General features: G+C 42.1%; 2 protein-coding genes across 2 annotated transcripts; one reads left to right on the forward strand and one right to left on the reverse strand.

Moving 5' to 3' along the window:
* Window positions 1-15,977: 15,977 nt before the first annotated feature.
* LOC115107287 (heparan sulfate glucosamine 3-O-sulfotransferase 5-like) lies at window positions 15,978-105,255 on the forward strand. The gene is made up of 3 exons (XM_029630675.2): window positions 15,978-16,475; window positions 101,662-101,803; window positions 102,043-105,255. The coding sequence occupies exons 2-3, from the start codon at window positions 101,697-101,699 to the stop codon at window positions 102,974-102,976; spliced, it is 1,041 nt and encodes a 346-aa protein (XP_029486535.1). The 5' UTR covers window positions 15,978-16,475; window positions 101,662-101,696; the 3' UTR covers window positions 102,977-105,255.
* Window positions 105,256-116,951: 11,696 nt separating this feature from the next.
* On the reverse strand, window positions 116,952-120,344 carry LOC115107669 (myristoylated alanine-rich C-kinase substrate-like). The gene is made up of 2 exons (XM_029631171.2): window positions 119,955-120,344; window positions 116,952-118,811 (listed from the first exon to the last, which is right to left on the reverse strand). The coding sequence occupies exons 1-2, from the start codon at window positions 120,048-120,050 to the stop codon at window positions 118,125-118,127; spliced, it is 783 nt and encodes a 260-aa protein (XP_029487031.1). The 5' UTR covers window positions 120,051-120,344; the 3' UTR covers window positions 116,952-118,124.
* Window positions 120,345-144,179: the final 23,835 nt, after the last annotated feature.

The raw sequence follows: 144,179 nt of genomic DNA on the forward strand, positions 1-144,179 counted from the left end.
AGCCTTTTGATTTGAACATATGGATTGTTTGAGTTTTTTAGGCTACCTATTCAATTATTTCATTTATGGATCAAGTCTTAGCAGTCATTCTGAACTCGTTCCTAATAATCAGAGGTTCAGTTTATTATGTTGCTGTCTAGCAATTCTGAATTTGCGATGCACCCAACTGTCCATATTTTTCAGTGCAATAGCCTTTTGATTTGAACACTCAAAAAATGTTGGAGTGTGTGCCAGGCTATTTCCTTTCATTTATACATGTTACAGCACTTTGGTTTCACTAATAAATATGTTGAAATGGAACCAAATGATCAGTTTCTGTCTTCAGTCCTTTTAAAATAGGATATATGGGCTATATGGTCCACTACAGTATAGGTCGAATGTGATAGTCTGCCTATAACCAACCTGAGTAGGCCTATAACTCCATTCCTGTTCTATTCAGAGTCTATGGAAATGAATCTAACAGGAAATTAGCTATTATCATGCTGGTTAATGCGATGCATGTCAGTTGAATTTGGAAAAATCCCACCACACAAGGCCCTGTCCCACCTACTCAGCCAGTCAGGAGCCGCTAATGCATACCCCATACTTTTTACTAAACAGTACGTGCTAAATAGTATGCGTCGATTAGTACATTGTATGCAGTTTAAGTATGGGTATTCGGACACGGCCAGTGACTTTGAAAGAGGGGTCACAAAGGGACATATGAGGTTTGTGTGTGTGTGTATGTCACCAGATCTCAATCCAATTGAAGACTTATGGGAGATTCTGGAGAGGAGCCTGAGTCAGCGGTTTCCACCACCATCGACAAAACACCAAATGATGGAATATCTCGTGGAAGAATGGCACATTGAAGCTGTTCTGGCAGCTCATGGTGGCCCAACTCCCTATTAAGACACTTTATGTTGGTGTTTCCTTTATTTTGGCAATTACCTGTATGTAGGATTTGTTTGGTCATAATGCTATTGAAATGTATCAACTGCACTCAACAGCCATTTTTACAATCTGAACAGGAGGTATACTTAGACTACTATCCTCTGGACACGGCTTAACATTCTAAGGAGGTGGAACTCTCATTGAAAATAGTTCTAATATTTGTATAGGTTTTATAAGGTGTTTTATCATTCCATACTTTCAGAGAGTCTTTTATTATTTTGACCATGCATGAGCTCCTAAAACCTGTAAGTTTGTGAACCGTGAGATCCTGGACCACACAAGCATGCGCTTGTAACGCAATAGCTTCCTCGACTAGTGAAATCCTCTAAAGGTCCAATCATCTATTAAGCTAATTCCCCTCCACCACCATGCATACGCTACTGAAATGAGATCAGATAACAGTCAGCCCACTTGAAAGATGGCTACATATAAATCGTCATATTAACTAGTGCTTGCATACCATTTCACCCGTTGAACATCAATGTCATGACTCAACTGAAACCCGATACATCCAGCCAATATGTTTCAATAGCATCAATCCATGTTACGACACCTAAATGTAATAATTAACCATGTCCAATTTGCTATCAAATGAACATGTGACACATATATTTAATTGAATATAACTGATTTATTGACGACTTCGGAGACATTAAATTTAAATTATGCAAGTCGGCAAGTTGAAACGGCCTGCTGATTTGCAAAAGGTATCCTGTTTTCTCTGGGGGCGTATCATGGTTCAAGTCTCTATTCCGGGGTTAATAGTTTAGTATCCAGCCTATTGCTCCACCAATGAACAAACTGTACGACGGCATTGGCCCAATGATTTACAGTGCATATCCTCTCTCTACACCATTATTGCTCCTACGTCCTACCATATAAAGTCATGTTAACAGTCCTCCTGTATCACTTCACTGTAAGTTTCAAACATAATATCAGCTACAGCACCATTGTACTTCCCAGAATGTGTTTGTCGACCCAAGTTATTTTGCACTTGAACACTCAATGGCTGCACTACAGACTAGGAGTGCAGTATCAATAAATGCTCCTTGAAAGGGTATAGTTGTTATCCGTATTCTTCAAATGGCATATGTTAATGCATTCATAAGCAACATTAAGCGGTCAGCAAAGGCTCTTCCTGTGTCAATTACAGTTTGAGATACTCTAAGCAGAAAGCAGCGTCGTTATATTTCGTTGCGAGGCATCATTCCTCAATTAAAGTAAACACGTGTCAGCACCTTCTCACAAACTGTTTTTTATCAACAAATGAGAAGTTGGTTGAAAGGAAATGAATGAGAAGTCATAACAAATATAGGAGATGGCCAGAAAATGAAGGTAGTAGAAGGGGATGAGTTTGGAGAGGAAAGGGAAAGGGAATCTGTCACATGGTACAAGGAGTCGGGAGACAGACGCAGAAATGCGTAATCGTTTTTCTATTACACCCAAATTACAGCATGCCGTGTAAAGGCACGGGGACAAAAACCAAACAAACACTATACAGGGTAGAAACCCAAACAAAAGAGTGAGGAGTTCCTCTAATAAATAACAGAAGCGCACAATGATTAACACACGGCACGAGACCCGTAATCATCTGCGCAATCTGCGCAATCCACAATGGCACGAATGCCAAAACACACAGCACACGTACTCACACGAACCAGCAGACATTCAAACAATAATCGACAGGACACTGGTAAACCAAGGACACACTTATACAATTACTAATCACTGGGAATAGGGGCCAGGTGTGCGTAATGTAAGTTCAGGAGGGATCTGTGACAGACTCATTTGAAGTATGAGCACATTCTTCTAGTCTGGAAGCAGCCAAGCCCTCTAAGCTAAGGAGTGATGGGTTTCAGGGTTGCTGCGTGATGTGTGTTCCTCATGTAATCATAGAGGCAGTCATTCTCCCCACTGTCTGGTCCAGGGCAGGTGAGGACTGAACATCATTCCTATGTGTGAGCAGCTTGTCATTCCTGAGATCCCTCCTCTCCGGGTTTATCTGCTCCCAGACTATTGATTCACCACCAAACCCTAGCTCAGTAATAGAAACATAGGGTCATTCATCAAGATGTTGACTCAGGACAGGAGATGAAAACCACTGGCAAATTATCATGTCCCTCCTCTCATCCACAATCAGTCAGAACTAGGGTCCATCCCTAAATATGCAGAGTTTCTACTCCAGCCCTAGGAGCAGCCCAAGGACAACAGCCAATCTCCAGCCTGATTCTCTCTACCTCTACCTGGCCATGTGAGGGATGACCCCAGGCGGCCCCAAATCATTCCACATTAGTGCTCATCTGTCTTCATCACTCACTGGCGGAGGCCTTTGGGCTGAGGACTACATCTCGCCCACAAGACAAAAGAACCACACCATTAGTCTTGATTCCATTTCAGGTGCAATGGTGACGCAAAGTGTCCTGCCATGGCCAAGGACGGTGCCGCCTCTACAGCCTTCTTTCTCCCAGAGGACCTCCTCTGAGGGATGGAGCCACTGGTCTGCCTTCAATCTCTCATCCTCATAGTCCACTCTACGGACGTTGGCTTGTCCATGATGAATGTGGCCTACCATTTGTCTTTATCCTATTAGAGGTGTGTGACACCAGGTGGACGGATCAAGCCTAAAGGAATACATTGAAATGCTACCTGTAGGAAAAAAGGTTTGAGCCATATAACCATTTCATTCGGGTTTAGTTAAGAGGTTCAACATAAGAGGTTTGAATGATGTGGTGATTTTGAAGGCCTAAAGTTATGTGTTGGAAACAACATATTTCAAGCAGATTGATTCATTAGTTAAGCAAATATCTGATGCTCATTCCAGTGCAGACTGGGATGTAATAAGTCATTAAGACCTGCAGCAGAGCAGAGCATTATCCAGAGGTCTCTATCTGCAGCGCCTGAAGACCACTGTACTTTAGAGCCATCTTTTAATTTGTAACTGCTTTAACGCTTGGCTAAAATTCATGTCCAAATAACGGTTTTAATTACACGATTAGGACAGATCTGCATTCCCTCAGGAAAAGAGCTGATCAGTCCCTTTTCTGGGAAGCTGTATACAGAGAGGCTTAAATCCATGTGATAACATAATGTAAATATGCTATGCAAATCTACATGAGATTTCCACATTTTCCCGTGGTCTCATTATGAAGACATGTTAATATGTATTCTAGTCCACTCTGTTAGCCTGATATTCTATGTTAGCAGCAGGAGGGGTAGGAGTGCAGACTCCATAGGGCTGTAATTAATGTACCAGTGCCTATACAGTACCTTAAAGGCAGATCTCAAATCAAATCAAAATGTATTTATCATATGCATCGAATACAACAGGGGCAGACCATACTGTGAAATGCTTAGTTACAAGCTCTTAACCAACAATGCAGTTCAAGAAATAGAGTTAAGAAAATATTGAATAAATAAACTAAAGTAAAAAAAAATGTTTTTTATATATATAATAAAAAGTAACACAATAAAATAACAATATTGAGGCTATATTCAGGGGGTACCGAGTCAATGTGGGGGGTACAGGTTAGTCAAGGTAATTTGTACATGTAATAATCTCACGAATAAACCCATTTAAATTACTTCATTACAAGCACAATGACAATAATAACAGAATTGCCGAGAAAAAAATGGAAAAGGACGGCATTTTGAAACAATTGACCTTTAAATTGATTTTCCAATTGGAAACAACACAACTGGTTTGAGTAAGATTTAAGGTACAGTTAAAGTCGGAAGTTTACATCCACTTAGGTCAGAGTCATTAAAACTCGTTCTTCAACCACTCTACAAATTTCTTATTGACAAATTATAATTTTGGCAAGTCGGTTAGGACACCTACTTTGTGCATGACACAAGTAATTTTTCCAACAATTGTTTACAGACAGATTATTTCACTTATAATTCACTGCATCACAATTCCAGTGGGCCGAGGTTTACATACACTAAGTTAACTGTGCCTTTAAACAGCTTGTTCAAATGTTCATAAATGACCAGCATGGTCAAATAATAATAATCACAGTAGTTGTCGAGGGTGCCACTCAGGAGTAAATGTCAATTGGCTTTTCATAGCCGATCATTATCTCTACCGCTCCTGCTGTCTCTAGAGAGTTGAGAACAGCAGGTCTGGGACAGGTAGCACGTCCGGTGAACAGGTCAGGGTTCAATAGCCGCAGGCAGAACAGTTGAAACTGGAGCAGCAGCACGGCCAGGTGGACTGGGGACAGCAAGGAGTCATCATGCCAGGTAGTCCTGAGGCATGGTCCTAGGGCTCAGGTCCTCCGAGAGAGAGAAAGAAAGAAAGGGAAGAATGAGAGAATTAGAGAGAGCATACTTAAATTCACAAAGGACACCGGATAAGACAGGAGAGGTACTCGAGATATAACAAACTGACCCTAGCCCCCTGACACATAAACTACTGCAGCATAAATACTGGATACTGAGACAGGAGGGGTCAGGAGACACTTTGGACCCATCCGATGATACCCCCGGACAGGGCCAAACAGGAAGGATATAACCCCACCCACTTTGCCAAAGCACAGCCCCCACACCACTAGAGGGATATCTTCAACCACCAACCTACCATCCTGAGACAAGGCCGAGTATAGCCCACAAAGATCTCCGCCACGACACAACCCAAGGGGGGGCGCCAACCCAGACAGGAAGATCACATCAGTGACTCAACCCACTCAAGTGACGCACCCCTCTTAGGGATGGCATGAAAGAGCACCAGCAAGCCAGTGACTCAGCCCCTGTAATAGGGTTAGAGGCAGAGAATCCCATTGGAAAGAGGGGAACCGGCCAGGCAGAGACAGCAAAGGCGGTTTGTTGCTCCAGAGCCTTTTCGTTCACCTTCACACTCCTGAGCCAGACTACACTCAATCATATGACCCACTGAAGAGATGAGTCTTCAGTAAAGATCTACGAGCACGAGGACAGATGAAAAGCCTCGGTCTGACACCATTGAAAGGTAATTTACCACCTTCACACGTGCAGTCTCAGTGCTATGATGGGGTCTAAAACCAGACTGAAGCATTTCGTATACATTGTTTGTCTTCAGGCAGGCAGTGAGTTGCTGCGCAACAGCTTTTTCACATTTTTTTGAGAGGAATGGAAGATTCGATATAGGCCGATAGTTTTTTATATTTTCTTGGTCAAGGTTTGGCTTTTTCAAGAGAGCCTTTATTACTGCCACTTTTAGTGAGTTTGGTACACATCCGGTGGATAGAGAGCCATTTATTATGTTCAACATAGGAGGGCCAAGCACAGGAAGCAGCTCTTTCAGTAGTTTAGTTGGAATAGGGTCCAGTATGCAGCTTGAAGGTTTAGAGGCCATGATTATTTTCATCATTGTGTCAAGAGATTTTGTACTAAAACACTTGATTGTCTCTCTTGATCCTAGGTCCTGGCAGAGTTGTGCAGACTCAGGACAACTGAGCTTTGAAGGAATACACAGATTTAAAAAGGGGTCCGTAATTTGCTTTCTAATGATCATGATCTTTTCCTCAAAGAAGTTAATTAATTTATTACTGCTGAAGTGAAAGCCATCCTCACTTGGGGAATGTTGCTATTTAGTTCGCTTTGCGACAGGAACGAAAATACATTTCAGATTGTTCTTATTTTCCTCAATTAAGTTGTAAAAATAGGATGATCGAGCAGCAGTGAGGGCTCTTCGATACTTCACAGTACTGTCTTTCCAAGCTAGTAGGAAAAGACTTCCAGTTTGGTGTAGCCCCATTTCCGTTCCAATTTTCTGGAAGCTGGCTTCAGGGCTTGGATATTTTCTGTATACCAGGGAGCTAGTTTCTTATGACAAATGTTTTTAGTTTTTAGGGGTGCAACTGCATCTAGGGTATTGCGCAAGGTTAAATTAAGTTCCTCAGTTAGGTGGTTAACAAATGTTTGTCCTCTGACGTCCTTGGGTAGGCAGAGGGAGTCTGGAAGGGCATCAAGGAATCTTTGTGTTGTCTGAGAATTTATAGCATGACATGTGATGCTCCTTGGTTGGGGTCTGAGCAGATTATTTGTTGCGATTGCAAACGTAATAAAATGGTGGTCCGATAGTCCAGGATTATGAGGAAAAACATTAGGATCCACAACATTTATTCCTTGTATGACTGTGACAGTGAGTAGGTCTAGAGACATGTTGGGTAAAACCCACTGAGTCGATGGTGGCTCCGAAAGCCTTTTGAAGTGGGTCTGTGGACTTCTCCATGTGAATATTAAATTCACCAAAAATGTGAATATTATCTTCTATGACTACAAGGTCCGATAGGAATTCAGGGAACTCAGTGAAGAACGCTGTATATGGCCCAGGAGGCCTGTAAACAGTAGCTATAAAAAGTGATTGAGTAGGCTGCAAAGATTTAATGACAAGACGCTCAAAATACGAAAACGTCATATTTTTTGTGTTTGTAAATTGAAATTTGCTATTGTAAATGTTAGCAACACCTCCGCCTTTGCGGGATGCACGGGGGATATGGTCACTAATGTAACCAGGAGGTGAGGCCTCATTTAACACAGTAAATTCATCAGGCTTAAGCCATGTTTCAGTCAGGCCAATCACGTCAAGATTATGATCAGTGATTAGTTCATTGACTATAAATGCCTTTGAAGTGAGGGATCTAACATTAAGTAGCCCTATTTTGAGATGTGAGGTATCACGATCTCTTTCAATAATGGCAGGAATGGAGGAGGTCTTTATCCTAGTGAGATTGCTAAGGCGAACACCTCCATGTTTAGTTTTGCCCAACCTAGGTCGAGGCACAGACACGGTCTCAATCAGGATAGATGAGCTGACTACACTGACTGTGCTAGTGGCAGACTCCACTAAGCTGGCAGGTTGGCTAACAATGGAATTTTGGAATTTGGAATTTTTACCAGGATTAAATGTCAGGAATTGTGAAAAACTGAGTTTAAATGTATTTGGCTGAGGTAAACTTCCGACTTCAACTGTAAATGGTTGAATCCATGAATCAATTTTTCAAGTTCTTCTTGTCCAAATAAAGACCAAAAGGGGACACATTTCCTGCACAAAGGTCCTTTCCAGTTGCTGCTCTTTTCCAATTAGATGAGAAGACAGAAAGGTTAATTTCATACTTGTTTATTCCACATCAGGACAAATTGATTTCACTCCCCAGATTGCTGAAATCCTCCAGTTTCCTCCACTCCAGGCTGAAATGAATCAGGGTAATGTTCCTTCTAAGTGAAAATAAAAGTAATTTTCAATGCTGTACTGGTCTAACTAATAATGAGGTATGAGTAAGGATAAGATGGGAAATCATTACTCAGCGAACATTGTCTTTATCACATGGAAAGACAAAATGGAGGGGCAACCAAGGAGGAAGTTTAGGGTGGATACCTTGAAATGTCTGACTTTCAACAGGATCCTGAAGAAAAGCATTAAAAAAAGCAATTGGACATTGATTTCTTGCTAATGCCATCGGAGAAAGAGGGAAGGAGGGGAAAAAATCTTTGCAAAAAACTTTATGAGCCACTCATGCATGTTATTAAAATCGTTGAACTGAAATCCTCATTGAAAGATATGGGATATACTGTAGATAAGACCTAGGAAAGGAAACCTCAACTTGCCAGAGACTATGAACTAATATACATCTTATCAATGCATTTATGGCAACCATAAATTTAAATGACAGGACACTAAAATCCCCACTAGTGATACGCAAATATCCCTGTAAGAGAATATTGAGCATCTCCAGTTCACTTAGCAATTCCGTTAGCGCCAGTACTGTGTGCATGAGGATGTCTCTGCCTTCACAAACCATAGCTTGGCTTGTCCCTGTTCAGCAAAAAGTATTTAGTAGTAGTTAGTACAAGTTTGTGCTATCTATTTAACAATTGATCTTCAGCTCAACTCACATAACTTTTTGCCATTTGGGAAATCATCCTATAAGAATTACTCTGTGAAGAAAAAAACATCAACTGTTTTATGTCTAGCGACCCATCACAGTTTGCCAGTGTTTCTGTTGGAATGGATTCTTGGGGCAATTAAGAGTTGGATCTTGTGGAACGTGGGAAGAATCAGCACGAGAGCATAATGACAAATAGTTCCATTTACATTTGAGTCATTCAGCAGACGCTCTTTTCCAGAGCGACTTACATCTACAGTAGTGAGTGCATACATGTTCATACTGTTTTACATACATTTCTCATCTTCTCAGCAAACAGGCTTCAGCCCACGTCTGCCAGCACATCACTGTCTGTGTTTTTTTTCTCACTTATGTCTTTTAACCATTCGGATCAGCTCAGAAAAAGATCTGATGTGATTGGTCAAAAGACAAGAAAAGGGATTAGAATTGGGCTGACTGTCTAAAAATGGCCACTGAGGCACATCTCTGTACATCACAGAGTTCACAATGCATGACCAGTTTGAGGGCTGGTGGAATAGGATAGAAAGGAAACAACATGAAGGAGAGGGGTTAGAGCTGTCCTTCATTTATACATGTTTTAGATACCATACAGACAACTGAGGTACAGTACGGTATGGTTGAGCCCTGTTCCACTGGATGTCATAAGGTGAATGCACCAATTTGTAAGTCGCTCTGGATAAGAGCGTCTGCTAAATGACTTAAATGTAAATGTAAATGTAATTAGTTAGGGCAGCATGTTGAATCTGTCCATTGTTTAAGATAGCAATTAATTGTGCAGCTCATTGTGCTTGCAAGCGGCAGTGTATAAAGACCAGGGACATACAGTACATACAGTATTTACAACAGTGTGTTGTTGTAGATTATTAAGGTACATCTATCACATGTATGGGGCAGAACATCAGTGCAATAAACCAATTCCACACCCCCTTAGGAGTTAAAGGTCCAATAGTGCGGTGTCGTGGTCTTGTTAAGAAGATAATCATTTATCTTGAGGGTTACTTTTGAATAGTAATGCTTTAAGGCAGTTTTGTGTTTTAATCAGATTTAAGTTTCCCCATGGCAATGATTACCCAGGGGGGCAACGCTATTGTTATATTTACAAGGTTAAAACAAATGACATAAATTGTGCACGGATGTTACGGCTCTCGTTGGTAGAATGACCGGACCAAGGTGCAGCGTGGTAGTCGTACATCGTCTTTTTTATTGATGACACCAAAAGCAAAATAACAACGACAAAAAAATGAAAGCGCACAGTTCTGTAAGGCAAAGAAACTATACAGAAAACAAGATCCCACAATCTAATGGTGGGAGAATGTGCTGCCTAAGTATGATCCCCAATCAGAGACAACGATAGTCAGCTACCTCTAATTGGGAACCACACGAGGCCAAAAACATAGAAAGAGAAAACATAGAATTTCCCACCCGAGTCACACCCTGACCTAACCAAACATAGAGAATAATAAGGATCTCTAAGGTCAGGGCGTGACAACGGAGGACTGAAATTAGACATCATGAGATGTGACTGTCGCTGCAGGTTATTGGAACCCCACATAAGAGTTCAGCTAATGTTAAACATTATGCACAGAATTGAGATCTACTTTGCAACTGGGTTAGTAGATTTGCTGACATTATATGGAGTGTTTAAAAAAAAAATAATACTAGGTCCAGCAGCTTGTCCACAGGGCAGGGCATAGATCAGATATAGAACATAATGGTTGTAGGTCACCAGGTTGAAGTTTCCCTAAACCACAGATCTAGAAAAAGCCTATTCTCAATCCTAAACATGACCATTAGAGGATATTAACATATCTGATCCTGTATTGTGGATAGGAGTAGCTTCTACCTTCTGTGGTTGTATTGGCCAGATAGTTGTGGTCTCTCAGAGCAGTGGTTCCAACTCCAGTCCTCCAGTACATCCAACAGTACACCGTTTTATTGTAGCCTTGGACAAGCACACCTGATTCAACATGTCAACTAATCATCAGGCCCTCAATTAGTTGAATCAGTTGAGTTTATCCACGGCCAAAACAAAAATGCATGCAGTTGTGGGTACTGGAAGACTGGAGTTGGGAACCACTGTCTTAGACAGGCATATGGGAGTGAGGGCCCCTCTCGTCTCCTCACATGACTGAGATTAGAGCGGTGCCGGAGCGGTCAGTCAAAGTGAATGTCATGTGTGGGAGATCAATAGCCTGACAGGAGCTGGTGTAGAGAGGTACAGAACTGACAGCTAGTCAGCTACACATGAATACTTACAACCTGGTTGCCATTCTTTGTCTGTAGGTGTCTAAAAGATCTTGTCCTGGGGAATTTGACATGTAGCCTATGTGGATTTATATGCATGTGAGGAAGTCAATAAAGCTACAACCATAGTATTCACAACAAGTTGACCTTTTACATCTGTTTTCAAGTGCAAGGAATAGACTTTTGAAATATTATCTGAAAAATCATGTTTTGTTATTTACTTTATTACAGTGCTTGTCAAATGTATCAATGAAAGGACAACTATGTCACACCGGAGTCCATATTGAATCATGATACATAGGCCATTCATTCTGAAGGGTATAACTACCTTGTTTCCTCCTTGAAATAAGAAGCACTCCTTTCTGGCACTTCAGATGATGGTCACACATGGAAATGGAGCACTTATTCGAAATAAACCTGATATTTCAGCACCATGTACAGTGTGATTAGCCTCTTGATTCAAAATGCAATATTACCCCATTCACATAAGATCTCTCCATTTGAACGTCAAGTGAATTCAAAATGACTGGAGGTTGAGAGCCACTGAGTGAGAAGAGAGCACCACCCACAATTGGATTACTGTACCATTCTTTCAGAGTGATTACAGCAAAGGCGCAGGTTTATGTCCCAAATAGCACCCTGTCATGTAGTGCACTAGGAATAGGGTGCCATTTGGGACACGGACCGCATCTCCACTGTGGCTTTCTTCATTCTGTTATAAAGGATTAACCACTGTGCAGCTGCAAGCAGACGAAGAAAATTACATCATCCAACACTGAATTTAGCTAGTTTCTGCACAAACGAAAAAATATACACAACTGTTCAAAAGTTTGGGGTCACTTAGAAATGTCCTTGTTTTTGAAAGAAAAGCACATTTTTCATCCATTAAAACAACATCAAATTGATCAGAAATACAGTGTAGACATTGTTAAAATTGTAAGTGACTATTGTAGCTGGAAATTGCAGATTTTTATGGAATATCTAAATAGGCGTACAGAGGCCCATTATCAGCAACCATCACTCCTGTGATCCAATGTTACGTTGCGTTAGCTAATCCGAGTTTAACATTTTAAAAGGCTAATTGATCATTAGAAAACCCTTCTGCAATTATGTTATCACAGCTGAAAACTGTTGTGGTTTCGATTACAGGCTCAAAATGGTCAGAAACAAAGCACTTTCTTCTGAAACCTGTCAGTCTATCTTGTTCTGAGAAATTAAGGCTATTCCATGCGAGAAATTGCCAAGGACCTGAAGACATCTTACGACGCTGTGTACTACTCCCTTAACAGAGCTGCGCAAACTGGCTCTAACCAGAATAGAAAAAGGAGTGGGAGGCCCCGGTGCACAAATGAGCAAGTGGATAAGTACATTAGAGTGTCTAGTTTGAGAAACAGACACCTCACAAGTCCTCAACTGACAGCTTCATTAAATAGTACCCACATAACACCAGTCTCAACGTCAACAGTGAAGAGGCAACTCTGGGATACTGGCCTTCTAGGAGTCTTATGGCTTTGGGGTAGAAGCTGTTTAGAAGCCTCTTGGACCTGTTTAGAAGCCTCTTGGACCTCTCTGAGGTAGCAGAGAGAACAGTCTATGACTAGGGTGGCTGGAGTCTTTGACAAATTTTAGGGCCTTCCTCTGACACAGCCTGGTATAGAGGTCCTGGATGGCAGGAAGCTTGGCCCCAGTGAGGAACTGGGTGGATCGCACCACCCTCTGTAAGTGCCTCGCGGTCGGAGGCCGAGCAGTTGCCATACCAGGCAGTGATGCAACCAGGATGCTCTCGATGGTGCAGCTGTAGAACCTTTTGAGGATCTGAGGACCCATGCCAAATCTTTTCAGTTTCCTGAAGGGAAATTGGTTTTGTCTTCATGACTGTCTTGGTGTGCTTGGACCATGTAAGTTTGTTGGGGATGTGGACACCAATTAACTTGAAGCTCTCAACCTGGTCCACTGCAGCCCCGTCGATAAGAATGGGGGTGTACTATGTCCTCTTTTTCCTGTAGTCCACAATCATCTCCTTTGTCTTGATCACGTTGAGGGAGAGGTTGTTGTCCTGGCACCACACGGCCAGGTCTCTGACCTCCTCCCAATAGACTGTCTCGTCGTTGTCAGTGTTCAGGCCTACCACGGTTGTGTCATTGGAAAACTTAATGATGGTGTTGGAGTCGTGCCTGGCCGTGCAGTCATTAGTGAACAGGGAGTACAGGAGGGGACTGAGTACGCACCCCTGAGCGGCCCCTGTGTCGAGGATCAGCATGGTGGATGTGTTGTTATCTATCCTAACGACCTGGGGAAGGCCCATCAGGAAGTCCAGGGTCCAGTTGCAGAGGGAGGTGTTTAGTCCCAGGGTCCTTAGTTTATTGATGAGCTTTGAGGGCACTATGGTGTTGAATGCTGAGCTGCAGTGAGTGAGTAGCATTCTCACATAGGTGTTCCTTTTGTCCAGGTGGGAAAGGGCAGTGTGGAGTGCAATAGAGATTGCATCATCTGTGGATCTGTTGGGGAGGTATGCAAATTGGATTGGGTCTAGGGTTTCTGGGATAATGTTGTTGATGTGAGCCATGACCAGCCTTTCACAGCACTTCATGGCTACAGACATGAGTGCTACAGGTCGGTAGTCATTTAGGCAGGTTACCTTAGTGTTCTTGGGCGCAGGCACTATGGCACTACTAAGACACTTGCTAGTTGGTCAGCGCATGCTCTCATTACACGTCCTGGTAATCTGTCTGGCCCTGCGGCCTTGTGAACATTGACCTGTTTAAAGGTCTTACTCACATCGGCTGCGGAGAGCGTGATCACACAGTCTTCCGGTACAGCTGGTGCTCTCATGCACGTTTCAGTGTTACTTGCCTCGAAGTGAGCATAGAAGTAGTTTAGCTTGTCTGATAGGCTTGTGTCACTGGGAAGCTCTCGGCTGTGATTCCCTTTGTAGTCTCCAATGGTTTGTAAGCCCTGTCACATCCGACAAGCATCGGAGCCGGTGTAGTATGATTCAATCTTAGTCCTGTATTGACGCTTTGCCTGTTTGATAGTGCGTAGAGCCCCACTCCTTGAAAGCGGCAGCTTAGTGCGGATGTTGCCTGTAATCCATGGCTTCTGGTTGGGGCTTGTACTTGGTCACTGTGGGGACAATGTTGTCGATGCACTTATTGATGAAGCCATTGACTGGTGTGGTGTACTCCTCAATGCCATCGGAGGAATCACGAAACATATTCCAGTCTGTGCCTGCAAAACAGTCCTGTAGCTTAGCAGGCAAAGGGTGGCTATTTGAAGAATCTCAAATATAAAATATATTTAGATTTGTTTAACACTTTCTTGGTTACTACATGATTCCATATATGTTATTTCATAGTTTTGATGTCTTCACTATTATTCTACAATGTAGAAAATAGTAAAAAATAAAGAAAAATCCTTGAATGAGTAGATGTTCTAAGATTTTTGACCGGTAGTGTACAGTAGGCACACGGTAAGGGTTTAAAAATGTACATTTCTACAATTATCGACTTTTAATGTAGTGGGAGATACTGTATAGTCCATGTGAAGTACGTTTTGGAGTTGAGTTTTTCTTAGCTAGGTTAACACCTGTTGTATTCTGTGCACGTGACAAATAAACATTGATTTGATTTGGTTCTGTTAATGTGACAGGAGCGATCTTGTTAATATATTGGTATAATAATCATACATGCAATCATTAAAGCTTCAATCTAATATCACTAATGGCCAATATGGTAATTGTGGACCATTAAATGTCTTAACCTTCACATAATGTCTCTTTAGTGAATTTATGACCAGGTTTTGTTTTATTGCTTTTCACACATTCTTCTCCAACTTTTGGTCATTTCTATAATTGCATTTGATTTTATGTGATGTATTAGTGAACGGAGCAAACATTCAACATCTATTAAAAGGAATAACATGTTTTTTATGTGCAGATAAGTGCTGTGTGGTTAGTAAAAGTTGGAACAGGTAAATAAGGTTTTTTCACCTCTGCAATGAAAACCACACATTCTGCTCTCCAAAACAATTACGAAGCTTAACTACTGTAACTAAATCTTGAGCAACAGCACCTGCATAAGCTTTATTAGTTACATTTGAATATGCAGGAATGTATATTCATTTATTGATGTAAAAAAATTGGTACCAACTCACTAGTACATATCCCATTGTTCCACTTGCAGCACAGGAAAAGACCAGCCAAGTTGTCTTACGCTTGACAGATTCAATCTGCTCTGGGATGACTGAATAATTTAAAAATCTAACGTATGACCATCTGGCAGCTGTGAATGCTACACATCCAGACTAGTTCTTCAAATAGCTTTTGTGACCAAACTAGCCTAGTGACTGAGAAGCCTCGTTATCGATATTATATACAACTGTGTTAGGAGGTTGATCATCTTCTAATGTACTAATTGATATTTGTGGCACTGCGTCCAAAGTTATGCTTTGGATGCATCTTTATCAAATACCGACTTCAGTGCCAAATCATCTAGGGCATTGTCAGTAGAGCTGATGATATGGGTTATCTGCTAATTGTCCTATTATATAATGTCATGACAGTGGCAAGCATGAAGCCCTGGAAAGTCTTTCAAATAGTAAGTGGTACTATTGGTTTTATGGATATTTAAAGACTTCTCCTGGTCAATAACACACACAATTTGCCCTGGTTATGAATTATTTACATTCTACATAGCTGAGGATTTTTATATAAAGGACCACATGTGTTTTTATGGTAGGCTAATTTGATTCACATTTGAACATGGAAGTTGCAATAGCCTACTTCACAAGAAACGTATTGCACTAGCTCCGACCATCACCTTTCTTGTCTGAGCTGAGCTGCATGTCTTTTCCGCATCCACCTTTCTTCTCCAAGAAACACGCCCAAACTCTCAACATCAGTCGTCCGTCAGAAGTCTGCTGCTACTGGTCGAGGTCTGTGGTGGGGGGCGATCCTATTGTATTTGGAACTCAAAAGCTTGAACGCGCATATTCCAACAGCACAGTATTTGTTCAAGGTCCCCTAAAACCAGAGAGAACAGGAGTGGACGTACTTTAATGCAGATCTAACATTTCCGCGGGACAGCTCTGAGATTCACCAACACCATTAATATCCCACTAATTTAGCAGATTTACACCTGTCTTCTTATCGCCAAGACCCGTGACAGTCTGGAACCATCGAGATGATTGTTTAGAATACTTTGAGAGCATATGAAAACAGCCGACCAGAACATTTGCTAGACGACTCGCTCCGGGACAACTCTTCCGTGTGTGTTGGTGCTTGAGACGGAGAAGCACCTGCTCTAGCCTGCGGGAAGTTGATTATGTGTAGGCGCTTTCTGACCTCTACTGCGTCAGTTTTTGTGCATTTCGCTGCTGAGAGGATAGCCGTGTCCCGAGGAGGATGCCGAACAGGTACAGTAACATTTTGCTGGTTCAAAACATTTTTCTAGACGTGTCATGCGTTTCACAATGTCGGTACAGCGCTGGGTCCTGACTAGGCTGTTTTCTACCGACTAATTCGTCACTAAGGCATTTAGACAGGTAACTAGAAGGAAGCATAGGCTGTATTGACATATTTTAAGTTTTCATCCCAAAGTAACTTAGTTCATAGAAATAATAGGCCTTTGCATTTTCCTCCATAATTCCACCTGTCAGGGCAGAGCTCAAATTGACCTTCTAGACATCATTATTTTTGCCCATGATTTAATAATATAATATGTATAAACAAACAAACAGGTTTTCTTTTTGTCGGCCTTTCATTTCACAGTTAAACTAACTTCTGTATTGGACACAAAGTATACTATATCTCCATCTAATAACCATGTAATAACCTCCAGAATTTCAAACATATTTCCACTAAATTCATTTGTAACACTTTATCACCTGTTTATAGTTGATGTATTATAAACATGCACAGCCTCTACAGTATGTGTTTATGCTGTTATTTGCTGTAAATTGCTTTATGAATTCTTATAGCATGTTTTAGTATATACCGTACTATGGGAGTGATAGAGATCACTAAATGCATTACACAGGCAGTTCATAACAATTGTTGATGATAAAACAAAACATCATATAGAGATAGCTTTTGAGATACATTCACTTACAGATTGCTTTTTAGGATGTACTATAATACACTATATGAAGAAAAGTATGTTGACACCCCTTAAAATGAGTGGATTTCAGCCACACCCATTGCTGACAGGTGTATAAAATCGAGCACACAGCCATGCAATCTCCATAGACAAACATTACCAGTAGAGTGGCCTAACTGAAGCGCTCATTGACTTTCAACGTGGCACCGTCATAGGATACCACATTCACAACAAGTCAGTTCGTCAAATGTCTGCCCTGCTAGAGCTGCCCCGGTGAACTGTAAATGCTGTCATTGTGAAGTGGAAACGTCTAGGAGCAACAACAGCTCAGCCGCAAAGTGGTAGGAACACAAGCTCACAGAACGGGACTGTGCAGCGCGTAAAAATCACCTGTCTTCCGTTGCAACATTCACTACTGAGTTCCAAACTGACACTGGAAGCAAAGTCAGCACAATAACTGTTTCGTCGGGAACTTCATGAAATGAGAGAGCCCGACCTCAATCCCATCGAGGCCCTTGGGATGAATTGGAATGCCAACTGCGAGCCAGGCCTAATCGTCCACCATCAGTGCCTGAACTCACTAATGCTCTTGTGGCTGAATGGAAGCATGTCCCCGCAGCAATGTTCCAACATCTAGTGAGTGGAAAGCCTTCCCAGAAGAGTGGAGGCTGTTATAGCAGCAAAGGGGGGACCAAATCCATATTAATGCCCATGATTTTCGAGTGAGATGTTCGAAGAACAGGTGTCCACATACTTTTGGTCATGTACTGTATTTTCTTAGACCTGTTCTCAAAGTTTTCACTTTCATCCAGCAAATTAAAATCAATAGAACCTGATTACTCTGATGTGCAAATAGAGCTCCCATGTCAGACATTTTCAGATCTTAAAACAGGTCTGGGCTTCTAGTGATTGGGTAGGTAGATTGAAGAGGGTCTTTGCTTTATAAACACAAGAGTTAGTGTATCATTCACAGGTTTACACTTGAGGTTTCTCTGTGTTCTCTTTTGAAGGATGGAGACCAAGGCATTATTTAGACAGGAAAGTGCTGGTTGTATTGCACCATAAGTTTGCTATGTGCTATCCAGTCATATTTTTCCTATGCCAATAAAATTCATGAGTTTTAAGTGATACCAGACCGACCAACACAATGCAAACACACATACACACACACACACACACACACACACACACACACACACATACACACACACACACACACACACACACACACACACAGACATTATTATCTATCCTGGTGCCTAGTCACTTTGCCCTGCCTTCATGTACTGTAAATATGTACCTCAACTCCGTCTTACTTCTGTACATCTGTTACCGGTACTCACTGTATATACTATAGCTCCATTCTTGTGTATTTTATTTTATTCCTCCTGCGTTAGTATTTTATTTTTTATCTTTAAACTCTGCATTGTTGGGAAGGGATCGTAAGCAAGCATTTCACAGTAAAGTGTACACAAGTTGTATACTGCGCATGTGACAAATACAATTTGATTTTGAATTGATTTCGATTTGATATGTAACAATACCACCAAATAATGGATAACATCAACAGATTCTCTCTCTCTCTCTCTCTCTCTCTCTCTCTCTCTCTCTCTCTCTCTCTCTCTCTCTGTGTCTCTCTCTCTGTGTCTCTCTCTCTGTGTCTCTCTCTCTCTGTCTCTCTCTCTCTCTCTCTCTCTCTCTCTCTCGCTCTCTGTCTGTGTCTCTCAGCCTCCACTCTCTTTCATTTCCTATGTGTAGGCTCTTTGTTCTGTGTGTTCGTTTTTATCTCTTTGTGTCTTTCCGCTAATTTCTCTGTGGTGATTTAGTTTCATTACTGTCTACAGATGCTTTTTGCAGTGTAGATTGGGCTGTCATCATTATTCTGCATTTATAATAGGTATTTTGCAATTAGTTAAGTGTCCAACCTCATCTATAACAGTCTGTGTAAACAAAGACATAAACCACACAGACCAATACTGAATAATGTGCAATGGCAGAATGAACCACGTTAGTATCTACACATTGCAGTACCATGTTATTGGATGTTCAACATGGGTAAAAAGACAACGGCATAACTACCTTAAGCCACCTGCCTCTGTGTTCTCCAGCTCAGTCTTGAACATGGGTGCACCTCAGCCACGCTCATGGTCCTAAACAATATCATAGCCGCCATTGATAAAAGACAGTGCAGTCGTCTTCATCGACCTGGCCAAGGCTTTCGACTCTGTCAATCACCGCATTCTTATTGGCAGATTCAATAGGCTTGGCTTCTCAAATGACTGCCTCGCCTGGTTCAACTACTTCTCAGATAGTTCAGTGTGTCAAATCGGAGGACCTATTGTCTGGACCGGTGGCAGTTTATATGGGGGTGCCACAGGGTTCAATTCTCGGGCCGCCTCTTTTCTCTGTATATATCAATGATGTCGCTCTTGTTGCTGGTGATTCTCTGATCCACCTCTACGCAGACGACACCATTCTGTATACTTCTGGCCCTTCTTTGGACACTGTGCTAACAAACCTCTAAACGAGCTTCAACGCCATACAACACTTTCCGTGGCCTCCAACTGCTTTTGAATGCTAGTAAAACTAAGTGCATGTTCTTCACCCGATCGCTGCCCGCACCCTCTCGCCCGACTAGCATCACTACTCCGGACGGTTCTGACTTAGAATATGTGGACAACAACAAATACCTAGGTGTCTGGTTAGACTGCAAACTCTCCTTCCAGACTCACATTAAGCATCTCTAATTCAAAATGAAATCTAGAATCTGCTTCCTATTTCACAACAAAGCCTCCTTCGCTAATACCGCCAAACATACCCTCATAAAATATCCTACCGATCCTTGACTTTGGCAATGTCATTTACAAAACAGCCCCCAACACTCTACTCAGCAAACTGGATGTAATCTATCACAATGCCATCCGTTGTATCACCACAGCCCCATTTACTACCCACCACTGCGATCTGTATGCTCTCGTTGGCTGGCCCTCACTGCAAATCCGTTGCCAAACCCACTGGCTCCAGGTCATCTATAAGTCTTTGCTAGGTAAAGCCTCACCTTATCTCAGCTCACTGGTCACCATAGGAACACCCACCCATAGCACGCGATCCAGCAGGTATATTGCACTGGTCATCCCCAAAGCCAACACTTACTTTGGCCGCCTTTCCTTCAAGTTCTCTGCTGCCAATGACTGGAACAAAATGCAAAAATCACTGAAGCTGGAGTCTTATATCTCCCTCTCTAACTTGAAGCATCAGCTGTCAGAGCAGCTTACCGATCACTGTATATATACACAGCCAATCTGTAAATAGCACACCCAACTACCTCATCCCCATATTATTACTTACCCTCTTGCTCTTTTGCAACCCAGTATCTTTACTTGCACATCATCATCTGCACATCAATCACTCCAGTATTAATGCTAAATTGTAATTATTTTTGCCTCTAGGGCCTATTTATTGCCTACCTCCCTACTCTTCTACATTTGCACACACTTTACATCGTTTTTTCTATAAAAAAAATTGTGTTATTGATTGTACGTTTGTTCATGTGTAACTCTGTGTTGTTGTGGTTTTTGTCGCACTGCTTTGCTTTATCTTGGCCAGGTCGCAGTTGTAAATGAGAACATGTTCTCAACTGGCCTACCTGGTTAAATAAAGGTGAAATAAATCAAATGAAAATAAAACATGGGCACCAGTAGACTTCACTAGAGAGCTTGATATCCTTCTCCTTCTCAGCAGAAACTGTAAGTAAAGGATGGATCTCATGAAAGGAGTGTCTTTCCCCTCTCCACTCACCTTCCACCCCACATAGGCAACAGTACACCACAGGGATGAACTAAGGGCTGCTGAATTGTCAAAAGCCTAATTTGAGATAATAAATGCCATAATGGCAAACAGTGGGAGGCAGCCAGGGCACCATATTGTTGTATTGATCTTAATGATTCCCGCTGGGTAGGGCTGCAGCAGGGTTCCCAGGCAGGAAGCTGAAAGCTGAATACAGGCCAGTCTCTGTTGACCTTCTGGAGGTAAAAAATTAGGTGTCCTGCTACTGGCTGATGAAACAACAGGCCTGGCTGGAGAGCTTGCCAAGCACTGTAAAACTCCCAGGAAAGAAATATATATATTATATCTAGAGAGAGAGAGAAATATAGAGAGAGAGAGGGAGAGAGAGAGAGAGAGAGAGAGAGAGAGAGAGAGAGAGAGAGAGAGAGATAGAGAGAGAGAGAGGGAGAGAGAGAGAGAAATAGAGAGAGAGAGAGAGAGAGAGAGAGAGGGAGAGAGAGAGAGAAAGAGAGAGAGGGAGAGAGAGAGCGAGAGAGTAACCTGTCACTCAGAGTTTACAGTGTCCTTTATGGTGAATACATTTTCTCCATCTCTCAAAACCCAAGCTAGTTATGTTACATTTTATTCACGTTTGGGAGCAGAAGCACTAATTTAATGTATTTAGTATACAAGATAAACCATTAAAAACATACACAGTGGAAGCATGCCCTTATGAAGCAGTGTCATCATTTCTGATCCATAATAATCCAATGTGTTTGCAGAACAACAACTGAGATGAATTGCTTGCTTGCCATGAATGCAATTAGAGAAAGAGAAGAGATGGGCAAAGGTGTTAAAAGCTGCTGCATATCATGTAAGAAATGTGTCAGTCCTCTGTGCTGACACCCCTATCTAAGTCATCTACCTGTGGCTGGTGAGTTATAGCTAAGGTGACTGTGATCATTATTCACAGACCGATCTGCTCTTCCCTTGCATTCTGTTCCTCTTGGGTCTGATCAAGTGTGCTCTGTTACACCTCCCAGTAATGATTTGTGGAGGTCTGGCTGTCTAACGTCTGAAGGACAGCGGTGCGTACTAGCACCTTCCAAAACAATATCACAATCCACATCCTTTGGGCATATGGGTTTCATTCTCAGGATTCATCTGAAGCAATTTAGACGCCCTGGGTTTACCATTGGAATCCTTACATTAGAGTTTGTGCTTCTGATTCTCCTTTTCTTTTTTCCAATTGAGCTTCTCTTTCAAACACACATTTTTATTTCACATATGATAAAAGCATGGTTTAATTAGAAATACAAAAATGCATGCCATAGTATTGGTGATATGTTGAGTAGCTTTTGCTACAGGTTTTCGAATCAGTCGCAGGGTAGATCAGGAATTGTATCTTTTTTCGTTTGTGTTTGGATGAACAATGAAAGTGATAGCTCTCCCTCTGCGGTGCTTGTGGTTTTAAAGCCGTTTGATGAAAACGCAGGGAATTACCCCTATCATGGATCCATATTTACTACCAGTGCTCTGTACTGTGTGTAAATGACTTTGGAATGCATAAATAATGACGACGACTCCTTCTGTGAGTGATGCCTACGACCTCGCTCCCTCTCGTGTTCCTCACCGTCCCTGTTGCAAGCTCTCGCTGTTCATTACTTATCGTACCCCACCCAGTCTTTGTTGTAGGCTAAGCCATGATAGTGCACCTGTAGCATGGCTTCTATTAGGAATAGTGAGTGACCTGAGTGGAGGAATGTGTGTACTGTTCTGCACTGTATGTTCAGTCCCATGGAAGACTCAATGCAGAAAGCTGCAGAGAGAAGGTCAACATTCCTAATAACAGGCATAATCTCCTCTATGCATGTCAGTCATCCCTTGTGTGTCTCTGTCCAGCTCTTTCCACAGCTTTCAATCATATGACACAAGGGATTGACTGTTGACTGACCATATTGGCCACTGGCTGAATACAAACACAAGATCAGATCATTCAAGATCGTTCAAATGTTATACATAAAGTGTATCTTATAAGATGTAGTTTTAAATGAATGTTTAATTCTGGCATAGATCTGGCAACACAAAAAAAGATTCTGGGGAAGATATTACAATCTCCCCTTCCCCCTTCAAAGCTTCATAAAGTCTCACGCTTGTGAATCAATTGATAAACATCAAGTTTTATCTGATCTGCCTTCCTCTCCGGCTGTGTCCAGAGTATCATTCTCCAGCCTGACCTCTCTGTTGACAAAAATGATGAGAGCAATATTTGTTTGTTGTCTGAATGCAGAGCACTCACTCATCACTTCACAGACAGACAGAGGTTGTGGTGTTTTTTTTCCTTCTCCTCTGTGGCGTGTCAAGTTGCGTCAGTGTTCAGCGTTTTCTTGTTTTCTTTTGCATTCGTGCGTCGCTGCTGAAGTCTTGACCGTAAACAATATACACTGTTGAAGCTCGGTTGACTAATGGTATACATAACTAAATGAAAGTCAGGTTCATCAATTTCACAGAAAGCACCTTCCTGGCCCCCATGTCTGCCAGGAATGAGGGGGAAAAGGACAGAGAGAGAGAGAGAGAGAAGGGACCTAATTTCTCTTCTTCAATTCACTCTGCTGAGAACAAGATATGAGAACTAATATATTCTGTAATGTTACCTTACAAGTGGCATCACAAAAAATACCACCAAGTCATGTCTGGTTTAGTGTTTACTACAGTATATAGACTTGAGATTACTTTTGGTGATTTATGCTAGTGAAATAACATCCCATTCTTGGCGAAGATGATTTGATATTTCTTAGGACGTCTAGACAAGTCTGTCAGTTTTTTTTAATGTAGTGATAGAGTACTCTCCTAACTTGGGCCACACAGGAGCACAGAGTTACGGGGATACAGATTTGATCTGTCTGACAGTAGAATGCAACACAAAGTGATAGAGAAGCGTGATTCATTTTGAGCTGCTATTCACCGCTATCAATTACACGTTTTATAGGGAGGTGCTCTCAGAGTTGCCATGGCAACCCCATGTCTTTGGGAGAGCTATGCATCCCCTGTAGGGCTTGTGGATGGAGTGCTACAAGTTTTACTGCCCTGTATCATTTTAAAGATTCAAAGTCTTCAGCGTCCAGGGACAGAAACAATAAGCATGAACACTTAGCAGTGTTTTGCAGAGCGAGCATAGTGTGTACCGTGGACCTAGTTTCTCCACTGGGTTCTTTCGGCTTATCTAGGATTGCTGAGGCTATTTCTTGCAAAAAGATCGGCTTTGACAATTTTGTGCCGAGGCAAGAGTCTTTCAGAGGCAGTCATACAACGGCATCGGTTCCAAGCCCCGGAGTATGTTGAGTTTAATATTTCCACTTTTCAACAGGAAATTGCCTGCGATAGGACAGTTAGACAAGCCTCTTAGATGGATTCAGGCAAATGAAAATGGATGGGTTGACAACTTGATTCAAGTCAAATAGTATTGAGATACAAATTCTGTACACAGTCTACTCTGATTTAACCCTCAACCCTGAGTTTGCATCCACAGACTGAAACATCTAGGAATCTGCCATCTTGGACATACTGCTACTGGCGGCCAGGAGAGGTGAACCTGAAACATACAGAGATGAATGGAGAGACAGGGACATGGAGTCTGGAGTGCTTCATGTCAGTCAGATCTGGCTGAGCCACTGGAGAGTGATGCTGATGAGGAGTAATCTAACCGGCCCTCGGACAGAGAAAAATCTCTCTCTCTCTCTCTCTCTCTCTCTCTAGTCTACCCACTTTGAGTTATGGGCGGCATTTATCTGATGGAGTGCTTAGTTGCTGTTTGAGCCTTGTTTTCAAGTCCTTTTTTCACTTACGTTGTATCGATCTCTGTTGCCAGAGTGTTAATGATGAGTCATACTAATAAATGGGATGACCCACACCGTATTCAATTACCTCCCTTTCTTATAGAGATGGCCCCTTGTAATTGAGGTCTAAGCAGATGCACTTAGAAAAGAAGAACAGCAGGCAAAACACAATTACCCAGATAGCCTTCACACTGATACCAGTAGAGAAGAAATATGGACCAGAGCAGATCTAAGGTTGTGTAAGTTTATAGTTCTCATTTTTTATTGGTTTTTCTCAATAAAAGAGATGAATGATTTGGTGAAACTAGTGAAATAAAATACTGGTGTGAAACTGACAGGATAATAATTTATTGGAATTAATAGGGGAGCACATGCTTTTTTAATTCTCCAAGTTGACTGTACTGTAGGTTGTGTTGGGAATGTGCAGTCACAGTTGTAGATGTAATGCCGAGGGCCTCCGGTCAGGCTAAGGGTTTATATACATGAATAATTGAATGTAACGAGGCTGTGTAGGACAGAAGTGTGTAACCACAAGGCAAAGTGCTTCTGTTCAGCCCGTCATCACTCGAGACATCTTTTGACTTCATGTAGGCCACATGGAATGTGAAGAGTCTTAAAGTTCTATGTTGAATTCTACTGACTTGCTGTATATTTTTAGAGAGGAGGAGGAAGAGGAGGAAGAGGAAAAGGGCTATGGGATATTCTTGTCAGTGCTGGCCACCCTGTCTGGGTGTGTTATAAGCAGTGGAACTGGGGGGGAGCTGGAGGCTGCGTGACTTTCATCTAATAGCAAGCTGAATAATTCAAGAAAACCAACCAAGGAAGGTTTTAGGTAGAAATGGTCTGGATGTCTCCTGGGCACGTCTGACTTCTCATAGGAAACCAGTTAGAACACTCTGCTGCCCATTTAAACTATGTTCTGAGAAAGAAGTTGACCCAGGACTGCTTTGATTCATGTGAACATGTTTTCCTAATGCATAAGAACGTTGATCACTTAAACCATGACAAAACCTTCATGTTTGATCTCCAGTGCTTATGTGGATCAACGATTACATTTGATTGATTTGTGTTTTGCTTGCAGGCAGCATAACAAACACGAGGATCAAGTTTACAAGGTTTCAGAATATCAGTCTACCAGCTCCTCTAAAATGGATTCATTTCATAGCCAGTTTACTCCCTGAATCTCTGAGAGGGCAGACTCCTCTCCTCATAACTTTATTATATTCTCAGGACAGTCTTGTGTCTGATTGCGTATTCAGGTCACCCTGTTGCAGCCTGAGGGGCGTTAATAAGAGACATGTCAGAGGCCATAAAGGCTGTGAAACTGGAAAGTTTCTGCTGTCAAAACAGCAAAATCCCATTAATATTCAATTGGTCTCACATAGCAGAGCTAGGAGGCTACAGCATTCCTTTAGTCATCAATTAGCCCACGGAGTAGGGCACATAGGCTGAGTGACACCCAGTGCTCGCCCACGTCAAAGCCCTAAAATAGTCCGTCAGAACACCAGCATTGTCCTTTAGTTTGGCGGCCCTGACTCCAGTGCTACCCTACCACCAATAATAATTAGAGAACAATGAGAGAATGATGCTGTTGAGGACACTGTTTTGAATAGACAATGCAATCTGTTGCATGCATTTGATTAAGATATTCAACATTGGGTTAATGCAATAGACTGCAGGCCCTTTCTTAAGGCTGACAGGTGAAGGAAGAGCTGCTAGATCATCTGAACTACAACTCTTACTGGCATCTGATTAACTATGTTAGAACAACTATGTTCTAACTATGTTATGGAGCATAATGGTTTAGCATAGACTAAACAAGTATCCTAGATTTTAGTGACGTGTTTGTAGAAGGTAGTGGGTCGTTCCACCAATTCAGTGCCTTTTGTTTAAAGAACGAAAAATAACCGATCCTCAGCACTAATTACTTGTTACTTCTGTGAACTGTCATTATCCTCCCCCCTCATGAGGGACAGAAATGAGAAAATATCTTAAAGATATGTGGGGTTTTTGGTAATGGACTTACAAGGCAAAAGTTACTGCTTCTTACAGAAGGTAAATCATTTATCCAAAACTAAATATGTGTTGATATTAGTTGTCAGGGGTTTTTACGTCAACGTTATTGTGTGTTGATGTACACTGAGTGTACAAAACATTAAGAATCCCTTCCACAAGGTGAAGAAAGCTTTCCACAGGGATGCTGGCCTATGTTGACTCCAATGCTTCTCACAGTTGTGTTGAGTAGACTGGAGGTCCTTTGGGTGGTGGACCATACACACGGGAAACTGTTGAGCGTGAACAACCCAGCAGCGTTGCAGTTCTTGACATAAACCGGTGCGCCTGGCACCTACTACCATACCCCATTCAAAAGCACTTCAATATTTTGTGTTGCCCATTCAAAATGGCACACATACACAATCCATGTCTCAATTGTCTCAAGGCTTAAAAATCCTTCTTTAACCTGTCTCCTCCCCTTAATCTACACTGATTGAAGTGGATTAAACAAGTGACATCAATAAGGGATCATAGCGTTCACCTGCATTCATCTGGTTTGTCTATGCCATGGAAACAGCAGATGTTCCTAATGTTTTGTACACTTAGTGTATTTCTGATACCTTTTAAGGCTTTTTCTGGTAGATGTTTTCTAAGATCCCTTTTCTATCTGTTTATCCAGAAAGCAAAGCCTTTACTTATGCCTAATTTGTAAGATGGAAAATGGTTGAAAATGTATATACTGTATGCCTTAATTTCCCCAAAATATGGACTCTTACTGTAACTTTAATTTGACACCCAATTTGATATGCTCCTATGAACTTCCCATGTTGGTGCTCAAGGGTCCTTTTTGATGGAAATGCCTTGCTACAGCAAACAATATTACTATCATAAGATCACTACCCTCAAGCAGAACTATCAGGGACCTCGACTTAAAGTACTCTGACACTGTTGGCTTTTTGAAATATTAAAATCATCCTGAAAGCAAAAACTGTCACTTTTGCTTAGAAACTCATGTTCTCACTCGGCCAAATGTAAAGTTTTGTGTCTGAACCCTCTCCAGGCCTGAGAGTGCAGTGCCCTTGCCCTTGCCCTTGCCAGTTAAATAAAGGTTAAATAAAAAATGTAAATTAAAACAAGACTCACCTAATGCGTTTCAATGTCAGATCCCACAATTACAAATACTCCCCTTCCCTCTACTTTTTGGAGCATGTGCTCAAGTATTAATGTGCAGGGTTGTTTCATGGCTAGCTTTATTTTTTGTATTTTTTGTTGTTGTTGTGTCTCCTAATAAAGTGGAAATAACCACACTCAAATGCAGTATTCAATTTGGGAATATTAGTGTGTAACATTTGCTGAAACTGTTCCAGTGCACCTCTTGCACTCCTCTGCTCTCTCAGATGCACACACAATCCATCATTACATTTTTTGTCATGGATAGAATGAGGTGCAAGTGGAGCTTGGCACAAGTCAAGGTACAGTACATGCTCCGGGATGTAATCTACAGGTTTTTATCCTCTCAGAGCTGCAGCCTTGCCTGCTGCATAACAGCTTCTTAAGCTTACTGAAAATAATTCAGCTTTTAGTCATTTTTGTTTCGACATCTCTGTGTTTACACATTGTAAGCATGTTCCATGGTATCCAGTCTCTCTCTCTCTCTCTCTCTCTCTCTCTCAAATGGCGTTTTCCTGAGCTGTGTAATATCTCAGAGGTCTCAATTGTAAGTGTTGATGGTCTTTTAGTCTTCAAATCGGTTCTGTTGACTTTCTGTTTCTCTGTTTACTCCACAACACTGCATCAGCCATCCAGTTTGGCCCTTTCAGCTGCATACAATTGTGTTTTTACACAACATCACATTTGCTGGGTTGTCTTTTAAATTTGCTGTACTAATTATATTATATGCAGAAATCTGAACTAATGCTAATGTACCAAAACACTGTAACCAACACAATAATGTTCCTACAGTAGAAGAAAAGTACACTGTTCCAGCTTTAGGTTCATTCAATTGCTTCACTACTTACCCTAGACTCTGCTACTTACACATGCAGTGTTGAGTTCATATGAACACAATACATGCATGAACTGGGATGTATTATTCATTCTCCCATGTTTCTCTCTGCGTTTTGGATGACGTGGTAGGTGGTGGGGGGTAAAAGCTGACGCAGCAGAAAAAAAGGCCTTGAGAATAACAGTTTGCGTTGAGCACCGGAGCTGATGACCTCAGGGTCAACAAATGCATTTGCAGGTCATAGGTGCTCTCCATCTCCGACAGCCACTTCCATTAAGCAGCGGACAGCTGAGCGTCTTCCAAGATTAGGTGCAGCCTCTGCATCGCAAGGTGCAATGGAGATGAGGAGGATGGAGGGTGGGAGTAAGGGAGGGGGGTATGGACACGGACCTGGGGGAGATGGACTGGGGGGTTGCAGCGAGCGAGGTCATCCATTCTGGAGCTCTAGCTACTGTCTAGGTCAGTAGATGTACATATATACACTACCGGTCAAAAGTTTTAGAACACCTACTCATTCATGGATTTTTCTTTATTTGTACTATTTTCCTACATTGTAGAATAATAGTGAAGACATCAAAACTATGAAATAACACATATGGAATCATGTAGTAACCAAAAAAAGTGTTATACAAATCAACATGTTTTTTATTTGAGATTCTTCAAATAGCCATCCTTTGCCTTGATGACAGCTTTGCACACACTTTTACAATATAGAAAATAGTAAAAATAAGAGTGAGTAGATGTGATTTAGTGGTTCTCTCTAAATCAATACGCATGACTAATCCAGCTCCAGAACCAGCCGTTGAGCCAGCTGGCTAATCTTTTGAATACGGTGTAGTTAAAAAACCCCCAGCAATAACAGATAACATTAGCTATCTAGATAAGGTCAGAAAGATAACTAGCTAGATAAGGTTAGCAAGATAGCTAGCTAGATAATGTTAGCATGCTAGCTAGCTACACTGACAGCTGTCAGTGCCTTATTTGTTGATGTTTATCAACTCCACGTGGAAATTCCCCAAACCCAATTTGTGAATATGTATCAGTAGCCTTCGTCATTCTTTAGAGGTGAAACCTAAACATGCATTTTCTCTATAGAACAGGAAATTGCATCTAAATAGTGGTGGCAACTTCCTCTGGGGTGTTCCTTTAAATACTATTGAATAAATATATTTCAAATCAAATCAAATCCAATTTTATTTGTCACATACACATGGTTAGCAGATGTTAATGTGAGTGTAGCGAAATGCTTGTGCTTCTAGTTCCGACAATGCAGTAATAACCAACAAGTAATCTAACTAACAATTCCAAAACTACTGTCTTATACACAGTGTAAGGGGATAAGGAATATGTACATAAGGATATATGAATGAGTGATGGTACAGAGCAGCATAGGCAAGATACAGTAGATGGTATTGAGTACAGTATATACATATGAGATGAGTATGTAAACAAAGTGGCATAGTTAAAGTGGCTAGTGATACATGTATTACATAAGGATGCAGTCGATGATATAGGGTACAGTATATACGTATGCATATGAGATGAATAATGTAGGGTAAGTAACATTATATAAGGTAGCATTGTTTAAAGTGGCTAGTGATATATTTACATCATTTCCCTTCAATTCCCATTATTAAAGTGGCTGGAGTTGAGTCAGTGTCAGTGTCAGTGTGTTGGCAGCAGCCACTCAATGTTAGTGGTGGCTGTTTAACAGTCTGATGGCCTTGAGATAGAAGCTGTTTTTCAGTCTCTCGGTCCCAGCTTTGATGCACCTGTACTGACCTCGCCTTCTGGATGATAGCGGGGTGAACAAGCAGTGGCTCGGGTGGTTGATGTCCTTGATGATCTTTATGGCCTTCCTGTAACATCGGGTGTAGGTGTCCTGGAGGGCAGGTAGTTTGCCCCCGGTGATGCGTTGTGCAGACCTCACTACCCTCTGGAGAGCCTTACGGTTGAGGGCGGAGCAGTTGCCGTACCAGGCGGTGATACAGCCCGCCAGGATGCTCTCGATTGTGCATCTGTAGAAGTTTGTGAGTGCTTTTGGTGACAAGCCAAATTTCTTCAGCCTCCTGAGGTTGAAGAGGCGCTGCTGCGCCTTCTTCACGATGCTGTCTGTGTGAGTGGACCAGTTCAGTTTGTCTGTGATGTGTATGCCGAGAAACTTAAAACTTGCTAACCTCTCCACTACTGTTCCATCGATGTGGATAGGGGGGGTGTTCCCTCTGCTGTTTCCTGAAGTCCACAATCATCTCCTTAGTTTTGTTGACGTTGAGTGTGAGGTTATTTTCCTGACACCACACTCCGAGGGCCCTCACCTCCTCCCTGTAGGTCTCGTCGTTGTTGGTAATCAAGCCTACCACTGTTGTGTCGTCCGCAAACTTGATGATTAAGTTGGAGGCGTGCGTGGCCACGCAGTCGTGGGTGAACAGGGAGTACAGGAGAGGGCTCAGAACGCACCCTTGTGGGGCCCCAGTGTTGAGGATCAGCGGGGAGGGGATGTTGTTGCCCACCCTCACCACCTGGGGGCGGCCCGTCAGGAAGTCCAGTACCCAGTTGCACAGGGCGGGGTCGAGACCCAGGGTCTCGAACTTGATGACGAGCTTGGAGGTTACTATGGTGTTGAATGCCGAGCTGTAGTCGATGAACAGCATTCTCACATAGGTATTCCTCTTGTCCAGATGGGTTAGGGCAGTGTGCAGTGTGGTTGAGATTGCATCGTCTGTGGACCTATTTGGGCGGTAAGCAAATTGGAGTGGGTCAAGGGTGTCAGGTAGGGTGGAGGTGATATGGTCCTTGACTAGTCTCTCAAAGCACTTCATGATGACGGAAGTGAGTGCTACGGGGCGGGGCGGTAGTCGTTTAGCTCAGTTACCTTAGCTTTCTTGGGAACAGGAACAACGGTGGCCCTCTTGAAGCATGTGGGAACAGCAGACTGGTAGAGGGATTGATTGAATATGTCCGTAAACACACCGGCCAGCTGGTCTGCGCATGCTCTGAGGGCGCGGCTGGGGATGCCGTCTGGGCCTGCAGCCTTGCGAGGGTTAACACGTTTAAATGTCTTACTCACCTCGGCTGCAGTGAAGGAGAGACCACATGTTTTCGTTGCAGGCCGTGTCAGTGGCACTGTATTGTCCTCAAAGCGGGCAAAAAAGTTATTTAGTCTGCCTGGAGCAAGACATCCTGGTCCGTGACTGGGCTGGATTTCTTCTTGTAGTCCGTGATTGACTGTAGACCCTGCCACATGCTTCTTGTGTCTGAGCCGTTGAATTGAGATTCTACTTTGTCTCTGTACTGACGCTTAGCTTGTTTGATAGCCTTGAGTGTTAGACATCGACAGCTAATGTGTTGGAACCATTACCAATGCAACCAGTGGCATAGACAGACCACAGAACTATAATGCGATTATATTTCTATGGGACAGACCTCCCTCCTAGACTGTGTAGGGCAGGCTACAGTATCTTCAGCCCCAGGGCTTCGTAGTACAGGATCTATAGATGAGAGCAGAGCAGGGCTGAGTGAAGGAGTCTGCAGGGTTGCTGTCCATGGTGCTGATTCAGCCCAAAGAGCAGAGAAAGCTATCACTCAGACTCAACTATGAACACTTTTACTAGAGTGAAGATACATATTTGCTTTTGGTCTGAATAATTCCATGACTGCGAGTCTGCGAGTGAATAGATCTGTGTAACAATTATCCCTCATGCTTGTCATTTTACAGATATTAGGTGTATTTATTCAATTCAAATATGTCCCTGAGCAGTTCCCAAGTAGTGCATAAGCAGTGCTACTCATTTGTGCAAATGGATTTATTTATTTCCAAGGTATGCCGTTGTTCTTATCAGTAAAACGCTGCATCATAGTATTGGTTCAGCAGAATTAAATCCAATAGACGTGGTTCTGTGTCTAAATGGATTTGCTGCTCTGTGATTTGTGGGATCGGTAGTGTCCTTTTAACACAATTTCACGGAACAATAGATTATTGATAACAAGCCATGAATATAATGGCCGGCTGTTGCGTGCATGGTCAGTGAGGACGGAAGTGTCATATGTTGGGGAAGATTGATGCAGGCCACGCTGTGTGGGGTCAAACACATTTCCAGAGCTGTGGCTAGGAAGCCATGGCCAAGGTAAAACTCTACATCTACATACTATATGTGTAATATATCCTGTCAAACAGTTCTGCACTATAAGCCCAATGCAAGGGGAAAAAGTTGTAAATAAACCCATTGCGATGCGATATGCATTACACAGCTCTGTCTAGACATGATAAAGCCATGACAAGTTTAGAAATGATATTATTGTACAGTATCTGCAACTCAAAGAAAATAGATGACTATCAACAGTCGGGTTATGAGGCAGAGTTTATATGAGCTCTAATCATTGGAATGCATGTTTATACCCGCTGTAAATAAACCATGGTAACAGTGGCCTCCGTAAAAACCGCAGAATCCTATTAAAAAATATATTAAAGTGACCATGTTTTATGAAGTCAACTCCACTCAATATTATTTCCAAGGTTCATAGCTTAGCATTGGGACTTGGGAGGGAGCAACTGACAGGATCTTATTACACAGGATGTATCAATGGACAATAACAATCCATAGATCTCAGGGCCCTCCACATTGAAGTCCATGTCTCTTGTATTCCATTTTACCGGAAAAAGTATTCATTTTGATGTCATCGGTTCCTATCAACAACCTCTCGTGTGATAGCTGAAGAGTTATGTCTCTCTGTTGAGCATTGACAGGTCACTGTGGTGCTGTGCCTCAGAGAAACTATGTTCACCTTCCAGCCATCACAATAACAACTGAAATAGAGCCGTCCGCACTTCTACGCTTCTAACCCACCTGAGCTTTCATTTTCTGCTGGGTTTCTTAACTAGTGATGTATCACAGCACACAGCATGCACAGAAAGGGCTGCTTCGTGGGAATAGCTGTTATCTTGGCTGTTACATGACTTTTGGCTGAGTGTGTGATTTCATTTACTCTGTGGCCCCAGCTGATGCACTCTTCATTATTTGTCAACACAGCAGAGCATGACTTATTAATGATTTCTTCATGGTTTATTAATCTCACAGTCAAGACACTTCACTGGGGACTTCTTTGGGGTAAAATTCCCTTTCTCTCCTCCCACTGACAAAACAATTTCATGCTGAAAGAAGTTTAAAAAAACAGTTGTTTTTGCTTTACTCACAACACCTGAGTCACTGTACTCAACACTGTGTAAGGAAAACGATACTCCTGGGAACTTGATCATCACACGGGACTGGATTACTGCTTGTGTGCACTTTGCCTTGCGGCCATCTTGGAGCAGATTGTCCATGTTATTGCAGAGCTGTGTGTGCGGTATCAATCAGGCTTGCTTACCCTTAACCATTCATCCTTCAGCCTGTAGATGCCATTTAGAGGCCCTCCTGGTCAATGATTTCAGCAATCTACAATTATCACCGTTATAATTTATCATCTACAATTATCATCTACAATTATCACTCAACAGTGAGTGGCGGCCATGCCAAATGGAGCCACAGTCGGCCAGAAGAAGAAGCAGTAGTGTGGCTCCCCTCCCCGGCCACCTCAGATCAGGAAGCACTGCCATCAAGAAGGCTCTGCTTATTTTATGCATGGCTCCTTTCCTCTACCCTGTCTGCATTATGGATGTGACTTGCTCTTGGAGCACATGGCAGCCTTGGAGTGAGACTATAAATTTACTTTAGAGGGGGTTCTCTCTACCCTCTACAGTCTGCACCGAGCACTGAGGTCTGAGAGACAAATGTTCTTTTCCTGATTCTGTTTACTAGGTGGGCTCGGAGCCAGCGAAGCCAAGTTTACCACTGTGCTTGTTACTTTGCCTGTATCTATGTCTAGACCAACTCCAACCGTGTGATGTTCATGCAAAAAAAGCAGAACATTTTTAGAGTTGGCAGGAAGAAATGTTCAGAATGACTCATTGTAAAACTAGATATTAAATCAGTGATCAAATAGTTCTCTGAGCAATTGTGTTAGTATAAAATAAAATAATTTCCCCAATTTCTTTTGCATTCAATATAGATCAGTATTTGTATTATTTATTTTCTACATCATTTTTTGCTCATCTTTATCAAGGGTGCCAATAATTTTGGACATATATGTGTGGAATTGTCATGGGTCTAGTTATACAATGACAACCCAGAGACTCTTCTGGTGTTTTTGCGCTTAGAGACAAATAAGATAACTCATCAGTTGGGAATGACTTAATGTTGCTACATCTCAGCTCAAGTGATCAAAGTGGAGAGGAAACAAGCTAATTGGATCTCCTCAGGGAAATCAGGCAGGAAGACAGATCTTGCTTGAAATGTAGTTCAAAACACTGAAAAGACAGTCTAAATATATACAGTACAGTGCAATATTATTTATGTCATTTCAAATCACGTACACAGAGATTAGCATATGTTAAAACAGGCGCAGCGAAATGCTTGTGTTTCTAGCACCAGCAGTGCAGTAAATGTCTAACAGTACAATACTAACACACAACTAATTTCAAAAGATGAACAAAAAAGAAAAAGAACGACGAATGTCGGAGTCGGAATATAAATATGTGGTGTGTATAGACAGTATGTACAGTATATAAGTAGGAAAATGTATGTATAACAGTCGGAAGTTCACATACACTTAGGTTGGAGTCATTAAAACTTGTTTTTCAACCACTCCACAAATGTCTTGTTAACAAACTATAGTTTTGGCAAGTTGGTTAGGACATCTACTTTGTGTAGGACACCAGTAATTTTTCCAACAATTGTTTACAGACAGATTATTTCACTTATAATTCACTGTATCACAATTCCAGTGGGTCAGAAGTTTACATGCACTAAGTTGACTGTGCCTTTAAACACCTTGGAAAAATCCAGAAAATAATGTCATGGCATTAGGAGCTTCTGATAGGCTAATTGACATAATTTGAGTCAATTGGAGGTGTACATGTGGATGTATTTCAAGGCCTACCTTCAAACTCAGTGCCTCTTTGCTTGACATCATGGGAAAATCAAAAGAAATCAACTAAGACCTCAGTAAAAAAAAATATAGACCTCCACAACTCTTGTTCATCCTTGGAAGCAATTTCCAAACGTCTGAAGGTACCACGTTCATCTGTACAAACAATAGTACTCAATTATAAACACCATGGGACCACGCAGCCGTCATACCGCTTAGGAAGGAGACAGGTTCTGTCTCCTAGAGATGAACGTACTTTGGTGTGAAAAGTGCAAATCAATCCCAGAACAACAGCGAAGGACCTTGTGAAGGTGCTGGAGGAAACAGATACAAAAGTATCTATGACGTCAGTAAAACGAGTCCTATATCGACATAACCGGAAAGGCCGCTCAGCAAGGAAGAAGCCACTGCTCCAAAACCGCCGTATAAAAGCCAGACTACGGTTTGCAACTGTACATGGGGACAAAGATCGTACTTTTTGGAGAAATGTCATCTGGTCTGAAAATTAGAACTGTTTGGCCATAATGACCATTGTTATGTTTGGAGGAAAAATGGGGAGGCTTGTAAGCTGAAGAACACCATCCCTACTGTGAAGCACAGGTTGGCAGCATCATGTTGTGCGGGTGCTTTGCTGCAGGAGGGACTGGTGCACTTCACAAAATAGATGGCATCATGAGGCCGGAACATTATGTGGATATATTGAAGCAACATCTCAAGATATCAGTCAGGAAGTTATGGGTCTTCCAAATTGACAATGACCCCAAGCATACTTCCAAAGTTGTGGCAAAATGGCTTAAGGACAACAAAATCAAGGTATTGGAGTGGACATCACAAAGCCCTTACCTCAATCCCATAGAAAATGTGTGGGCAGAACTGAAAAATCGTGTGCGAGTAAGGAGGCCTACAAACCTGACTCAGTTACACCAGCTCTGTCAGGAGGAATGGGCCAAAATTCACCCAACTTATTGTGGGAAGCTTGTGGAAGGCTACCCGAAACGTTTGACTCAAGTTAAACAATTTAATGGCAATGCTACCGGATACTAATTGAGTGTATGTCAACTTCTGACACACTGGGAATGTGAAAGAAATAAAATATGAAAAAAAATTATTTTCTCTACTATTAGTCTGACATTTCACATTCTTAAAATAAAGTGGTGATCCCAACTGACCTAAGACGGGGAATTTTTACTAGGATTAAATGTCAGGAATTGTGAAAAACTGAGTTTAAATGTAGTTGTCTGAGGTATATGTAAACTTCCGACTTCAACTGTACATATAAAGCTTAATTAGCTTAATTTCTCAGAAATCAAATTACATTTCAACAAAATAATGTTGCAGGGATGCTAATCATACATGTATGAAACGATTTCAGAGCAATAAACATTATGTAAATATTATTTAAGCGAACAGTGTTCAATGACTCATTTACATTATGGCAATTCATCTTATCATACACCAGTTGACCAAAACTATGTGGACACCTACTCGTCGAACATCTCATTCCAAAATCATGGGCATTAATATGGAGTTGGTCGGTCTCCCCTTTGCTGATATAACAGCCTCCACTAGAGGTCGACCGATTATGATTTTTCAACGCCGATACCGATTCCGATTATTGGAGGACCAAAAAAAGCCGATACCGAATAATCGGACAATTTTTAAAATGTATTTGTAATAATGACAATTACAACAATACTGAATGAACACGTATTTTAACTTAATATAATACATCAATGAAATCAATTTAGCCTCCAATAAATAATGAAACATGTTCAATTTGGTTTAAATAATGCAAAAACAAAGTGTTGGAGAAGAAAGTGAAATTGCAATATGTGCCATGTAAGAAAGCTAACGTTTAAGTTCCTTGCTCAGAACATGAGAACATATGAAAGCTGGTGGTTCCTTTTAACATGAGTCTTCAATATTCCCAGGTAAGACGTTTTAGGTTGTAGTTATTATAGGAATTATAGGACAATTTCTCTCTATACGATTTGTACTTCATATACGTTTGACTATTGGATGTTCTTATAGGCACTTTAGTATTGCCAGTGTAACAGTACAGCTTCCATCCCTCTCCACGTCGCTACCTGGGCTCGTACCAGGAACACATCGACAACAGCCACCCTCGAAGCAGCGTTACCCATGCAGAGCAAGGGGAACAACTACTCCAAGTCTCAGAGCGAAAGACTTTTGAAACGCTATTAGCGCGCACCCCGCTAACTAGCTAGCCATTTCACATCGGTCACACCAGCCTAATCTCGGGAGTTGATAGGCTTGAAGTCATAAACAGCTCAATGCTTGAAGTATTACGAAGAGCTGCTGGCAAAACGCACGAAAGTGCTGTTTGAATGAATGCTTACGAGCCTGCTGGTGCCTACCATCGCTCAGTCAGACTGCTCTATCAAATCATAGACTTAATTATAACATAATAACACACAGAAATACGAGTCTTAGGTCATTGATATGGTCGAATCCGGAAACTATAATTTCGAAAACAAAACGTTTATTCTTTCAGTGAAATACGGAACCGTTCCGTATTTTATCTAACGGGTGGCATCCATCAGTCTAAATATTGCTGTTACATTGCACAACCTTCAATGTTATGTCATAATTATGTAAAATTCTGGCAAATTAGTTCGCAATGAGCCAGGCGGCCCAAACTGTTGCATATACCCTGACTCTGCGTGTAATGAACGCAAGAGAAGTGACACAATTTCACCTGGTTAATATTGCCTGCTAACCTGGATTTATTTTAGCTAAATATGCAGGTTTAAAAATATATACTTCTGTGTATTGATTTTAAGAAAGGCATTGATGTTGATGGTTAGGTACACGTTGGAGCAACGACAGTCCTAGTGTGCAGGACACGCTAGATAAACTAGTAATATCATCAACCATGTGACCATAACTAGTGATTATGATTGATTGATTGTTTTTTATAAGATAAGTTTAATGCTAGCTAGCAACTTACCTTGGCTTCTTACTGCATTTGCTTAACAGGCAGGCTCCTCGTGAGGCAGGTGGTCAGAGCGTTGGACTAGTTAACCGTAAGGTTGCAAGATTGAATCCCTGAGCTGACAAGGTAAAAATCTGTCGTTCTGCCCCTGAACAAGGCAGTTAACCCACTGTTCCTAGGCCGTCATTGAAATTAAGAATGTGTTCTTAACTGACTTGCCTAGTTAAATAAAGGTATAAAAGAAAAACATTTAACTGACAAAATCGGTGTCCCAAAAATATTTCCGATTGTTATGAAAACTTGAAATCGGCCCTAATTAATCGGCCATCCCGAATAATCGGTCGACCCCTAGCCTCGACTCTTCTGGGAAGGCTTTCCACTACATTTTGGAACATTGCTGCTGGGACTTGCTTCCATTCAGCCACACGTGCATTAGTGAGGTTGGGCACTGATGATGGGCGATTAGGTCTGGCTCAAAGTCGGCATTCAAATTCATCCCAAAGGTGTTCGATGGGGTTGAGGTTAGGGCTCTGTGCAGGCCAGTCAAGTTCTTCCACACCAATCTCATCAAACCATTTCTCTATGGACTTCGGTTTGTGCACAGGGGCATTGTCATTCTGGAAAGGGAAAGGGCCTTCCCCAAACTGTTGCCTCAAAGTTGGAAGCACATAATTGTCAAGAATGTCATGTATGCTGTAGCTTTAAGATTTCCCTTCACTGGACCTAAGGGGCCTAGCCCGAACCATGAAGCTTCCGACCATTTCATGAAGCTTCCGACTAACAGTTTTTGTGCTGACATTGCTTCCAGAGGGCAGTTTGGAACTCGGTAGTGAGTGTTGCAACCGAGGACAGACGATTTTTACACGCTACACGCTTCAGCACTCGGCTGTCCCGTTCTGTGAGCTTGTGTGGCCTACCACTTTGCGGCTGAGCCGGTGTTGCTCCTAAACATTTCCACTTCACAATAACAGCACTTACAGTTGACCTGAGAACTTTACCAGGACAGAAATTTAACAAACTGACTTGTTGGAAAGGTGGCAACCTATGACGGTGCCATATTGAAAGACACTGAGCTCTTCAGTAAGGCCATTCTACTGCCAATGTTTGTCTATTCTTTTTAAATAATTGAATTGAATTTTTTTAATTTAACTAGAGAAGTCAGTTAAGAACAAATTCTTATTTACAATGACGGCCTATTCCGGCCAAACCCGGACAACGCTGGGCCAATTGTCCGCCGCCCTGTGGGGCTCCTAATCAAGGCCAGATGTGATACAGCCTGGATTCAAACCAGGCACTATAGTGATGCCTCTTGCAATGAGATGCAGTGCCTTAGGCCGCTGCACCACCATATGGAGATTGCATGGCTGTGTGCTCGATTTTGTACACCTGTCAGCAACGGGTGTGGCTGAAATAGCCGAATCGACTAATTTGAAGGGGTGTCGACATACTTTTGTATATATAGTGTATCATGCAACTCATGTAATGAAGCATCCAATAAAACTTAATTTTTAATAATTTCTCAAAATGCAATTTCCCTGAAACCATTCTAAACACCGCACCTGATGCAAGCGGCATGCCAGTGACACTGATGGACTGGTTTGTGGTTAGGCTAGCTTTAACTAACAATAAATGGCACTTAAGTTTGACACTTTCTATAGACTGTAAGAGCAAAATTGGTTAAACTTCTTCAGGGTAGTGTACTATTTAGGAGAGGGGAGGATTGCTCAGGAGTTTTTTTTAATAATAATATATTATTTGGGGGGTTTTGGTCAATCTGATTGGGTGGGCCTGCTCGCTGCTGAGTTATAACTCTATTTTCAGGCTGGTAATAGTTGACTGGCACATGCAGTCTGTCTGAGCTGGGTAATTACGTGGGCAGAGAAAACTACATTATCTCTCATGAACACTTGCAGGCAGCCGCTTTAAAAGCTTCCACGTCTGCCATGGGAAAGAAGAAGAAAAAGAAGTGCTGGTACTTACTTACCATCAAGCTTGCTGTGTGCCCTCGCACCTCTGTGGAGTTGCTCCCGCACTCTTGTATCTTCTCAGAGGCTGCACCTTCTCTATTGTGTCTATTGTGGGTAAACATTGGATTTGTGCCGTTGGCTTGTGTTGTGATGGTGCATAACATTTGGATAATGTGCAGGGCTCGACACTTGCCCCGCTTGCCTGGGAAGAAAATGCCTGTCCTCTGTCGAGTTGATCCAAAACTCTTGTATCTTCTCAGAGGCTGCACCTTCTCTATTGTGGGTAAACATTGGATTTATGCCGTTGTGTTGTGATGGTGCATAAAGTTTGGATGATGTGCAATGCTTGACACTAATGCTTGTCCGCTTTCCCGGGGCAAGTTAAAAAAAAATGTCTCACAACAAGAATATAGATTTCAGTTGTCCGAACGGACAAGTAGAAAATAAATCACAATATCAAACAAATACTCCAATCAGAATTGGATCAGAGAGGCCAACATGGGAATAATATTCAAATCTATTTTTCATAAATACAAAGGCCTACATGTCAAATTGTAGGTGACATACATATTGGCTACAGCCTCATGTCCAAACCGATGCTGAAGAAAATGTTGCCAGGAGTTAATGAGACTTTTAATTACATAAATATAGCCTAGGCTAAACGGCAGTCGTGTTTGACTAATATAATGAAGGATAATTAACATCTAAAGGCTTGATTCTGTCAACATACTCGAGGCACGGTTTATTCAGATCAAATGGTCACAAGACCAGTGAGTGAAGGACAGTGCTGCTCACTGTACGTCACTTACCTTCAATCTGAGTGGAGGTGGTCAGCAGTTTTTTACTATTTAACCATAAACTTCATTGTTTAAAACCTGGACGTTTTATGTCATTTTATGAAGCAGGTCTTACTTTGTTTCAAATTAGCTTAGTCCAGACAAAATACCACCATAGAAATGTTGAAGGAATTATTTTATAAACTCTTCATATGCCATTGAAACCAGCATTTTCTCATGCTCTATTGGTTTACAAATCAACGTTATTTTATTGTCCAGCAACCAAGGGCATAATCCAACAGTGGCGAACAGTGCATATTGAACCTAGGCCTTCAGTTGGGGAAAACATTCCAATATAGCATATCAAATTTGAAAAAATCAAGAAAATAACAGAAACAGAGAATCACTTAATGCGCCCAACATTATATTGTGTAGGCCGATGGTAAGAAAGGCTAACCTGCTCCCCTCCTCTCTACCTAACTTTCCCTCACAGTCCCCTTAGTTCCCCCACAACCCCCCAGCTATCCATCTCAGCACTTCGGATTCAGCCAATCAGCATGCCCAAATGCACATCTGGACTCTTCCCCCTCCCGCCCCAGGTCAGAGTGTTATAGTCCTCGGAAGAAGACATTGTTTTTGGCTGATGAACAAGTTGATGGTGTTTACTAGAAAGATTCTGCTTGCATCTATGAAAGAGTTGTGGGGCCTACAGTAAGGGATTTTAGGCTGCTAAACGATGCTTAGTTACTAATAGTACTTGTATTGTATTGTAATAGTACTATGTTATCTTGCAGCTGTATATTTCAGATTGTGTATGTTGTTTTATTGTCTAAGTTGCAAGCATTGCAGTAGATGTTATTGAATAGAGATTGTTATTTGTATACCCTGTATGCGTAGCGGTATTCTGCGCTTTCATGGTTCTTGCTACTGTTATGCCATGGTGAGTTCTAGAACCTGCCAGAAGTCTCGGAGACATCTAAGCTTCCGCATGCACGATAAGATTTAAGACTCTGTGGCACCAGACACAGATCAGATAATATCTCCACCAGGCTGGCGCGAGAGGGCAATACATCTAGCCTATCAGAGTAATTAGTTTCTCTCGCAGAGATTTGTATTTACTTACACTACATGACCAAAGGTATGTGGACACCTGCTCATTGAACATCTCGTTCCAAAATCATGTGCATTAGTATGGAGTTGGTCCCCCCTTTGCTGCTATAACAGCCTCATCTCTTCTGGGAAGGCTTTCCACTAATTGTCGGAACATTGCTGTGGGGACTTTCTTCTATTCAGAATCGTCTAGAATGTCATTGTATGCTGTAGCATTAAGGTTTCTCTTCACTGGACCTAAGGGGCCTAGCCCGAACCATGAACAACAGCCTCAGACCATTATTCCTCGTCCACCAAACTTTACAGTTGCCACATTGCATTGGTGTAGGTAGCGTTCTCCTGGTCTCTGCCAAACCCAGATTAGTTTGTTGGACTGCCAGATGGTGAAGCATGATTCATCACTACAAAGAACGCATTTCCACTGCTCCAGGTAATGTGTAGGTCTGGAAACATGTTGGACAAAACCCACTGAGTCGTTGATAGCTTTGAAAGCGTTTTGGAGTGGGTCTGTGGACTTTTTCATGTGAATATTGAAGTCACCAAAAAAATGTATACTATCTGCCATGACTACAAGGTCCGATAGGAATTCAGAGAACTCAGTGAGGAACTCTGTATACAGCCCAGGATGCCTATACACATTAGCTTTGCAAAGTGATTGAGTAGGCTGTAAATGTTAGCAACACCTTCGCCTTTGAGGGATGCACAGCTCAGAAGATGAAAGCAGTCATTTTTGGGAATGGGTCTCTCCGATAGGAGACTCTCGAACAGCTCATCCAACTTATTCTCGAGTGACTGGACAGTTGCCAATAGAACGGAGGGGAGCGCCGTTTAGTTTTATCTTCACCTCAATTTCACCACGTCTACACCTGCTGCTTTTTGGTAGCCCATGATCAAAGGAATAGGGTTCAATATGTACATTGGAACAGCTGAGATGGAGTTGAAGTCATAATCGAGGTTAGTAACTGTCAATCTGATGTTCATAAATGCTTGGTGGTCACATGTGATAATCTTTACTTCTTTTGTACAGAAAGTTCATACTATTAACACTATAAAAGTCACTAAATAGTTGGGTTGGAACAAGATTTCATCGTTGTGAGAAAGATTCTCTCTGCATTGCTGCTTGTTAAGCAGAAGGTCCACTTTGGTGTCCCCAAATGTCCCCCTAGCTCGCAGGTGAGCGCTGACTTTGTAAAACTGTAAAACGGGCTAGGTCTCTTTGAAACCAACCAGTACTGGCCCTGGTTGACGTTTTTGTCTGTGCTGAAGAGCAGACAATCCCAGCAGAACAGCTTCTTGGTTTGCTCACTCCCAGTCATACATGGATAGCACTCATACTTCTTAGCTTGAAATGCCTTTCAAAGCTCTTTCTTCGTTGCACCACTCCTGGTTGTGCTGGTGTTGGTCTCCCACATTTAATTTCTTGTTGAAAGTTAGTCTTGAAAAGGGTGATCTTAAATTAAACACCACATACTTCTCAACAACACCTGCTACAGCCACTGCCATTGTCACTGACATTGTCACACACGCTACAACAAAAGCATGGGAAGGCTATTGCTCACTATTGGCTCTCAATCAGAAGGCCTAGACACATCACATTTTTTTCCCGAACAGTCCCACCCATTGCAAGTCAAAATGTGAGTGGTTCATTCCACTGTCACTCCAAAATTCTGCCCTAATACAGTTCAATTGCTAAGTCCTTCTGTCCAGCATTTGAAGGCCTAACCAATGGCTGGCTGAGCTCCCCACGTTTTCTACTCAGATACCTCCAAAGAAAAATCCTGATTTGTATATATTTTTTCTCTTCAGTATTAACCCTTCTCTTTCCAACACAAACTGAAAAACAGAAGGTCATTCAAATTATTTTACATATTAAATAGAAATTAAAACAACATTTAATTTGAAAAAATATTAGAAGGCCATGAGGGTTCCCCACTGAATCCTATTCATATTAGTAACCCATGCTAGTTGATGCATCTTTAGACCTCCCCTTTCTTAATTTCTGATATTTTCATCTCCGTCACATGAATCCACTAGCAGGTATGGTGCGCTTTTGAGAACAGTGTTTTCCAGCTAATTGCATTTTGGAACATTTGCGTGTAGCCTACAGCCATGTGCGCATTGTTGATCTGTCAACCCAGAACTGTCCCATAGTCTTTTTTTGAATCATATACATATTCTTTTGCCCAAGGGATGACATACATGGTTGGAATTATTTTATAAAGACAAAGTATTTGGTTGTAATTGTAATATTGCAATATTTTATAGGGTACCAAAGGTGGCCAACCATCCTCCAAGAAAGCCTTAAAGGGGCAGTTTAGTGATTTGAGACAGGCTTGAATATGCAAAGAAGCCAATAGGCAGAGTGTAGTTTACATTTTTGTCTGATTCTCTATGTTGAAAAAGATAGCTTTTGAACTAGTAAAAAATCAGTCCGTCTTGTACAAAGGAAAAATGGCTAAAAAAGTGAATGTCAAGCCTTGATGCGAGGTAGCCACACAGCTAGTGACTCACTTCTGATGGGTTTGCTATGTTTTTGCTGTCTATTAAATGCCCAAATATGTTTAAAAAGAACCTCACTATGTATAAAAAGACCACAATGTCTTCACATCAACGCACAAAAACAATGACATAGTAGCACCTATGCAGTTAGATTTATCGTGCTGGTTGTGAACATCGCGCTTGCCCTAAATGACTGTATTGTTTCACTGATTACTGACTCGATCACACAACGATCTCCCTGATCAACTCTATCAGAGTAATTGACACGTAGACACTGAGGACTTGGGCCTGACAGTTTTATCAGTCACATCTCACACATGATTCAAACTTTAGTGTTTTCCCTTTCAGTCTTTGTCTTCATTTAATTTCCCCTTCAATCCTCCTGAAATTTCAACTAGATACAGTGTCTTTAGACTTTTTCCACATTTTGTTGTGTTACAGCCTGAATTTAAAATGTATTAAATTGAGATTTTGTGACACTGATCTACACACATTACCCCATAATGTCAAAGGGGTGTTATGTTTTTAGAACTTTTTACAAAAAGATTTCAATTAGTCAACAAGTATTCAACCCAAGTAAAAATGTGCTTAACACGTCACATGATAAATTGCATGGACTTACTCTGTGTGTTTAACATGATTTTTGAACAACTACCTCGTCTCTGTACCCCACACATACAATTATCTGTATGGTCCCTCAGTCGAGCAGTGAATTTCAAGCACAAAGAGCAGGGAGGTTTTCCAATGGTTCCCAAAGGAGGGCACCTATTGGTAGCAGACATTGAATATCCCTTTCAGTATGGTGCTCTAATTAATTACACTTTGGATGGTGTAACTCAGTTGCTTGAGAGGAAGGAAACCGCTCAGGGATTTCACCATGATGCCAGTGGTAATTTTAAAACAGTTACAGAGTTTAATGGCTGTGATAGGAGATAACTGAGGGTAGATCAACAACATTGTAGTTACTCCACAACACTAACATAAATGCCAAAAACATTCCACACATGCATCCTGTTTGAAATATGGCACTAAAGTAATACTCCAAAGAAATTGTAATTTTTGTCATGAATACAAAGCATTATGTTTGGGGCAAATTCAACATACCACTGAGTACCATTTTTCATATTTTCAAACATGATGGTGGCTGCATCATGTTATGGTGTGCTTGTCATCGGCAAGGACTAGGTTTTTTGGGGGGGATACAAATACATGGAATAGAGCTAAGCATAGGCAAAATCTTAGAGGAAATGTTGGTTCAGTCTGCTTTCCAACAGACACGGTGTCACGCATGCTCCCGCTTCTCCTCTCTGGCAGTCCAGGGCGCCAGGCTGCCCATCATTACGCACACCTGTCATCATCATTACCCGCATCAGCACTCGCTGGACTCTGTTACCTTGTTGATTACCCCTCCTATATCTGTCTGTTCCTCAGTTAGATCCCTGTTTCATCATTATTGTTGTTTTGCTTTCCCCTGTCCAGACGCTGTCCGTATTCTGTTCATGTCCGTGTTTCATTAAATGTTCACTCCCTGCACTGGCTTCTCGTCTCCAGCGTCTGTCCTCACACTGGGAGACATATTCACCTTTCAGCAGGACAATTACCTAAAACACAAGAACAAATATACACTGGAGTTGCTTACCAAGACAACATTGAATGTTCCTGAGTGACCTAGTTACAGTTTTGATCTAAATCGGCTTGAAAATCTAGGGCAAGACTTGAAAATGATTGACAGAGATTGAAAAATATTTAAAAGAATGATGGGCAAATATTGTACTATCCAGGTGTGCAAAGCTCTTAGAGACTTACCTGGAAAGACTCACAGCTGTAATTGCTACCAAAGGTGATTCTAACGTATTGACTCAGCGGGTTGAATACTTATGTAATCGAAATGTATGTTATATTTTAATAAAATCATATTCTAATAATTCTAACACTTTGATGAGTATTTTGTGCAGATCGTTGACAAAAAAATGACAATTAAATCCATTTGAATCCCACTTTGTAACACAACAACATGTGGGAAAAGTCAAGGGGTTTAAATACTTTCTGAAGGCACTGTAAGCTCTGCCTTGGGTGCTGACAATAGAGATGCTTTTTATTTATTTATTTAAACACAAGTTCCAGCTTTAAGTTTTACCAGAAAACCAAGCACTTGAACATAATCGACAAACAAACACAGAAGGCATTTGCATAACTTGGCTTTGATTGGCCACTTTTATATGTCAGTGAAATACCATTAGCTCAGTTGATTCGCATAAATCACTCACAAAGCCTGATGCAGCAGAAATAAAAGGGAAAATGAATGATGAAAATTGAGTGATTATGGGTTTCTCAGAGTGATGCGGTCTTTGCTATACTTCCGGGTGTGAGTGCTGCTGTCACAGATATGTTGCTACCAGCCAACTGAAGAACAAGTAGAGAGAGTTTATTATGCACCCAGTAAAATAAAACGGGTACAGTATTTCCTGTTCCCATGGAGATTGTTCATAAAGTACAGCATGCTACTGGAGGTAGACCAACCAAAGGTGAAGTTCAAAGCCACTTAAATCTTTATGGTTCACTGTTCACATCAGCTAATTGGCTGTCCTTATGGGTCTGTACTCTGGCCACATACAGAACTGTCCTGTGTTTTACTGACCAAGCTTTAAAGGCCTCAGCATGATACTATGTAGCCACTAAGTGCTATTCTTTAAGCTGGTCAGTGATCATGTGGCACTGGCAACAGCTGATAAACTGGGAGATGAGGAGGAGATGAAGCCTTGGCTAGTAGTGGGCTGCTGTCGCTGTTGTTTGAAGGCTGTCAGTTTTACAGCTGACCTTGAGCAGAGTTCCAGTAATTTATGGGAAATAATGTTTTAAGGAGACCCATTTCCATGATTCACTGTCATTTTCCACGAAAGATCAGTCTGCCTCTAAAGACAAATCTACACTCCTGACAAGGCAATCCTATAAAAATATTGCCCGGCACCTAGGTGTCCTATACAATAAGGTGGAGTGGAAATTAATACTTTTAAAAGTTGCCAGTTTTTGAAAGGTAATTGCAATTGATTCTAGCCGGTTCCCTAGCGTTATTATCTATTGTCTTATGGCATCATTAGATTCTAGTGTGAGCGCCTTGCCTTGCAAGAGTGAACTGCATTGCGAACTCATTGATGTAATACTTATTCTGAATATTGAAGTCCGAGGGCAATCTATGTTGCGAGCAGCTTGGTAATGGGTGACATTAGACCACTATATTTGAAGAATCTCTGGCCTGAACTTTGGTTTAAGAAAGGTTTTTACCATAATAAATGATCAATTCATGTTAATGTATTGGTTATATATATAAATATTGGTTATCAATTTGCAATGCGTTAATACTAAATAACCACATTTCCTAGCTGTATGTGTCATTAGATTCTTGTTACAGTGCCTTCGGAAAGTATTCAGACCCCTTGACTTTCCACATTTTGTTAGGTATTAGCCTTATTATGAAACTGACTACATAGTTTCCCCCCTCATCAATCTACACACAGTAGCCATAATGACAAAGCAAAAACAGTTTTAGACATTTTTACTAATACATTTTTAAAATCTGAAATATCACATGTACATAAGTATTCAGACCCTTTACTCAGTACTTTGTTGAAGCGCCTTTGGCAGCGATTACAGACTTGAGTCTTCTTGGGTATGACGCTATAAGCTTTGCACACCTGTATTTCGGCAGTTTCTCCCATTCCTCTCTGCAGATCCTCTCAAGATCTGTCAGGTTGGATAGGGAGCGTTGCTGCGCAGCTATTTTCAGGTCTCTCCAGAGATGTTCGATCGGGCTGTGGCTTGGCCACTCAAGGACATTGTTCCAAAGCCACTCCTGCATTGTCTTGGCTGTCTGCTTAGGGTCGTTGTCCTGTTGGAAGGTGAACCTTCGCCACAGTCTGAGGTCCTGAGCGCTCTGGAGCAGGTTTTCATCAAGGATCTCTCTGTACTATGCTTCATTCATCTCTGCCTCGATCCTGACTAGTCTCCCAGTCCCTTCCACTGAAAACTATCCCCACAGCATGATGCTTCCCCGTAGGGATGGTACCAGGTTTCCTCTAGACGTGACACTTGGCATTCAGGCCAAATTGTTCAATCTTGGCTTCATCAGACCAGATAATCTTGTTTCTCATGGTCTGAGAGTCTTGCAGTGTCTTTTTTGCAAACTCCAAGCCGGCTGTCATGTGCCTTTTACTGAGGAGTGGCTTCTGTCTGGTCACTCTACAATAAAGGCCTGATTAGTGAAGTGCTGCAAAGATGGTTGTCCTTATGGAAGGTTCTCCCATCGCTACAGAAGAACTCTAGAGCTCCGTCAGAGTGACCATCGTGTTCTTAGTCACCTCCCCGACCAAGACCCTTCTCCCCCTATTGCTCAGTTTGGTGGTTCCAAACTTCTTCCATTTAAGAATGATGGAGGCCATTGTGTTCTTGGGGACCTTCAATGCTGCAGAAATGTTTTGGCACCCTTTCCCAGTTCTGTACCTCGACACAATCCTGTCTCGGAGCTCTACGGACAATTCCTTTGACCTCGTGGCTTGATCTTTGTTTTGACACTCATTGTCTACTGTGGGACCTTACATAGACAGGTGTGTGCCTTTCCAAATCATGTCCAATCAATTTAATTTACCACAGGTGGACTCTAATCAAGTTGTAGAAACATCTCAAGGATGATCAATGGAAACAGGATGCACCTGAGCTCAGTTTCGAGTCCCATAGCAAATGGTCTGAATACTTATGTGAATAAGGTATTTCAGTTTTTTTTAAACATGTTTTGGAGTTGTCATTATGGGGTATTGACTGTAGATTGCCAAAGATGTTTATTTCTTTAATCCATTTTAGAATAAGGCTGTCATGTAACAAAATGTTTAAAAAGTCTGAATACTTTCCTAAGGCACTGTACTGTATGTAGCATGCTACATTGTACTGCCATATTAATATACTCAAAGTGGAGTTGATTTATGACTTGTGTTGCTGTGTAGATGTCCCTGGATCCTGCTCTGCCACAGGGTGACCAAGGCCCTGGCCAAGGTTGCATCCCACATGTTTGGGGTGCCAAATGGGAGCCTATTCCCACTACTTTTGACCAGGGCCCTATGGGGACGCATCCCCAGAGTGTGCCTCTAAGCAGGTCTGACTGGGATAAAGTGTGGAACTTCTCAGCTATTAATAATTAGCGTCCGGCACTCAAGGACATATGTTTCCCCAGGCTGGATCAGCACATAAATACAGTAACTTGATGCAGGAGGGCTAAAAGTGAACTCACTGGGTGACACTGCAGTTTCTCACCAACCTTTCTTTGTCTTCATCTTGGTCCAATGCCAGATCATGTTATAAATTAGTGGATTAGCATTTGGTCTCCTTTCCCTTTCCCTACCCTGATAAAAACAACAGCCCATATTAGAGCAAGTGGAAAAACCCTGCCTCACAGCTATAAAGAATGGATAAGACCTGAGTGGATGCTAAAGCCATTTGTTATCATAAAAAAATTGACTGCTGGGTCAAAAGGCATTCAAAAAATAGAGGGTGGATCCTGGCGAGATTAACCTCTTCCCTCTGTTCTACTGGTCACTTGATAATAAGATGGGTGACCTTCGATCATGGATTTGCTACCAATGGGACTCCCGAAACTGCAATATTCTCTGCTTTTCTCAAACATGGCACTCGGACAACATACCCCCAATAGCCTATCCAACTCGATGGGTTCTCCATTCACTGTGCGGACAGGACAGTGGAGTCAGGGAAATCGAGAGGGGGAGGGGTTTGCCTCTTCATCAACAACAACTGGTGTGCTGATTCGAGCGTGGTGGAGGTGTCGACCCATTGTTCACCTGTCTTGGAATACCTGATGATCAAATACCGACCCTACTACCTCCCAAAGGAGTTTTCAGCTGTTGTCTTGACTATTGTATACATTCCACCTCAGTACAATAAAAATAACAAGCTGGCCCTTAATGAACTGTACAAGACTATAAACAAGCAGGAAGACGTACATCCAGTGGCTGCTTTTCTGGTTGTCTGCAATTTTTATTCTCGCGTCATCAAGACACTTGATACATGAAGTCCCTCTATGACCTCTGCAGAGTCATCAACCGAGCAAAAGGACAATATAGGAATACGGTGGAATCCTATTACACAGGCTCTGACACTCCATTACGGATGACAAAGGAAGATCCAGCCATGACCTGCCCACGATGCCTCTCTACCAGACAAATTCCATGCATTTTATGGACACTTCGACAATAATAACATCGTGCTTGGTGTGTGGGCCGCCACCGACTTAGAGGATTGGGTGATCTTGCTCTCTGAGGCCGACGTGAGTAAGCGAGTGAGTAAGCAAGGCCGCAGGGCCCGGTGGTATTCCAGGGCGCGTTCTCAGAGCATGTGCAGAACAGCTGGCAGGCATATTCACAGTCATTTTCAACCTCTCCTTGTCCTAGTCTGTAATACTCAATTGTTTTAAGATGGCCGCCACCACCATTCCTGTTCCCAAGAACTCTAAGGCTTCATGCCACATTGACTACCGCCTTGTAGTTCTCACATCTGTAATCATGAAGTGCTTTGAGAGGCTGGGTATGCCACACATCAACTCCATCATCCCAGACACTCTAGACCCACTCCAATTTGCATACCACCCCAACATACGTATAGACGACGCAATCTAAGTTGCACCCCAATGAAACTCTCTTGCCCATGTTCATTCCAATCCAATGCTTTTTAAACTTTAGTAGTAGATGTAAGAAGAGGAAAAAACTATAAGTCATGGCACATTTCACAATGTGCATACTCCAAGCTGTGTTATGTTTATACAATATTAAACATGTATCACTGACTAACCCCTTCAAATAGGGTTAATTAAAACAACAGCAAAAACATAAGCAATTCAACACTTTTTACAAATCTATCAGTTCACAGCCTGTGTGTGTGTGTGTGTGTGCATGTGCGTTCCGCAGATTACACGTGGCACTTAATGCCCTGCCAGGTTGCCCCTCCGGCTGGACAGTGACCTCAGACACAAACTTCGATGTGAGAAAGCTATATTTCTGAAGCACTGTGGTCAAGATGCTTGCTGGGTTCATCATGCTGGCATCTTCCCGAGCACGCCCCTATCCATATCGACGGGACCGCAGTAGAGCAGGTGGAAAGCTTCAAGTTCCTCGCCATAAACATCACTGACGATCTGAAATAGTCCACCCGCACAGACAGTGTGGTGAAGAAGGCGCAACAGAGGATGGTGCGGTCTGCCCAACACATCACCAGGGGGAAACTACCTGCCCTCCAGGACACCTACAGCAGCCGATGTCACAGGAAGGCCACAAAGATCATCAAGGAGAACAACCACCCGAGCCATTGCATGTTCACCCCGCCATCAGAAGGTGAGGTCAGTATAGGTGGATCAAAGCTGGGACTGAGAGACTGGAAAACAGCTTCTATCTCAAGGCCATCAGACTGTTAAACAGCCATCACTAGGTGGCTCCCACCTGGATACGTAACCCTGCACCTTAGAGCCTGCTTGCTTCCCCATATACATAGACTTGAAATCACTGGCCACTTTAATAATGGAACACTAGTCACTCTAATAATGTTTACATATTTATGCTTTACTCATCTCATATGTATATACTGTATTCTATTCTACTGTATTTTTGTCCATGCCACTCTAACATTGCTCATCCTTATATTTGTATATTCCTTAATTCCATTATTTTACTTGTAGGTTGTGTGTTGTGTGTATTGTTGTGACTTGTTAGATATTACTGCATTGTTGGAGCTAGAAACACAAGCATTTCGCTACACCCGCAATAACATCTGCTAAACATGTGTATGTGACAAATTTGATTTAATTCCTGGTGTCCTGCTGCCCCAAGGCTGTACGATCAGATTTTCTGAAGTACAAAACACTGCTTCCCTCATCAGTGGCATAATCTCTGAGAGACACACTTAGGTCCATCAGGCAAGCTGCTGTAGGGGTTGGATCGAAGTTGGCTGCCGGAGGATTTAGTATGCATGCGAATTGCTCATGCAGTGACTATAGTGCTATTTATATTGGGAGAATTACAGGAGATGTTGTTCCACTTGAAACCAATAGGTTGCTCAACCATATTCATTGTTTCATCACACATAAAGGTGGTGGAATTATGAGGGAATTAAGTCAAGGTCAGAATATGGAGTGTCTTAGACACACCTTCGCCATACCTTAATTTCTTTGATCTTCACCCAAAACGAATAGCGTGTGTATAGCATGTGTCGTGGAAATTCTTACACAGGGACACTCAAAGTCAATGTTAAATGAATCATTGTTTATTATCAGAGTGCTAGAGAGGTTCCAACAAACTTGACACACCATAGTGCATGATTTAGCTTTTTCATCATTCATAATTGATTAACGTTTGCTTCATTCGTGTGACCGACCAATACTGGTTCATGCATGTGGCAGACCAATACCTCACGAGGCTTCTTCTCTCTAAGCTGAGACCTTGAAACTCAGATATCATTCTCAAAACAAGGGTCTTGGCACACTACCAAATTGCAGATAATACAGTGAGGATTTCTCCCAGGAGTTCAATCAGTCACTTGCATTTAACACAGAAATTTGTTTATAGAAAAGCACAAACAGAACACTGAAATTAGTTATTTAGAAAAGCATAAACATTTCCATCACATTCCATCCTTTTATTACTTGTAATAATCATTACATTTTAATGTAAGCATTTCATGTTTAGCTTCTATATCATATTTCAATTAAAGTAAGGGAAATCAAAACATAAAACCAGACACTTCATATTTTCAAACCCTTTGTTCTGGGTTATACAATCTAATTAGTATGGTAATACTATCATCATAATAAAGGTTATCTTCTTACGGCTGAAATCCCGTTAACGGGATCGATTTGACAACAGCCAGTGAAAGTGCAGGGAGCCAAATTCAAACAACAGAAATCTCATAATTAAAATTCCTCAAACATACAAGTATTATACACCATTTTAAAGATAAACTTGTTGTTAATCCCACCACAGTGTCCGATTTCAAAAAAGACTTTACGACGAAAGCATACCATGCGATTATATTAGGTCAGCACCAAGTCACAGAAAAACACAGCCATTTTTTCAGCCAAAGAGAGGAGTCACAAAAAGCAGAAATAGAGACTGTTCGCTGCTCTGGCCCCCCAATGGTGGAACAAACTCCCTCACGACGCCAGGACAGCGGAGTCAATCACCACCTTCCGGAGACACCTGAAACCCCACCTCTTTCAGGAATACCTAGGATAGGATAAAGTAATCCTTCTCACCCCCCCTTACTAGATTTAGATGCACTATTGTAAAGTGGCTGTTCCACTGGATATCTTAAGGTGAACGCACCAATTTGTAAGTCGCTCTGGATAAGAGCGTCTGCTAAATGACTTAAATGTAAATGTAAATGTAATTAAATTAATCACTAACCTTTGATGATCTTCATCAGATGACACTCATAGGACTTCATGTCACACAATACATGTTTTGTTCGAAAAATTTCATATTTATATCAAAAAATCTCAGTTTACATTGGCGCATTATGTTCAGTAATGTTTTGCTTCCAAAACATACGGTGATTTTGCATAGAACAACATTAACTTAACTAAATACTCATCATAAATGTTGATGAAAATACAAGTGTTTTGCATGGAAATAAAGATATACTAATGCAACCACTGTGTCAGATTTCAAAAAAGCTTTACGGAAAAAGCACACCATGCAATAATCTGAGTACAGCGCTCAGGCACCAAAACAAGCCATACAGATACCCGCCATGTTGTGGAGTCAAGGGAAGTCAGAAATAGCATTATACATATTCACTTACTTTTGATGAACTTCATCGGAATGCACTCCTAGGAATCCCAGTTCCACAATAAATGTTTGTTTTGTTCGATAAAGTCCATAATTTATGTCCAAATACCTCCTTTTTGTTTGCGCGTTTAGTTTATCATAAATCTTCAATAATATTGCAAAAGGACAATTCCTTTGTCTTTAGAAATGAAAGGGAACGCAGCTCACTTTCATGGCCGCGCGCATGACTTAGCTCATGGCATTCGGCCAGACCTCTTAGTCAAACAGCTCTTATTCGCTCCCCCTTCACAGTAGAAGCCTGAAACAAGTTTCTAAAGACTGTTGACATCTAGTGGAAGCCTTAGGAATAATAATAATTGGAAATGGTCAAAAACGTGTTATTCAATTATTCATAACTCTGTCCCAAATTCCCACACTGTCCTTACCCCTTCACTGTGTCCTGTACAACTAGCTTGAGTGTGTACTGGCGTGTACTGGTGTACTGGCGTCTATCTATTTTTCCACAGGAAGCTTATCTCTAACACAAAGACCAGATGGCTACCTCTAATTTCATATCAGTCCCAATGCTCAATCCCTGTTTGTCATGTAACCTTGTGTTGAAACATTTACCTCTTCACATTACTAAGACATTGCATTATTGGAATGCTTTCTGAAAGCCAATTACCATTCACTTTGTTACTTTCACTGGTCTCCATATCTGTTTCCTTCAACTAGGACTCCCTTCCCAATAGGAAGACCTCAATCACTACTGCTAATAGACACAGATCACTCTCAAACACATTCTGCTTTTCCACCTATTGCAAGGTTTAAAATTAAACAAAACAAACATGATAACTTTCTCTATATTGTAAGGCATTGTTTTAATTTGAGTCTACCTTCTATTTGAGTCTACTCTATATTTGTATTGCCAGTCTCTGTTGGATATTCGCTTTCTGCTTCAATATTCATTATTTTAAGATTCATATTTAATGCTTTGAAGGGGTCATTATGTATTAACCTGTTGCGACGAGCAATCCCGTATCCGGGATCGTAATTATAGCCTCAAGCTCATTACCATAACGCAACGTTAACTATTCATGAAAATCGTAAATGAAATGAAATAAATATATTGGCTCTCAAGCTTAGCCTTTTGTTAACAACACTGTCATCTCAGATTTTCAAAATATGCTTTTCAACCATAGCAAAACAAGCATTTGTGTAAGAGTATTGATAACTAGCATAGCATTAAGCCTAGCATTCAGCAGGCAACATTTTCACAAAAACAAGAAAAGCATTCAAATAAAATAATTTACCTTTGAAGAACTTCAGATGTTTTCAATGAGGAGACTCTCAGTTAGATAGCAAATGTTCGGTTTTTCCAAAAAGATTATTTGTGTAGAAGAAATCGCTCTGTTTTGTTCATCACGTTTGGCTAAGAAAAAAACCCGTATCCGGGAGTGTAATTATAGCCTCAAGATCATTACCATAACGCAACGTTAACTATTCATGAAAATCGCAAATGAAATTAAATAAATATATTGGCTCTCAAGCTTAGCCTTTTGTTAACACCACTGTCATCTCAGATTTTCAAAATATGCTTTTCAACCATAGCAAAACAAGCATTTGTGTAAGAGTATTGATAGCTAGCATAGGATTATGCCTGTCTTTCAGCATGCAACATTTTCACAAAAACAAGAAAAGCATTCAAATAAAATCATTTACCTTTGAAGAACTTCAGATGTTTTCAATGAGGAGACTCTCAGTTAGATAGCAAATGTTCAGTTTTTCCAAAAAGATTATTTGTGTAGGAGAAATCGCTCCGTTTTCTTCATCACATTTGGCTGAGAAAAAAAAACGAAAATTCAGTCATCAAAACGCCAAACTTTTTTTCCAAATTAACTCCATAATATCGACAGAAACATGGCAAATGTTGTTTAGAATCAATCCTCAAGGTGTTTTTCACATATCTATTCGATGATAAGTCATTCGTGGCAGTTTTGTTTCTCCTCTGAATCACATGGGAAAATACATGCAGCTGGAGATTACGCACCAATTTTGACGGAGGACACCAATCTTCCAATGATATGCCTACAAATACGTCACAATGCTGCAGACACCTTGGGGAAACGACAGAAAGTGTAGGCTCGTTCCTGGCGCATTCACAGCCATATAAGGAGACATTGGAACACAGCGCCTCAAAAATCTGTCTCACTTCCTGTTTGAAGTTTCATCTTGGTTTCGCCTGTAGCATTAGTTCTGTGGCACTCACAGACAATATCTTTGCAGTTTTGGAAACGTCAGTGTTTTCTTTCCAAAGCTGTCAATTATATGCATAGTCGAGCATCTTTTCGTGACAAAATATCTTGTTTAAAATGGGAATGTTTTTTTATCCATAAATTAAAAGAGCGCCCCCTATATCCAAGAAGTTAACTGAGCTGGCACTGTCTATCAGTCTCCTGTAGATACTACAACCCTACTGATGGAAAACTGCTCCAAGGAACACTACTACTAAGGGCCTCTCAGATGAAGGGGGGGGATAGGGAGGCGCACAGATTGACTTGTTTATCACCTCAGGGTAAAGCCTTGAGGTGATATGTAGTGGTGTAATAATGTTATATGAAGTACTGTTTTATCTTTTGTTTTATATTGTAGCAGGCTCAAGGGTGTGGGGTTTCCATGTCACCAAGTTCAATAACAAAACATACACCAGTAGCACTACAAGAATGCAAATGGGGAGTTTATTATGGATTTTTGTACACTGGGGAAGAAGGTGGAATTCACCAATTACTTCACAGTCCACAAGCCATTCTTGTAGTCCGTTACGTTCTCCAGGGGTAATCCTAAAACTCGGGTCCTCAGCCAATCCAGTTCAGTACAAAAGGGGGGTAATCCGATAGTCCAGGTCACAACGGGTAATCTCACAGATTTTATTCTCTCTTCTCCCACTCTTCATAATGCACATTGGTCTCTCCTTACTCTGCCCCTTTATGCAGGGTGCTTCCTCCTTTATCCCCAAGCACTCCCTGGCTTAACGAACATCAGCCTCGCCTTGTTGGGGCAGGAAGTCCATATAAGGCTCAGGGGTGGAGCCAGCGGGCTGCAAGATATCTCCCCTCAATAACCACTCCCCTCACCATTCCCTGCCGCCTACCACAATATGTAATGTAAGTGCTTTAATATGTTTGGACCCAAGGAAGAGTAGTAATAAATACAAATACAAAGGCTGCCCGTGCACATGTTTTGTTCTCTACATTCAATTGCATATAATGGTATTGTATATGTAGATACAGTGTGGAGATAGAGAGGTAAGAAGAAAGGAGAGGTCATGAAAATACAGTGCATTCAAATCAAATCCAATTATATTGCTCACATACATGTGTTTAGCAGATGTTATTATGGGTTTTGCGAAATGCTTGTGTTTCTAGCTCCAACAGTCCAGTAATATCTAACAAGTAATATCTAAGAATTTCACAACAATATACACATTACACACAAATCCAAAGTAAAGGAATGGAATTAATAATGAATATATATATTTGGATGAGCAATGTCGGAGCGGCATAGACTAAGCTACTGTAGAATATAATATAATACAGGATATACATATGAGATGAGTAATGCAAAATATGTAAACATTATTAACCTTTCAGGCGCAGGCGTTCCGCTAGCAAACCCACCTCGACAACATCCGTTGAAACTGCAGAGCGCGAAATTCAAATTACAGAAATAGTCATATTTAACATTCATGAAAATACAAGTGTCATACATCAGAAAAAAACTTAACTTCTTGTTAATCCAGCCGCTGTGTCAGATTTCAAAAAGGCTTTACGGTGAAAGCACACCATGCGATTATCTGAGGACAGCGCCCCGCACACAAAATCATTAAAAACATTTTTCAACCAGGCAGGTGCGCCACAAAAGTCAGAAATAGCGATAAAATAAATTCCTTACCTTTGAAGATCTTCTTCTGTTGGCACTCCAAAAGGTTCCAGCTACATCACAAATGGCCCTTTTGTTTGATGAAGTCCTTCTTTATGTCCCCAAAAACTCAGTTTAGCTGGCGCACTTCATTCAATAATCCACCGGTGTCCCTTCTTCAAAATGCATACAAAATTAATCCCAAACGTTACCAATAAACTTCTCCAAACTAGTCAAACAACATTTATAATCAAACCTCAGGTACCCTAATACGTAAATAAACGATAACATTTAAGACAGAGAATCTTTATTGTCTTTCCTGGATATAAACAACAAAGAGCACACTCTCATCCACGAGCATGAAAACACAACAGACAAAATGGGAAAAACTGCAAATTCTAGCTAATTTTTCCAAAAACAAGCCTGAAACTCTTTCTAAAGACTCTTGATATGTAGTGGGAGCCCTAGGACAGCCATTGGAAACAGTGGTAGGCTGAAATATTTATTTTTCTGGATGATATCAGTTCTGTTATACTCACAGACATTATTTTAAACTTTAGAGTGTTTTCTATCCAAATCTATATGCATATCCTAGCTTCTGGGCCTGAGTTTAACAGGCAGTTTACTTGGGGCACGCTTTTCATTCAGACGTCAAAATACTGCCCCCTAGCACAAAGAGGTTTTAAAGTGACCAGTGTTCCATTATTATTTTTTAAATATTTGTTTTATTTTACCCCTTTTTTCTCCCCAATTTCGTGGTATTCAATTGTTTTTTAGTAGCTACTATCTTGTCTCATCGCTACAAATCCCGTACGGGCTCGGGAGAGACGAAGGTTGAAAGTCATGCGTCCTCCAATACACAACCCAACCAAGCCGCACTGCTTCTTAACACAGCGTGCATCCAACCCGGAATGAAATTTTGTGAGAGTTATAGGTGCCAAGCCAAATTGCTTCAGCCTCCTGAGGTTGAAGAGGCGCTGTAGCACCTTCTTCACCACACTGTCTGTGTGGGTGGACAACACAGTTTGTCAGTGATGTGTACTCAGAGGAACTTGAAGCGTTCCACCTTCTCCACTGCGGTCCCATCGACGTGAATAGGGGGGTGCTCCCTCTGCTGTTTCCTGAAGTCCATGATCAGCTCCTTTATTTTGTTGACATTGAGTGAGAGGTTATATTCCTGGCACCACACTCCCAAGGACCTCACCTCCTCCCTGTACGCGGTCTCATCATTGTTGGTAATCATGCTTACAACTGTTGTGTCATCTGCAAACTTGATGATTGAGTTGGAGGCGTGCATGGCCACACAGTCATGGATGAACAGGGAGTACAGAAGTGGACTGAGCACGCACCTTTGTGGGGCCTCTGTGTTGAGAATCAATGAAGTGGAGATGTTGTTTCCTACCTTCACCAACTGGGGGGCGGCCCGTCAGGAAGTCCAGGTCCCAGTTGCACAGGATGGGGTTCTGAACCAGGGCCACAAACGTAATGATGAGCTTGGAGGTCACTATGGTGTTGAATGCTGAGTTACAGTCAATGAACAGCATTCTTACATAGGTAGGGCATTGTGTGATGGCGGTTGCATCGTCTGTGGATCTATAAGGGCGGTAAGCAAATTGAAGTGGGTCTAGGGTGTCAGGTAACGTAGAGGTGATATGATCCTTGACTAGTCTCTCGAAGAACTTCATGATGACAGAGTGAGTGCTATGGGGCAATAGTCATTTAGTTCAGTTACCTTTGCTTTCTTTGGTACAGAAACAATGGTGACCATCTTGAAGCATGTGGGGACAGCAGACTGGAATAGGGAGAGATTGAATATGTCCGTAAACACTCCAGCCAGCTGGTCTGCGCATGCTCTGAGGACGCTGCTAGGGGTTCCATCTGGTCCGGCAGCCTTGGGAGGGTTTTAATGCTTAAATGTCTTACTCATGACGGCCACAGAGAAGGAGGGCCCATAGTCCCTGGTAGTGGGCTGCATCGGTGGCGCTGTGTTATCCTCAAAGCAGGCTAAGAAGGTGTTTAGCTTGTCTGGAAGACGTCTGTGTCCACGACGTGGCTGGTTTTCCCTTTGTAGTCTGCCACATACATCTCATGTCTGAGCCATTGAATTGCTACTCCACTTTGTCTCTATTCTGACGTTTTGCCTGTTTGATTGCCTTATGGCTGAAATAACTACACTGTTTGTATTCTGCCATATTCCCAGTCACCTTGCCATGGTTAAAAGCAGTGGTTCGCTCTTTCAGTTTTGCTTGAATGCTGCCATCTAGGGTAGGATTTAGTAGTCACAGTGGGTACAACATCTCCTATACACTTCCTGATAAACTCAGACACTGTATCAGTGTATTCGTCTATCTAATCTTGGAGGCAACCCGGAACATATCCCAGTACGCGTGATCAAAGCAATCTTGAAGTGTGGATTCAGATTGGTCGGACCAGCGTTGAATAGTCCTTAGCACGGGTACTTCCTGTTTGAGTTTCTTCCTATAGGAAGGGAGGATCAAAATGGAGTCCTGATCAGATTTGCCGAAGGTAGGGTGTTGGAGGGCCTTATAGGCATTCCGGAAGTTGGAGTAGCAGTGGTCGACTGTTTTAGCAGCGCGAGTACTACAGTCAATGTGTTTGTATTTTTGTTGGTATTTTATTAGGATCCCCATTAGCTGTTGCAAAAGCAGCAGCCACTCTTCCTGTTGATGAGAACCCAACTGGTTGTTCGTGTTTAGACAGTGTATCCCAAGAGAGCCATGTTTCCAAGTATGTTATAATCCCTGATGTCTCTCTGGAAGGAAATCCTCTCCCTGAGAATGTCAATTTTATTATACAGAGACTGAACATTAGCGAGTAATATTCTTGTAAGCGGTGAGTGGTGTGCACGCCTCCTGAGTCAGACTAGAAGTCCACTCCAAATACCTCTTCTCCGCCGGCGGTGTTTGGGATCAGCCTCTGGAATCAGTTTAATTGCCCTGGGGAGATCCTACATAGGATCCGATTCGGGAAAGTCGTATTCCTGGTCATAATGCTGGTAATGCTGATATCCAAAAGTTCTTCCAGGCTGTCATAAAACAAACACAATTCTTGGCTAATAATGTAAGAAATTACACATAAAAATCTAAATAGTGCCAATTTGCCTAAGAACAAGAAGCATGGTGTAACGCTCAATGAGTGAAATGGGTGTGGAGTCAGGCGCAGAGAGCAAAGGATGTGGGAAAAAACACACTTTAATGTCCAAAATCAAAGGAACAAAATAGTATACCCAAACAGGTGTAACTATACAAAACAATATAGTACCCTTAGGTAAAAATACCAGGACAGCGAGAAAACCCAACAAACACTAACACCTCTCACAAATACAGAAGAACAAGCCCGCACAAACAGAAGCGGGCTAAATGAACTTAAATATCCCCACCCTAACAACCAAACAATGAACAGGTGAAACCAATTAGACAAAACGAAACGAACACGGAACAAAGGATCGGTGGTAGCTAGTAGACCGGCGACGACGACCGCCAAGCGCCACCCGAACAAGAAGGGGAGCCACCTTCGGTAATATTCGTGACACATGGCTGCCCTATCTGTCGGCGCCATTTTACATTGTTAGTATTCAGGCCCCTTGACTTTTTCCACAATTTGATTCTTGATTAAAAAAAATGTCCCTCATCAATCTACACACAATACCTAATGACAAAGCAAAAACAGGTTTTTAATCATTTCTGGAAATATATAAAATTTAAAAAAACTGAAATATCACATTTACATAAGTATTCAGACCCTTTACTCAGTACTTTGTTGAAGCGCCTTAGGCAGCAATTACAGACTTGAGTCTTCTTGGGTATTACGCTACAAGCTTTGCACACTTGTATTTTGGGAGTTTCTTCCATTCTTCTCTGCATATCTCTCAAGCACTGTCAGGTCTCTCTCGATCCGTTTCAAGTCCGAGCTCTGGCTGGGCCACTCAAGGACATTCAGAGACTTGTCCCGAAGCCACTCCCGCGTTGTCTTGGCTGTTTGCTTAGGGTCGTTGTCCTGTTGGAAGGTGAACCTTCACCCCAGTCTGAGGTCCTGAGTTCTCTGGAGCAGGTTTTCATCAAGGATCTCTCTGTACTTTGCTCCATTCATCTTTCCCTCAATCCTGACTAGTCTCCCTGTCCCTAGCGCTGAAAAACATCCTCACAGCATGATGCTGCTACCACCATGCTTCACCATAGTGAGGGTTTCAGGTTTCCTCCAGATGTGACACTTGGCATTCAGGCCAAAGAGTTCAATCTTGGTTTCATCAGACAAGATAATCTTGTTTCTCATGGTCTGAGAGTCCTTTAGGTGCCTTTTGGCAAACTCCAAGCGGGCTGTCATTTGCCTTTTACTGAGGAGCGGCCTCCGTCGGGCCACTCTACCATAACTGCCTGATTGGTGGAATGCCCTTCTCCCCTGATTGCTCATTTTGGCTTGGCAGCCAGCTCTAGGAAGAGTGTAAGTGGTTCCAAACTTTTTTCAATTAAAAATGATGGAGGCCTTTGTGTTCTTGGGGACCTTCAATGCTGCAGAAATGTTTTGGTACCCTTCCCTAGATCTGTACCTTGACACAATCCTGTCTCGGAGCTCTACGGATAATTCCTTCGACCTCATGGCTTGGTTTTTGTTCTGACATGCACTGTCAACTGTAGGACCTTATATAGACAGGTGTGTGCCTTTGCAAATCATGTCCAATTCATTGAATTTACCACAGTTGGACTCCAATCAGGTTGAAGAAACATCTCAAGGATGATCAATGGAAACAGGATGCACCTGAGCTCAATTTCAAGTCTCATAGCAAAGGGTCTGAATATTTATTTTCGCTTTGTCAATATGGGGTTTTGTGTGTAGATTGATGAAGAATAAGTTTTATTTAATACATTTTAGAATAAGGCTGTAACGTAACAAAATGTGGAAAAAGGGAAGGGGTCTGAATACTTTCAGAATACGCTGTAGTTGACTGCAGAAATCAACACTGCACCTGCGAGTAGTGTGAAGATGGTTATCATCTCTACTGGCGGATGTTGGGATATATCCTGTATTCCTGTGCCTGCTTCACAGGTTGTATTCTACCTCATCAAAACACAGGGCTGTGGTTCATAATTAGGTAGGTGTAAGACACGGCAATCTGTTGCATGGAGAGCTGTCTCCTTTTTAATTATTAAAATGAATATACTCTTATCCCTATTTGCATAAGTTAAATTAATATTTGTTCCGCACCGCTAGGCAAACACATTCCCGTTCCTAACAGTGTACAAGCTTTCTTCCTTGCAATGTGTGCGTTTTTGTGGATCCTACAGGAGCAATATTCTCCATAGCTCCACTGATAGCAGAGAGAGGACACAGTCCAATGGCCTTAAATATGACCCTATCATATATGATTAATCTCCTTTCAATGCTGTCATGACACTAACTATTTTAAGTGATTCAAGTACTGTGCATTCCTTGAGGTCAGACCAACAACACCCGTTCCTTTTGACCTTTTGACCCTGTGACCTTTGGGGTCATTATAGAGCTCTGTAATCGCAATATTGCCTGCCTTCCTCCTATCTCCATCTCTGCCTTCTGCTACTAGTCCATAAGGATCAAGGAAATAGAGCCCAGCATATGAGTCTTATTGATTGTCATGAGCCCCCTACTCCAAACTGATGTTATAATATTCTTGTGATGGAGCATAGTCCCATTGCATCAGTCTGCATGGAATACATTTTGAAGAGGCTTAAAGCCAGTTCAAATCAATACATTATATAAAGAGAAAGGTCTGTGAATAATTTGGGGGGAGATTTTGTGCTTTCGTGTCTGTATTGCATTCCTCCCTGAGCCTCAGAGTTCTAAGCTCAGAGACTTCCTATTGTCTGGGAGAATGTAGCTAGCAGTCCAGCCTGCCTGGGCAGGTTACATTTACAGCTTGATACTTTTGTGATGGTCAAAGTGGTTGAAGGTGAAGGCAAAAGTAATTACAAGGTAGTAGACTTGCTGTGTAACTAACCACTGTGGCCCATCTGTTTACATAATGTTGTCTGAAAGTCAAATTGAATCATACTTAAAACCCCTTGTTTCCAGGGTGTCCAGGCGCTTGGCGGACCAAGATTGTTTCAGCGGAGAGAGAAACAGCATTAAAAGCATAATAATTAAGTCTTATAAGTACAAGCAGTGCGGTTGTAAATAAATTATTTCCAGAAGCTTCCCGGATAAAACTACTTGTGTTTATGCTAATGTTTGGTTATAGCAATGAGTTCTGTGTTATTCTCGTCTGCTTGGAAGCTTTTAACACAGCACAGAATCCCCCTGATGTATGCCAGTCTATTTATCATACCTGCTAGAGGTGAATGAGCTTCTCCCTGCGTGTGAGATAAAGAGATGTATTCATAATTTAATTTACAGATGTTTACTCTGATTTATACCACAGTATTGTTGAATACTCGTTTCTGATTGGTTAGAAGGGCATTCTAGAATGGACAAGGTTCCTTTATTATTTATTTATTATAAGTGTTTTAATTACATACCATTAAAATTAGATGTAGTCCTGAAACAATTATGACTCCATGTATTTTTGTCTCAAGGTGACATAGATGTATGTAGGTGAGTTTTTTATGTTCATGTATTGTTGTGCGGTACTTGAGTACTGCACGTGTTTATATGGTCGTAGTAAGTGTTGCCTAACAGATGCAGTGAAAATTACGGCGCAGGATTAGCTGACCTTGTTGTCTGGCCTTGACTGTTTATGTTGCTGCACGTTACCTGTCCTTGGTGGTGACTTTGTCCTGTTCAGTGTTCACTTGTCAACAGTTGAGCTGAGAGGGGAGATGGCTGGCGAGCCCTGCTGCCTGCCTTTGTACACACTGTGAGGGGTGGTTGGGTGCCAGCATCGTCTGGGCTGGGGGGTGGCAGGCCACTAAATCTCCCCCACACTCATCCATCAATCTTCCCATATTTCTGCTCTCTTCTCGCTCTCTCTATTCCTCTCTCTCTCCCCTATCTCGCTCTCTTTCTCTCTGACTCTTTCTCGCTCTCTTTTTCTCACCTTCCCTCCCCTTCTCTCTTTTAGCAGAGGCTGAGAAACCTCTCTGTCTACACAATTCCTGGGCTGCATGATTAATCCCACCTCTCGTATCTCTGCTGGTGTGTCAGCACTGTCACTGGTTTATAGGATTATTTTCAGATCAAGTGACAGTTCCACACTAAAATATCACCAAATTAAGATCACTGGCATGTGGAAACAACACAAATATAATTCTATATCGTAAATAAATCTTTGAACCTGGTTGTTTTAACACTTCATTGGCCAGTAGTGCTGCTGTTATTCACTGGATATCAAATACATGTAGTGTGTGTATAATCACTTTACTATTAGCCAGTGGGGACATGTTTATTGCCTATACAAGTACATTCAGAAAGTATTTAGACCCCATGACTTTACCCATATTTTGTTACGTTACAGCCTTATTCTAAAATTGATGAAATAAAAAATGTTCCTCATCATTCAACACACAATACCCCATAATGGCAAAGCAAAAACAGAAATACCTTATTTACATAGGAATTCAAACCCTTTGCTATGAACCTCGAAATTCAGCTCAGGTGCATTTTTTATTTTATTTTATCTTTATTTAAATAGGCAAGTCAGTTAAGAACAAATTCTTATTTTCAATGACGGCCTAGGAACAGTGGGTTAACTGCCTGTTCAGGGGCAGAACGACAGATTTGTACCTTGTCAGCTCGGGGATTTGATCTTGCAACCTTTCGGTTACTAGTCCAATGCTCTAAACACCAGGCTACCCTGCCGCATCCTGTGTCTATTTATCATCCTTGAGATGTTTTGACAACTTGATTGGAGTCCACCTGTGGTAAATTCAATTGATTGGACATGATTTGGAAAGGCACACACCTGTCTATATAAGGTCTCACAGTTGACAGTGCATGTCAGAACAAAAACCAAGCTATGAGGTCAAAGGAATTGTTTGTAGAACTCCGAGACAGGATTGTGTCAAGGCACAGAGCTAGGGAAGGGTACCAAACATTTCTTGTTTGGAACCACCAACACTCTTCCTAGTGCTGGCTGCCCAGCCAAACTGAGCAATCAGGGGAGAAGAACCCAATGAACCCCTTGGTCAGGGAGGTGAAGAAGAACCCAATGGTCACTCTGACAGAGCTCCAGAGTTCCTCTGTGGAGATGGGAGAACCTTCCAGAAGGACAACCATCTCTGCATCACTCCACCAATCAGGCCTTTATGGTAGAGTGGCCAGATAGAAGCCACTCCTCAGCAAAAGGCACATGACAGCTCTGTTGGAGTTGACCAAAAGGCACCTAAAGGACTCTGACCTTGAGAAACCAGATTAAAAACCTGTTTTTGCTTTGTTATTGTAGGGTATTATGTGTAGATTGATGAATAAAAAAAATATTAAATTAATTTTAGAATAAGGCTGTAAAGAAACAAAATGTGGAAAAAGCGAATGGGTCTGAAAACTTTCCGAATGCACTGTATAAGAACATGTTATACAGATGAGCTCTAACAAAGTTTGTTTTGAGGTTTTTAGAGAAACTTTTCTGATCAGAGTTTATTTATTTATCTTTCTTGTCAGTTTTCCATAAACTTTTTACTTCTAAGTATTTCTCTATAACCTCAAGTAATATTTTCAACCCACATCTTTATCCAGAGCATGTTTACTTTGAGCTTGTATCAAGTCACAGGGAGCATTCTGTTGTGTAACTACTTGAAAGTTTGTCAGGGTAAGTTTGTCAACTTGGTGGAAGTGTGAAGCACTTTGACGGGAGGGAAGGAAGGGAGCTTCTCCCACTGGAGTCTAATCCAAGGCAAGGCCCTGCAGTAGCCCCGCTGTGTAGCAGACAGATGGGGAAGGATTTTTACTGTGCAAGTTTTAGAGAAACGCTTACAGTCTGAGATCTGACTTACCTGCATATGCATGAAGTGAATTTGCTAAATGTGTTGAATCTGCCAGAAAAAGACGTGAAATAAGCTCCATCTCAAACACATTGTTTTGGCACAGCTCTGTAACCACATTTCAGACTGTTCAAGCATGTTTGAGTTATCACCCATCAGGACCGATTTAGCCCTGCTACTGAAGGGGGCTGGAATTTAATTTCTCAGATCTACCAGAGAAATATTTTTCTCCTTTCCATCCGCCATAACATACAGGCATCTGTGAGACAGAGGCCTACCTATCAATATTCTTAATTTCTCTTTGGAACTGGAGGGATTTATCTCACATTTACCCAGAATGCTTTGCACAACGATTAAGAAGCAGGAAGGGAAGGATATAAGTGGAGTTCTGTAAGCTGTCCTAAGCGTGTTGACAGATGACAGCAATTATGGAAAAAAATCAAATACACAGAATTATTCAAGAATATGAGAAAAAAGAATATGATTATTCCATCTGAGCTTTCAGATATTTTCATCCCCTCAGTCGGGTTTTTTTCATACACAGAGTATCTGCGCTAGGCCTACTAAACTGGGCTGAAATGTGACAACAGCTTGCGGCTAATTGTATTGACAGAGAAACATACATCATTTAGGCCATTTACATTTTCATCAGCTGAATCATTATCACTTTGACAAGACCAGCTGAAGGAGAATGGCATTATGAAGTCTGCATTTTCTGCTTTGTTTATGATCAGCTGGCTGTTGAATCACGATGGAGGGATAGCAGTGTTAGCTCACCTTTTGGAGCATTGTTTTGGATGCAAGTAACTGGCCACAAGCAAATGGCACTAAAAGTAATGATGCAATGACCTTTAATTCTATGCAAATGGGATGCCTAGGTCCCAGACCTGAAACGTTCAATCAATGCGATCAAAGGCGGCCATCGGCCATCCTGTTGTGCTCTAAATGTTCCAGCAGAAATATCAAAGTTCTGCACTACTTACTGCCCCTCTCTCACCTTCAGATGCTGCAATATTTCATCAACTCAATAGAATATATTGTTGGGCTGGCTTATTTATGGATCGACGGTGTTCCCTTTTAGTTTGCAGGGCAGAGCTCGGCCACGCTCTAATGAGGCAGAACACGAGCTGAAATCAATAGCTGCTCCAAGTGCAATGCAACGAGTTCTAAGCCAAGGCAACACAGCTAAGACACCAATAATTAAATGTATTTCACCATGTATAACAGCAGACTGGTTAAAGGTTGTAGGACCAGAGAATTACTCTGTAGATGCTGCCTGGCTGTCAGAATGGAGGTTATTCTTCTGTTGGAGGGAGACCATTTCACACTGGCCCTGGTACTGAAGAACGTTTGCTTCTAGGGTTAGTGTACGTTGAAGGCCTGTTAGTTTTCACTGTAGGAGACGGAATACTTTGGCCCCGATGTTAAAGCTTGATGTAGCACAAATGACTAACATAGGAGCCGTCGTACAGATTTGCTTGGTTGCTATCTCGGTGTGCTGTACAGCATGGAAATGTCAGATGATTCCCTCAAGAAGAATAGAGTGTTGGTTTGGAACTGCCCTTGCATCTCCCAATCGCTCCACACTTCAGGGTGAATCAAGGAGTATCCATCAGTCTCTGGTAATAAGGAAATGGAGTCAATCCCACCTTACTGGACTAGTCATGGGTATCAGGAATCAAGGTGAGACCCAAGTGCAGACTGTGTGAAGTAACAATGTTTATTGTAACCTCAGGAGTAGGCAAACGACAGGTCAAGGGAGGCAGGGGTCGATAATCCAGAGCAGGACGGCAGGCAGGCAGGCTCAGGGTCAGGTCAGGCAGAGGTCGGTAATCCAGAGCTGGAGCAAATGTACAGGAGGGCAGGCAGGCTCAGGGTCAGAGACAGGCAGTGGACAGGTGGGGGGGGTACAGGGTCAGGACAGGAAAAGGTCAAAAACCAGGAGGATGAGGAAAAAGAGAGACTGGAAAAACAGGAGCTGAGACAAAACTTTGGTAGGCTTGAACAAACAAGACGAACTGGCAACAGACAGACAGAAAACACAGGTATAAATACACAGGGGATAATGGGAAAGATGGGCGACACCTGGAGGGGGGTGGAGACAAGCACAAGGACAGGTGAAACAAATCAGGGCCTGACAAGGTGGTGTAATACAGATGTTCAAATCTAAACTATATGTAACGTCTGAAGAAGAGGACCAAAGCAACGTGTTCATGATTATTTATTCAAACTGAACACTGAAACAAAATAACAAAGTGGAACAAAGCGAAACAGTTCTGTCTGGTGCAAACACAAAACAACTACCCACAAAACACAGGTGGGGAAAAGCTGCCTAAGTATGATTCTCAATCAGAGACAACGATAGACAGCTGCCTCTGATTGAGACCACACCTGGCCAAACACACAGAAATAGAAAACATAGAAATAAAGAAACTAGAATTCCCACCCTAGTCACTCCCTGGCCTAACCAAAATAGAGAATAAAATCCTCTCTGTGGCCAGGGCGTGACGCTATAAGAGATTTACAGCTTGTTTTAGGTTTTGGTAATACAGTATGTAGTTTTAAATAATACACATTGCACTCAGTTCTTGGAAATAACAGATATTAACATCAGGGTCTGCAAGAGAACACAGCAAGCTTTTGCATCATAACCTCAGTAATGTCTTCTATTGACACAAATAATCGAAAAAGACCACTTCCCTGTTTTATAATCAGTCTGTTATAATTTCCATATTTCCTATTATTCAGGAGTTTCATAAAACAAAGGAATATTCAGGGCCATTGCTCCAGGCACTGTGGCTTTATATTGCTGTATCGCCGTGCTAGGCAACCTTCCTGTGGAGGGCCATAATTGAAGTTGATATCATGAGAGGAACAGGACGAGGTCATCGGAGGAATACATCCAGCACGTGGCCAGATGACACGCTGGTGTAACCGAGCAGTCTACTGCCACCAGGGCGAAATGGATGCATAAACCACAGCCTTTCAAACAGGCCTTTGCCTTAGATACTTTGGCATAATTACATTGTGTATAGAGGTTATTGTTATCATTTTGCTTGAGATGTACAGTGCTGTATTAGCTATAAGAGAATGTAGTTTGAAGGACAACACATATTTTTTAAAGAGAGTTGAATGACTGTATTCTTCTGACGTACTGCATATGTATGACAGTGCTCTTCACATGCAATAGACTTGATCTTTTAGGAGACTACAACAGTGAGAGGTTTTTATGGAAGGTTTTGTCTGATTAGCTTTGGCAGAAATAAAGTTTGAGTTGAAATAGATTTGTTCGAGTTTGAGAGTAAATAGCAACATGTGTTAACAGTTTAATTCCTCAGGTGATTAATTAACAGTCTAAATGGCTTGCAGGTTCTGTAGCCCAGATGGGGAAAACACAATATATTATATTCTGGAGTTCCAATTCACACTATCACACATTGCATGTTGTTTTTTGTGTGTTTTTTTTCACCCCCCAAATATTCAACGGATTCTAATCATACGCTTGTCTAGTTTCTACTGACAGGATTATACTGTGCATCCTCTCACTGAAGTAGGAAATTGGATACATACTATATTTCATTACACTCCAATACATGGACAGCTAATAGAGTTGATCTCTGCCTACATTGGTAGAATGTATAGACTGTAGTATCTCCTAATGGACCACTAGTGACATCTTCTAGACAGAGCCTGTAAATTACAGTGCGACGGTATGTAAGAGCGTATGTATGAATTCTTTATCCTACCCCAGAGTGCTTGGACTCTATGAGATATTCCTAAGATCACAGTCAATGCATGGCTTAGATATGTTTAGCAAGCACTGGGTTCACCAGGCACATACACAACATGAGAGAGAGAGAGAGGAGAGGGAGGAATGGTGTTATTCAGCAACACAGCAACACACTGAATCCATTATTCATGAGCCGTGTACTCACTGCAGTCTTCATTTCGTGTAACAAGGCTTTTCGATTCCATCCACCCGGCTTTGGAGGCAGAGCACCCTTCTATATGAAATGGTGGGTTTTGCCTACCTAATGTGGCCTTATAAATAATGAATTGTAATAAGTGGAGCGTCCAAGCTTCTATGTTTTATTGCCTCCCTCCCTCTGCATTGCCCTGGCATTCCAGAACTGGCAAATATGTCTGGAAATGGCCAGAGCACATTAATAATAAAGAAGGCTTTAGTTCTTTTGAGACTCGACTTCTCTCTCTAGCATGGCTTCAGAGCTGCACTTCTACTCCACATAGCAGGGTTTTCACCTCCGCGTTAATGCCCTTTCCTTTTATCTCTTCCATTGTGCAAATGTTATGATGGATATAATATGGGGCGTAATACATGTTTTTATACAAAGCTTTATAAGTCGTTCATTAAGTCACCAGAGCCACGTGCTGTGGAACTGAAGGGAAGTTTTGGAAGCAGGACAAATGTCAGAACCTATTTGAGCAAAGCTATACTATGCAGAGCAATATCCATACCTCTTCTTCTCTTTCTTCTCTTTCTCTCTCTTCCTTCCCTTTCAGTCTTCCACTGAGCTCCAAATTCTCAGCTAGGACAAATGCGTGGCCCATCAGTGCTGTCTCTCTGCAGATCATTTTTTTTTTTCATTATTGTTCTCCATGCATTAGATAAATCCACCTCTCCACACTGTGACACATGGATTGGCTATAGACTCTAATACTTTGAGATTTTAGGTAATACTTCTCCGTGTGGCTTTGAGCAATGATTGTTCTAACAGATGGCTGAAAAGAAGGTATAGGACAGGAGCTGCTACTGCCCATGTTGTCGTCCCTGATGAAGGAGTAGGGATGCACACAGAGGTTAAAAACATGGATTGTAACTTATTCCTTGCTGCTTTATTCTGTTTCATATGCAGCTAGTGAGCTGGTTTTAATCACACTGCTAATAGATTTGAGAGAAAAAAGAGCCTGCAACAAATTCACAAATACCCCAAAATATGATAACACGTTGGGATATGATTTACAAAAGAAGCACGCAAACAATGTTCTCACATGGGGTTTTGTAGATGGACATCATGTTTATTTCAGTTTGATTGTGTCTGACAAAAAAATAAAACAGAGCCTCTTTCTAAAAGTGAATCTGTTTCAAAGTCTGTATTAGACGACATCGACAGGAGCACAAACAGGCCAGAATAAATATTTCATTCCTAGTTGAGAGGTATTCCACAAACAGAAAAACATGGCTACATATATTTAGAATACATTATTAATAGCACATCAGCTACTTAATGCGTTAGTATTCTCCGCAGACTCAATTTGATTTGACTGCTTTGCTGTATGAGATGGATCTTATGAGCCAGTTCTTCAGTGACACCATTAGTCGGGAGTGAGAGGTGATCCATTAGAACTCCTTTTCTGTTTCGCTCACCCAGGTGATTCTGTTTTACCTTTAGTAGTGATGGACAAATCCTCTAAGAGTATGACATATACTTTGGTGATGAAACTAATGCATAATGACACCAGGATGGACTTTGTTTGGCAACATGGTGAAACAGGCACTTAAGGAAATAATCTGAATGTGCCGCCAATTAGTTTAGAGTGTGGCAAACCACCAGAAGCTGCCCGCCCGGGGCGACAGCACACTAGGCACACTTATTGGCCTAGATGGTGTGAATCTCCCCAGTGTTCAGTAGTAGAGAGAGGGTATTCCTCCCACAGTGGGGTCTAACATTGTGTGACAGTTCCACTAATCAGCCGATCCGCCACGGCAATCTCCACGCTGTGGTTGGTCAGTACGATCAATCGCCTGATTGACCAGAGGCATTGACTGGGCTTGATGGAGTGTGATGGAGGAGGACGAGAGTCTAGAGACAATGAATTGTTAAAGGAGTGGATACATGATGTAAACAGAACTGACCAGCATTGGGACTACAGTAGCTATGTACTCTATGTGGGTTTAGCTATTGTCAGCTGACATTTTAATCCAAAAAGGAAGCATGTTGTCAGTGGTGGAAAGTACTTAAGTTAAAATACTTTAAAGTACTACTTTTACTTCACTACATTCCTAAAGAAAATACTGTACCTTTTACTCCATACATTTTCCCTGACACCCAAAAGTACTCGTTACATTTTGACAGGAAAATGTTCCAATTCACACACTTATCAAGAGAACATCCCTGGTCATCCCTTACTGCCTCTGATCTGGAGGACTCGCTAAACAGAGAACATCCCTGGTCATCCCTTACTAAATCAAATCAAATCAAATCAAATTTATTTATATAGCCCTTCATACATCAGCTGATATCTCAAAGTGCTGTACAGAAACCCAGCCTAAAACCCCAAACAGCAAACAATGCAGGTGTAAAAGCACTACCTCTGATCTGGAGGACTCACTAAACAGAGAACATCCCTGGTCATCCCTTACTGCCTCTGATCTGGAGGACTCACTAAACACAAATGCTTTGTTTGTAAATTATGTCTGATTGTTGGAGTGTGCCCCTGGCTATCCGTCAATAAAAAAATAAATGCTTTATATAAGGAATTTGAAATGGTTATACTTTTACTTTTGATACTTAAGTACATTTGAGCAATTCAATTTACTTCTGATACTTAAGTATATTTAAAACCAAATACTTTTAGACTTTTACTCAAGTATTATTTACTGGGTGAATTTCACTTTTACTTGACTCATTTTCTGTTAATGGTAATGGTGGTGAGACTTTAATGAAAGTTCCTAGTTTCACATTTGTTCATGATTATTAAGTTATAACAGTGATGATTCAACTCAACAGGGTTAAAGTTAGCTGGACAGCGGACACCACTGAGGCAATTGCCCTGGAGCCCATTTTGTCTTCTCCACCTTGTTCACATCTCCCATTTTTCACTCTCGTAGACCAGACGAGGCCTTGAGCGGTGCACACTAACAAGGAACCAATTACAGAGAGAACATGGTGCTCAGGATCAGCTCATTACAGGGACTGAAGGAGTGCTTGCTTCGCTTCAGCCCGTTACAGCAGGGGATAAGTATCTTCAACCATTCACGTGCAGGGAACAGCGATGGGGATCTCACTCACTCCAGTTCTCCACTGTGAATTTCCATTTAGATTCCCTGCGAGAACAAACTGCTTGTGTGATTGAAACATGAGATTGAATCTATCGATCCGGCGCTTGATTCAATATCATTGTTTTCCACCCCAAATGAAAAAAGTGTCAAATGCTAATATTGATTTGATTGTACGTGGCTGGTCTACTATTAAAGACATAGGAGATAAGACTATAACAGCATTAATAGGGATGTCCTGCTGTGCTGAGATGGGCTGTTTGCTGACAACCTGATAGAGCAATGAAATCCTGGGCACCAATAGGTCTCTGCGGATCGGAATGGATGAAATGTTAAACAGCTTGGTGGGGTAGATTCTTTATGCAAGGCAGAGCAGCAGACCTGTCTCTGAGAATCAGAAGGATCTTGATGGCTGTACACAGAGAATGTTCTGGGTAAGAAGAGCCTGCTGCATATATGGGTTAAAAGGTCCACGTGCCTTTTGTTGTCTCTTGCCAGGGGGTCCCCCCACCCAGAACCCCTTCTCCCCCACACCTCTCCCCCACCAAATCGACCCTGGGCCCATTACCCATGAGCACCCAGGCAGACACCAATAAGCCTCATCTTCACCACTGCTGGATGACAATTGAGAGCTGTGTGCACATGCATTAACACAGTAGTAGTTACATTACTCCATTTTCATACCAATATCTTGTGATACATTATCGTGTGCAATATGTCTGAAATTGATATCTTTATATAATGTACTGATGCTTCAGCACTAGGATATAAAACCTTCTTAAATGCAGATACCCTTGGATATTGCATTGCATTGCACATGAAACCTTCAGAGAGGAAGAAGCAGCCAGTATGAGGAAATGCTGACCCAAAAGGCTGGGATATGTTTCACATGACTCACAGGGTTGCATCTCAAATGTCACCCTATTCCTTATATAGTGCACAACTTTTACCAGAGCTCTGACAAGAGCCTCAGAGTCTGATAACTTACACATTAGTCAGCTTTTAACTTCCACGTGCACCTGCCTTGATCTGCTGCCCCTCAGAGCCTTCATAGACCAGCTTTAAAATCATGTATGTGTCCCAAATCCCAAATGGCCCCTTATTCCTCATATAGTGCACTAATTTTGACCAGCTCTATGTGCCCTAGTCAAAAGCAGTGCTTTTTAGGGAATAGGGTGCCATTTGGGATTCACACCATGTGAGACCGATGACCCTGTTAGGATAGGCCCTCTCACTCTGAGCTGTGTGTGGATGGCAGAGTTTATTTACCCAAGTGTGTGCATGCATAAGCCCTTGATAAGATCTGGTCTTGTTATCACTGGGCTAATGGCGAATGTGCTGTCATCTTTTGATAAAACACCTGCTTGTTTCTCTCTCGTGCCATATCATTGGAAAAGCATTGTTGCTGATCTGCAAGATGATCCAGTGTTTGCTGACTGGAACAAATATGAAAATACCTTAATAACAGATTATTAATAATAGATGTATTTTATATACAATTTAACAAAACAAATGTAGTGATCTTGCAGTCTTGGGCGATGGTCTTCCATAGCTTTAGGCGATAGGCAGTTCAGAAAGGTAGTGGCCGCGTTCCGCCTGACAGATCTGACAGCCCCCAGTATCTTGAGAAGAGGAAGCATAGATGGTACAGCCAGACAGGGAGGAAGAGATATCTGACAGAGGCCATAAAGCTTTTCATCGAGCACCTCGTTGTCTTTAATAGCCACAGCTTCTTGTCTGTAGGTAGGCTGGATCGTCTACTACTGAAATTTAGCAGCCTCCTGGGTGATGCTTCGGCAACTGTAAAGCACCAGTAACATCACCACACCTCAGCAGTGGTCCAGAAAAACCCTCTACGAAGTGAGCCTTTGCATCCCCTCACACCGCAGTCCACTTCCCTCTAGTTACTGGGGCAGGGAGCCAAAAAGCTGATGCTGTTGATCTGGTTTTGCTGCATCATTCAAATGGCTAGCTAGCTAAGCTCAATAAAAGCAGACTTGCCGTAATCAGTCCTGCAATTCAGTGGGTCACCACCAGATATTTCAGTTCATATATCAACAAAACAACTCTCTGCCTAGGCTACCTCACGGCGCCATGGCAACCCCGGAACCTCTGCGTACCTCAAAACACACACACAGTCCACACAGACACACATTAATGCACGCTCATGCAAGCATGTCTCCTTTTAGATCCTGCCAACAAAAAAAGCCCTCTAGTCAGCGTGCTATGTCTAGATGACGGTATCCGTCTAGGAAACATACAGGCACGACACTGTTCTACAGAACTAAGCTTGTCTCCCCTGGATATCTGGATTAAGTTGTTTCCACTTGACAACCTCTGTTTTAGCCGTGCCTGCCCAGTCTCCTAGCTAGCTGTAATAGTGGGGGGCAGAGCAGTGCCCAGTACAGCCAGGGAACAAAGCTCATGTAGCAGTAATGGAATTGAATCAGAGGAGTTGAAGCAGCAGCAGTGGCTCTGCCTCTCGGGAGGTTGTGATTGTACAGCACTGCTCCTCTGGTGGAGTACCAGACAGACAGACAGACATACCGACATCAGCCTGCCGATGGCCGAGCCGAGAGCTTTACTGAGCACTGAGCACAGCCAGCCAGCCTACATGGCCCAGCCGGCCTTCAGAGGAGAGTCTGCTGATAGGGAAGGGGGGTTGGGGGGCACAACTGTTAGGGGATCCAGCTGCTCCAGAACAGAGCCCATCTGTCAGATGTGGCCCAGGTTCTCCCCAGAGAGGAGAAAGGCAGCCAGAGGCGCCCCATAACCCCCTCGTACACCCCCACCCTATTGCAATCCCACACAACTAAAGTACATCACGTGCCCCCCTCTCACAAGTAACATTTGCATATTTAACTATAAAAGTAAAAAAGGCCTTTCTTCTATTAGCATACTTATCTACAATGGTAAAAAAAAAACTTCCCTGATACACGTGTAAATATTGGACTATAAATTGTGCCTTTCTATGTTATACTGATGCTAAAATGTCTATTCCATTCTACTGAGTCATTTACGTTATGTTCGTATTCTTTTATTATTTCTTATTGTTGTTGCATTGTTGAGAAGGAACCTGCAAGTAAGCATTTAGTTGGACAAGTGTATACCATGTGGTACCTGTACATATACTTTATATACAAAAGTATTTGGACAGCCCTTCAAATTAGTGGATTCTGCTATTTCAGCCACAAACAGGTGTATAAAATCGAGCACAAAGCCATGCAATCTCCATAGAAAACATTGGCGGTAGAATGGCCTTACTGAAGAGCTCAGGGACTTTCAAAGTGTCAATGTCATAGCCACCTTTCCAACAAGTCAGTTCATCAAATTTATGCCGTGCTAGAGCTACCCCGGTCAAGTGCGGTTATTGTGAAGTGGAAACGTCTAGGCGCAACAACGGCATAGAACGGGACCCCGAGTGCTGAGGCGTGTAGCGAGTAAAAATGGTCTGTCCTCAGTTGCAACACTCACTATCGAGTTCCAAACTGCCTCTGGAAGCAACATCAGCACAAGAACCCATCAGTTTCTCGGCCAATTAGTTTCCATGGACGAACAGCCAAACACAAGCCTAAGATCACCATGCGCAATGCCAAACGTCGGTTGGACTGGTGTAAATCTCTCCGTCATTGGACTCTGGAGTGTGGAAACGTGTTTCCTGGAGTGATGAATCACTCTTCACCATCTGGCAGTTCGACGGACAAATCTGGGTTTGGCGGATGCCATGAGAATGGTACCTGCCCCAATGCATAGTGCCAACAGTAAAGTTTGGTGGAGGAGGAATAATGGTCTGGGGCTGCTTTTCATGTTTCGGGCTAGGCCCCTTAGTTGACAATGCAGGGTATCTCGTTAGTCGTCAGTGTCCATGCCGATGCAGGGTATCTCGTTAGTCGTCAGTGGCGGTTACGATGCAGGGTATCTCGTTAGTCGTCAGTGTCTGTGATGATGCAGGGTATCTCGTTAGTCGTCAGTGTCCGTGACGATGCAGGGTATCTCGTTAGTCATCAGTGGCGGTTACGATGCAGGGTATCTCGTTAGTCGTCAGTGTCTGTGATGATGCAGGGTATCTCATTAGTCGTCAGTGTCCGTGACGATGCAGGGTATCTCGTTAGTAGTCAGTGTCTGTGATGATGCAGGGTATCTCATTAGTCGTCAGTGTCTGTGATGATGCAGGGTATCTCGTTAGTCGTCAGTGTCCGTAACGATGCAGGGTATCTCATTAGTCGTCAGTGTCCATGCCGATGCAGGGTATCTCGTTAGTCGTCAGTGGCGGTTACGATGCAGGGTATCTCGTTAGTCGTCAGTGTCTGTGATGATGCAGGGTATCTCATTAGTCATCAGTGTCTGTGATGATGCAGGGTATCTCGTTAGTCGTCAGTATCTGTGATGATGCAGGGTATCTCGTTAGTCGTCAGTATCTGTGATGATGCAGGGTATCTCGTTAGTCGTCAGTGTCTGTGATGATGCAGGGTATCTCGTTAGTCGTCAGTGTCCGTAACGATGCAGGGTATCTCGTTAGTCGTCAGTGGCGGTTACGATGCAGGGTATCTCGTTAGTCGTCAGTGTCCGTAACGATGCAGGGTATCTCGTTAGTCGTCAGTGTCCGTGACGATGCAGGGTATCTCGTTAGTCGTCAGTGTCTGTGATGATGCAGGGTATCTCGTTAGTCGTCAGTGTCTGTGATGATGCAGGGTATCTCATTAGTCGTCAGTATCTGTGATGATGCAGGGTATCTCGTTAGTCGTCAGTGTCTGTGATGATGCAGGGTATCTCATTAGTCGTCAGTATCTGTGATGATGCAGGGTATCTCGTTAGTCGTCAGTGTCTGTGATGATGTAGGGTATCTCATTAGTCGTCAGTGTCTGTGATGATGCAGGGTATCTCGTTAGTCGTCAGTATCTGTGATGATGCAGGGTATCTCATTAGTCGTCAGTGTCTGTGATGATGCAGGGTATCTCGTTAGTCGTCAGTGTCTGTGATGATGCAGGGTATCTCGTTAGTCGTCAGTGTCCGTAACGATGCAGGGTATCTCGTTAGTCGTCAGTATCTGTGATGATGCAGGGTATCTCGTTAGTCGTCAGTGTCCGTGACGATGCAGGGTATCTCATTAGTCGTCAGTGTCTGTGATGATGCAGGGTATCTCGTTAGTCGTCAGTGTCCGTAACGATGCAGGGTATCTCGTTAGTCGTCAGTGGCGGTTACGATGCAGGGTATCTCGTTAGTCGTCAGTGTCCGTAACGATGCAGGGTATCTCGTTAGTCGTCAGTATCCGTAACGATGCAGGGTATCTCGTTAGTCGTCAGTGTCAGTAACGATGCAGGGTATCTCGTTAGTCGTCAGTGTCCGTGACGATGCAGGGTATCTCGTTAGTCGTCAGTATCTGTGATGATGCAGGGTATCTCGTTAGTCGTCAGTATCTGTGATGATGCAGGGTATCTCGTTAGTCGTCAGTGTCTGTGATGATGCAGGGTATCTCGTTAGTCGTCAGTATCTGTGATGATGCAGGGTATCTCATTAGTCGTCAGTGTCCGTGACGATGCAGGGTATCTAATGACAGTTCACAACACAACACCTCCAGTTACAGATGTCTGTTTGCATTAACAAACCTCAGCAAACCACAGCCACATGAAGAACATGGTTGCTCCGAATGCAGTTAGCTGTGGTTTTGCTGAGGTTTGTTAATGCAAACAGACGTCTTTAATTGGAGGTGTGGTGCTCTCCTGTGCCGCATTTGTAAATGACATCTCATTCCTCTGTGAAGTAAGCTAAGTCTAAGTCACAGAAATAGAGAAAGTATTTGTCTTACCTCGCAACGACGGTGTCTGTATACTCGATTGAGGGACGAGCGTCCATAGGAGTTACGCCACCTGTCGGAAGACAATGTGATATAATCAGGGTGACTGCAAGTGTTATCAAGCAATTGACTTCAAGGGATATCTCCAGTTTACATAGACTAAATGAGGTTATGAATATCATTTGTTTGCGCACATATGATTCGTATTTTATCAGTGTCTGGGATCTATGGTGCCATTCATATCATCTTCAGAAGGGGTGGGGAAATTAGATGTAGAGTAAATGCCACCCTATAGACAGACTTTGTCTTGAGGGGTAGAAGCATAAACTTTGTATCTCTCCCTCTCTATCTCCAGGCTGTGAGTTTATTGCATCAAGGTCGCAGCATAGTCAGCAATAAAGCAGATATTGTCTTTTGAGTTAATTGCAGTGATGCTGTTTATTATTTCACCCCACTAGTTAACTTCCTCCGACCATGTCTGCATGACCTTTGTATGGATATTCTAAAGACCTCTCAAAGGGACTCCTACCAATTAGTGTCTTTATATTTGGCGTTGGTTCTGATAGCAGCTTGCCTGGAGTTAAAAGGGAAAGCTGGCATTTATGAAGAGCTGAAGCACTTTCAGGTTGTCTAATTGAGCCTGACATTAGTAAAGTCGCTTGACATTAGTCATGTCCTGGGAGGATCAAGCCTTCACAAGACATGACTGGCTTAGTTGACCTGAAGAGATAGCGCTTTTTCTGCACAATGATGTGATTATACCCCCCCCCCCACTTACCCTCACAACAGCCTCAATTCATCAGGGCATGGACACTACAAGGTGTCGAAAGGCTTCCAGAGGGATGCTGGCATGCAACAAGCATGCTGCATGTTGACTCCAATGCTTCCAACAGTTGTGTCAAGTCAGCTGGGTGGTCCTTTGGGTGGTGCACCATTCTTGATAAACACCAGAAACTGTTGAGCGTGAAAAACCCAGCAGCGCTGCAGTTCTTGACACAAACCAGTGTCAAGGGTTTGTGGTACTACCATACCCCGCTCAAAGTCACTTATATTTCTCAATTGTCTCAAGGCTTAAAAACCCTTCTTTAACTTGTCTCCTCCCCTTCATCGACACGGATTGATATGGATTTAACAAGTGAATCAGTAAGGGATCATAGCTTTCACCTGGTCAGTCAATGTCATGGAAAGAGCAGGTGTTCTTAATGTTTTGTATACTCAGTGTATCATTTTGATATTAGCTTATTATGTTCCGTTGTGTACTGTGTTTGTCTTTACTGTCGAGCCAAAGCAGCCACCAACTGCTTCTTTTGATATGTAAATCATAACATTATCCCAATGTTCATGGCTTCTCTGCTGTCTATTTCCCCCAAATCACATTTGGGGGACAATTCTCTCACTGTTGTGTCACATACAGCTGGAGTGTGAGGAGTGGGATCCTCTCCACGGAAATGAACAGCTCTTTTGAAATGTATTTTGAAATAACAGAATGCAGCACAGCGTAGACTTATTGACTATAGGGTCATTCACTGTCCATGTCAGTGTGGAATAGAGCTTCAAAGCTGACTCACTGGATGGACACAAGCAGGGGTGTGCGTGCAAGCAAGCGTGTGTGTGAGTGTGTGCATGTGTGTGAGGGGGTGTGTCTGTGGACAATGAGGGGAGGCGGCTGGGCTGGCTGTAGCCAGGAGCGGACTGAGGCACGCAGACACGTTGGTGCCAGAGGAGAGTTCAGGACAAAGCCAATGCAGTGTGCTGGTGATAAATAATGTAGGTGTAATATCACAAAATGAAGGCTTGGCGAGACTGGTGGAAGGGCTTGGGTGGAGGCTAGATGCAAACAGAACAGTAAAATCATTCCCCAGTGCATAAGCATACAGATCAATAATAATAATAAACCTCACACACACTGGTGAATTATTCATAACCATTCTGTATTTTTTCATCTCTTTCATCCCTCCACGTTGTCCTCAGATGGCATTACTGGGCATTAGATGGAATAATGGCGCCAAAGTCTGTCTCCATTAAACTTCATTGGGATTTTTTTCATTAACAAAGAGCCACTTCGAAATGTGAGAGATCCAATAAAGTTGGTATATGAATATGTTCAGATGAATGGGATGGAATGTTGTTTGGCCTACATCAATAGTCTGTATCCTTCCTTGTGCACCATCTTGTGCACCCAATCCCAGTCTTCTGTCAACTATGGAGAATGAGATTCCTATTAATCCCAGTCTTCTGTCAGCTATGGAGAATGAGATTCCTATTAATCCCAGTCCTGTCAGCTATGGAGAATGAGATTCCTATTAATCCCAGTCCTGTCAGCTATGGAGAATGAGATTCCTATTAATCCCAGTCTTCTGTCAACTATGGAGAATGAGATTCCTATTAATCCCAGTCTTCTGTCAACTATGGAGAATGAGATTCCTATTAATCCCAGTCCTGTCAGCTATGGAGAATGAGATTCCTATTAATCCCAGTATTCTGTCAGCTATGGAGAATGAGATTCCTATTAATCCCAGTCTTCTGTCAGCTATGGAGAATGAGATTCCTATTAATCCCAGTCTTCTGTCAACTATGGAGAATGAGATTCCTATTAATCCCAGTCTTCTGTCAACTATGGAGAATGAGATTCCTATTAATCCCAGTCTTCTGTCAGCTATGGAGAATGAGATTCCTATTAATCCCAGTCTTCTGTCAACTATGGAGAATGAGATTCCTATTAATCCCAGTCCTGTCAGCTATGGAGAATGAGATTCCTATTAATCCCAGTCTTCTGTCAACTATGGAGAATGAGATTCCTATTAATCCCAGTCTTCTGTCAACTATGGAGAATGAGATTCCTATTAATCCCAGTCCTGTCAGCTATGGAGAATGAGATTCCTATTAATCCCAGTATTCTGTCAGCTATGGAGAATGAGATTCCTATTAATCCCAGTCTTCTGTCAGCTATGGAGAATGAGATTCCTATTAATCCCAGTCTTCTGTCAGCTATGGAGAATGAGATTCCTTTTAATCCCAGTCTTCTGTCAGCTATGGAGAATGAGATTCCTATTAATCCCAGTATTCTGTCAGCTATGGAGAATGAGATTCCTTTTAATCCCAGTCTTCTGTCAACTATGAAGAATGAGATTCCTATTAATCCCAGTCTTCTGTCAGCTATGGAGAATGAGATTCCTTTTAATCACAGTCTTCTGTCAGCTATGGAGAATGAGATTCCTATTAATCCCAGTCTTCTGTCAACTATGGAGAATGAGATTCCTATTAATCCCAGTCTTCTGTCAGCTATGGAGAATGAGATTCCTTTTAATCCCAGTCTTCTGTCAGCTACGGAGAATGAGATTCCTATTAATCCCAGTCTTCTGTCAGCTATGGAGAATGAGATTCCTTTTAATCACAGTCTTCTGTCAGCTATGGAGAATGAGATTCCTTTTAATCCCAGTCTTCTGTCAACTATGAAGAATGAGATTCCTATTAATCATAGTCTTCTGTCAGCTATGGAGAATGAGATTCCTATTAATCCCAGTCTTCTGTCAGCTATGGAGAATGAGATTCCTATTAATCCCAGTCTTCTGTCAACTATGAAGAATGAGATTCCTATTAATCCCAGTCTTCTGTCAGCTATGGAGAATGAGATTCCTATTCCTGTGTCAAGTAGACTGTCAATTCTAGTGGTAGTTTCTCTGCTGCTGGACTCTTGCCAGCAGCAGTGTTACAAATAAATGGTATGAGGTAAATCACTCAACTCAATGTAGTTGCCCCAAAAGTAAGTGAATTTCACCTCTAATATTCAGCAGTCACATTACATGATCATAACTCAAGATGGGACATGATTCTGAATAAAATATAGTAATTTGCTGTGAACAATGACTCGTTTGAGGAAAAATGTTCCTCCTGGAAATAGTTCCTCATATCACTTCTTTGTGTGGATCATTACCATTTCCTAATGTTCCGCTCAATCCCATAGACATTCTGTTTCCCCAATGGTTTATTTGAATTGGAGAAAATGGTATTGATCTGACATGATAGTTTAGATCAGAGACCATGTGTTTCTCTAGACAGTTCTTACGGTATCCATGTCATGTGACACTCCACAGCTTCTGACTGTTGCTGTTGCTGCTACTGCAGGTGTCCCTGTGCCCTAGCCGCCTGTCTGTCCTCACGGTCCTTGTGACAAACAGGGAGTAGCCTAGCAGCCAGTAGCCCTGAGACCCTACTCTGTGAGGCTCTTGGGGGGCAGGCAGGACCAGAGACTAGGGCGGGTTGGGGTGGGGATAGGTGGTGCTGGGGGTCTTCCCTGGCTTGTCTATCAACACTGGCCCACTCAGGTGTTCTACTATGAGCTCAGACGACCATGGACTCCACTGAGACCAACTGCAGCACTGATCTATTTATACCACCCGACCACAGCATGATGTCCTGAGAATTAGAACAGCAGCATAGCGGTGTACACATAATTAGCAGAACACAGCAGGCACCTTAATAAGTCAACAAGATTTTATGCAGTATCACTGTCTATAAGCACATGTTACAGTACACTAATATGAGGGCTTTATTATAGGGTGCAATAGTCTATATTGAAATGACTGTTATTGTGTAGCCTGTGGATATTAAACATTTACTCGATGTAGCATATAATGATCTCCATGCTATTTGCAATTGCAGAGGACGCATTGTGGTAAAAAAAACACATTGTATTTTGAAGCCTATGCTGTACTTCAGAACTCATGTCAGTCAAAATAAATGTGGGAAACAAATAGTCTGCCCTCTAGCTCTGATTTGCATACAATAAATATTTGAGAGGTATGAATGCTCTGAGACAGTTACAGACATGCTCTGGAACTTTTTCGACTAGTAAGTCATTTTTAAACCTCCCGCTTTGAGTTGGATGTGTCAATGTGTAGTTCAGACATGCATAATCTATGAGCAATTTTCGGGGACCACTTTTGGCTTGTGAACGTTACTTTCTGAACTACTGGCTAAAAAGTATACAAAAGGTCAGGAGCATAGATGAGAAAAAATAGAAAATTACTGAATAAAAGGTTATTTATCCGAGAACTGAAAAATCAGAGTGCCTTATTATGGATATCCATGCTTTGATGTAAAAAAAATCTACACAAGAGACTACCAGATTTAAGACTAGAATCCCATAAATTAATGTAAATTCCTTGTGTTGTCTGTTAAACTGTATATTTGCTCAAAGTTGGACAGAGCAAGACTTTTTGTAAAACTGAGAAACTAAAAATAAATGCATTTTGTCATAAACTTGCTTCCAGAATCTAGTAAAATTGTCAAGGTGAAAGTGATTCCTTCTCAAAATGTGTATTGATGCTGCTGTTCAATTTATTTGTATACAATTCCATTTCTCTCTCAAAGGACCTGCCTGCTTACAAATGCATCAAAAAATATGTCAGTCTTCATTTCCCTCTGTCACTAGTAGCTGTACACTCTCTACTCTGATTGTTCAAACTTTTCTCTTTGCCAAGTCCATCAAAGGGAATATCTCAGAGGCTCATCTCGGTTTATTTAGGTCACATTGTGTGAGTCTGCTGCTCGATTGCCTTCTGAGACTATTGTGCTCCTAACTTAGTTTTTGCGGCTATAGACTACATATACAGTGCCTTCAGAAAGTATTCATACCCCTTGACATAATCCACATTTTATTGTGTTACAGCCTGAACTCAAAATGGATGAAAAAAATAAAAATGATGTCACGCATCTACACACAATACTCCATAATGACAGTGAAAACATGTTTTTAGACATTCTCACACATTTATTGAAAATGTAGACAGAAATATCAAATTTATATAAGTATTCACACTCGAGTCAATACTTTGTAGAAGCCCCTTTGGCAGCGACTACAGCTTTGAGTAGTCTTGGGTATGTCTGTATCAGCTTTTGGGATTATCTCCCATTCTTCTTTGCAGATTTTCTCAAGCTGTGTTACGTTAGATAGGGAGCAACGGTGAACAGTAATCTTCAAGTCTGAGTTGTCCTTATGTTAGGCCCTGATCTGGCTATGCCGTATTGGTGTGGGCTACACCAGTTCATTTAGCAGACAAGATTTGTTTAGAATTCTGTTGCATTATTGGTATTATTTAAAGTATGAAGAATACAATTGAACATAGCTAAATCAAATAGAAAGGATGTTTTCTCCAAGCGATTTGAAGAAGTGTGCACATGCGGCTATTCTGTGCTGAGCGGTTAACAAAGAAACAGGTACTACTCTATGCTTCATTTAGAGTTATTTATGTAACTTTATTTGTGAAACAAATGTTAGGCTATATGTTTAGATTTTTTATACATTCTAAGGCTGCATGATGCGACTCTAGTGATGTTTTTAAAAAGTTGCATGAAAGGCATGAGCTCTGCTTTGTTTTTTTTTGAGCAGGCTGTACACACGTCATCAGTCTTTCATTCACAATTTGACAAGCACTTGATAATGCCTCAAATTCCCTTTGTGTGGCCGTAATGCCCCCTAAAAAATGCATGCCTTTTGCGGCCAGTTTTGTGCCCTTGGGCTGAATATAATAATTATAATTCCCAGTAGTGTAAGTACTTAAGAATACTTTAAAGTACTACTTAAGTATTTTGGGGGGGTATCGGTACTTTACTATTTATAGTTTTGACTACTTTTACTTTTACTTCACTACAATCCAAAAGAAAATATTGTACTTTATACTCCATACATTTTCCCTGACAACCAAAAGTACTCGTTACATTTCTAATGCTTAGCTAGACAGGAAAATTGTCAAATTCACACACTTATCAAGAGAACACGTGGTCATCCCTACTGCCTCTGGCCTGGTGGACTCACTAAACTCAAATGCATCTTTTGTTGGAGTGTGCCCCTGGCAATCCGTACATTTTACAAACAAGAAAATGTTGCCGTCTGCTTTGTTTAATATAAGGAATTTAAAATGATTTACACTTTTACTTTTGAAACTTAAGTATATTTTTTCAATTACATTTAGACTTTTAGTCAAGTAGTATTTTACTGGCTGACTTTCACTTTTACTTGAGTAACTTTCTATTAAGTTATCTAAACTTTTACTCAAGTATGTCAAATGGGAGCTTTTTCCACCACTGATAATTCCTTTCTCCCGGCTGCATGCTCCAAAGCACCTCTCACTCAGGTGGCTCTCCATCATGTGATCAGGTTTTTCTCACAGGCTACAAGTGAAGACAGACATCTGGGACGCAACTGCGTGTGTCCTTATCCAATTCTGAGGCGCATGAAGATTTTGGAAGAACTGTCCACATTTACTTTCGTCAAGATGAGTAGGACTAACAAACAGCAAAAATGAAAATGATATTCTAATATTGTCACCCATCAGACTATTCTTGATTTTAAATTGTCTTTACATATACTAAATCCTATACAGTGGGGAGAACAAGTATTTGATACATTGCCGATTTTGCAGGTTTTCCTACTTACAAAGCATGTAGAGGTCTGTCATTTTTATAATAGGTACACTTCTGCGCTGGCACAGAGCGCACCAGCCTGTGAATGTTCACTGGAGACACAGTGTGTATCACCGCATAACACGGTGCCTGACCGGTCACATGCTCCCCACGGTAAGCACGGGGAGTTGGCTCAGGTCTAAACCCTGACTCCGCCAATCTCCCCGTGTGCCGCCCCAAAAAATGTTTTTTGGAGCTGCCTCTCAGGCTTCCGTGACCGGGTCTTGTCCCCTGACATAATCTTCTCCTTGGTCCAGCTGTCACGAATCCCGCTTCCTGAGTCTGTGTTTGCCTGTGTTTCTGTCCTGGAGTGTGTTTCCGGTGTCCTGGAACCCACCCTGTCTGGTTGCCGGGCGAATTAGCTTGTTGGGAGATCAATGTTCACCCGCACCTGTATCCCATCAGTAATCTGCACACCTGTCCTGATCATCACCTCTCCCCTTCAAAAGCTCTGACCTGACATCCATTCCCTGCCGGATCGTTAGCCATGAACAGTATGTTGTGCCATAGTATCAGCCTCAAGTTGGATAGAATTTGTTTTGTTGTTTTTTACGTATTGCTTGCCTTAAACTTACCTCCGTTTGTTCTTTCTTCAGTTACTCACCCGGATCATTTACCCCATTCCCGCCTGGTCGTCGGAGGATTCCGCTACCCCATTGGATCCACCTATTTACTCCCATCAACTCACCACCGCTGCCCGCTACGCCACCTGGATATATCTACCCATTCACATTCACTTGTAAATAAATACTCACCTTCTTCCTACTCTCCTTGTCCTGGTCTGCTTCTGGGTTCGATTTTGAAAGAACGTGACAGAACGATCCGGCCAAGGATGAACCCAGCGGACCTGGACTCCGTTTGCCATGCCATTACCCAGCAGGGGAAGATATTGGGACAACACAAGACGGCGCTACAGGAGATAGCGGGTTCAATCCAGAACTTATCTGCTAGCTTGACACAAATCCAGGATCAGCTCAGTTTGTCGGCGATTCATTCACCATCTGTTTAACCCATCTCACCTGCCGTGTCTGGTGCGGTTTCCTTCCGTGAACCCAAGGTACCGACGCCTGATAAATATGAAGGGGATTTGGGAAGATGCCGTTCTTTTCTTATGCAGTGTGGGTTAGTGTTTGATCTGCAGCCCCATTCTTACGCCACTGACAAGGCTAGGATAGCCTTTGTTATTGAACTGCTGCGTGGAAGAGCTCTGGAATGGGCTTCAGCCGTTTGGGAACGACAGGAGACCTGCATGGCTTCATACCAGGAGTTCACGGGAGAGATGAGAAAGCTTTTTGACCATCCAGTCCGAGGTAAGGACGCAGCTAAACGTTTGTTCACTCTTCGCCAAGGAGCTCGCAGTGTGGCAGACTTTATGATCGAGTTCAGGACATTGTCTGTGGAGAGTGGTTGGAATGAGGAATCACTACAAGCGTTTTTTTACCAGGGGTTGTCGGAGCAACTCAAGGACGAGCTGATCTCCTATCCAGAGCCAAGTGACCTAGATTTGGTTTGATTTAGTTTGGTCACCTTAGCTATTCGGGTAGATAATAGAGTCCGAGAGAGGAGGGAGAAGCAGTGGGGTCCATCTAATCAATCTGAGACTCGGTTACCATTCGGGTCAGGAAGTGGACCAGAACGGGTTGATCATTTTCCCTCACACGGGATTAGTGGAGGAGTCCTGCCGCCAGATCCTGAACCTATGCAAGTGGGGCGGCACGGGTTAACTAAGGACGAGCGCCAACGTAGACGTGAGACCAACAGCTGCCTCTACTGTGGTAGCTCGGGACATTACATCTCCGTTTGTCCTCAGCGCCCGTTAAACTGCTCGGCTCGTTAAGTTTGGGAGGTTTGTTAGCGAGCCAGTTTCAACCTCTCAAGAGCCCTGTCAGACCTCGTTTTCCTGCTACCCTCATAAATAAGAATCAGAGTTTAGCGATTAACGCTTTCATCGATTCAGGTGCCGATGACAGCTTCATTGATGCCGACTTAGTGGAACAGCTGGGGCTTTCCAAGTAGCAATTACCCGAAGCCATTGAAGCAACCACTCTGAACGGCAGTAGTCTGGCACGGATCACTATGAGGACTGAACCGGTTAAGATGTTGTTGTCGGGGAATCATTCAGAGGTTATTTATTTTTTCATTTTGCCTTCCCCCCATGTTCCTCTGGTTCTTGGATACCCCTGGCTAAGAGAACACAATCCTTCGTTCGATTGGGTGACTGGTAAGGTAACTAGTTGGAGCATTGAGTGCCATGCTAACTGCCTCAGGACTGCCTGTTCTCATGTTGTCCCCAGTCGGGTCAGTGAGTCTGCTCCTCCTGATTTGTCCCTGGTTCCTGAAACATATCACGAGTTGGGTGAGGTGTTCAGTAAGCAGAAAGCTCAGTCACTTCCTCCCCACCGACCTTATGATTGTACAATTAAGCTGTTCCCTGGAGCTGCCTTTCCCAAGGGACGGTTATACAGTATTTCTCGACCTGAGCGGGAAGCCCTGGAGACCTACATAAAGGAGTCTCTTGCTGCAGGTCTCATTCGTCCCTCGTCATCACCCCTGGGAGCTGGATTTTTTTTTTGTGAGTAAGAAGGATGGCTCTCTTCGACCGTGTATTGATTATCGGGGGTTGAATGATATTACGGTCAAGAACAAGTACCCCTTGCCCTTGATGAGCTCCGCTTTCTATTCTTTACAGGGTGCTACTGTGTTTACGAAGCTTGATCTACGCAATGCGTATCATCTGGTTCGGATCAAAGAGGGGGACGAGTGGTTGACTGGATTCAATACACCTATGGGACATTTCGAGTACCAAGTGATGCCGTTTGGACTTTCCAACGCTCCAGCAGTGTTCCAAAGTTTGGTGAATGACGTGCTGAGGGATATGATCGGTCTGTTTGTGTTCGTTTACCTGGATGACATCCTGATTTTCTCCAAGGAGCTTTCCAGCCACATCCAGCATGTTAAGCAGGTCCTGCAGCGGTTATTGGAGAACCGTCTGTTTGTGAAGGCAGATAAGTGTGATTTTCACGCCCACACTACATCCTTCCTCGGGTACATCATCTCCAGGGGTGAGATCAAGATGGACCAAGAGAAGGTTCGGGCGGTTCGGGATTGGGCCCGGCCCGGTACGAGATTGCAGCTCCAGAGATTCCTGGGATTTGCGAACTTCTATCGGAGGTTTATCCGTGATTACAGCTGGGTGGCCGCCCCTTTAACTGCTCTGACGTCTTGCACCAGAATTTTCTGTTGGACTCCTGAGGCAGACCGAGCATTTCTGAACTTGAAGAGCCGATTCACCAACGCGCCGATTCTCTCTCAACCTGACACTTCCCGTCAGTTTGTTGTTGAGGTGGGGGTGGGCGCCATCCTGTCCCAGCGTAGCTCCACTGACGGTAAACTCCATCCCTGCGTCTTCTACTCTTGTCGTCTTTCACCAGCTGAGAGAAACTACGATGCGGGTAACCGGGAGCTTCTCGCTGTGAAGCTTGCCTTGGAGGAGTGGCTTATCAATCTGAATCAGAATCTGGCTTATGTGCAATCGTCTAAACGTCTCAACTCCCGTCAGGCCAGGTGGGCTTTGTTTTTTGGACGCTTCAATTGTTCCCTGACGTTCCGACCTGGGTCGAAGAACGGCAAAGCGGACGCCTTGTCCCGGATTTTCTCCAAGACGGATGAGAGTGGGGCCAAGACTGAGACGATTCTTCCCCAGAACCTTGTCGTGGGAGCCGTTACATGGAAGATTGAGGAGGATGTGATGGCGGCCCTTCGGACGCAGCCCGGCCCCGGTAACGGTCCACCCGGTCGGTTGTTCGTGCCTGAGTCGGTCCGTTCTGCTGTTCTTCAGTGGTCCCACGCCAGCAAGATAGCTTGTCACCCTGGCGTTGCTCGGACTATGGCGCTAATGTGACGCCCCCTCCCTTCTCTGCCTCCTTGTCACGCCCTGAGCATAGAGAGCTGTTTCAATTCTCTATTTGGTTAGGTCAGGGTGTGATTTGGGTGGGCATTCTATGTTTTCTATTTCTTAGTTTTTTGGCCGAGTGTGGTTCCCAATAAGAGGCAGCTGTCTATCGTTGTCTCTGATTGGGAATCATACTTAGACAGCGTTGCTTGGTCTTTTTGTGGTCGATAATTCTGTCATGTTCACTATCTTCAAACTCCCTGTCATAAATGAGCCAAGGCGCAGCATGCATGTAAGTCCACATTTTTCAATTGTAGTGAAACCTTCACAAAGAAAACAGGAAAACAGTAACCGAACGAGACGCAACTGTGGCGCACACAAACACACACAGAAAATAAATAATTACCCACAACATTAGGTGGGAAAAAGGCTGCCTAAGTATGATTCCCAATCAGAGACAACGATAGACAGCTGCCTCTTATTGGGAACCACACTGGCCAAAAAACTAAGAAATAGAAAACATAGAATGCCCACCCAAATCACACCCTGACCTAACCAAATAGAGAATTGAAACAGCTCTCTATGCTCAGGGCGTGACAAGGAGGCAGAGAAGGGAGGGGGCGTCACATTAGTCACTGTGCTTCTTCCCCTGCATTGCTTGGGTTTTAGACTGGGCATTTGTAAAGCACTTTTATATTTGATAAAATACATTTCATAATAAAGTGTTGACTGTTTATGTTGACACTGGGGATTCATAGAGAAAACCCCATATGGCAAGTGCACAACTCTTCTTAGCTCTTGATGACCAAAATGTAAATTTAACATGTCCTGATAAGCGCAAACACAATCATGTTGCAGAGGTTCACAACATGGGTCAAGAAAACTGGTCTGAAAGGCAATTTACGATACATTACTCTACTCTAAAACTAATTGGACCACGAGTCTCTCAGACATCTTTGCAGTGCTAAAATAAGTCAGGGTTCATCACGTGAAAGAGGCAATTAATTCAGACACGATTAGACTAACACTGTGGATTCAACAGTCTGAGTGAATAGAAGGAATTGAAATACATCAGTATTTGGTAAGACTACTAGAGATATGGGGGTAGCAGGGGAATATGTTTCCCACAGATTTCCTACAATTGAGTCAAATGTAGGTCATCTGTCCCTGACCATAGCGTAGTAGAGGATAGGAAAGAATGGACACCCTGGAATTCTAAGGGTGTACATTAAGTGTACTCTAAAGTAGGTTGGGACTTCAAAAAACAGTACATTGATTTTGAGAGTCAACTTCAGCATTGTAAGTAGGAGCATTGTTCTGCAAATGACACCCTCTATAAACCAAAGAGCCATTAAAATGAAAGCTCCCCCCAGGAGATCTGTGAATCGCTCCCCAGCCCTCTCAAAGATATCACCTGTAATGAAAAACATTTCATTTCCAAATGGGAATCCACAAACAAGGGGACTGAACTGGCCCTCTGGCTAAATGGGTTTATTCTCCTATATTGTTAGACTGATAAAATAGCAATTGCTTGGCTAGAGTCCCTTTAGAGGCCAGGCAAGGCAATATGACTTATTTTGTAGTTACAGCGAGAGTCAAAAGCCCACTCGACATGCCTGTTATGTGTTATATTAAATCAAAAGAAATGCTATTCGTCACATGCTTTGTAAACAGCAAGTGTAGACTAACAGTGAAATGCTTCTTACAATGCAGAGCACGACATGGGGCACGACAATACCCCTTACCTACAATGCAGAGAGTAAAAAAGAAATAGAGAAATAATAGGAAAGTAATAACACATAATAATATAAGCAATAATAAATACACAATGAGGAACGATAACTTGGTTATATACATGGGGTACCAGTACCGAGTTGATGTGCAGGGGCACGGGGCAATTGAGATAGATATGTACATATTACTAGGAATAAACTGACTAGGCGACAGAATAGATAATAAACAGTAGCAGCAGCATATGTGATGAGTTCAATAAAGTTCAATCAACACAGGTCAATGATAGTCCGGGTAGCTATTTGGTTAAATATTTAACTAACTATTTAGCAGTCTTATGGCTTGGAGGTAGAATCTGTTCAGGGTCCTGTTGGTTCCAGACTTGGCACATCAATATCGCTTGACATGCGGTAGCAGAGAGAACAGTCTAGGACTTGGGTGACTGAACTCTTTGAAAACATTTTGGGCCTTTCACTGACACCGCCTGGTATTGAAGTCCTGGATGGCATGGAGCTCAGCCCCAGTGATGTACTGGGCCGTACCCACTACCCTCTGTAGGTCCTTGCAGTCGGATACCAAGCAGTTCCCATACCAAGCGGTGATACAGCCAGTCAAGATGCTCTCAATGGTGCAGCTGTAGAGGATTTGAGGGCCCATGCCAAATCTTTTCAGCGTCCTGAGGTGGAAGAGGTGTTGTCGTGCCCCACGACTGTGTTGGTGTGTGTGGACCATGATAGATCCTTAGTGATGTAGACACAGAGGAACTTGAAGCTCTCGACCCACTTTGCTCGGTCCTCCATTTCCTGTAGTCCACGATCGGCTCCTTTGTCTTGTAGAGGGAGAGGTTGAAGTCCTGGCACAACACTGCCAGGTCTCTGACCTCCCTATAGACTGTCTCATCAATGTCAGTTGGAGTGATGAGCGGCAATGTAGTCGTGGGTGAACAGAGAGTACAGGAGGGGACTAAGCATGCACCGCTGAGGGGCGCCTGTGTTGAGGGTTAGAGTGGCGGATGTGTTGTTGCCTACCCTCACCACCTGGGGGCGGCCTATCAGGAAGTCCAGGATCCACTTGCAGAGGGAGGATTTCAGTCCCAGGGTCCTTAGCTTTGTGATGAGCTTGATGGGAGAGGGCAGTGTGGAATGCAATAGAGGAGTGCAATGGATATTGCGTCATCTGTGGATCTGTTGGAGTGGTATGCGGATTTGAGTGGGTCCAGGGTGGGTCCAGGGATGATGGTGTTGATGTGAGCCATGACCAGCCTTTCAAAGCAACAGATGTGAGTGCTATAGGGCGATGTAATCACGCTCTCCGTAGCCGATGTGAGTAAGACCTTTAAGATGGTAATCTGGCCCGGTGGCCTTGTGAATGTTAACCTGTTTAAAGTTCTTACTCACATTGGCTACGGAGAGCATGATTACACAGTCGTCCGGATCATCTGCTGCTCTCGTGCATGGTTCAGTGTTGATTGCCTCGAAGCAAGCGTAGAAGGCATTTAGCTCATCTGGTAGGAACCCTTCACTGGCAGCTCACGGATGGTTTTCCTTTGGTAATCTGTGATGGTTTGCAAGCCCTGCTACATCCAACGGGCTACCTCGTATTGTATTTGGAAGATCTAAGCCGGATATTCCCAATGCCGCCGGAGGTACGCCAAATAAAAATAGATTTTCCAATAGGGCTATACATTTGGGTGTATATTTTTTTCTCACCTGAGCAGCCTCGTTTCACTGTCAAAAATAAAATTAAACCATCTAGTGTTGAGCGAAATAACAACACAATGTAAAATACAGGTAGCCTAGTCAAATAATTAACATCCAATCACATTAACCGATACTCTCTCGCGGGAAACCTTCACTCCTGCGCAGATATTTAATAACGAAACATGCCAATTTGAAAAATAAGCCACAGCAGTGTTTGGAGCGAGAATTAAGATGACTTTTGAGTAGTAAGACCTGTAAAAAATAAACAGGTACCATTAATAAGAAGGGGCTAGAAGCTACCGAGTGGCTAGGACAGGCAAGCCCCATACTATTGTGGAGAAAATAATTATTCCTGCTGCCGTTGATATGGCTGGGACAATGCTGGGGGAAAGGCCAAAAAATATATACAGACAATGCCTTCATCAAACATCACTGTTTCTTTTTTATTTTTCCCCCTTTTCGTGGTAAACAAATGTTAGTAGTTACTATCTTGTCTCATCGCTACAACTCCCGTACGGGCTCGGGAGAGACGAAGGTCGAAAGCCATGCGTCCTCCGAAACACAACCCATCCAAGCCGCAATGCTTCTTAACACAGCGCGTATCCAACCCGGAAGCCAGCCGCACCAATGTGTCGGAGGAAGTGCACCTGCCGACCTGGTTAGCGTGCACTGCGCCCGGCCCGCACAGGAGTCGCTAGTGCGCTAACCCGGACGATGCTAGGTCAATTGTGCATCGCCCCAGAGCCTGGGCGCAAACACAGAGTCTATGGTGGCACAGCTAGCACTGCGGGAGGCCCTAAACAATACTGTTTCATGACACATCAGTGACATGGCAGGAGATGTTTTGAAACAATTACACTTGTCTGACCACTTGCATGATGATGTTTTTCTCACCTGAATGATCTGAATCTAGCATTACAGGGACTCTCCACAACTATATTCAATGTGCTGGACAAAATTGAGGCTATGATTACGAAGTTGGAGCTCTTCTCTGTCTGCATTAACAAGGACAACGCACAGGTCTTTTCATCATTGTATGATTTTTTTGTGTGCAAATGAACTCAAGCTTACGGACAATGTCAAATGTGATATAGCGAAGCACCTGAGTGAATTGGATGCGCAATTATGCAGGTACTTTACGCAGGCATCAAAGCTGGGACCGAGAGACTGAAAAACAGCTTCTATCTCAAGGCCATCAGACTGTTAAACAGCCACCACTAACATTGAGTGGCTGCTGCCAACACACTGACTCAACTCCAGCCACTTTAATAATGGTAATTGATGGGAAATTATGTAAAATATATCACTAGCCACTTTAAACAATGCTACCTAATATAATGTTTACATACCCTACATTATTCATCTCATATGTATACATATATACTGTACTCTATATCATCTACTGCATCTTTATGGAATACATGTATCACTAGCCACTTTAACTATGCCACTTTGTTTACATACTCATCTCATATGTATATACTGTACTCAATACCATCTACTGTATCTTGCCTATGCCGCTCTGTACCATCACTCATTCATATATCTTTATGTACATATTCTTTATCCCCTTACACTTGTGTCTATAAGGTAGTAGTTTTGGAATTGTTAGCTAGATTACTTGTTGGTTATTACTGCATTGTCGGAACTAGAAGCACAAGCATTTCGCTACACTCGCATCTGCTAACCATGTGTATGTGACAAATAAGATTTGATTTAATTTGATTTGATTAGACTTTTCCGAAACAGACGACTCAAACAACTCCCACTGTTAAAAAACGGATACCTTTTGCAACCACGTACCTATGTGAGAGTGGATTCTCAGCCCTCATTAGCATGAAAACGAAATACTGGCACAGACTGTGGAAAATTATTTAAGACTGAGACTCTCTCCAATACAACCCAACATTGCAGAGTTATGTGCATCCTTTAAAGCACACCCTTCTCATTAACCTGTGGTGAGTTATTCACCATTTTTTATGAACAAATAAGGTTTTATATGTAAGATGGCTAAATAAAGAGCAAAAAGATTGATTATTATTATATTATTATTTGTGCCCTGGTCCTATAAGAGCTCTTTGTCAATTATGGCAAAAAAAAAAACATTTGCTGACCCTGGTGCTAGAGGGGGTACGCAGCTGGAGGTTGAATGTTTGAACGGGTACAGCACTATTAAAGGTTTGTCAACCACTGATCTAAGCCATCTGCTAATTGGTTTTGGAGACGGATCTCTCTGGGTCCACAGGGGTAAACAGTCAAGGCTGTGTAATTTGTCAGTTGGTGGTTATTCTTTGGGGAGGAAGTGGGCTTCCATTTGCTGATCATAACAGCAGTTACTTTCTATTGTAAAGCCTACAAACATCAGTAGGTTGCAGACCTGCAAAAATGATCTATCTAGACTCAAATGTCAATAGCCTAAGTCTACATAACTTTGCAAAGCAGAGTGTTCTACTGCTCCCTCTTATAATTGTTCTAAAATATTAAACATCTGCAACTACTAAAAACCACTATTATGTCTCAACCTGGAGCCCGATAAAAGACTTGTAGAAAAAAAACGGTGATGTCTGTGAGAGTCACAGTACTTTGATGTCATTCTTAGATAATGAAATACTGCCCCCGCTTGGTTTAACAGGGGAACAGGTTTTACTTTTACATCATTGAAGGTCAAACGAGTCATGCTGTACACAATAAAGACACAGCAGTTTTATTTTGTATGCTAATCACAACAAGGGAGATGTGCTGAGGCAGATGGTTATTGATGATCTTACACTATTAGCACCAACAGTAGTCTCTGGGCGCAGTTTTTCAAAAATGATCAATCTGGGTTTCGTCTACCGGATAGGAATATAATAATTAGAATGGGTCCCAATTCAGAATGAATACAATAAGTCCCAGTTCAAGTAAATTATTTGTATAATGGGAGTCCACATTCAAGTAAATTATTTGTATAATGGGAGTCCACATTCAAGTAAATTATTTGTACATTCTATTCATTCTATTTCTATGCATGTACTCCTGTTCGATAGCCGTATTCAAGATAGACAAAAAATAAAATAAACTCGGCCCTGGGGATTAATCCCTTTCTGCTCTAAAATGTAAAAAAAACACACATATAATGTTGTGAATACTAGGACCTGTTCTAGATTACAACAGTAGATGAAGTGTAGCCTACAATGAATTGAGGTCAGGTTTTTCTGTTTCTTTTGATCATTTTTGCTTTGTTCCCATGCAGCAGCTTCTCACAGTGATGCTTTCTTTTCATAGAACATGATAGTGTGTGTGTGTGTGTGTGTGTGTGTGTGTGTGTGTGTGTGTGTGTGTGTGTGTGTGTGTGTGTGTGTGTGACAAAATGGTTTGAACATCTAGTTAACAACATCCAAATATACCATTTCTATCCTGTTTCCAGACTTTGGAGGTGAACTATTTTCACCTGGCACCAATTTACAGTATGTATTCTAGACTGCTGGTTTTTCTTTAGCTCCTCAATCCTCTGAAACATTATAATTGAATGGAAGTCACAGTAATCTAGAAAGTTAAATATATATATATATATATATATATATATATATATATATATATATAGTTTAATTAGCTAGAATAAGATCAAGTTTAACTTTCTAGATATATATATATACAGTACCAGTCAAAAGTTTGGACTTTCCAGGGGTTTTCATTATTTGTACTATTTTCTACATTGTAGAATAATAGTGAACATCAAAACTATGAAATCATGTAGTAACCAAAAGAGTGTTATACAAATCAAAATATATTTTATATTTGAGATTCTTCAAAGGAGCCACCCTTTGCCTTGATGACAGCTTTGCACACTCTTGGCATTCTTTCATTCAGCTTCATGAGGTAGTCACCTGGAATGCATTTCAATTAACAGGTGTGCCTTGTTATAAGCTAATTTGTGGAATTTCTTTCCTTCTTAATGCGTTTGAGCCGTTGTTGTGTTGTTCCGCTAGCGGAACCCCTCGCCAACAGCCAATGAAATTGCAGGGCGCCAAATACAAATCAACAGAAATCTCATCAATCAAATTTCTCAAACATACAAGTATTACCACCATTTTAAAGATAAAATTCTCATTAATCCAGCCACAATGTCTGATTTCAAAAACGCTTTACAGCAAAAGTTCCACAAACGATTATGTTAGGTCACCACCAAGTCACAGAAAAACCCAGCCATTTTTCCAGCCAAAGAGAGAAGTCACAAAAAGAATAACTAGAGATAAAATTAAAATCTTCATCAGATGACACTCATAGGACTTCAGGTTACACAATACATGTATGTTTTGTTTGATAAAGTGAATATTAATATCCAAAAATCTCATTTTACATTGGTGTGTTATGTTCAGTAGTTCCAAAACATCAGATTAAAAAAAAAATGTCACGGAAAAAAGCATACCGTGCAATAATCTGAGTACGGAGCTCAGAGCCCAAACCAGCCAAAAGAAATATCTGCCATGTTGCGCAGTCAACATTAGTCAGAAATAGCATTATAAATATTCACTTACCTTTGATGATCTTCATCAGAATGCACTCCCAGGAATCCCAGTTCCACAATAAATGTTTGATTTGTTCGATAAAGTTCATAATTTATGTCCATATACCTCCTTTTGTTAGGGCGTTTGGTAAACAAATCTAAACGCGCATGCAACTTCCAGCAGAAAGGTCGGACAAAAATTCCAAAAAGTTAGATTACTGGTCGTAGAAACATATAAAACGTTCTATAGAATCAATCTTTAGGATGTTTTTATCATAAATGTTCAATAATGTTCCAACCGGAGAATTCCATTGTCTGTAGAAAAGCCATGGAATGAGAGCTAACCCTCTCGTGAGAGACTGACTGCTTTCTTGGCCCAAGCAAGTCTCTTCATCTTATTGGTGCCTTTTATTAGAGGTTTCGATCAAGGCCTGATTCACGCAGTCTCCTCTGAACAGTGTGTATATTATTAGTAGATATGGATGGCAAACACTCTAAAGTTTCTAAAACTGTTTGAATGATGTCTGTGAGTATAACATAACTCATATGGCAGGTGAAAACCTGAGACAAATCCAACCAGGAAGTGTGAAATCTGAGGTTTGTAGTTTTTCAAAGCTTGGCCTATCGAATACACAGTGTCTATGGGTCAAATTGCACTTCCTAAGGCTTCCACTAGATGTCAACCGTCTTTAGAAACTTGTTTGAGGCTTCTACTATAAAGGAGGGGGAATGAGGGCTGTTTGAGTCAGTGGTCTGGCAGATTGTCACAGGCTCAGTGGTCTCAGTCTGACTGGTGGAAATCTGTCCTTTGGTCTGATGAGTCCGAATTTGAGATTTTTTCTTCTTGTTTTTGTGAGATGTAGAGTAGGTGAACGGATGATCTCCTCATGTGTGGTTCCCACCCTGAAGCATGGAGGAGGAGGTGTGATGGTGTGGGGGTGCTTTGCTGGTGACACCGTCTGTGATGTATTTAGAATTCAAGGCACACTTAACCAGCATGGCTACCACAGCATTCTGCAGCGATACGCCATCCCATCTGGTTTGCAGTTAGTGGGACTATCATTTGTTTTTTAACAGGACAATGACCCAAAACACACCTCCAGGCTGTGTAAGGGCTATTTGACCAAAGCGAGTGATGGAGTGCTGCCTCCACAATCACCCGACCTCAACCCAATTGAGATGGTTTGGGATGAGTTGGACCACAGAGTGAAGGAAAAAGAGCCAGCAAGTGCTCAGCATATGTGGGAACTTCTTCAAGACCGTTGGAAAAGCGTTCCTCATGAAGCTGGTTGAGAGAATGCCAATAATGTGCAAACCTGTCATCATGGTAAAGGTTGGCTAATTTGAAGAATCTAAAATATATTTAGATTTGTTTAACACTTTTTTGGTTATTACATGATTCGATATGTGTTTTTCCTAGTTTTGATGTCTGCACAATTATTCTACAATGTAGAAAATAGTAAAAATAAAGAAAAATCCTTGAATGAGTGGGTGTGTCCAAACTTTTGGCTGCTACTGTATATATATATATTCTCAGTCGGTTTTGTCTGTTGCAAAACGTTTTGCAATGGAAACCTTTTACTGTTTACTCTATGAACCAAACGGAACCAAACGGGGAGGGACCTACCTAAATTTGCCCAATAGAAACTATATTTTTTGTTGGAAAACGTTTTACGTTTGGAGTAAACGGTTTCTGTTGCATAACGTTTTGCAATAGACAAAACGTTTTACAACGGAACCGACTAACCCCAGCCGTCTGCTCTAATGGCACTGCAGCACTTTGCAGGCTCCTGTGAGTTTGGCTTAATCACTTGTAAGACTTGATTTAGTGTGTGTTAATAAACATTAGTCTGTCTCTCTCCTCGCCAGTGATTAGTGGTTTATGTGCTCTGCTCTCCCGTCCCCAGGCTGAAGACGCAGTCCTGAAGATTGATGGAGGGCCATGCTATTCAAACAGCAGGCGTTGCTGAGACAGAAGCTCTTCTTGTTGGGCAGCCTTGCTATTGGGAGTCTCCTCTATCTAGTGGCCAGGGTTGGGAGCTTGGATAGGTACGTTGTTTGCTGAAAGCAATGCCTGTTGAATGTCAAGTATAGAATGATTTTAGTTTATATAAATAATCTAATATTTTTTTCAAATATCAAAATCTTGATCATATATGATTAGATTATGATAAGACTTCATTGTATTTAACAATGTGTTTAAAGTTCATTCAAAAATGCTCTAAAGTTTATTGATTAAATTATTATATAGAACTAAATGTCTCTTTCTGTGTTTTCCGCTCCTCCAGGCTGCAGCCTATTTGCCCCATAGAGAGCAGACTGGGCCCTCCTCACCTGCCGGAGCAGTTCCCTCTCCGGACCCTGCAGTATAAGCGTGGTCTGCTCCACGAGATCCGCAAGGGCAATGCCACCAAAGAGCAGATCCGCCTGCACAACCTGGTGCAGCAACTGCCCCGGGCCATCATCATCGGAGTGCGCAAGGGCGGCACGCGCGCCCTGCTGGAGATGCTCAACCTGCACCCAGCTGTGGTCAAGGCCTCGCAGGAGATCCACTTCTTTGACAACGAACAGAACTACGCCCGGGGCATCGACTGGTACCGGGAGAAGATGCCCTTCTCCTTCCTCCACCAGATCACCATTGAGAAGAGCCCCGCCTACTTCATCACAGAGGAGGTCCCCGAACGCATCTTCAAGATGAACTCCTCCATCAAGCTGTTGATTATTGTGCGTGAGCCCACCACCAGAGCTGTGTCCGACTACACACAGGTGCTGGAGGGCAAGGAGCGTAAGAACAAGACCTACCACAAGTTTGAGAAGCTGGCCATCGACGGCAACACGTGTGATGTGAACACAAAGTATAAGGCGGTACGGACCAGCATTTACACCAAGCACTTGGAGCGCTGGCTGAAGTTCTTCCCCGTGGAACATTTTCACATTGTGGACGGCGACCGTCTGATCACAGACCCGCTGCCTGAGCTGCAGCTCGTCGAGCGCTTCCTCAACCTCCCCTCCAGGATCAGCCGGTATAACCTGTATTTCAATGCCACCAGGGGATTCTACTGCCTGCGATTTAACAATGTCTTCAACAAGTGCCTGGCAGGCAGCAAGGGGCGCATCCACCCTGAGGTGGACCCCTCAGTGGTGGCCAAACTGAGGAAGTTCTTCCACCCCTTCAATCAGAAGTTTTATCAGATTACTGGGAGGACGTTCAACTGGCCCTGAGAAACTAAGGGAAGGTCTAGGCCTAGCCTATTTGAACTTCTTAACTGAAGTTGTTCTGTTGGCATTTTCAAGATGTCAACCACAACAATATTAAAGGATATTAAAAGCACTTTGATTGAATTTAATACGTCGAGGAGAGTGGGGTAAGTCGAGCCGAAGGATTAGTTGAGCTACTCCTTGTTTCTAGGAAACCATATACAAAATGTACCATGTGACCAAATATTAAGGAAGAGGTCGTCATTTCATGGAGTCTATGAAGAAAAAAACACATGGACAAAGTGGTAAGCAAGTTAGGGCAAATGAATGTATTGTGTTATAGGTTTCATGCGGCTTGTATCTAAACCAAGGTGGATTGTTTTGTATATCAGTTGGGGTCTCTATAAGCTACAATATGAGGTCCTAAACCTAGCATGAAAGTGCATCCTTGTACCTGTGTGGGCTAATATAGTATAAATGTTTGCCTTGGGGTAAGTTGAGCCAATGGCCACCATACCCCATACAGATTATGATTACATTTAGTCAGGTTTATGCATAATATGCATAGTATTTTTGCAATGTGTCATGCATATGAACTCAATATACTGCATTTGTATTGTTATAGAGCAGACCTAATCATTCTCTGTGTATACAAATGTAAAACATGCAGGGATCTAGCCCCCCTTTAGGTTCTTGAGAGAGCAGCCAAGGAAGTGAGAGAAGGGAAAAAGAGAGGCTGTGATAGAGTAGCAGAGTCACACAAGGTCTTATCTGATGACATGGAGTCTGAGCTAAACATATCCAGAATATCGCAGACCAGCTTCATGGGCTTAGTAGCCTCAAATGCAGTGAACTTGCCTACGAATTGGCACATCGAAACAATATCACTGTCCCAGACAACTTGTCAAGAAATGCAAGGTTAAGTCATATTTAACAGATCCATCTATATCTGAATATAGGCATACATTTGAAATTTACAGTACAATATACCTCACCCCCATTCCATGAATTAAACTTTGACCAACCAGCACCATTACCCATTGTCACAGGGCACCTACACCGATTTACCCCAAGGTGGCTCAACTTTTTCCCTATGCTCAATTTACTCTGGGATAAGTTGTGCAAAGAGACCAATTTTGTTTTTGACAAACTATGTTTTTAAAACTGTTATGTTTACATGAATTATGATTATTTCCAGGGATACACAACATCCTGAAATATATGTAGATATCTTTGTTAAAAAGAATACTATATTGCCGTAGTGAGGCTGAATGTAAAAATGGCTCAACATACCCCACTCTCCCCTGTGAGAATGACAATGTGACCAAAATCTGTAATGGAATCAATGTATGTTTGTTTCTTAATATGTAAGGGGGCATAAGAGGATAAAGGGTTTGTGAGTTGTGTGATTACAAAACAATTCAGTTTAATGCACCTGATCTTTCTTCATAATAATTCACCTGTCTGACACTTGTGCCCGTTATAAACTCTGCATTTTGCCATCATCTCAGCCAATATTGAATGAAGGGTATACTACAATGAGCGATAAACATGAGATTATGTTAAGTGAACATGTGGATTTTAAAAGACGAATTGTCAGTCAACAACACATACATTTAACATATTTAAAGGCTATATCATGAAGCTATATATGTGGCAATGTTTCATATGAAAACAACCTTGACAAATACGTAGGCTTACATGTTCTTGCAGTTCTGAGTGTGATAATCTTGCATTTATTACAGTTCTCTCATTTTGGTTTTGCTTTTCTCCTGCATGTGTATTGAACATACAATTGACAAAGCATGGGCTCTCTAACGTAGTTTTGTGTTATTTCATTTATTCCAGTATCATTCTTTAAACATGTGCTACTTTTATTTGTTTCTATGTTGTTTTTAGGTAGTTTAATTTTTCTCAAACTACCATGACGTACTTGTATCCGTAATATAACCCATAAATCTGTAGAAGGGTAGGAGATTCTCATGAGGGAATGGGAACATAGATTTCTCATAAAATTCTGACTCCGATGATGTCCTCATACATCAAGCATTTAAATGTTGAATAAGAGATTTAAGTGGTAACTTTGTTCTCGTTCTTTTTCTCCAGTATTAATAACATGTTTGTCATTCCCCTTGGTGAAAAGCCACAGTAAAAAAAGTAATTTGTTAGTTACTGTCAAACCATCTAATGCTTATTCTACTACAATTAACATATTTGTCTTATGTGCAAATAGCCATCCTGTATCATAAGTGTGTTGTTCTGTAACAAAAAATTATTGAATTAAAATGACATTTAAACACGTGTCAACTGAGTCATTCATTATTTCTGTTTTGTCTCGTAATCTATTGTGTGGTTCAAAGACTGAGACTCTTCCTTGATCAAATCAAATCAAATGTATTTATATAGCCATTCGTACATCAGCTGATATCTCAAAGTGCTGTACAGAAACCCAGCCTAAAACCCCAAACAGCAAGAGATGCAGGTGTAGAAGCACGGTGGCTAGGAAAAACTCCCTAGAAAGGCCAAAACCTAGGAAGAAACCTAGAGAGGAAGCAGGCTATGTGGGGTGGCCAGTCCTCTTCTGGCTGTGCCGGGTGGAGATTATAACAGAACATGGCCAAGATGTTCAAATGTTCATTAATGACCAGCATGGTCCAATAATAATAAGGCAGAACAGTTGAAACTGGAGCAGCAGCACGGCCAGGTGGACTGGGGACAGCAAGGAGTCATCATGTCAGGTAGTCCTGAGGCATGGTCCTAGGGCTCAGGTCCTCCGAGAGAGAGAAAGAAAGAGAGAAAGAGAGAATTAGAGAGAGCACACTTAAATTCACACAGGACACCGAATAGGACAGGAGAAGTACTCCAGATATAACAAACTGACCCTAGCCCCCCGACACATAAACTACTGCAGCATAAATACTGGAGGCTGAGACAGGAGGGGTCAGGAGACACTGTGGCCCCATCCGAGGACACCCCCGGACAGGGCCAAACAGGAAGGATATAACCCCACCCACTTTGCCAAAGCACAGCCCCCACACCACTAGAGGGATATCTTCAACCACCAACTTACCATCCTGAGAAAAGGCTGAGTATATTCCACAAAGATCTCCGCCACGGCACAACCCAAGGGGGGGGGGGGCGCCAACCCAGACAGGAAGATCACATCAGTGACTCAACCCACTCAGGTGACGCACCCCTCCCAGGGACGATATGAGAGAGCCCCAGTAAGCCAGTGACTCAGCCCCTGTAATAGGGTTAGAGGCAGAGAATCCCAGTGGAAAGAGGGGAACCGGCCAGGCAGAGACAGCAAGGGCGGTTCGTTGCTCCAGAGCCTTTCCGTTCACCTTCCCACTCCTGGGCCAGACTACACTCAATCATATGACCCACTGAAGAGATGAGTCTTCAGTAAAGACTTAAAGGTTGAGACCGAGTTTGCGTCTCTGACATGGGTAGGCAGACCGTTCCATAAAAATGGAGCTCTATAGGAGACAAGGCCGAGTATAGCCCACAAAGATCTCCGCCACGGCACAACCCAAGGGGAGTGCCAACCCCATTTCATTAATAATCACTGGGTCATTGTATTAAGTCTGTCATTTCAATTAAATTAGAACTAGAAACTCCTGGTACCTTCATTAATTGCCCACATCTCAGCAAATACATAATTCCACATATACAGGGGGGCAAAAAAGTATTTAGTCAGCCACCAATTGTGCAAGTTCTCCCACTTAAAAAGATGAGAGGCCTGTAATTTTCATCATAGATACACTTCAACTATGACAGACAAAATGAGAAAAGAAAATCCAGAAAATCACATTGTAGGATTATTAATGAATTTATTTGCAAATTATGGTGGAAAATAAGTATTTGGTCAATAACAAAAGTTTATCTCAATACTTTGTTATATACCCTTTGTTGGCAATGACAGAGGTCAAACGTTTTCTGTAAGTCTTCACTGAACACTTTTATTTTATCTTAAATAAATAAAAAATTCTTAAATATATTTTTTAAATCTTAATATAAACATAAATAAAATATATTTAGTCTCAAATAAATAATGAAACATGCCCAATTTGGTTTAAATAATGCAAAAACACAGTGTTGGAGAAGAAAGTAAAAGTGCAATATGTGCCATGTAAAAAAGCTAACGTTTAAGTCCCTTGCTCAGAACATGAGAACATATGAAATCTGGTGGTTCAATATTCCCAGTCCGTCAATATTCCCAGTTAAGAAGTTTTAGGTTGTAATTATTATAGGAATTATGACGTGTCGTCTATTTCTCTCTATACCATTTGTATTTGACCATTGGATGTTCTAATAGGCACTTTAGTATTGCCAGCCTTATCTCAGGAGTTGACAGGCTTGAAATCATAAACAGAGCTGTGAAGCAAGCATTGCTAAGAGCTGCTGGCAAACGCAGTAAAGTTTGAATGAATGCTTACGAGCTTCCTGCCACCTACCACTGCTCAGTCAGACTGCTCTATCAAATCATAGACTTAATTATAATATAATAAACACAGAAATACAAGCCATTGGTCATTAATATGGTCAAATCCGGAAAGTATAATTTCGAAAACAAAACGTTTATTCTTTCAGTGAAATACATAATCGTTCCATATTTCATCGAACGGGCAGCAACCCTAAGTCTAAATATTGCTGTTAAATTACAACCTTCAATGTTATGTCATAATTATTTAAAATTCTGGCAAATTAGTTCACAACGAGCCAGGCGGCCCAAACTGTTGCATATACCCTGACTCTGCGTGCAATGAACGCAAAATATGTGACACAATTTCCCTTAATATTGCATGCTAACATGAATTTATTTTAGCTAAATGTGCAGGTTTAAAAAATATACTTCTGTGTATTAATTTTAGGGAACGGCATTGATGTATATGGTTAGGTACATTGGTGCAACGATTTTGCATTTTTCGCGAATGCTAGCAACTGACCTTGGCTCCTTGTTGCACTCGCGTAACAGGTGGTGAGCCTGCCATGCAGTTTCCTCGTGGAATGCAATGTAATCGGCCATAATCAGCGTCCAAAAATGCAGATTACCGATTGTTATGAAAACTTGAAATCGGCCCTAATTAATCGGCCATGCCGGTCTACCTCTAGAGTTATTCAACCTTTTCAAAATACCCCATATCCCTGCCTCTTTAAGGTGCTTTCCTCATTTCAGTGCCTAGACCTGTATCCTGGAAGGAAATTTTCAGGCCACTGAGACCGGTGTACTTTCATGGTTTACTTAATACAATTGAAAAAGAAAAAGAGAGCCTCACACCCTAGGAGCTCAGATGCAATAATTGTATAAGTACAGTTTCTACAAACAAGCTGTATAATGGGGTATAATGACAAACACAGCGGGTCACTAATTTATATACTTTTAAAGGATTTACTTATTACCAGGATTTACTTAATACCAGCTGACTAAGCAGAATGTCATTGTTCCACCAAGTGTGTGAGGACATTAGAGCAGTCCCCGACCCCAAAAAATATTGGTCCACCGAAAGTTGTCTGTTCTTTTGACCAATTGATTGGTCAACATTTTTAAATGTGTATTTTTCCATATATAGACATATATATAGACATACCCTATGTGTTTTAATAAAATCAACTATACGCATTGAGCTTACGGTTTGATGAAATAAGACAAATGCCTCAAGAGGGCGCCAGAGGTCTAGAAGACCAGAAAAAAACATTCAACTTTACCCAACTATTCTCCTACCGCTCCTGCTGGCTTTTGCAGATTATGCCATTACTTTCTTGAAGTTGCCGGTTATAGGCTACACAAGGTGAAATGACAATTTATCTTACCATTTCTAACGATGTGCATGTCAGTTATGGTTTTCATATTCACATCTTCATTTAATTTAATAATGTCTTCATATCTCAATCATTGTCATGTGGTTATTGAAAATTCTATCTAAATCAAAAATGATACAAACCTTAAAAGTGGCTTCTATTGCCCACTATGTTAAAATATACTACATAAAGCCAACAAATAAAAACATTGCAGCCGCAAGGTAGAAATAGAACCTATTTCAGTCCAAGTCAAGCACTGATAAGAAGTAATCAGGTAGGCCTATTTTATGACGTTTCCACTGGATCAGAGCATAACATTTTCCCCTTTCAGTAGGGGGTTATGGAGAAGGAGAGAGCTGGAACAATTTCTCAAATACGTTGAGGAACTATTGTAACTCTTAATGGATGTAAAAACAGACTTTGTTTGCTTGAAGTTTGAGGTGAAGAAAACCTTACTTTGAGAAGCTCTACATGTCATTAATTGGGGTGTGTTAAGCCAATCAGAAACACTATCAGATCCCCAAATGGGAACATTTATACGCCTACGTTTACAGGCAGGCCAGGTAGCCTATAACAGGCAGGCCAGGTAGCCTATAACAGGCAGGCCAGGTAGCCTATAACAGGCAGGCCAGGTAGCCTATAACAGGCAGGCCAGGTAGCCTATAACAGGCAGGCCAGGTAGCCTATAACAGGCAGGCCAGGTAGCCTATAACAGGCAGGCCAGGAAGGCCTACTTCTCTGTGTGCGTGTCCTAGCTCAACATTGACAGGAGTTCTCAAAAAATGACTAAATTGACTAACTCGTAAATGGAATGAAATAAACCAAAACTTGTTCCTCACAATTGAAGCATAGGTTTTGCTCTCTGCAAACAATGTGCCCACTCTGACAATGATAACGAGAAGACTGGAATAATAATATTGAATGCATTAACAGAAATTACCATAACCAAGGTAACATTGTAGATTAGAAATTATAGGCATTAACATTAAATGTACTACTGGTGATATATGTCATGGGGAATTGATCTACACTAACAATCAAATGCAAACAATTCACATGGATTAGTTCACTGAGATGGGTGCCACTTTTCCCGTCCCTTCCTTATGTTTTCTTTTTCTTTTCAGAATTGCCATACAACAATTACTTTGAGTAGTTTGGGCCTGACCTAACATCTAACATGACCAACCAGAACATATCAGAGTACATGGATAAGATCAAGTAAGGACTGAGTCTGTCAGATGTATCATATCGTATGTACTTCAGTAACTCCAGTTAGATATGTCATATTCATCAATTTTGCATTGTGAGGTTGTTGCATCTGCATTGCCAGTACTGTATGAAACGGGTATTCTGGTGGGGGTGTTGTAGTCTACTTACTTTTTCCTTATTGTCACATTATGGGGTGGCAGGGTAGCCTAGTGGTTAGAGTGAGTCCTCGGTTCCATTCGTATTGCATCAGCGGCTGTATTTTCCATATTCAATCCTATTGGATCCCATTTTGGATCCTATTGCCAGCAGCAGCATCTGAATGGTGACTTCCTGTCTCGTTTCAAACAGTGCTTCAGACAAGAGGATAGCCTGCGATAAGGAGTTCTCTGACTCGGAGGACAAGGGACAGGGAGGAATGAGGAACGTGGCCGATAACAAAAAAAGAACAAAGCGGCCCCGGGTAGAGGAAGACAAAGAGCGAGAGGAGAAGAAAGAGTAAGTTGGTAAGTAATTCAGAACTTATCCTGAGTACAAACCTGGCAAGAGCACTGAGTTCAATGTGACAATAGAAAAGCACCTAGCAATATTTCATCTAAGAGGTGATAGCTTGATGTAATGCTGCTTGTGATGTAGCTTCCTGATATATGTGTATATTTGTGCTGTTAGAGGTGAAAGAGGAGAAAGCAAAATAAACAAGCACTGAGAGAACTGACACAAAGGTAAGAGTGACTGTGGTCTCTGCTATATTCACTTGTCAGGACTACGCTTATAGTTGGACCATGCATTTATGATTTATTACAGGTAGTCACAAATGTATTCAGACCTGACAGTGTCTTATTGGAGGTGAAATGGCACTCTCATTTTTCCATCTGTTCTTTCTAGTGTGAAGACTGAGCAGACTAGTAGTGCCAGATTCAGCCACATGGTGGCACTGTGATCTCTCCATGGACAGTCCCGAGTGTGGCAGTAAGGGCAGCTCATCCCGGCTGATTCTACTCCCTCGTGTCAGACTCCATAACTGAAGCATTATATTTATTGTCATTGATCTGTATCAAAGATCATTTCTTATATTGACAAGGTGGTCGAGGGACCACTCTAGCAATGGAAATGCATGCCCTCAAAGATGGAAGGCAGGCGAGATCAGGTGGGACCATTCTAGCAATTTTATGAGAGGGCAGATACGCATGTGAACAACAGACAACTCTGATATAAAGTTGTTTTTTAAAAGTTGCCGAAATGCCACGTGCATCCACTTATGTCAGTGCATTCGTAACAACCTAACCATTACACACCTTCTATATCAGGGATCATCGACTAGATTTAGCTGGGGGCCAATTCGTTTTTTCTTGAGGAGATGGTCATAGAGCCAGAACATAATTATAAACCATTTGTAGACTACAAATTGACAGCAAGAAGCCCAAAGATATAATTTTTTACTAAAACATAATCATTTCTAATCTTGCTTACATTTGTACATGATCATGTGTCTATCTATTATCCATAGGAATTCTTGGGAAAATATTTTTATCAGAGCTTTTATCCGTAAACTGCAATTGTGCAAGTTCTCCCACTTAAAAAGATGAGAGAGGCCTGTACTGTTCATCATAGGTACACTTCAACTATGACAGACAAAATGAAATAAGAAAATCCAGAAAATCACATTGTAGGATTTTTTTATGAATTTATTTGCAAATTATGGTGGAAAATAAGTATTTGGCCAATAACAAAAGTTTATCTCAATACTTTGTTATATACCCTTTGTTGGCAATGACAGAGGTCAAATGTTTTCTGTAAGTCTTCACAAGGTTTTCACACACTGTTGCTGGGATTTTGGCCCATTCCTCCATGCAGATCTCCTCTAGAGCAGTGATGTTTTGGGGCTGTTGCTGGGCAACACGGACTTTCAACTCCCTCCAAAGATTTTCTATGGGGTTGAGATCTGGAGACTGGCTAGGCCACTCCAGGACCTTGAAATGCTTCTTACAAAGCCACTCCTTCATTGCCCGGGTGGTGTGTTTGAGATCATTGTCATGCTGAAAGACCAAGCCACGTTTCATCTTCAATGCCCTTGCTGATGGAAGGAGGTTTTCACTCAAAATCTCACGATACATGGTCCCATTCATTCTTTCCTTTACACGGATCAGTCGTCCTGGTCCCTTTGCAGAAAAACAGCCCCAAAAGCATGATGTTTCCACCCCCATGCTTCACAGTAGGTATGGTGTTCTTGGATGCAACTCAGCATTCTTTGTCCTCCAAACACGATGAGTTGAGTTTTTACCAAAAATATATATTTTGGTTTCATCTGACCATATGACATTCTCCCAATCTTCTTCTGGATCATCCAAATGCTCTCTAGCAAACTTCAGACGGGCCTGGACATGTACTGGCTTAAGCAGGGGGACACGTCTGGCACTGCAGGATTTGAGTCCCTGGCGGCGTAGTGTGTTACTGATGGTAGACTTTGTTACTTTGGTCCCAGCTCTCTGCAGGTCATTCACTAGGTCCCCCCATGTGGATCTGGGATTTTTGCTCACTGTTCTTGTGATTATTTTGACCCCACGGGGTGAGATCTTGCGTGGAGCCCCAGATCAAGGGAGATTATCAGTGGTCTTATATGTCTTCCATTTCCTAATAATTGCTCCCACAGTTGATTTCTTCAAACCAAGCTGCTTACCTATTGCAGATTCAGTCTTCCCAGCCTGGTGCAGGTCTACAATTTTGTTTCTGGTGTCCTTTGACAGCTCTTTGGTCTTGGCCATAGTGGAGTTTGTAGTGTGACTGTTTGAGGTTGTGGTCTTTTATACTGATAACAAGTTCAAACAGGTGCCATTAATACAGGTAACGAGTGGAGGACAGAGGAGCCTCTTAAAGAAGAAGTTTCAGGTCTGTGAGAGCCAGAAATCTTGCTTGTTTGTAGGTGACTTATTTTCCACCATAATTTGCAAATAAATTCATAAAAAATCCTACACTGTGATTTTCTGGATTTTTTTCTTCTAATTTTGTCTGTCATAGTTGAAGTGTACCTATGATGAAAATTACAGGCCTCTCTCATATTTTTAAGTGGGAGAACTTGCACAATTGGTGGCTGACTAAATACTTTTTTGCCCCACTGTAAATACTTAGAGAGGGGGTTGGATGATAAAACTGTCTTTTAAAATACATGTTGATGAACTTTGTAAATGGCTAAAAATCAAGCTAGTCTTCCTCTATAGAAACAGGACATGTTTGTCCTCTACAAATAGAAGACACCTTGTGCAAGCTTAGACCTTTGTTGAAATGAAGGTTTAATTTCCCAATTTAAAATCACTTGGAGCTGACATCATATTGTTTTTACAGTCTTATGTCCAACAATAATAAAAGTTTTTTTTTTTTTATTGCTTAGAAAACTTGGGGGGGGGGCAAATAAAACCGTCTGGCCGCCAGTTGGGGAACCCTGTTCTTTTTGATCAAATAAATCTCACTTAGCAAATTAGAAATGACATTTTATGTTCACCGATTTCTACACTTTCTCATTGACCTCCATACAACAACGCCTAAATTCGTGGTCTTATTTTCGTGGACAGATTTTAGGCAAAAAAAAAACACTATCTTCGCCTCGTCCTCTGTTCTAGTTGTTGTGAAGATTTAGTTTCCTTTATGTACTGTAACAGTTGATTTCTAGGATTCACAAAAACAACCTGGATTTACCATGCTTCCCTTTGGTACTCCTTGAATGCACTTATAGTGTGACATGCTTTATCTTCTGAATGAAATATCCACCGTTTAATTAATGAAATGTTTTTAGAGAAGATGATGTGGGTGTTCCCGTAATTGAACCTACTATCATTTCATATTTGTTGAAAATGTGATATTTTGCATTTGCCAATTAAAACCTTTGTATACTAATTCTTAGTGTGAATGTATGAATTGGAGTAGTTAGAAATCAGTTAAAGTATGGGCTAAATATGCTAAATCCACCATGATCATTCAAATGATTTATACCCATTGACTCCTGAAGAATATACATTTTAAATGCCATGAGTTTAGGTCAAATGTAACCAACCCTATCATAATCCAATATATAAGGTTGTTTTACTCTGTTTACAAATAATAATGCACTGTATTTTCAAATATGCATAATGTACTATGTCAAATCTAAGATACAAAACCCACTAGAGATTTTTAAGGTTGATGCATTACATGGCAGCCACACGATGGCGTTATAACACCTACAATACACAGGCCTATATTTTCATCAACACACACCTACAATTTAGGCCTATTTATTTCAACCGCCATGATTGCTAGCTAATACAACCTTGATCTTCAAGTTGTGTGGGCTTTACACCTGAAGAACAGACAAAGTATATTTAGATTTGCAGTCCAGCAACTTACTAGTATTAGTGATTACATGCACCTGCAAGAGGGAAACGAGCATGTGTGGATTTGAAAAATTGGAGTAGCATGTGCACATGTTTATTTTTGGCCTAGCCATAGGAATATATTTTGGGTTGCGGCCTTCCACCCTCGCTTATATGGGGCTCCCACCAGGAATAATAAAGGCGTAGTTCACTGATTTGATTGAAAATGTAGTACAACATAACTTGATACAGAATGATATATGCTACAATGTTGCAGCTCCCCAACTGCTCATTGAGTCATTTGCCAATTTCACTTGACTTGGAACCTGTTGCACAGGCCACTGCCACAGTTTTGACCAAGAAGCCACAATCTTCATTAGGTAGTAGGTAAACTGGGCTAATATGAAATCTTTCCTATTTCTGCAACAAATGAACAGGAACAGATGCCAAATGACTAGTCTGTTGTGAAATAGGCCTTTCCTTGAAAAGGTTTGTACCCAATACATCTGACATCAAAATAGGTTTTGTGTCTGCAACACCATTCATTGAGTCTCTGAAGCTGAAGAGCATGGTATCTAGTTAATGAACACCTCCTTACAGAATATATGGCCCATATAGGCCCTAAGCTACAATAGAAACTAACGTATAACATGTAAACACTGTAGCCGGGCCTTCTACTGCCAGGTGTTAGCCCAGCTACTGTAAAATAGGTACATTTTAGTCTCTAAACATGGGCACCTTGCGAACTTTGACTAGGTTACTTGTGAGCTAACCTGGCTGGGAGGGACCCTTGGCCCTGAAACAAAATCTGTGATAAGCATATTGCATTGTCCATGTGTAGCTTCAAACCACCGTATTGATGGTTTCTTTTAATGTCTTGGGTGGGTCTGTGATCGATTCATTGTTCGACGTCATTGCAAAGTATTGAGTCTGCAGTGACGGTCTCTTGCTACAGCAATGAGCTGCTCAATAGATCTGCACTGACTTTAAAAAAATATTTTCAGTTAAAATTGTACCAGTCACAGAATAACTATTGTTCTACAATCTCACACCAGTCAAAATATAATTAGCAAACGTGAACGTAGTTAATGTCAGTGATGTAGACAGCATCTGATGTTGAGGTGGAATAGCACTCTAATAGTGGAACTTGCAATGAAAAAAAACCTGATCCCTGTGACAAATGCATGTACAGTGCATTCTGAAAGTATTCAGACCTCTTGTTACATTACAGCCACTTTGTTACATTACAGCCTTATTCTAAAATGGATTCAATTGTTTTTTACCTCCTCAAAACTACAGACAATACCCCATAATGACAACGCAAAAACAGGTTTAGACATTTACATAAGTATTCCAACCCTTTACTCAGTACTTTGCTGAAGCATCTTCGGCAACGATTACAGCCATGAGTCTTCTTGGGTATGACGTTAATAAGTTTGCACACGTATTTTGGGAGTTTCTCCCATTCTTCTCTGCAGAGCCTCTCAAGCTGTCAGGTTGGATGGGGAGCGTCGCTGCACAGCTATTTTCAGGTTTCTCCAGAGATGTTTGATCGGTTTCAAGTCCGGTGCCACATTTCCTCCAGACGTGACGCTTGGCATTCAGGCCAAAGAGTTTAATCTTGGTTTCATCGGACCAGAGAATCTTGTCTGATTGGTGGAGTCATGCAGAGATGGTTGTCCTTCTGGAAGGTTCTCCCATCTCTACAGAGGAACTCTGGAGCTCAAGGCCCTTCTCCCCCAATTACAGTTTGGCCGGGCAGACAGCTCTAGGTAAAGTCTTGGTGGTTCCAAACTTCTTCCATTTAAGAATGTTGGAGGCCACTGTGTTCTTCAATGCTACATTATTTTTTTGCTAGCCTTCCCCAGATCTGTGCCTCGACACAATCCTGTCTGAGCTCTATGGACGATTCCTTCAATTTCTTGGTTTTTACTTTGGCATGCAGTGTCAACTGTGGGAACTTACATAGACAGGTGTCTGCCTTTCCAAATCATGTTCAATCAATTGTATTTACCACAGGTGGACTCCAATCGTTGTAGAAACAGTTCAAGGATGATCAATGGAAACAGGATGCACATGAGCTCAATTTCAAGTCTCATAGCAAAGGGTCTGTAAGTTGTATTTTTTATAAATAAGCTCAAACCCTGTTTTGGGGTGTGTGTGTAGATTGATGAGGAAAACAATGAATTTAATCAATGTTAGAATAAGGCTGTAACAATCAAGTGTGGAGAAAGTCAAGGGGTCTGAATACTTTCCAAAGGCACTGTATTCAGGTCCATACTTGATTTTAAAAGGCTTTGAACAAGTTAGACCTAGTTTATGTTAGTTGTAATAATGTGAGATGAAATAGATTTGGCCAAACCATTGAGGAGTCCATGTTGGACTTTTGTATATGACTGAGGGGCATTGACACTGGCTTTGATCAGCAAAACCATCTCGGGGTTGTTGCTTAAGGCAAGGTGCTTTTGCAAACATACCTAAACGTTTGAGTATGTAGAAAAGGCAGTTAGCCTGAATACACTACTGTTAACACACTTGTATCCAATGATGACAAGTCTTCACTTAGCTGTTGAAATTACTCAATTTACCACCTCCATCTTTACAGTTAACTGAACAGAAATTGGTGAAATGAAAACACAGATGCTGCACAAATTTTATTCACATTTATTTTTGCTTTTAGTGTGCTCACAGAAAATTAGAACACCTTAAGCAGGAGTTTAATAGCAATTTTTGTAAGCAAAGTTACATTCCATCTCTAAGTCAAATTGGTAAAACCTTCTCCAGTATTTACAAAAGAAAAGAAAGAGACAAGATGCTACACAAACATTGCATCTGATAGAGATTCCTTAATTGGTCAAAGACCACTGAAAAGCATTGTCTGCTGTAATCAAAACATACCACAGTATATAAACAGTAACCATTCCACTTATCACAGCTTGGTTGAGTTCAAAATTGCTTAAAAGGTCTTCCAGGATGAATGTGTTTTCGTTATCTTACAAAAATGAGCGGGTGGAAAAAGAGCTGCAAACTTCATGTGCTTCTTGAGATCAAGATTTCATTTGTACAATAATCACAGTTAAAAACACCCCGCCTATACATACTTACACTTTATTAAGGTCATAAAACCAGCAATAAACAATAAAGCCTATACAACTTGTATTTCTACTGAATCACTGACTGGTACAGCTAATGAGAAGTGAAAAGCTCCTATGATTTCTTTTAAATGACTTCCTAAACCTAGCTCTGGGAATGTAATATTTTGTCTCATAGTAAAAATGACTTAGTGTTGTAAATCGCATGGTACTCTCGTGGTACACAGGTGTTGGTCGCTTCTTTCAATTTTTTAAAGATTACTCTTTACATCAGTCTGTGGCACAATTGTGCCACCTTCTATTCCATCCCCTGCCCACCCCAAAATCCCCTTCATTTACAACTCAACTTTTCCCCACCTCCTTCATACCATGGGGATGTCCATACATTTTGACAAGTTTACATTTTGTATAAAAATGCAAAAACAAAACATTTAATACTGATGCAAAAAATATATGGCAGAGCGTGGATGTATTTTTCTGTAGTTGTACATTTAAGCCACCCACCTCTGCCCGTTGGAATGGTAGTAACAATGGACCGAGATAGGTTTTGTGGAGGGGGAAGGGAAAACCAAAAAAATGAAAGCTTTAAAATATCCCTGGTTGTAGACAAGTTCTCCAAAGCCATCAACTGGCACCACTCCAACATACAAACAGGGAAATGTTCTTTGATTATCTTTTTTTCTCCTTTTTTAATTTTAATTTATTCTGTTTTGCTCTGAGTTTCCAGCTTTACTCAACAGCGGCCTCTGCAGTAACGGGGGCTTCTGGACTGGATGCAGCCTCTGTTGCAGGTACAGCCTCCTCCGAGATGGGTGCTTCCTCTGCAGCAGCAGGCTCAGCTGGCTTTTCTTCTGCCTTTGGCTCCTCAGTGGCTTGGGCTACCCTGGCCTCCTCAGCAGGGGCCGCTGTTTCCTCAGGCTTGGCCTCTGCAGGGCTAGCTGCTTCCTTGGCCTCCTCCTCAGCAGCAGCAGGTGCAGCCTCTCCCTCAGCAGGCTTGGCCTCCTCACCCTCTGCCGTGACCTCTGGGGCCTCTGCTGTCTCAGCCTTGGCCTCCTCAGTGGATGCAGCAGCCTCCTCACCCTCTGCCCCATCGCCAGTCTCCTTTTTGGTTTTCTTGAAGGAGAAGCCACTGAGCTTGAAGGACTTTTTGAATGAGAAGCGCTTCTTCTTCTTTTTGGGGGTCTCGTTGCTGGTTGAAGCCGTGGCTCCCTCCGGCTTGGTGGCCTCACCCTCGGCTGCTGGAGACACAGTCTCTGCATTCTCTGTCTTCACCCCATCTACTGCCGCCACTTCTGCAGGTGCAGCCTCCTCTTTTGGAGCCTCCTCAGCTGTGGTGCTGCCATTGGCCTGCACCTCCTTGCCTGCCTCGGCAGCTGCAGGAGAGGCATCCCCATTCACTTTCACATGGCCATTTTCCTAAAGAGAAATTGAAGTCTTATCATACAAGTAACAAACGTGGAAATATAGTGTGTGGCGTGGACCATTGCCACAGTTACACAAGGGGCAGTAGACACCACAAATTCAACTGAGACAAAAACATATAGCCTCATCTCAAGTTTTTACCTGTTTAGTATCACTGGGCTTTTAGGCACGTGCGGCGGTAATTACTTTGCGAATTCAACATTTTTTTGTGATTCGTGATTGAAACATTTCCCCACTAATCACAAGCGAGAATGAGCTGACGGAGGCAATGTTTGGGGTGTTTCACTAGGGGGCGATGCGCCTCTGCCAGTCTCTCCAATACCGAAGCACCAACGCAAAGCAGCTGCTCATTAAAACAGCAGATGCTCATTAATACACCCGACTACGCAGAGCAACGTCTAGATGGATATCTCAAAAACTACACAGAACCTTCAAACAATCATTTTTTGTTGTTGCAATATCGCGTTCATAAACACCACCCTTTCCAACACTTATTATAAGATCTACAGTACGGGCGCATTATTCGAATGTGGCTCCGCTGCCTTCAGTGTCATAGTAACCATCCCTGTTCTCTACACGAGCATCTGTAACAAAAGGCGAGGTGATGTTAGCTAGACCGTGGCAAGCCATTGTTGGCGTCGTGCATCTCCCCCATTCACTTACCGATAGCATCAAGTTACTACATTTGTGCTCAGTTTTAAATATGATTTTGATTCAAAATATTATCGATCCAATTGTCATTTAACAATTCATGGCCACCTATGGACGGACCCTACAATGTGATACCAATTCCCAATGTCTCACAAGACATTTCAAACAAAGGCTGTGGATTTTCACGGTGTGGAAATCCCCACATCGCAAATGAATAAATTAAAACGAGTTTTATTTACAGCATTTGTATGCACATAATTATCCAAATCAGTTTGACTTAATATATTTTTTAGAAATTACATTTCAACTCAATGATCAAATAGTACTGATTTATATAGAACGTAATCTTGTGAATCAATGTTTTCCCATCGTGGTCGTTTGCTCCAACAGCCCGGCGTGCGTCTCCGTAAGTGCCCACAATAACGCAGAGAAAACTTTTACGCAAACCAACCGTATACATATATTTCATTTAACAAACGCAATTACCTGTCCATTGGTCTTGGTTGGTGAAGCCGCAGCCTCTCCAGGCTTTTCAACCGCGGTTTCGCCATTTGCAGCTGTCTTGGAGAATTGCGCTCCCATGCTTTCGCTCCAACAAAGAAACTCAACAGATCCAAAAAACGAACAAAGACCACTAGCCTCTTTTTTTAAACGCAAGCTCTTTGCGAAGGTTCCTCTTTGAAAAGTTTACTGGAGAAGCAATCAAAGTCCAGTCGCAGTGAACAAAATGGGAAAATGTCAGAAAACCTGCCAACTGAAGAGAAGTAATAAAAAATCCCAGATTTGTGGCTTTCGCTGTAGACAGGGTGGAAAATGGAGAAATTTCCCTTGTTGCTAATAAGATGCGGAGTCCAACGCCCAAGTACACAGATGAATGAGCATTCCGAGCGATGACGGCATCCGCGCTCAGATACAGCCAATCAGAGTCCTCACACAGAAAGTGGGCAAGGCTTAAAAACGAGTGAAACAATGGATTTTTTTCAGATTGTAACAAATATGAAAAAAATAATCTTGTCGCGGCAACAAATTTTACTTTCAAAATCACAAAATTAAAAAAAAAGTCGACCGAGAAGGTAATTTGGTCAATTTATGGTGCATACAGAGGTTTGAAATACGTTTTAATCACTCATAACAAAGTCATACCTAATTATTGATTAATAATGATCAATTTGTTAGGGTGACATTATTGTTTGTAACAATTTAATCTCAATTATGTAATGTGAATATGAGGAATCGGCATTTGCATTAGGCAGAAATTGGTGTTTGGCTTTTTGGTTCGGTGAGCTCGAGCAGCCACCACTTTCAGAACGTGCTCTGAATACAGCCAGATTCACTTGAAACAGACAGTGTTCATAGAAGGTATATTTAGTGGCGGCTGTTTTTCATATTGAAAAAATACTGCTTATTTGAGACAATCAAATATTGATAAAATGCACATTTCAACCCTTTGCCATATTGTAAGAAATTAATCTCAAATCACAATATGCACCACATTTAAGTTACATTCATATATTTTTTGTAATTTAAGATGTTTATTTTTAATAAAGATACCGTCGAACGGATTGCATCATTCTATGTATTCTACAGTATACCAAACGTCAGTTGGGATATTAATAATGAGCAATTATGGTGCAGTTTTCCCCTCAATGCACACCGTGTGTATACACAATAAATTGACTGAACGAATAATATTTTAGTGTCTCGTTATGCCTACCAAACGAAACGAGAGGGAGGGGCGACAGGCTTAAATTAAAGCTATATAAAATGCAATAGCCTTGGCTACTGAATACATGTTTAAAGTCAGAGGTTTCAAAAACGTTGCTGTGGAAATTCTCAAATGTCTTGACAACATGGTCTAACTGTACTTTTCCCTCATTGATTGCAATACTTATTGCATGGCAGTGATATATGTGTATGTAGTCTATGGAAAGAATCGTATTTGGATTTATTGAACACATTTTTTTTTCTCAACTCAAACATTCAGTGTTCTCCTATTGTCTTGTCGCTCGGAATCATCATGTTTCCATGGTAATCTGACCGGTATAACTGAGGTCAAAGCTTCAAGGAGAGGCGAGTAGTAGACTTGCACAAAGCTTTCAGCACACCGTCAGCGTCTCAGCAGAGTAGTGTCATTCGAACGCGGTATGCAAAACTCCACGGAATCTTGAGAAGGGTGAATGAGAGAACTCATTATTGAGCGTACTAGCGCACAAATGCTGGGTGGTGACTTGTATATTCGTAAAGTTAGGTCTTCGGATATTTTATTACAGTCAGCGGCCGTGTTCGAGATAATCAAAACGTAATGCATCATGGGTAAATTGTGACTGACTGAAGTAATAATGTGTAGTTATTTATGACGCAATTTTCTTTGTAGATCTGTCAGTCGGCTGTCGCCTGCACAGTCGGCTGCAATGTCGAACAAGCCCAATGAGAAGGACATGACGCTGCAATTCAATTGTCCAAAGTGGAGAGACTGACTGTAAATGTAAGGCTAAATCATTCAGGGGATCTACTTTGCTGAGGACACCCCTAGTTGACTGATTGCGGAAGTTGCATACTTTTGGCATTATGCACAACTTTTTGGAGACTAATTTGGAACCCAAGTGGTCACCATTCTGCTTTTCTTCTCTGCTTTTCCAAGACACATTAGCTGGACTGAAATAATACTTTTACTGTATTGAAAACCTAGTTAAATATATGTTCTCTTGAAGTATGTTAGAGATGATTATTAAGTGAACTTAGAAGATAAAGTTAAACCTTGATGTGTTTTGCCTTACTTTGCAAGCCATATTGGTTTGTGTAAGCATCCAGAAATATTATGCATGATATGATTTATCACTAGTGTGTATGTATGTCTGTCTTTCTGTCTTGCATTCATTTAGCAAGTTGCCATATTTCCATTGTGAAGATGTGTGGTAACAAAAGCACAGTAAAGATGACCATCTCCTATTCACACTTCCCTGTCTGGCCATGGTTCTGCAAAATAGTTTGTCCACAGTTTCATAGTTGTGGTGTTACACAAACACACACACACACATTCCCCAAGTTGGACAAATAGCTTATGGCACTTTGCTTATTTCACTTATCTGAGAGATGGTGACAAATGATGGGTGAAGACTTTCTCCTCTCAGGTGACAGGTCAGGGGCAAAGAGCCTTTCAGGGTCAGTGATAAAACTGTTAGCCATTCTCTCTCCCTGCACATTCCTTTCTCAACAGCTCCCCTTGGAAGAATTCTGATCAAATATCCTCTGTGTACAACGTAGAACACCAAATAATAAAAATAATAAAATAATGCATAATGATCAAAATCCAGAAAAGAGCCGTTAAATTCTACAACCACCTAAAAGGAAGTGATTCCCAAACCTTCCATAACAAAGCCATCACCTACAGAGAGATGAACCTGGAGAAGAATCCCCTAAGCAAACTGGTCCTGGGGCTCTGTTCACAAACACAAACACACCCCACAGAGCCCCAGGACAGCAACACAATTAGACCCAACCAAATCATGAGAAAACAAAAAGATAATTACTTGACACATTAGAAAAAAATAATTAATTCCTGACCACATTGACAGACCCAAACCTAAGGAAAGCTTTGACTATGTACAGAGTCAGTGAGCATAGCCTTGCTATTGAGAAAGGCCACTGTAGGCAGACCTGGCTCTCAAGAGCAGGCAGGCTATGTGCACACTGCCCACAAAATGAGGTGTAAACTGAGCTGCACTTCCTATCCTCCTGCCCAATGTATGCCCATATTAGAGACACATATTTCCCTCAGATTACACAGATCCACAAAGAAACTCCCATATCTACTGGGTGAAATACCACAGTGTGACATCACAGCAGCAATATTTTTGACCTGTTGCCGCAAGAAAAGGTCAACCAGTGAAGAACAAACACCATTGTAAATACAACCCATATTTATGCTAATTTATTTTCCCTTTTGTACTTTAATTTGTAAATCGTTACAACACTGTTTAAATATCTAATATGACATTTGTAATGTCTTTATTATTTTGGGTCTTCTGTGAGTGTAATGTTTACTGTTCATATTTATTGTTTATTTCACTTTTGTATATTATCTACTTCACTTGCTTTGGCAATGTTAACATATGTTTCCCATACCAATAAAGCCCCTTGAATTGAATTGAAAGAGCAGTGTGTTGGGTGAGATGACATATCACAGTAAACACTGTGGCAGCCAATCAGGAGCTACAGCCACTTAGAGTAGTCACTCAGCTACACTCTTGAGCTCTGAGTCTCCCCCTTGTCACTCTCTCAGCTAAATGATGGTTTAACAAGCTCCAGTCGTTTTGGCAGTGTTGGAGAGGGGAGGAGGAGGGAGGGGGGTTCTGCAGAAGGGAGGAAGTGGTCTCCCGAAAGTTTCAGTTACTCACAGCACAGGCTTGTTGACATCTAGTGATTGGCCCTAGGGGGAAGTGAGTGTTCAAAAAGGTACACGGTTTGCAGTGCAATTGCAGCACCAAAATACAGTCAACTGTACTCTCTTGTATGAGCCTGATAAAGAAATAAAATCAAATTGCATTGGTCACATGCACATGGTTAGCAGATGTTATTGCGAGTGTAGCGAAATGCTTATGCTTCTAGATCCGACAGCTTAGCAGTATCTAACAGGTAATATCTAACAATTCCACAACAAAACCTAATATCTAACAAATTCCACAACAAAACCTAATATCTAACAAATTCCACAACAAAACCTAATACACACAATCAAGTATAGGAATGTGATGAGAATATATAAATATAAAGTATATGGATGAGCAGTGACAGAGCGGCTAAGATGCAATAGATACTAAGATTATATAGTGAAGGATACAGTATACAGTATATACACTACCGTTCAAAATGTTGGGGTCACTTAAAAAATGTCCTTGTTTTTGAAAGGAAAGCATATTTTTTGTCCATTAAAATAACATCAAATTGATCAGAAATACAGTGTAGACATTGTTAATGTTGTAAATGACTATTGTAGCTAGAAACAGCAGATCTTTAATGGAATATCTACATAGGCGTAAAGAGGCCCATCATCAGCAACCATCACTCCTGTGTTCCAATGGCACGTTGAGTTAGCTAATCCAAGTTTATACTTTTAAAAGGCTAATTGATCATTAGAAAACCCTTTTGCAAGTATGTTAGCACAGCTGAAAACTGTTGTTCTGATTAAAGAAGCATTAAAACTGGTCTTCTTTAGACTAGTTGAGTATCAGGAGCATCGGCACTTGTGGTTTCGATTACAGGCTCAAATTGGCCAGAATCAAATAACTTTCTTCTGAAACTCAGCAATTTAGCAATTGCGCTAACGTTAGTTTGTAACTTCCTTCAAACTACACACAGAGACATAAAAATTATATCCACAAGTTCATCTGGCTCTGGAAAAGTAGATAAAGGGATTCATTGCCAAAATCCCGAAGTATACCTTTAATATATAGTGATAACAATATCTAGCTTTCTGTTAACAACAGCACCAAAGTATGACCAGAATCACTGAAATCCTCTGAATACAGATCCACACTCTCTTTGTTTTCTTTTTTTAATTCCCTGTTTCTTATTGGTTCTGTCAATGTTGACTTTTTTCTATTGCCTCATAGGAAAACATTCAATAGCCTTGCTCTGAGCATTTCTTCAGCATTTAGGAATGCAATAATTCATTTGTTTAGGGTCAATGTTGTGTAACGGCACTGAGGGCAGGAGGAAGCAGAGAGGTGAAGGCACAGGGCGATGGAGGGAGAGCTGTGAATAGCTGCACACAAAACACTAGGGAGGAGCCTGGTGACCTGGCTGAATAGGACAGGGACATGAGGTGAAAGGAACCTCTTTAAAACTCAATCTGCCCAACCGTAAATGTTAGTCCACACAGCTTGTCCACCACCATTACAGGAATCCTATTAGTTGTGCCCATTGTGTCCTCCACTCAACCTCAATGGCTAAACTAATATTTGTCCATGTAGTTGTACCAACAAAAGGTACAGGAACCAGACACCCCAGTCTGCACAAAAGATGTGGAAATATAATACTCTATTTCATAAGCCTGAGTTTTTTGTGTGAGGTAGAGGAGGAACAGCTTCTACTGGGCTAATAATTGCAGGTCTCCACTCCCCTCTGTGGATCTGGCCTTGATTCCTGCTCCCGTTGCTTTGTTTCTTCCTCTGCACCACTACCCCACCCCCCTGGGTGCATTGGGGGAATATCTCCTTCTGTTTTGGGTGTGCCTCTGTGCTGACACAGATGGCGATTCAAGCCCCTGCATTTCAAACACCACAGTGTGCTAGCCTAGCTTATCTCTCACAGCGACTCCACTCTCCACATGGATGGCTTTTATTTATCCACCAGATCACATTCTGAAACAGAAGTAGTAAGATATGTGACATTTTTAAAGCCCTGGTTTCTGCCATCTTGTTGAAGCATTTAAGCAGCGGGACTGGGTGTGCATGCAACATGGTTTTACCCTCCCTCTCCACTCCCCTATCCCCTAGGACCCATCCCATGCAGGGCCTGTTAACTATCCCCTCAGCCTCTTCACATCTGTGAGTGGGAGCAGCGCAACACCGGAAGGAACACCATTCAATTGTTGTTATGGAAATGCTTCTATTATGCAAGTGAATTACATTTGTGTTTTACTGCAAAGTGTTTTTGGAATTATGATCATGTTTTATATTCCCCACAGTACCACATTGTAGGAAATTCACTGGAAAGTCAAAGTCCCAGTGCTCCCAAGTGTGACTTAAATGCATCATTGTATTTAGGTGTTTACATATTAATGATCTTGGTAAACATTCAAGTACTCCACAGATATGGCTCTTTTGCAACTTGTGGATAAAATCTTTCAAGCCCTGAACTACAATGAATACGCTCATGGCATTTTGATTTATTTATCCAAAGAGTTTGACACGGATGATCATGAAATATTACTTTCTAAATGGCATTGTTACAATTTTCATGATTATACATATAATTGGCTATATAGTTATGTTTATGGTAGAGAACAATGTGTTTATGCAAACGGCTGTGCATCTACCCGAGCCAAGATATCCTGTGGCGTGCCACAGGGTTGGATAATTGGACCATTGTTATTCCTAATCTATATCAATGACCTTACTACTGTCTTCTACCGTACTTCCCATTTTTCTTTGCTGATGACACCAATTAGATTTTATCACACAATCATTTTGATTCACTAATTAATGAAGCCAACACAGGCATTGCCAAATGTTATGAATGGTTCAATATATTGTTCATTGTCATCAATTTGTCATATCTTAATCTCTGGTTAAATTACTGAAAATAGTGAGTGTGTGTATGTGGGGGCATGGGCAGCTGGAAGTAATAGTTACACAATCCCAAGGTGATGTAAAATGTTTCTCATTAGTACAGGAGGAAACAGTCGCTCCCATTCAACCTTAAAGCATGAAAGCATTCCATCCACACATCCTTGAAAGAGACCTCATTATTATTCACCTTAAATGCTGAAGCATCTATCATCGGTATCTTTCACAAGCAGCCAGATAGCAGAAGGGATCAGGCTCAGTCAGATCAATTGTGCTTCTCTGATCAGTGACACTAAGATGGCCCTCTCCTATGACTGATGGAGAGTACACCGCCACCCCTTATGGAGAGATACAATTGATTAAAAGCAGGCCCTGGGGTTTGGAGTGGAGAGTGGTGGTGGGGTTGGAAGGGGCAGACTGTTGTTTGTGTGGCGGTTCGATAAGACTTTTTGTCTGCACACATCGCTGCCTCAGCACAGGCTGCAGCTGCAGGAATGCCACCGTCTGACAGATGCACCAGAACAGAACCGTCATGTGTCTGTCTCCCAGAGTAACTGTTCAGCCCGACAGCCGCGGTGGGTGACAAGCTCACTGTTTCAATCTGACCACCGTCCTGTCCGTACCCCCTCTTAGGCCACAGGGAGAAAAGCCACGGCATTGTGTAAGCTTATGATTCCGGTATCTTTGGTATGCCAGTTAGTGTCGATGCCACCCCAACCAGTGTTATTTGTAGATATAATGAACGAATGGTGGGCATAGAGCTATGTGCACTGAATGTTTACAGTCATATCGTTAGTCTATCTGACTGACTTCTTTCCCAGGATAATCACTGCTCTTCCTAGCTAGAATCAGGAAGTAAGGACATGATAATGGCCAGTGGCCATGCTTCAAAAGAACATGTGCTGCACATATTGGAGTAGCATTTCTGCCCAATGTGTGACAGTACAGAGTTGTCACAACATGATGGCTGGCTGGTTAAAACTTGATCACAGTAAATTATCATGATATACACAATACAGCCTAGACATCTGCTTCCCAAATGGCACCCTATCCCCTACATAGTGCAATACTTTTCAGCCCAATGGGCCTGATCAAAGTAGTCCACAATAAAGGGAATAAGGTGTCATTTGGGGGACACATATTGTTATTCTTGACCATGGTACTGACTGAGCTGGGCTCCTCCTTCCTGGGTGTGGTGCTCTCCACTCCCCTCAGTCTCCACTCACTGCCCCCCAGCAACCAACGGTCCCCCTGTGGCCTGAGGAGTAAACACCCCTGCCCCCCTCTCCTTTGATCCCCTGCCACCTCTCCTTTGATTGTCCCATTGGCCAAATTTGGTATTTGGTATTTTATTAGGATCCCCATTAGCTGTTGCAAAAGCAGCAACTACTCTTCCTGGGGTCCAACACAAAATTTGAAACATAATACAAAATGACATAATACAGAACATCAATAGACAAGAACAGCTTAAGGACAGAACTACATACATTTTTAAAAAGGCACACGTAACCTACATATCAATGCATACACACAAACTGTCTAGGTCAAATAGGGGAGAGGCGTTGTGCCACGAGGTGTTGCTTTATCTGTTTTTTGAAACCAGGTTTGCTGTTTATTTTGTTGCTCCCAATTAATGACAAACACGTGTCTGGGATTTTTGACCTCTGACCTCAGTAAACAGGCCTGCCGCTGCGTGTGTTGCGTGAGATAAGAGGTGGTTTAAAGCAGGAATTTAAGGGGCACAAGAACAGGGACAGAGTACCCCAAAAGTTCTATACCTGCACCATTGACAGCATCTTGACTGGTTGCATCACTGCCTGGTATGGCAACTGCTTGGCATCTGACCGCATTGCGCTACAGGGTAGTGCATACTAACCAGTACATCACTGGGGCCAAGCTCTCTGCCATCCAGGACCTCTATACCAATCGGTGTAAGAGGAAGGCCCTTAAAAATGTCAAAGACTCCACAGTCATAGACTGTTCTCTCTGCTACTGCACGGCAAGCGGTACCGATACACCAAGTCTGGAACCAACAGCACCCTGAACATCTTCTACCCCCAAGTCATAAGACTGCAAAATAGTTAGTCCAGGTAACTATTTAACTATCATTAACCCTTTTTGCACGAACTCTTTTGACAAATGCGCTGCTGTTACTGTATATTATCTATCCTGTTGCCTAGTCACTTTATCCCTACCAATATGTACATATCTACCTCAATTACCCCTGCAGATCGACTCTGTGCTGGTACCCTGTGTACATAACCAAGTTATTGTTACTCATTGTGTATTTATTCCTTGTGTCATAATTTGTTTTCTTCTCTGTATTGTTGGGAAGGGCCTGTAAGTAAGTACTTCACTGTCAGTCTACATCTGTTGTTTACCTTGTAGCCCCCACAAGGCATTCCAGCTTCCCTCTCATCAGTTAAATCAGAGATAAATAACCACACCTTTAGGCCATAAGTGGGAGGAGTCTTCTCCAAATGTGATTGATGGATGGATCAATTGGCACATTTTGCACTTGCAACAGTTATTGACAAAAAATATATTGTGTTTTATTGATGTAAATCCATTGATTGAAAATCACAAAGAAGGAACAAAGATGGGATGTTTTTGATCAAAAGAGTTTTAAATGCTGTCATATGGGTGAGTTATGGAATGAACACAAGTCTTTCTTGATCGATATATTTGGCAAAGTCAATGATGGCAATGGAGATTTGTGTTTTGCATGAATGAGTTGTTCGAGCCAGTGTTTAGATGTATGGATATGTTTACAAGCAAAATACTTTTTGGAACTGCTCAAGTTCTCCCGGGTACTTTAAAGAGGAAGTTCACCCATATTTCCATGTAAACTTATTTTCACTTGTTCAAAATGGGTGAACTTCCCTTTTAAAAGTGCTTTGAATCTCTTCCAATTAAAGAAAGTATCCTTAATTGGCATGATTGTGCCTTGAATAAAAACATCACTCTTTATCGGAGGAGTAGCTTCTATTTAGGCTCAGTGTGTTGGTGATGACACACAGTGAATGATGCTCTCCAGATTACCTAGGCTCTGGTTGTCTGTACTCAGACAATGGTGACATAAACTCAACGTTTCCCTTTTTCAACAAAAAATTCCAGTGCACAATGCTGATGAATCAAACATGGTTTCAGTGGTTTGCAGTGTCAAGCATTTTGAGTATGAGTCGGTCGGTAGTCCAGCTCCAAACAAGATGACTATCAGTTTGCTTCGATTCCAATTGACTTAGTTTTCATACAGAAAAGAATTACTGCTTGGTGTAAGCACTTGAGTTGGTTCTCATTTTACTTGTTGCAACCCATTGGAGGCAAAAGTGTGCATGATTTAACATAATTACAGAATTTGAATAACTCTCAATGAGTCGTTCACCATGGGGTGGAGAAAAATAAATAAATAACCAGTGGAGGCTGCTGAGGGGAGGACGACTCATTATAATGGTCAGAATTTTACCTTTTAAATGTATCTATTTCACAAGTTCTCATTTACAACTGCGACCTGGCCAAGATAAAGCAAAGCAGTGAGACAAAAACAACAACACAGAGTTACACATAAACAAACGTACAGTCAATAACACAATAGAAAAAATCAATATACAGTGTGTGCAAATGGAGTAAGGAGGTAAGGCAATAAATAGGCCATAGTAGCGAAGTAATTACAATTTAGCAAATTAACATTGGAGTGATAGATGTGCAGATGATGATGTGCAAGTAGAAATACTGGTGTGCAAAATAGCAAAAAAGTAAATAAAAACATTATGGGGATGAGGTAGGTAGTTGGATGGGCTATTTACAGATGGGTATGTACAGCTGCAGTGATCGGTAAGCTGCTCAGATAGCTGATACTAGTGAGGGAGATATAAGTATCCAACTTCAGCGATTTTTACAATTCGTTCCAGTCATTGGCAGCAGAGAACTGGCAGGAGGCGGCCAAAGGATGGAATGGAGTGAATGGAATGGTATCAAAAACATGATTTTGGAATGGAGTGGTGTTTGATATCATTCCATTCACTCCATTCCAGCCATTATTATGAGGCGTCCTCCCTTCTTCAGCCTCCACTGTGCTTACCAAAGAATGTAATGCAAATATAATTTCATAATGATGGTGATGTATCAGGGAGTTTGACGATATCTTCCATCTTTTCTGATGGTTGGTTCAGAGGCCCAGCCTGCACAGATATATACATAGTTACACAAGAGGAGAAAGGAGTTCCTCTTCAACCCTTTATCTCAATTTGGCAGTGCTCATTCTTGCATTTTGAGTGTTTTAAGTATTACATAAATCACAAAAAGGACAAATTAGTAATGGCGATGAATAAATGCACGTTGCAGTGCTCTGAGGAATTCCACATGTAGGATTTTAGATACATGGTATATCCTATAATGTATAATTTGGAATTAATCTATTTAGCTGGTAGAAAATGTGCAAAAAACTAAACACCAATCCAGGTTCAGAATTGAATGTTTGCTGTTTCTGCTCCTCTAAACAATAAGTAGTGTGACTCAATGATGCAAGTTAGCCTCTTAGCTAATTCCGGATGCCCATTAAACCTTGTTTATGTGGTGTGGTTAGACCTACTAATCTATCTGGAAACCACAATGTGGCATGTGCATCCCCTGCTACTCCTGAAAACCTGACCCTAAGCAACACTAGGGTCTGGTTGCAATGAGAAACTTTGTCACTTCCTATGTCGATGAGGGGAAAAAACGTTGCCGGGGACTCTCCCACGAGATTACGAGGCAGACATGTCTGAACGTCGCGATTCAAAACCAAAGTTTGCAGGAAAAATCTTTGCAGTGATTTTAGTTAAGATAGTTGACACAAACTAGCCACTTGTGAAATGCACTCATGCACCATCTTGCTAGCTACTGTTTTGTATTTTATTAAAGCGGATAAACCAGACCCTAGAAACCAGACCCTAGTCACTGTATTGTTGTTGGGAGAGGTGCTCTGTTCTGGCAGCCAGTCAACTAGCATAACAGTAACCTTGGAGAGAGAGATTGTTTTGGGTGGTGGGGGAGGGAGGCAATTGCCTGGATAACAGCTTGCGAGCCCCTGCCTGCACAGCCCTGATGCACCTGTTGTTTGTCCAATAGCAGCAATCATGTAAGTAAATAGCCCATAAAGCCTCAGTATTGAATACACCAAAGTAAAATAATCCTTATTTGTATAGGGTAACTCCCGGAAGAAAAACATTGGCCAAAAATAGTATTTGGCAAGAAGTCAGATTGTATCTGTGAGCGAAGGCTTATCAGAGGGTCAATAAAGCCGTTTCATCTACAATATAAAAACTCACTTCCTTTCATTTGTTAGGTTAGCATAGAAAAGCAACATCAATCACCTGTCAAATTGTAATCAGTGACCAGGTAACCGGGCATGCTCAAGACCACTTAACTGGGGAATTGGCCAGATAATAATAATGTCAAACGCCAGGTAATATAGAATACATAAGGTCTAATTATGGTATGTTTCTGTTGATTAGGCCTGCATAGGCTGTACACCTAATCTCTTCCCTTTAAATCCTAAAACACTAACGTTACACAGGCAGGCACTGCACATCCACGGATATCATCATCAGAACAGAATGATCTTCTCTGTCAATTCTATCACCATGGTATCCAACTAGCTACAGTGAGACTATTATAATGGATTGTTGTGCAGCTGCACTTCCTATGAAAAGCAATGACATCCAAAGTATCTATTGTTTTATGTAACTGGGCACTACCACGTAATTTCAACGTGGATAATTGGGTAATATGGTAATATTTGGTTGTGGCGTTGATCATTAAGATTACAACCTATATCCACGAACAGCCAAAAGTTAGCAACGTTTTCTATGTGTTATTACTATGCTTTCAACCATCTAGGAGCACAACCAAATTCCAATTCCTATACATGCTATCTTGAACATGTGCACTTTATATTATTACATAAAAACAGCAACCATGGATGTATAACTCATTTTAATGTTAGTTTGTAAGATAGCCTTCATTTTAGGCTATTTACTGTATTACAAAAAATTATTGCTGAGATAGTTGTATGATTAAGACATGAATCTACTGTGAATCTACAGTCACTGTTATACTGTGCCCCGTAGAGAAAGTCCCCTTAAAAGTTGTCATTCATGTTCTTTGACAGATTATTGATGGTACAATCCTCTGGGGCCTTTCGGTAGAAACAGATGAAATCTGGATTTGAAAAATAAAATTAGAGCAAATGGATTGGTTTGGGATAATACTGTAGGCCTACAGTTGACTGACTAGCATGTGCTTTTGGCTAATGTGAGTGTGGGCTGGGGCATGCTTCAGCTTCATCATGCAGATCAGATCAGATCAGTCCTATACCGTTCACCCTGCTGCTATCACACAGATCATCCCAGATTACCACTGTAATTAGTTCATCTCAAGACAGGATCAGTCCTTAAACCTGTAGAAAGAGATAAAGGTATATGACCAGGTGGCGAATCGCATCTCTGCATGTCTGGCAGACATATCAGTGTGGATGACGGATCACCACCTCAAGCTGAACCTCGGCAAGACGGAGCTGCTCTTCCTCCCGGGGAAGGACTGCCCGTTCCATGATCTCGCCATCACGGTTGACAACTCCATTGTGTCCTCCTCCCAGAGCGCTAAGAACCTTGGCGTGATCCTGGACAACACCCTGTCGTTCTCAACTAACATCAAGGCGGTGGCCCGTTCTTGTAGGTTCATGCTCTACAACATCCGCAGAGTACGACCCTGCCTCACACAGGAAGCAGCGCAGGTCCTAATCCAGGCACTTGTCATCTCCCGTCTGGATTACTGCAACTCGCTGTTGGCTGGGCTCCCTGCCTGTGCCATAAAACCCCTACAACTCATCCAGAACGCCGCAGCCCGTCTGGTGTTCAACCTTCCCAAGTTCTCTCACGTCACCCCGCTCCTCCGCTCTCTCCACTGGCTTCCAGTTGAAGCTCGCATCCGCTACAAGACCATGGTGCTTGCCTACGGAGCTGTGAGGGGAACGGCACCTCAGTACCTCCAGGCTCTGATCAGGCCCTACACCCAAACAAGGGCACTGCGTTCATCCACCTCTGGCCTGCTCGCCTCCCTACCACTGAGGAAGTACAGTTCCCGCGCAGCCCAGTCAAAACTGTTCGCTGCTCTGGCCCCCCAATGGTGGAACAAACTCCCTCACGACGCCAGGACAGCGGAGTCAATCACCACCTTCCGGAGACACCTGAAACCCCACCTCTTTCAGGAATACCTAGGATAGGATAAAGTAATCCTTCTCACCCTCCCCCCCCTTAAAAGATTTAGATGCACTATTGTAAAGTGGCTGTTCCACTGGATGTCTTAAGGTGAATGCACCAATTTGTAAGTCGCTCTGGATAAGAGCGTCTGCTAAATGACTTAAATGTTAAATGTAAATGTAATAAAGACCCGGAGCCAGGAGTTTTATCAGTTTGCTGTACTATAGGATTCCATTATTGAATGTATGGTAGCCAGTGAAGCGCTTAAAGTAGAAATCTGAAGAGACAGTTTATAGAAGCCACTTTGGAAAGGTAAACAGTGCTTTTGTAGACTATCAAACCAGTTGTTTCCAGTGGATTTACTGCTGTTAACGCAGATAGATTTAACACAGAGCAGCCTAGCTGACAGTAGCCAGCTTATTCTTCACCAGAGTGTCAGGGTTAAGAGCTTGGAGAGCTTCTCTTCTGCTCATTTAACATCTGTTTCTGTTTGGCTGGTCAAGAACCTACTTTATTGGATGTGTTGTCTGCCTAAAACACTCCGGAATCTGTGTTCAGTCTGTCTGTTCAAGGACTCCAGGGTTATACATGATTTTCAGGAGCTGAAAGAGGAGCACCAAGCTCACCCATGGGTTTGTCATGAAAATAGCATCGCAAACATACTTCTCCTCAATGTCCATTCTGCATACGTTAAGTAGTTTATGTTGACTCTGCCCTGATTTGTCAACACAGTCTTAATCTGCCACTGATGTTTTCTTCCGTTTTTCTTCTCTGCTCCTTCATTAGCTGCAGATGTGGTCCTTTATTGGCAGCTAGTTAAGAGAACATTCTTTCTAATTGGCCCTTAGTAGCCGCTCTGATCTTTCAGCTCATTCAGCGACAGCTAAACCCCTACATACTTCCTCTTGCTCCTTAAATGTGTTCGCTCAAGAGGACACCGCATCAATATTTTGTCCAGTCCGGCATTGTTTATCGATACAAAAAGTGACATGAAGTCATCACCCACCCTAGCTGATAATAGATGACCATTGTCTCTGAGTGATGACTCATCTTGAGCTGATGGCCGGTATGAAAAACGACGTATTCCTTAGCCTCTACTACATTGTGATTACTAATACAGTTGTAGGGTTATTTGATGAGGAATATTATTATTGACTGCATTCACAGTAAATGCTGCATATATTGGCTCAATCGGAAATTACCTTTACATTTATATTGCAAGATCTCTAATGCTTCAGCGTTACAAATTGAATAGAGCCATAAATCACTGTTGTTTGTAGTTCTAAAATATAGTGAATCAGGGGTCTATTCGTCTTGCAATGGAAATCGTTTACCGTTTAGGAACCAAACGGAAGCAAACAGAGCAAATGGAACAAAACAGGGAATTACCTACCTGAATTTGCCCAATAGAAACTCTTGTTTTTTCTGCAAAACGTTTTCCGTTTGAGTCAACAGTTTATGTTGAAAAACGTTTTGCAACAGAATCGGCGTAATGAATACACCCCAGTTGTTTGGGTATTGGTATTGTTTATCTACCTGGCAACAACTGCTCTATTATCATTGGTCAGAGGTTTTCTAATTGTTGGGAGAGAACAGGAAGTAGTTAAGTTGATTCACATAGCTGGACCAGAACTATGAGTTAGTTCTAAAATGGCGTTCCTTGAGAGGGACAGAACAAGATGTATGTCAGGAGAAGTGCTGTATTATCATAAGGATACGTATACTTGGAGGAATGAAGGAAAAAAAGAGAGGCAGAGGTGGTCGAAGAGAGAGAGGGAGGAAGAGAGGGAGCTTGAATCGGTTAAAAATGGCGGAGAAAGGGGAGATGGTTTGTTAAAGAAGAATGGTAGAAAGTGTAAGCAGAGTGAGCTGTATGCCGGATCGAAGACAGGAGGAGACATGGAAGTGAGTGAGGGCGATGTGTCTGATGGGGTTGGTGTGGTGAAGTTCTCGGAGCCCGAGGCTTGCACCGAGGGTCAGGATAAAGATGAGTCTGTGGTGACAATGGGGACAAATGATGTGAATTGTTTTGCTCTCAAGAAAAGGGCACTATGGAAAGGAGTGATTACTGGGGTAGCAGTAAATGTAAAAGTTGTTCAACTGTAGGGGAAGATTCCCGATGTATGGTGCGATGCAGACAGGGTGGCGTGAGTGGTGAAACAGAAGACTTGTTGCCTGTTCTTTTGAGTTTTGATGTTGAGTCTTTGCTGGACAAAGTGATGTAAGGATATACAGTGCCTTCGGAAAATATTGAGACCCCTTTTCCAAATAGTTTTACGTTACAGCCTCGTCAATCTACACACAATACCCCATAATGACAAAGCAAAACAGTATAAAAAAAAGTATTCAGACCCTTTACTCGGGACGCTGTTGAAGCACCTTTGGCAGCGATTACCGCCTGAAGTCTTCTTGGGTCTAACACTACAAGCTTTGCACACCTGTATTTGGGGAGTTTATCCCATCTTTCTCTGCAGATCCTCTCAAGCTCTGTCAGGTTGGATGGGGAGCGTCGCTGCACAGCTATTTTCAGGTCTCTAGAGAGATGTTCGATCGGGTTCAAGTCTGGACTCTAGCTGGGCCAAAGGACATTCAGAGACTTGTCCTGAAGCCACTCCTGCGCTGGAGCAGGTTTTCATCAAGGATCTCTCTGTACATTGCTCCGTTCATCTTTCCCTCGATCCTGACTAGTCTCCCAGTCCCTAATGCTGAAAACATCCCCAGAGCATTATGCTGCCACCTCCATGCTTCACCGAAAGGATAGTGCCAGATTTCCTCCAGATGTGACCCCTATCCTCCAGGCCGGCTCGGTCCTCCCCTCCTGCTCCGTGGCTCGACGACTCATTGCGAGCTCACAGAACAGGGCTCCGGGCAGCCGAGCGGAAATGGAGGAAAACTCGCCTCCCTGCGGACCTGGCATCCTTTCACTCCCTCCTCTCTACATTTTCCTCTTCTGTCTCTGCTGCTAAAGCCACTTTCTACCACTCTAAATTCCAAGCATCTGCCTCTAACCCTAGGAAGCTCTTTGCCACCTTCTCCTCCCTCCTGAATCCTCCTCCCCCTCCTCCCTCTCTGCAGATGACTTCGTCAACCATTTTGAAAAGAAGGTCGACGACATCCGATCCTCGTTTGCTAAGTCAAACGACACCGCTGGTTCTGCTCACACTGCCCTACCCTGTGCTCTGACCTCTTTCTCCCTCTCTCTCCAGATGAAATCTCGCGTCTTGTAATGGCCGGCCGCCCAACAACCTGCCCGCTTGACCCTATTCCCTCCTCTCTTCTCCAGACCATTTCCGGAGACCTTCTCCCTTACCTCACCTCGCTCATCAACTCATCCCTGACCGCTGGCTACGTCCCTTCTGTCTTCAAGAGAGCGAGAGTTGCACCCCTTCTGAAAAAAACCTACACTCGATCCCTCCGATGTCAACAACTACAGACCAGTATCCCTTCTTTCTTTTCTCTCCAAAACTCTTGAACGTGCCGTCCTTGGCCAGCTCTCCCCGCTATCTCTCTCAGAATGACCTTCTTGATCCAAATCAGTCAGGTTTCAAGACTAGTCATTCAACTGAGACTGCTCTTCTCTGTATCACGGAGGCCCTCCCGCACTGCTAAAGCTAACTCTCTCTCCTCTGCTCTCATCCTTCTAGACCTATCGGCTGCCTTCGATACTGTGAACCATCAGATCCTCCCTCTCCACCCTCTCCGAGTTGGGCATCTCCGGCGCGGCCCACGCTTGGATTGCGTCCTACCTGACAGGTCGCTCCTACCAGGTGGCGTGGCGAGAATCTGTCTCCTCACCACGCGCTCTCACCACTGGCGTCCCCCAGGGCTCTGTTCTAGGCCCTCTCCTATTCTCGCTATACACCAAGTCACTTGGCTCTGTCATAACCTCACATGGTCTCTCCTATCATTGCTATGCAGACGACACACAATTAATCTTCTCCTTTCCCCCTTCTGATGACCAGGTGGCGAATCGCATCTCTGCATGTCTGGCAGACATATCAGTGTGGATGACGGATCACCACCTCAAGCTGAACCTCGGCAAGACGGAGCTGCTCTTCCTCCCGGGGAAGGACTGCCCATTCCATGATCTCGCCATCACGGTTGACAACTCCATTGTGTCCTCCTCCCAGAGCGCTAAGAACCTTGGCGTGATCCTGGACAACACCCTGTCGTTCTCAACTAACATCAAGGCGGTGGCCCGTTCTTGTAGGTTCATGCTCTACATCATCCGCAGAGTACGACCCTGCCTCACACAGGAAGCAGCGCAGGTCCTAATCCAGGCACTTGTCATCTCCCGTCTGGATTACTGCAACTCGCTGTTGGCTGGGCTCCCTGCCTGTGCCATTAAACCCTACAACTCATCCAGAACGCCGCAGCCCGTCTGGTGTTCAACCTTCCCAAGTTCTCTCACGTCACCCCGCTCCTCCGCTCTCTCCACTGGCTTCCAGTTGAAGCTCGCATCCGCTACAAGACCATGGTGCTTGCCTACGGAGCTGTGAGGGGAACGGCACCTCAGTACCTCCAGGCTCTGATCAGGCCCTACACCCAAACAAGGGCACTGCGTTCATCCACCTCTGGCCTGCTCGCCTCCCTACCACTGAGGAAGTGCAGTTCCCGCGCAGCCCAGTCAAAACTGTTCGCTGCTCTGGCCCCCCAATGGTGGAACAAACTCCCTCACGACGCCAGGACAGCGGAGTCAATCACCACCTTCCGGAGACACCTGAAACCCCACCTCTTTCAGGAATACCTAGGATAGGATAAAGTAATCCTTCTCACCCCCCCTTAAAAGATTTAGATGCACTATTGTAAAGTGGCTGTTCCACTGGATGTCTTAAGGTGAACGCACCAATTTGTAAGTCGCTCTGGATAAGAGCGTCTGCTAAATGACTTAAATGTAAATGTAAATGTAAATGTGACGCTTGGCGTTCAGGCCAAAGAGTTCAATCTTGATTTCATCAGACCAGAGAATCTAGTTTATCATGGTTTGAGAGTTTTAGCTGCCTTTTGGTAAACTCCAAGCGGGCTGTCATGTGCCTTTTACTGAGGAGTGGCTTCCATCTGGCCACTCTACCCTAAAGGCCTGATTGGTAAAGTGCTGCAGAGATGGTTGTCCTTCTGAAAGGTTCTCCAATCTCCACAAAGGAATTCTGGAGCTCTGTCAGATTGACCACCGGGTTCCTGGTCACCTCCCTGAACAAGGCCCTTCTCCCCCGATTGCTCAGTTTGGCCGGGTGGCCAGTCTAGGAAGAGTCTTGGTGGTTCCACACGTCTTCCATTTAAGAATGATGGAGGCCACTGTGTTCTTTTGGACCTTCAATGCTGCAGACATTTTTTGGTACTCTTCCCCATATCGGTGCCTCGACATAATCCTGCCTCTGACAATTCCTTCAACCTCATGGCTTAGGGGACCTTATATAGACAGGTGTATGCCTTTCCAAGTCATGTCCAAACTATTGAATTTACCACAGGTGGACTGCAGATATCTCTGATTTTCTTCCGGAGAGATATCAGGGATACTCTGTTTCATGGAAACAATGCTCTCTCAGGATATACCGTACTGTCTGAGTCCGTTATGCCAGTTGGGTTCTCATTTAATTTCATTGCGCAGACAGGAAAAATATCTCTCTGGGAAGAAGGGGGGAAGGGGTGTATGTTTCATGATTAACTACTCATGGTGTGATTGTGATAACATACAGGAACTCAAGTCCTTTTGTTCACCCGACCTAGAATACCTCACAATCAAATGCTGACCGTAGAGAATTCCCTTCAGTTATAGTCACAGCCGTGTATATTTCCCCTCAATCCGATACCACGACGGCCCTCAAAGACCTTCAGTGGACTTGATGCAAACAGGAAACCACATATCTCGAGGCCGCATTTATTGTACCTGGGGATTTTAACAAAGAAAATTTGAGAAAAAAGTTATCACGCTGTTAAAACACTCGACCATTGCTTCTTCAACTTCCTGGATGCCCACAAGGCCTTCCCCCACCCTCCCTTTGGCAAATCTGATCACAACGCCATTTTGCTCCTCCCTTCCTATAGGCAGAAACTCAAACAGGAGGTACCCGTGCTAAGGACTATTCAACACTGGTCTGACCAATCAGAATCCATGCTTCAAGATTGTTTTGATCACGAAGACTGGGATACAGTATGTTCCGGGTAGCCTCCAATAACAACATAGACAAATAAACTTATACAGTGACTGAATTTATCAGGAAGTGTATAGGAGATGTTGTAACAACTGTGACTATTAAAACCTACCCTAACCAGAAACCGTGGATAGATGGCAGCATTCGCGCAAAACTGAAAGCTCGAACCATCGAATTTAACCATGGAAAGGTGACTGGAAATATGGCCAAATACAAACAGTGTAATTAATCCCTCCGTAAGGCAATAAAACAGGCAAAACGTTAGTATAGACTAGGTGGAGTAGCAATTCAATGGCTCAGACACGAAACGTATGTGGTAGGGTCTACACACAATCACGGACTACAAAGGGAAAACCAGCCACTTGCTTCTAGACAAGCTAAAAACCTTCTTCGCCCACTTTGAGGATAACACAGTGCCACCGATGCGGCCCGCTACCAAGGACTGTGGGCTCTCCTTCTCTGTGGCCGGCTTGAGTAAGACAGTTAAGTGTGTTAACCCTCGCAAGGCAGCCGGCCCAGAAGGCATCCATAGCCGCATCCTCAGAGCAAGTGCAGACCAGCTGGTGGGAGTGTTTATGGACAATCTCTTCCTATCCCAGTCTGTTGTCCCCACATGCTTCAAGATGTCCACCATTATTCCTGTACCCAAGAAAGCAATGGTAACTGAACTAAATTACTATTTCCCATTTGCACTTACTTCTGTCATCATGAAGTGCTTTGAGAAACTAGTCAAGGATCATATCACCTCTACCTTACCTAACACCTTGGACCCACTTCAATTTGCTTACCGCCCCAATACATCCACAGCGATGCAATCGCCATCGCACTGCACACTGCTCTATCCCATCTGGACAAGAGGAATACCTACAGTATGTAAGAATGCTGTTCATTGACTATAGCTCAGCATTCAACACCATAGTACCCTCCAAGCTCATCATTAAGCTCGAGGCCCTGGGTCTGAACCTCGCCCTGTGCAACTTGGTCCTGGACTTCCTGACGGGCCACCCCCAGGTGGTGAAGGTAGGAAACAACACCTCCACTTCGCTGATCCTCAACACTGGAGCCCCACAAGGATGCGTGCTCAGCCCCCCCCCCCCCCTGTTCACCCATGACTGCGTGGCCATGCACGCCTCTAACTCAATCATCAAGTTTGCAGACCATCACTAGCATCACTAACCATCACTAGCACATTAGAGGCTACTGCCCTATATACAGTTGAAGTCGGAAGTTTACATACACCTTAGCCAAATACATTGAAACTCAGTTTTCACAATTCCTGACATTTAATCCTCGTAAAAATTCTCTGTCGTAGGTCAGTTAGGATCACCACTTTATTTTAAGAACGTGAAATGTCAGAATAATAGTAGAGATAATTATTTATTTCATTATTTATTTATTTCATCACATTCCCAGAGGGTCAGAAGTTTACATACACTCAATTAGTATTTGGTAGCATTGCCTTTAAATTGTTTAACTTGGGTCAAAAGTTTCGGGCCTTCCACAAGCTTCCCACAATAAGTTGGGTGAATTTTGACCCATTCCTCCTGACAGAGCTGGTGTAACTGAGTCAGGTTTGCAGGCCTCCTTGCTCGCATACGCTTTTTCAGTTCTGCCCACAAATTTTCTATGGGATTGAGATCAGGGCTTTGTGATGGCCACTCCAATACCTTGACTTTGTTGTCCTTAAGCCATTTTGCCACATCTTTGGAAGTATGCTTAGGGTCATTGTTCATTTGGAAGAGCCATTTGCGACCAAGCTTTATCCTCCTGACTGATGTCTTGAGATGTTGCTTCAATATATCCACAAAATCTCCCGCTTCATGATGCCATCTATTTTGTGAAGCGCACCAGTCACTCCTGCAGCAAAGCGCCCCCACAACATGATGCTGCCACCCCCGTGCATCACGGTTGGGATGGTGTTCTTCAGCTTGCAAGCCTCCCCCTTTTTCCTCCAAACAGAACGATGGTCATTATGGCCAAACAGTTATATTTTTGTTTCATCAGACCAGAGGACATTTCTCCAAAAAGTACGATCTTTGTCCCCATGTGCAGTTGCAAACCGTAGTCTGGCTTTTTTTATGGCGGTTTTGGAGCAGTGGCTTCTTCCTTGCTGAGCGGCCTTTCAGGTTTTGTCGATATAGGACTCGTTTTACTGTGGATATAGATACTTTTGTACCTGTGTCCTCCAGCATCTTCAGAAGGTCCTTTTCTGTTGTTCTTTCGCACAAAAGTACGTTCATCTCTAGGAGACAGAACGCGTCTCCTTCCTGAGTGGTATGACGACTGCGTGGTCCCATGGTGTTTATACTTGCATACTATTATTTGTACAGATGAACATAGTACCTTCAGGAATTTGGAAATTGCTCCCATAGATGAGCCAGACTTGTGGAGGTCTCCAATACTTTTCTGAGGTCTTGGCTGATTTCTTTTGATTTTCCCATGGTGTCAAGCAAAGAGGCACTGAAATTTGAAGGTAGGCCTTGAAATACATCCACCGGCACACCTCCAATTGACTCAAATTATGTCCATTAGCCTATCAGAAGCTTCTAAAGCCATGACATAATTTTCTGGAATTATCCAAGCTGTTTAAAGGCACAGTCAACTTAGTGTATGTAAACTTCTGACCCACTGGAATTGTGATACAGTGATTTATAAGTGAAATAATCTGTCTGTAAACAGTCTTTGGAAAAATTACTTGTGTCATGCACAAAGTAGATGTCCTAACCGACTTGCCAAAACTATAGTTTGTTAATAACAAGAAAGTGGTTGAAAAACAAATTTTAATGACGGCAACCTAATTGTATGTAAACTTCCGACTTCAACTGTACATAGACCTGAACTCACTGGTCACTTTGGAACACTAGTCAGTTTTAATTTTTTAAATTTAACCAGGCAAGTCAGTTAAGAACACATTCTTATTTTCAATGATGGCCTAGGAACAGTGGGTTAACTGCCTGTTCAGGGGTAGAACAACAGATTTGTACCTTGTCAGCTCAGGGGTTTGAACTCGCAACCTTCCGGTTACTAGTCCAAAGCTCTAACCACTAGGCTACCCTGCTGCCCCAATAATGTAATAATAATAATAATAATGTTTACATATGTTCTCATATGTGTATACTGTATTCTCCCCTATTCTACTGTATCTTAGTCTATGCCGCCCTGACATTGCTCGTCCAAGTATTTATATATTCTTAATTCCATTCCTTTACTTTAGATTGTGTGTATTGTTAGATATTGATCGATAGATGTTACTGCACTGATGGAGCAAGAAACTCAAGCATTTCGCTACACCCACAATAAAATCTGCTAAACACGTGTGTATGACAAATACAATTTGATTTGATTTCTAAACACCTTTCGCTTTGTCATTATGGGATATTGTGTGTAGATTGATGATCATTTTTAATTGATCTAATTCCTTTTAGAATATGGCTGTAATGTCAAAAAATTGGAAAAAGTCAAGGGGTCTGAATTCTTTCCGAATGCACTGTTACTCTTCAAACCTGATTATTAGTATAGAGCTCTGCTCTATTGCAATGTCTATGGCAATGATAATGATAATAACGTTGCCAAGTGTGAACAGTATGTTTTTGTAGCCTACTATGTTTTCATGTTTTTTTTGTTTGTTTTTTTAACCACACCAGACAAAAGTTCCCTAACTGGAAGAATAAAGTGAATTGATTGAAACTGGGCCAACAAATAGCGCTGTAGCAGAAAGCTTGTCGGGAGCATAAATAATGGATACAAGATCCAGCAAAGAGGAAACATAACTTCAAATTGCAGTAGGCACTGGAGAAAATAAATTACACTTCAGACAAGACTAAAATCATTTCCCGTTATTAGTCTTAGGATTTAAGGATGGCTTTATATTACACGTTTTGACAGTGGGAAGGATACAAACACCGAACCATTGATGGACAACAGAAGATGCCTGTATCAATCTGCTGAACTAGAACACAGGATAAAGTCTGAAAGATAGTTACTAATTCAAAATGTCTTCTTCTTTAAAGCAGGATGTCTGACACTGAA

This window comes from Oncorhynchus nerka, linkage group LG24 (genome assembly GCF_034236695.1).
Source record: "Oncorhynchus nerka isolate Pitt River linkage group LG24, Oner_Uvic_2.0, whole genome shotgun sequence".
Taxonomy (NCBI): Eukaryota; Metazoa; Chordata; class Actinopteri; order Salmoniformes; family Salmonidae; genus Oncorhynchus; species Oncorhynchus nerka.

Bases quoted from the DNA above. Each gene is read 5' to 3' on its own strand.
- LOC115107669 (XM_029631171.2), bottom strand. From the start codon at position 120,050: ATGGGAGCGCAATTCTCCAAGACAGCTGCAAATGGCGAAACCGCGGTT. The intron at 118,812-119,954 runs GTAATTGCGTTT...ATTTCTCTTTAG, and splicing joins CAACCAAGACCAATGGACAG to GAAAATGGCCATGTGAAAGT.
- LOC115107287 (XM_029630675.2), top strand. From the start codon at position 101,697: ATGCTATTCAAACAGCAGGCGTTGCTGAGACAGAAGCTCTTCTTGTTG. The intron at 101,804-102,042 runs GTACGTTGTTTG...CCGCTCCTCCAG, and splicing joins AGGGTTGGGAGCTTGGATAG to GCTGCAGCCTATTTGCCCCA.